Source organism: Anastrepha obliqua, chromosome 5 (assembly GCF_027943255.1).
Source record: "Anastrepha obliqua isolate idAnaObli1 chromosome 5, idAnaObli1_1.0, whole genome shotgun sequence".
Classification (NCBI taxonomy): Eukaryota; Metazoa; Arthropoda; class Insecta; order Diptera; family Tephritidae; genus Anastrepha; species Anastrepha obliqua.
In genome coordinates, this window is record NC_072896.1 from 88,367,430 (window position 1) to 88,511,608 (window position 144,179).

The following is a 144,179-nucleotide window of genomic DNA, read 5'->3' on the forward strand; positions in this document are numbered from 1 at the left end:
CACTTCGTTGCCGTCTGAGCAACGACTGATTGGATGAGTGTGTGAATACGTGTGAAATGAGCGGGCAGAATTTCGTTGCCAAGTGCACGGTGAAGTGCAACCGAAGTTGCTCGCACAATTCTCAGACTGGCCGAACTTCGTAATTTCATCCGTGATCCTTGATTCTACAGGGTTTTGCGTTTTCACTTTCCGTTGCATGTTAAAGTTTTTTAAGGGGGTCTTCTGGTCTCGAGGCCCTGAAATGAAGGGTTTTTTTGGGGATTGATTGTGACAAATCCTGTGAATATTTAAAAAATTTTTTTTTTATTTTAAAGGTACATGTCTTGGCTTTTAAAAAATGGTTTTGACTTTGAAAAAAATTAACACCCGCGACCTTGAAATGGTCTGTCTAATATTTTTTCAACGTAGGTACATTCAATATTCCGCACTTCCGTTTCTTGATCATTTTTTCTGTTCATTGAATAAAGCGTGCTCTGAGCAATAATTACTAGCCCTCTTGATAAAATTAATAGAATTTTTAGAATCATCAATCTTTATTTTGGATTAAGCCGAAATTAAATTACTTTTAACTCTTATCTTCAAGTCATTTTGTGCCTCTAGTCTGTAAAGTTTTTTTGTTTACACCCCATAATTTTCTTGGTGGAGATTCTATGAAGGTTATATTTATCTCTAATGATATCTGGTCTTGGCTTTCCAACAAATGCGCCGTCAACTTCCGACTTCCCTTATGTTACGTGAAATTCAAAAAACTGGAAAACCTTACTTAATTTTTTATGACTCTTGCAAGTTTTGAAAGCCTTTCACTTTATATGCGGGATCAAAAATATATACATAATTTTCTAAAAAAAAAATGCAATATGTAAAAAGCTGTACACTAGCAGCTTTGTAACTACTTTTTTAAATTGCCTGACATATTGGGTATGGGAATAAGTTTCCGCCCTTGTAAAATAGGTGTCTCTGCTGATACTATTTCGTTGTTCGCTCTATTAATATATTGGTGATTTGAAGGTGTATGTGTGAGGTCTCGATCGCAGTAGTTGACATTCGTTAGAAGCGTAAAGATCCTTTTTTATCTGACGTCAAAAGTGCCTATGTTCGTCCCCAAAAAACAGCATTTGCGGGAAGTCATACTTCATTATTACTTTTCAAAGAAAAGTGCAGCTGAAGCGTGTCGTATATTGATCAATATTTACGGTAATCGCGCTCCATCAAACATCATACAACTTGTAAAGAGTAATTTCGATGCTTCCAAAGTGGCAATTTCGACGTGAGTGATAAAGATCGCGATGGGGCACCGAGAAAATTCGACGATACTGAACTACAACAATTTTTGGATGAAGACGCATGTCGAGCCCTTGATGATATGTCTAAAGAGTTGAATTTTGACAGATCAACCGTCGGTAAACGTTTGCATGCGATGGGAATGGTCCAGAAAAAAGGTAACTGGGTGCCACATCAATTGAAGAAGAGGAATATCGCGAGACGTTTGGTGACGTATGAGGTGCTTCTTGAACGGCAGAAAAGAAACAGTTTCTGTATCGCATCGTCGCTGACGATCAAAAATTGAAATTTTCCAGCCTTCGAGTTGAACCAGGTCCATCGACAGCGAAAGAAATATTCATGTTTCAAAGGTTATGTTGTGCATCTGGCGAGATCAGAAGGGTGTTTGTATAGAAAGAAAGGGAAAACAATCACTCTGATTTGGGAAGTTATTACTTATATACTAAAATACAAAACTACAAAGTTTGATCGAAAAATTTTACAAAATGGCGGCATTGGAGACATTTTTGTAATGTGGTTTCTCTTGAAGGAGCTCCGCGGCACGCAGCATAGAGGGTGCAAATTTTAATCTGGAACAAGGAAATTTATTTTTTCTTAATCTAGATAAGAATAGCTAGAGAAACACATAGGGGACTTAAAAAATATTTATTTTTGTGGAATTAGCAAGCATTTGAAGAAAAAAACTCTATTTTGGACTAAAAAAACGGCACTTAAATAATTATAACAATCGTTTAAATTAATCTATCGAAAATCCCCTACGCTCTTCTCTTAAGAAGGTTATTATACAGACGTAGTGAAAAACCTGATTAAAAATATTTAAAATTGTTTGAGTTATGCTGCGGGCCAATTTCAGAAAACGTGTTTTGAGAAAAACGCGTTTAAAGTTTGGAAATTTGGAGAAATCGTTAGGTAGCAGTCACTAACGCTTGGTTAAAAGCTTAAAATATTTATGAAATAAACTTCGGTAACGTATAAAACTTTTTGTTCTGTATTTTAAAAGGTTCAAAGAATTTTTTAAGCTTATAAAAGAAAAATCAATTTTTTGAAATTTCTACAGTGGTGTTACCCCTTAAACCATCTGAAATCATCACTGGCGATCGTTACCGACTGCTGCTAATGCTTTGAATCGAGCTCTCAAAGTAAAGCGACCGGAATGGGATGGTAGACATAATAAACTGATTGTGCTGCATGTCAACAGCATGCCAGGACACACGTTGCTGATTCGGTCCAGAAATATTTAGAGGGACTGAATTGGGAAATCATGCCCCACTCGCCGTATTCCCCAGACCATTACCATCTATTCCGATCAATGCAGTCAGCCTTTATTGGAGAGCGGTTCACTTCTTACGAGAGCATCGCAAACTGGCTCATTGAATAGATCAAGTCAAAAGAACTCGAATTTTTCGTCAAAGGAATCCGTATGCTGCCTGAAAGATGGAGTAAAGTTGTAGTTTCCAATGGCACAAATAATAAATTGTTTAATTGTATAAATAATTCGGCTAAGAAAGGACGGAAACTTATTCCCACACCCAATAGTTTCCAAATAACAATAATAGGCCTTGTTGCGGAGAGAATCTTGTATGCGGCTACAAATCTGATGCGGGAAGAACAAATAGTGTTGCAGGAAGAACTAATAATGTTGCAGGAAGAACCAATAATGTTGCGGGAAGGACCAATAATGTTGCAGGAAGAACCAATAATGTTGCGGGAAGGACCAATAATGTTGCAGGAAGAATCTTGAAGGCGGCTATAAATTCGTTGCAGGAAGAATCCTTAATTCTTAATGTTGCGGTAGGACCAAGTTGATTGAAGCGATGAAATATCCGGCTCGAAGGACCAAAAATGATGAACACAAATTCCTGTTGGTTATTGTAGCGATGATATTGCGGCAAAAATTCCCAATTAAAAATATGTTGCTTCTGATTCAAAATTACAATTTTTCTCCCTTTATTTTACAAAATGTTCCGTATTTATACACATTTCTTTACAAACAAAACCTACTTAATTCACAGAAAATTATAACAAATAACAAAAGTTGAAAAACATTAAAGTATTTTAACTAATATTAAATTGAACTCAACATACCGCCGCCCTTGAACTATCTGAATAAGTTCAAAACAAAATATTAAAAAGAAAATGAAAAGCCTTGAAAAACATTTACGATAAGTTATTAGTTTCTTCATGAAATAAATCTCCTTTCGTTGGCAAAAGGCAAAGTTTGACTATAGGGCGAACCAATTCGCCATGCGGTGTTTTCAACGTAACTACTCTTACGCGTCCATCGGTACCATGATGGCATTTGATCACTCGTGCAATCGTCCACTTCGTCGGAGGACTAGGCTCGTTGAATACAGCAACCACATCCCCTTCTTCAATGTTGCGTGAAGAACGAAACCATTTAGTGCGACGTTGTAAGCTCACGAGGTACTCGTCTCTCCAACGACGCCAGAAATGTTGTCTCATGGCAGAAATTGCTTGCCATCGCTGTCGAAGATTTCCACGAAACCCTTGACCCTCAGGTTCCGGTATTGACTTAAGCGGTTCACCGACTATGAAATGTCCGGGAGTTAAAACTTCTAAGTCACCAGCAGCTTCAGAGTTGTCACAGAGTGGGCGAGAGTTTACGCAAGCTTCTATTTCAGTCAAAAGTGTGTTGAACTCTTCGTATGATAGTGGAACTTCTCCTAATACGCGTTTTAAATGATACTTAACACGTTTGACTCCGGTCTCCCAGTAACCTCCCATATGGGGTGCAGCCGGTGGATTAAATCGCCATTCGATATTCGAGTCCGCAAAGAAAGAGCGAAGTTTAATATCAGCCATGCACTGTTGAAATGCAATGCGCAACTCCTTCTCGGCTCCAACGAAATTTGTACCGTTATCTGATGCCATGAACTTACAAAATCCTCGACGATTTGTGAACCTTTTAAACGCATTTAGGAAAGCTGGTGTTGACAGGTCACCAACAAATTCGAGATGCATCGCACCAGTGCACATACAAATGAACGAACAAATGTAGCCTTTGGTAGCCTTAGCTCCTCTTCCTTGGGTGAATTTGTAGAGGTAAGGTCCAGCGAAGTCAACAGCAGTGTGAGTAAAACAACGGGCGTAGGTTGTGCGAATGACAGGTAGATCACCCATGACTTGTGTGGTAAGATTGCGATTCAAATAAGTGCATTTCACGCACTTATGGTATATATTACGGATCAAGCTACGAGCGCCGATAACCCAATAACGACGTTGCAAGACAGTTTGCATAATGCGGGGCCCAGCGTGCAAAGTGACCTTGTGTATTTCGCAGATTATTAACTTAGCAAGCGGACAATTCTTAGGCAAAATAATGGGATGCCTAACATCTGGAGCGATTTCATTATTTTTTATTCTTCCTCCAACACGTAGAACACAAGTCCCATCCAGAAAGGGCTGCAGACGCAAAAGACTACTGCGAAGTGGGATTGGTCTTTTAGCGCTGCAAGAAGAAATTTCATTAGAAAAATAAAACTGTTGCGTATACCTTATTAGGCGAAGTTCAGCTTCAAATAACTCTTGGCAACTCGGTGTACCAAAACGCTTTATAACATTAAGCCGTCTGTTAGCCCGAATGTTAGTCAAAAAGCGTAAAACGTAGGAAATAACTCGACGCAGCTTAGAATACGATGAGTATTTTGTCATCACGGACCAATAATCTGTAGAATTAGTCACATGGGCACGAATACTATTTCGTACGCCCAGCTCTGTAGTGTGCTCTTTAGATTTTTTCTGCTTCCATAATTGTTCAGTGCTTTTCAGGAAAATAGGACCAGCCCACCACAATTGATGACGTAATAATTCGGAGGGAGTTATACCTCTTGAAGCACAATCTGCAGGATTCTGTTCAGAACGAACGTGGTTCCAACATTCGGGAGGCAAAACTTCTTGAATATCAGCTACGCGGTTGGCTATAAATGTCACCCATCTGCTGGGGTGAGCTTGTAACCATGCCAATGTTATAGTAGAATCAGTCCAAGCGAAAAGCGGATAACGGAGTTCAGACCAGCAGTGCAGCACGCTTCGCACTAGTTTAGCAGCAAGATGAGCGGCGCATAATTCAAGACGTGGCAGCGTTGTCGGCTTAAGCGGAGCTACCTTGGTTTTCGACGAAATTAATGACACAGTAATGCTACCGTCGCTTTGTGTTGTTCGTGCATACAAGACGGCGGCGTAAGCGCGCTCGGACGCGTCTGCGAATACGTGCAATTGCGTAAATGACCCAGCTACTTCAGTACCAAACCAACGGTTCACCTTCAAATGTGCCAATTGCTTGAGCTCTATGCGATGCTCCAACCACTTCGTTGCGATAGACTCAGGAATGATATCATCCCAACCTACCTTAGTGCGCCATATGTCTTGAAACCAAATTTTTGAATTTATAGTAGCGGGAGCAAGCAAGCCCAGAGGATCGAAGAGCGTACTTGCATCTGATAGAAACATGCGCTTGGTCAACTTAACTGGCGGTTCCCTCAAGTTAATAGCAAACGTGAGATAATCTCCTTCTGTGTTCCAGATAAGACCTAAAGCGTGAACATCCTTATCGTCGACAATATAATGTGATATGTTCGTAGATGCATTAGAAATGCTTGCGATTAGTTCAGCGCAGTTCGATGCCCACTTACGAAGTTCAAACCCCCCTTCCCTCAATATTTCGGAAATATTTTGCTGCAACAATTGAAGTTCTTCTTTACTAGATGCACCAGTAAGTAGATCATCCATGTAAAAATCCTTGAGAATAACACCAACAGCCCTAGCACAACCATTCGACGAATCTCTTGCCGTCTGTTGAAGTGATCGGACAGCTAGATGAGACGCAGCTGCCACTCCGTACGTCACGCGAACCATGCGAAAATCTTGGATAGGCAGGGATGGGTGGCTACGCCATACGATGCGTTGTAAATCGGCGTGTTTTAAGGATACGCAGATTTGACGATACATTTTGGCGACATCTGCTGTTACAGCATAGCGGTGTGTTCTAAAGCGAAGTAAGATGGAGTATAAATCTTCCTGCAATTGAGGTCCTATAAATAATGCGTCATTCAGCGAATTCCCGGAAGTCGATTTTGCGGACGCGTTAAATACAACCCTCAATTTGGTCGTGGTACTATTTTCCTTTAAAACAGGATGATGAGGCATATAATACGTTGGATTCATAGTCTCTGACGTGACCTGCATATGTTTCATGTCAATGAGTTCATTCATGAATTCATTGTAGCGTAAACGAAGATCGGAGTCACAAGCGAGTCTTCTTTCAAGTCGTAACAAATTCCGGATAGCAAAGTTTCGCGACTCTCCCAGAGCTACATCGGGCTTCAGCGGCAATTCGACGACAAACCGTCCGTTAGGTTCCCTTCGATGCGTTGTTTCAAAATGGTCTTCACAGTAACGCTCCTCATGCGTAAGATACGTTTTTTGCGGAGCTTCCTCTAACTCCCATAACTTGTTCAATGCTCGATCCAAATGAACATCGCAATGTAACGACTGTAAGCGTGGCATATCAGGCTCAGCTCCATTCACGCTTCCAAACAGAGTCCACCCAAAGACCGTCAGTTGAGCCATAGGAGCTCCAGATGGACCCTTACGAAGTTCTGTACAGATCAGTTGATCCATAACGTCCATTCCAATCAATATATCGACCCGTCCAGGCTTCATAAAATGGGAATCGGCTAAAAACAAACCTCGGATATGTGGCCACGATGAAGTAGCTATAGTCTGTGTTGGCAAGTCGCTTGTAATTTTAGACAGAATTAACGTTTTGACAGTAAAGCATTGATTTGTAGAGAAAGAAGAAAGCGAAAGTGATACTTCACCTCTAGCTCGTCCTCCTTGCGCTGACCCAATTCCAGTAATGTTAACTTCAGATGTTGATCGCGGCAGGCCTAAGCGTTGCACACACGCTTCGGTTACAAAGGAAGCATGTGATCCAGAATCGAAAAGTGCACGTGCGGGCTGCCAATTACCAGAACAGTCGCGTACCTTCACTAATGCGGTGGATAACAGCACAACTCTTTCTACAGCTATGGGTGGATTGGAGCTCGAGTTCAAGCATGAAGAAACGCGTGGAACGTCGACGTTTGCTGGAAGTTCAAAAGCTTTTGCGCATACCTTTGATGTGGCGTCAGCAGCGCATAACGAATGCGTCGCGTTGCCGATGTAATTGTTCCCTGCGGTAACGGTCGTTGACTGCAAGGCACCGTGCAGCAGAGTGTGATGACGTTGTTTACACATGCGGCAAGTGGAAGCACTGTTACAACGGTCTTTATAGTGACCTGAACTTAAGCAGTTGAAGCATATGTGACCTTGCTTCACGAACTGTGATTTTGTAGACAAGTCCAATTCACGAAATTTTTCACAACTGTAAATTTTATGAGGTCCACTACAATATGCACACACGTTACTTTGTTTTGATACCGCGTGGAACACATTTGTCGACTTGCTTGCTAATGCAGTTTTAACCTTAATTGGTACTGATGTTGTTGACGACGTAAACATAGATAACGATCGGCATCTTATCTCTAAAAATGTTATTAGTTGCTCAAAAGATGGAGGATCATCACTAACGAGCGATAACTCCCACTGCTTACGCGTTTCGAATGCCAACTTACTGACGACCTCATGTACCAACCAATCATCCCAAAAATCAATCGGACGACCCAACGCTTTAAGCTCGCGAATATGCTGTTGGAACGAATCAATTACACCTTTGATTGCGTCAGCATTGTCATGCGTAGCCCTTTTAATTTCAGCCAACGCGCGAAGATGAGATTTCACAATTACACGAATAACCTTATACCGCGATGTTAATAGACCCCAAGCTTCAACGTAATTTGCGTCACATATTTTAAAACCACTGATAATTTTCAACGCGTCACCTTTCAAGCAGCTTCGGAGATAGTGCAACTTTTGTCCATCTGATAAAGTAGAGTTACTATCAACTAACGAAGAAAACGCGTCGAAAAAACCAATCCATTCTGTAGAGTCACCGGAGAATGTGGGCAACTCCATTTTCGGTAAACGTATAACCGTGGACACAGATGCCTTTGTGGAGCTATCTTGCGATTTAGTACGACAATTTTTCACGCGGCTAAAGTTAGCTGAAGCTGTAGAATACCAAGTCTGCATCCATAGTGAATGCCTCATCAATACTTTTTGCCATATACCGTTTAATGGCATTGAGAGCGGAATCGCGCGTTTTAGTAGAATTCGACATTTTTAATGTAACAGAAAATCAATCGACGGGTTTTTAGAATTTTCGCGATGTTAAATGCAGGAACGGCTGCACAAACGTACACACGATTTAATGCACAAAAATAATTTTCTTAATAATCGTTGCGCCTTTTGCTACGCGTATGTATGTACACAAACGAATGCGTGTATGCAAAAGGCAAGCGGAGTGACTATATCCGGCTCGAAGGACCAAAAATGTTGCGGAGAGAATCTTGTATGCGGCTACAAATCTGTTGCGGGAAGAACAAATAGTGTTGCGGGGAGAATCCTGTATGCGGCTACAAATCTGATGCGGGAAGAACAAATAGTGTTGCAGGAAGAACTAATAATGTTGCAGGAAGAACCAATAATGTTGCGGGAAGGACCAATAATGTTGCAGGAAGAACCAATAATGTTGCGGGAAGGACCAATAATGTTGCAGGAAGAATCTTGAAGGCGGCTATAAATTCGTTGCAGGAAGAATCCTTAATTCTTAATGTTGCGGTAGGACCAAGTTGATTGAAGCGATGAAATATCCGGCTCGAAGGACCAAAAATGATGAACACAAATTCCTGTTGGTTATTGTAGCGATGATATTGCGGCAAAAATTCCCAATTAAAAATATGTTGCTTCTGATTCAAAATTACAATTTTTCTCCCTTTATTTTACAAAATGTTCCGTATTTATACACATTTCTTTACAAACAAAACCTACTTAATTCACAGAAAATTATAACAAATAACAAAAGTTGAAAAACATTAAAGTATTTTAACTAATATTAAATTGAACTCAACAGGCCTCTTCTTTTTTCCAAGCATTAGCAAGTGGCGAAGAGACGAAGCAACTGGTATAAATATAGTAAACATATCTAGGCAGCGTTGCAATTACATTATAAAATTACAAATTGCTCAAAGCGAAAACAAATATTGAAATACGTGCTAACCTACTAGCCATGCCGCAAGAAACCCTAGATAAGCAATGATTAGATGTTGTAAAGAAGAACTTAAAAATTGCAATTCTGTAAAATTTTAGCTGAAGCAAAGGAATCTAATTTTATTTCTTGTTTAGCCGTGTCAGCATTCCTAGTAATGAACAAGTTGATAATATAGCGAAATACTTTGGATTAGCACCTACACAGTAAAAAATGATGGTTTATATTTAATACCAGTTGCTATTGAATTTATACAATTTTGGAATTAAATTTGATTTTTAATTCTAAAAAGTTTTATTTTAAGACGATGAAATATTCTTGCAATTATTTTAAATCCAAAATGGGTTTAAAACAAAACTTTAATTGGTGCTGAGCGTTGCGTTTTTGAAATTTAATACCTATTAGATTTAACCAAAGACCAAAAAAACATTAAAATGCTCTCTTTAATGTTTCAAGCTATTTTGGTTTCAGTTTAAGTTTCAATTATATTCAATTTTAAATTTATTGGTTTAAAAGTAAAACCAAAAAAGTATTAAAAAATTTTCTCACTCTCAATTAATTTTAATGTACTCTGAACTTTAGTATTATTTGCTTTAAAGTAAAACCAAGAAAGTATTAAAAAATTCTCTCACTCTCTGTCACTCCCTCACTCTCAGTGTAATTTTTTCCACTATTCTAGAAGCATGTTTTTAAAAGTGAAATACCACGCGGAAGGAAAGCGATGATAGCGAGGTAATTTCTGAAGAAGATCTTCGTTTTTTTCAAAACTGCATAGTTAAAGACGAACTGAATCTGGCGCAGCAGAAATTGCGAGAAACGTTAAAATCGAGACAAAAATTTATCGCAACTGCGTGGAATGTTTTGGAAATATGAAAGCAGTGTGGAACAAATTTTTATTGCTGGGAGTGGCGGTTCTAATTTGGGAAACTGTACAGAATGGATGTCTGAAATAATACCTTATTTGATTTTCTTAAAGTTGCTGCCATCCACTGCCAGTGGACGCGAACAAAAAAAAGCAAAATTCCAAAAATCTGTCGACAGTTTTATTTTTGAAAACGTAATTTACTATAAATTTTTTGTTCTTAATGGGCATAAATAAAAAAATTGGTTTTTACAGCTTAGAAGAATATAAAATAACGTCTGGTCAGCCCACAATCGTTGCAGTTGGACAAGACAAAGCCACAATTTGCCAATATTTTATAACAATTGATGGTAAGAAGATAGCAGTTCCCGAGCAATATGAATTTAGGCAAGTTTTTGACTTGTATTTTAAAACATTTTACGTATTTAATATACAGTTTGATGTAACTTATATATATGTTGTCGATAACGAAATTTACTTAAGTTTAGAAATCTTTGTCACTAAGGAATTTAATTCCATTTTGCAGTGTTATGAAATTATTTCAACAGATCTTTCAGAACTAATTAAATTTAATAGCCTTAAAAATGTAAAACCATTTGAAGTGTACTTTATAGATTCAAAAATGTTTTTATTAATTCCATGTGAAATTATAGAATAAAATTTAAATATGTATTATTATTTCACTTATGTATATAAATTTATGTCATTTTAAATAAAACGTAAATTTTTATTTAAAAAGTTTATTTTGTTTTTTGTTTTGAGGATTCGTCAACAATGTACTAAATCTACTACAATTTTGGTTCGGATTCAATTCCTTTTTGGAATTAAAATATCATTCAAGGGTTTACTTTCAATTCCAAGAAAGTTCTACATTCAATTCAATTTTGGATTAACTTTAATTCTAATTATTATTAAATTTATTTCAATTCTCGTATAAGGTCAAAACCATTTTAGCTTTATTTTTAAACCCTTAAAAGTATATAATTTAGTCTCATTCTTGGTTTTTTAAAGATAATATTTTAATTAACTTCTCTCTCTCTTTTCTGAAACCGGAATGGTTTTAATCTTATACTTTCTGGAATTGTTATATATAAACACCAAATTGGTTTTAATATTAAACTAAAATTTTTACTGTGTACTTTTCAATATGAGGCACACGATTATAACGATCTGAAGAAAATGCTACGACAACACTTGGTGGGTGTAAGACTCCAACCTTAACCGAACACACGATAAACTTCTATAATCCAGCTATATTACTCGCCTCCAAGCAACAATTTTTACACGCCTAAGGATCGGGCAAACATGAATAACTAACCAACATCTACTCTTTGGGTCACAAAATCGAAATTTTTTTTCTTCACTCATCTTATAGTAAATCATTTCAAGAATGTTGTGTCAAAATTTTAAGTGGATCGGAGCAGAACTCTCAAAGTTATAGCCTTTGTAGGCACTCTACCTCGAATGCGGAGCATCGATAATTTTTCAGAGTCATTTTTCCAAACGCGTTTTTCCCGAAACGACTTCTTAAAAGTCGGTGCCAATCACAACTCCGAAACTATTCAACCGATTCTTTTCAAATTTGGCACACGTTTTCTAAATCAAAAATACCTCCCCCCCCCCACTGTTTTTTTTTTTATTTTTTGTTTTTAAGGTTGTTTTTCAGTTACAAATATGGTGAAACTTTTCGCCAAAAATGCTCGTTTTACGTGTTTTTGCCACCAAAACTACAAAAATGAAAAAAAAATTTTATTAATGTAGGGGGGAGCATTACGTCATACTTTAACTGAAAAATTCGACTTTTTTAGTTTCAGATGATTCTACGCCGAATGCCGATTGGCACCGCAGAGCACCTCTCGAAAACATATCTCCAAAAAAACTCTGTCATGGGCTTATTTGTCAATATTTTATTATTAATATTTTTTAAAAACTTATTGAAAAGATGTACAATAACATGCAACTGATTTTATTAAAGTATCTTAAGCCATATTTCTGTAAAAAATTCAAAAAAAAGTGTTTTTTTTTTAGCGCTAAACCCTACCACCCCCTTAACTCACCGGTCGTATCCTTTTCCAAGTTCGAGATGACACCTGCATTCACATTCACGTTCAGTATACGCTCTGACAACCGCGGTTCCCTGTTGCGTTGCATGGGACTCCAGCTGCCATGCTGGAAATGCTCCAATAGAGCACAATTCGATAATTTGTTGCCCATGGCACGATTGTTATAATTTTTGTTTTTAGTTTTATTTCAAAATTTCAAAAAAAAAAAAATTTATAATTTTTTTCTTAAATATTTTTTCAAATTTTTAAATTTTTTTGTATTACAATTATTACAAATATTAATTTGTTTGTATTACAGTACAAATACTTTCGTAGTTCTATTCTATTGAGAAATTCACTTACAGAAGTGATAAGTGCGCTTTGTAGTTTTTGTCACTTTTATTTTTTTTTATGCCATAAAAATAATATAATTTCCCCAATTCTTGCGTTGTGGTCCGAATTTTATGGTAAAAACAAAAGTGCTTTTATTGCTTAAATGTGTTAAATAAACAAATCGAAAATGATTGCCCATCAGCTGTTGATTTAGTTGTAAATAACGCGACAACAACTGGATAAACGAAAATATGCGGTCAAACAAGTTTTAAATTTTATTTTACGCTTATTGAACGCTGTCTTGTTTTCCTAATTAATTTGTTTAAGTTAGAAATATATACATATGCATACATTATACAAACATACGTATGCACACAAACAAAACAACTGAGTAAATTTTAGTTGCTGGCAGACAAGCACTTTTTTACTGCATACTTTGTGCGTTGTTCTGTGTTTTTCTTGTATTTTGGTGAGAAAATAAAAATGACGTAATTTTATATTTTACGTATGAACTCGAGGTGTACGTTAATTGATAATAAATTTCACCGTCAATTGATCTACACAGAATGCAATGCCACTGATTGTAGAAATGTGAAATAACTCACGTCCAATTTTACTGCTTTCAATTTTTCTTCGAGCATTCATACATCGATTATAACACAGAGGTCAATGGCAATGTTTGGAGGCAATAGAAAATCTGTAAATTAAAATTTTGATATAATATAAAAAAAACGTTTTTTATTTTTTTCCAGTTTTTTGTGGATTTCGATGAGTCTTAGGCACTTCATTCATTTATTTTTATTATTTTTCTTATTTTTTAACGCCATTTATTAAATATAATCTGTCGTCAATATGGATTATAAACTAAATTCCAACCTTACTTCTTTATCACTTCTTTACCACCACTCGCTCATTAGTCTTGGTGATTTCAATCAAAGAAAACAGTATTTTCAACATAATTTTTAATATATATTTTTCATTTGAAATTACCACAGGCTTTTGAAAAAGTGAGTAGCTTCAATAATTTTTTCACCGCACTCCGCTTGGGCCCAAATTTGCAGTAATGAATGCTGCGTGTATTTGTTTTTTTTTTTATTATTCCACAAATTAATATTAAATTTTCTAAAAAAATATCTATTTAAATTTTATCACTTTTCCCTATTCCGATTTAAATGAGCACTGCCCGCAGTTTATATTGATATTTCATTACAATACGAACGTAATAAATGTGTCTTAATTTGTATCTCTAACAAGCTCTGTTCAAATTAACGTCTGCTCAAGTCGAGCACATACACACGTATGTTTGTGCAACTTTTGGAAAACTTTGAAGACGAAAATGGAAACGTCTACACGCTTGTTTTTTGTAGCTTTAGGCAGTAAATATGTCGCTGTGTTGAGTAGTTAAAGTGGTTTATTTTGGCGCGCCTCTAAAAAAATAAAAGCAGTATAAATATCCCAAATAAACAAACATCTAAATTTTTACTTTTATGTTGTACATAACAATTTTTTATATACATGAGTAGGGTTTGCAGCCCCGGGATCCCGGTGTTTTTTCAAATCCCGAAAACCCGGGATTGAAATAACTAATCCCGGGATATAATTTTTGTCTGAATTATATTTTGAAATTTTTTTCTCATCAAAATTTTCTAAGAATTTAATTCTCAGAAAATTTTTTTTTTTTTATGAAATATGTACGTAGAATTTTTTGTTTTGGAAACGGAATGACACCGCGCCGTTCCGCGCCGCCATTCCGTAAATTTCTGTTAAAGAAAACACTCAATCACAACAAAAATACAGTAAAAAAAATTGATTCAGAATTTGATTCAATAACTGAATCAATTTGTACACAAAAACCATTAAGTGTAGCAGAAGAACTAGATAAAGTTATTAAAGAGGGATATGCACCAATGCAGCCTATTAGATTTGAGACACTGTCATCAAAAATTCAAAAAGAAATGTCTCTTTTTGAAAATGGAGGGAGACGTGGTGACTACCTGGAAAGAACATACTCCTATTTAATGACGATAAAACCTACTAGTGTAGAGTCTGAACGAGCATTTTCTTCGGCAGGACAATTTGCAACAAAAATAAGAAGCCGTTTGAACGATGAAACGCTGGACGAGTTGTGTTTTCTAAAAGCTTATTTACAACAACACAAGAAATGTTAATTTCATTATGTATTATACTATTTTTTATTTGTTTTTTATGATGAATTAAGTTTTGTTTTGTTTTGTTTCAATAAATAATATTAAACCAATTTTTTAATTATGTTTTCAGTTTTTTTGTACTTTCAACTATGATAATGTGTAAGTATTTTTCATAAATAGTCCAATCCTAATCCCGGTACCAATCCCGGGATAGCGGGATTTGGATAATGTAATCCCGAAATACCGGGATTGAAAATATAAGACGGGATTGCAAACCCTATACATAAGTATAGGTACTATAGGAGGTGTGTTAAAAAAGTATTGCGAATTTTGTGTTTTTTTTCAAAAATTATTTATTTATTTATTCATTAATATATATTTTGTCCCCTTCAAAGTGAGGTATTATGCACTTGTGCCAACGTTTTTTCTTTTTCCCAATTTTCGAAGCACTTCAAAAAATCATTTTTTTATCTTGTTCAGCTCCTCCTTCGATGCCGTCTTTATCTCGTCAATCCTTGCGTAGCGTCGTCCTTTCATGGGCCTCTTCAGTTCCGGGAACAAGAAACATTCACAGCGGGCCAGATCTGAGGATTACGGTAGCTGTGGCATCATTAGTGTGTTGCTTTTGGCCAAAAAGTCGCGCACAAGCAACGATGTGTGAGCAAAGCTTATTGTGATGCAAGAGCCAATTTTTGTTCTTCCACAAATCCGGGCGTTTCTGGCGGATTCGTGCAAATTGCGCATAACTTGCAGGTAATATTCCTTATTAACCGTTTTACCCTGTGACAAGAACTCATGATGCACAACGCCCCTGCAACCGAAGAAAACGGTAAGCAAAACTTTTACATTCGATCGAACTTGGCGCGCTTTTTTCGGTCTTGGTTTGTGCGGCAGCTCCCATGGAGATGATTGACTTTGGTTTCCACGTCATAACCATAAACCCACGATTCGTCACCCTCTGGAGCAAATTTGGGTCGTCGCGGACAGAGTCCAACATCTCATTAGCAATGTTTATGCGATGCTGCTTTTGGTGGAAATTGAGCAGTTTTGGTGCGAATTTTGCGGCGACTCGCCTCATGTCGAAATCATTGAAAAAAATCGAATGGCACAAGCACAATTGATATGTCTAGGTCCTCAGCAACTTTTCTAGTGGTGATTCGACGATTGGCCAATACCATTTTCTTCACTTCATCAATTTTTTCGTCTGTTGTTGAAGTGCTCGGGCGTCCGGCACGCTTTTCGTCGTTCACATCTTCTCGGCCCTCTGAGAACATTTTGTACCACCGATAAATGTTGCTTTTTTGCAAAGTAGCTTCTCCGTATGACACAGTCAACATTCGAAATGCATCCGCGCCCTTAATTTCGTTTTTCACACAAAATTTGATACAGGTTCTTTGATCAATCTTTTTGAATAGGTAAAAATCGAAGACGAGCCGAAGCACGAGCAAGCAAAGCAGCTGTCAACAATTAACTAAACATTCAAAATGCCCAAATTCGTCGGCATGAGTGCGAGACATAAGTACCAACATATCTCCACAAAAGAATTGAAGTTCGAATATACGTAACCTGCGAAAATTCAGGATTCACGATACTTTTTGAACACACCTCGTATGTATAAAGGTGCGTGTATCTAAAGGTACGATACGTCAAATACAAAGGGGGTTGATTTTTGAACTCTTGCTTTTTCTTGCCCCGCGGAATCACATTTTTATGGACTCTATAGAAGTTTTTCTTTAGTAGCGGTTGCCCTTCAGCGAGCAATGGCAAACCTCCGCGGATATTTGAAATAGCTCCTCATAAAAAACCATCTGTCGTTAGGCTTAAAACTGTAGGTCTATCCATTTGTGGAACAACATTAAGACGCACAGCCCAAATAGAAGGAGGAACTTGGCCAAACATCCAACAAAGGGTATAAACGCCAATTATATACATACATATGTCTATATCTGCAAAGAGAAGGTGTGATCAACATCAGACCATTAACTGCCTCTCAGCGAATTTGAAATAGCCAACTGATTGACTGATAAAACTGAGATTGTGTTGGTGATATACGAAAAAAATTAACACAGCCTTCGCTCATGTTATTTTGTTGAATCTGAACAAAGACTGATTGGACGAATGTGTGAATATGTGTGAAATGAGCGGGCAGAATTCTGCTGCTGAGTCCCCGGTGACTTGGCAGCCGAAGTTACTCTCACAATTTAGCTTGGAATGACCAATCCTTGTAATCTATAATCTTTGACCACTTATACATAATATTTCGTTGACTCTCTCTCTTGTTCTTCTTGACAATTGTTTTGCGATTTTGTTGTTATTGGAATAGCGATGCATATTTAAAGTCATCCTATTGGACATTACAAAGAGAGTTTGTCATTATTCAGACCCATTCTGTGTTAAGCATAGAATAGCTAGCGGCGAAGAGAATTGTTTTTCTAATTGCGGTTACTCTTCGGCCGGAAATGTCTGCCATAAAAAGCACAAATAATTTCGATGAAGTAAATTTGTGAATCTTGGTTAAGTGTGGAAGTGAATGTAATTGTTTATAAGAGCTTTTTTTCTATTTTGAGTAAGCTCTTCTTGCGTTATTTGGTTCCATGCCTCCATGAATTTGAAATTTGAAAAGGTCGAGCCAAAGAGCACCAGGAGATTTTGTGGCTCCTAAAACACTCGGGCTAAAAATCACATTGTATTTAGAGCTTTGGAAAAGGGTAGATGGTCAAGGAGAGAGGGAGAAAAATATTAGAGAAAGAGTTAGGAAAGAATAGAGACAGAGATAGAGGTAGTCAGTCCTATGAGACTTTTCCAGATTTTTTGACAAATCTGTAAATATCCTCCAGTTTTAGAGAACTAATATTATTCATTCTCACGACCTCGGAACCCAAAACTTGTAGCCGTGCTCTAGTAAAGGCGGGACACTCACAGAGAAAGTGCTCAGTGCTATCCGCCTTCTCCAAGCAAGACAGACACATTGGGTCCTCAATGAATCCAATGGTGGTTATATGATGAACCGAACGCCCTTCCTTCCAAGTTTTAGTAAAAGGGATAAAAATCGATTTTTTTTTGCATGTTATGGTAGTAAAACATTTCAAAAATACCGTGTTAAAATTTTAAGTCAATCCGAGCAAAACTTTTTAAGTTATAGAGCATAAAGCCGAGCCGTCTCAAACATCTGCCGAGACGCAGCAGTTGCGCGCGTAGTCCGTTACAAACGTATACCTGCGTGCGGACTCAGGTATACTTTTGTATCTGTCTATTGCTCCAAAAATATTTCTAGTACATTCTTTTGCCGTTATTACGGATTGGCGATTAGGAACAACTGTGATTCCGTAGAAAAAATGAAAACCGCTATCTGGGCCACTTACTACCATCAGCAATCAACAGATGAAAATCCGCAACATGACAAATGTCCGGCCGGAGCGGATTCTTGGTGTGGTTACCAAAAGGCTTTGGCCGAAGGAAAACCATTTAAACATGAATACACCCCACTGCCAGAAGATGTTTTGAACGCAATAAAACCAATTTACGTAGATTTGAGTAAAGACGAACTTTTAGAGAGATGCCTGGGTGGTGTTACTCAAAACACTAACGAGAGTTTAAATTAGCTTATATGGAGGATTGCTCCGAAAAAACTCTCTGGCAGTACAAGTATCGTTCAACTGGCAGCTCTGGTAGCTGCATGCACCTTTAATGAAGGCACAGGTGCTTTGCTGCAGTTTATGTATGACATGGGGATTAGCATTGGGCCAAGCGCTCACGAATATGCGAGAAGAGTGGACCAAACTCGCATCGAAAGATCTGACCAAAAATGCCACCAACAGACTAAGGAGGGCAGGATAGCTCGTAGACGTGCTAAAAAGATGCTGAAGACAATGACAAAGCTAGTGGAAACATACTCTATGGTGCTGGAATCGACGACTCCGTGTAAGTAGAGAGAAAAAAGTATTTTCTTGACGTTTTCATAACTTAAAACTTTAAACGCGGTTTTCTCGAACCTTTTTTTTTAAAGTGCGTAGTCATTGGCATTTGAAAACTACTCAACCGATCCTTTTGAAATTTTGCACACATATTTTACATATAAAAAACCTCCCCCCAACGTTTTTTTTCGCCATTTTTTTTTTATATTAAGGTGGTTTTACACCTACAAAATGGCGACATTTTTTCGTCAAAAATCACTTTTTAGTTCAAACGACTACCAAATGGCTGAAAATGAAAATAAATCGTCAAAATAAACGTTGGGGGGAAGTTTAACTCATACTTTAACTAAGTTATTCGATTTTTTTGATTTCAGATGATTCTACGCTGAGATATGCTGACTACTGCAAAATGTATTTTTGAAAAGACGTCTACGTAAATGTGCTCTCATTCGCTCATTTTGCAATATTTTTACATGAAAATTTTATCAAATATTCTTGAAATGTTACTTTATAATATGCAACAACTTTTAATAAACTGACTTGAACCGTTTCGCTACAATAAATTCATGAAAAAGTGTTTTTTTTAGCGTTTAACAAGAGTATGAATTACCTTTTTGAAACATTTTCCGAACAAGCGTTTGAAAAACGACGAATGCATAAAATCAACAGGTTGCAAAATAATGTCCCCAATGTGCCAGAATTTCCCAAAACAATCTCCAACAAGCAGAGAGGGCAATATTCTCTCACTTCTACATCACACCTACACGCATGCATACAAACGCCCCTTGTGGATATATAAATATTTTGTGTATACCACCCCCTTCAACCCAATGATTATCCCATAAAGTACGGCATTCTTCGCATATACACAATTGATGGAATTTTCAGCATTTTCATTGTGAACTCATCGCTGTTAGCTTTTCCATTTGTGCGTGCAGTGAAAAAGCTATTATTTATAATAAAGTTTATTTATTTATTATAAAGTGTGTTCGTGCATTTAGAATTTTTAATTGATTTTTATAAGTAAATTGCAGTAAAATAATTTTCCTCCACCGCCGCTTTGGAAAAATGTTTTAAGCAGCAGCAGCAACGGGAAAAATCAATTGTTTCACAATATCGACCGACCGACGGACGACTACTCGTCCTCAACATGCTTATACGCAATTTATTTTTACAGCCGCCCATGGTAGGGTTAGCGCTCCTCTTGGCATGCCTCCACATGGCTAATGGCATGGAACAGGCGGCTGTGGGCGAATTGTTTTCCTACAAAATTGAACCTTTACTCTTCAACTGGACCCATCAGGTTATCAGCGAACAATTTCGCTATCGCGTTTCATTGGAGGGATACGCAGATTTGCCGTCATGGCTGCGCTACAAATATAGTCATGAGTATCACGCTGGTTTCTTGTATGGTACACCCACTGACCGATTGGCTGATAAAACTGTACGCTTGGACATTGTGGCATTGAATAAGCAAAACTATGAGACACGCACAGCTAAGCTGTCTATATTTGTGGCACAAAAGTTGCCATCGCTGAATATCATACAAATGAAAATTGACAATTTGAATTGGGTGCATCTGATGGATCCGGGACGTGTTGAGAATTTAAGAAATATTTTCCGTAAAGATTTGTGGCCAGAAAGTGAGAATGATTTGAGTGTAGTTTTCATGGAGTCGGCAGTAAATATGGGCGGACGCTTGCCATTGCGACCACAACAGCGAGAAGGGTAAGGCATAAAGAAAAATACAGGGTGGCTGATGAATTTTGCTACATTAAGAAACTCAAATAACTTTTTTTTTTAGTGTATGGAATTCATTTTTTTTTTTTCAAGTTGAAGGTCATTAAATTTTATTAAATGTAGCTTAACTAGTTTTAAAAATAATTCCTCGTTGACACAAGTGCGGCATCTTAGTAAAAAGTTGTTCATTGCTGCTTTGAGAGTTGCGACAGGAATAGCCGCAATTGTTGCCCGAATGGATTGTTTTAGTTCATCCAAATTTATTGGCTTTGTTTTATAAACTTCTTGTTTACATAAACCCCACAAGAAAAAGTCAGGTGCAGTAAGGTCAGGCGACCTGGGAGGCCAACGAAATTCGGAGTTTCTTGAAATCAGTTTATTGGGAAATTTTCGTCGCAACTCTGTCATAACAGTCTGGGCTATGTGAGACGTTGCCCCATCTTGTTGAAACCACACAGAGTTGAAAGGAATTCTCTTTCGGCGTAGTTCTGGATAGAAAAATTCTTTCAGCATTTTCAAATAACGGTCTCCAGTAACCGTAACGGTGTGACCATTTTCTTCAAAAAAATAAGGCCCGACAATACAGCGTGAAGAAACCGCACACCACACTGCCACGCGAAGAGGATGCAATTCCGTCTCGTGGAGTATCTGTGGGTTAGAAGTACTCCATATTCGACAATTTTGTTTGTTCACATTGCCGTTTAAATCGAAATGGGCCTCATCAGACATGAAAAGGCAGTTTAACATGTTTTGGTCTTCTTCCACCATTTGCAGGATCTTCTGGCAAAATTCCAAGCGAATCGGCAAGTCTGCTGCATTCAGTTTGTTAACCATTTGAATTTTGTAGGGAAATAAGTCTAAATCTTTGTGCATTATTGTTTGCAAAGGCTGTCGGCTGACACCAAGTTGAGCAGATAAGCTTCTTGTTGAAACCCTTGGATTGCTTTGTATAGCTGCAGCTACAGCAGCGATCGTTTCCTCCGTCCGAACTGGTGGATTTCGATGATAAGGCCTTCTTGCGACTGTTTCTTGCTCAGCAAAATTATTCACCAGTCTCATTATGGTCCATCTGCTCGGGGGATCGCCGCCAAACATCCGCCTGTACTCTCTCTGTACCAAAACTACGGACTCCAGTGCGTGATAGCGGCGGACTATCCAAATTCTTGTTTGCGTGTCCCAGTTATCCATTTTAATAAATTTTAAAGATCAATCTGCAAATTAAAACAAAAATGGAACAGATAACTTAAAAAGAAAAAAAGTTATTCAATTTTTTTTTTGGTAGCGGCTTTCATCAGCCACCCTGTATTGCAACTATGTGCATTTCACAAAAAATTTGCTCAAAAAAAAAAAAACAGTAGCGACTCCACTCAAGGTTTTTGGTTTCAAATGAGTTCCTGTTGAGTCGCCGGAATGACAAGAATCGCGCAACTCTCACTCGAAATTGCAAATACCAATAATTAAAAGGCGAATGAACCTAATCCTTTTGCTTTTCAACTCGTATCGGCATGCATAACTAGCCTCTCTAAGTTTATTATTATATATTTAGAATTACACTTTATTTTCCAGCGTTGTTGTGCATCTTGGCAGCTCTGCCCAGTTTTCGTCACGTCTCAAGGAGTTGCAGGAGGAAGTACGTCCCCTATATAAACTGACCACATGCACCTACAAACGCACCTCTGTGCAAAAGGTATTCGAGAATGCCGGTTTTAAATTGGATTGGTGCGCTTTTAAGACAGTTGGTGCCGATATATCACCGGAAATACTCTTCCACAATTACGGTCACAGAAGTCATCATGAAAATTTCAAACGCACTGACCGCTGGGTGGGCATTGCACGCGAGGATGTACCAGATCGCAATTATATTGATGAGTTTGCCTTCGCTTTCGCCATTCCTGGCATGATACTCGCCGTACTTTTGGGTATTTTATCAGCTGCACTTTGCTTTCAGCACGAAAAATTGTGAGTATAAGAAATTGAGCTTTCAATATTCCGTAATTAATTGCCGTGATTTTTAATGTGTAGCCACAAAAATGTATAGTTGTTGTTTTATAAAAGTGTCAATGTGAATATGTAACAACATACTGTGAATTCCATTGCTTCTGGGCCATTAAAAGTCGTCGTTGATGCCGCCTAACGGTAAACCAAGGAGACGATGGGGAGAGGCCAGAGAGAGGGAGAGAGAGGAATGTCAAATGTGAGCTTAAGTGGGTATGTGAAGGGGGGTTAGGGTAGATCCACACTATGGTGCCGATTACGGTTCGTTCTCGGTCTAGTCTCGGTTCGGTAAAATCTTTCGACATCTACATTTGTGTTCTTACATCGGTCCAGTCGCGATTCATCGTTCGTCGTTATTATCTTGAATACTGATATTGATCGTTATTTTTTAGTTATTCACCATTTGAATAAAACTTCAAAATTTATAATAAATCCTGTATGCAATTACTTACCTTTTTCAAAAGACCAAGATTTTTCAGCTGTCATTGTAAAAACTTCGATCTGCACTCCTTTGCTATTGTCGAAAGACTGAACCGAGAACGCAACGTTATTCACACTATCAGTACAAGTCGCGGCAAGTTCGATCACGCTCCAGCAAAATATTCTTCGAACTTGATCGATGCTGGAGTGTGACTGTACCGAAACTTGAACAGCACGGATAGTGTGAATACAGTCATTGTTTTTCGTTTGTGAATATTTTACCGGACCGAGACTGGACCGAGAGCGGACCGTGATCGGCATCATAGTGTGAATCCGGCCTTAAGCGTTAGGCGGAGTTCCTTCACGTGCTGGATATATGGATGCAATATGTCGGAGTCGAATCTCTGCAAAATAAAAGTTTAACCTGCTATAATATCTAGAACGTAATTAGTTGTACCGCTCCGGAAGTGCCCGAACTCGATTCTCCGGCATAAAACACCAAATGAGAGAAAAAGTTTGAAAAAGTTGCAATGACAAGCCTCCAAGTGTACTTCTGCCATGAAAAAGCTCCTCATAAAAAACCATCTGTCATTCGGTGTTGGCTTAAAATTGTATGTATATCCCTCCATTTGTGGAACAACATCAAGACGCACTCCCACAAACATTTGTATATATACCAGAGTAATGCGGATCTCATGAAACAGCTGAAGCTCTATATTCTTAATCCTTGGGTGCTGCATAGTTTACAACAAATGCCCAGCTGGCCGTATCCTGCCCCAATTACTACAAACTAGAGACTTGAGGGCTACAGGCTTGAGGACAAGAGACTAGAGCAGAGCAAACTATCGAAGGCGGTAATGTGGGTTTGTGCGCAATTAAAATTACTGTGCTAACGAACTTCAGTTGACGTTTGATTACCTTCGTCTACGTGGAGAATATTGAAGGGGGGTCTGTACTTGCCTGTCAAGCTCTATGGAGCCGTAGAAGTCGCTTGCTCGGTGCTCTGAGAGCGCACTGGCGAAGATCATCTATGGGAGCCTTTAGGCGTGAACAGCATGAGCCTACATAACTTGTGTATGGGTCATAGGGGCAGGGCATAAGATGACTCTGTATGAATTGCAATTAATACAAGAATAGTTCGAATTAAGCCCTTTGTGACATTCGAAGCACGTATGCCTTTGTGTCCGATGTTAGACTCGTTGTTAGTCCAGATCAGAAGCTTTTTCTATTAACAGACGGTGAAAGATGGCGCTCACGAAAGTAAATGGAATTCGAACGAGGTAAAAACACTTGTCGGAGAATCGGCTCAACAATACCTGGTCGGAAAAACTGCCTATGGTGCTTTACTGATGGCTCAAAGCTTGACGACAAAGTTGGCTTTGGTGTCTATTGTAAGAAGTCAAAAGTAAGAGTTTCGGTTCATCTTCCTAATCACTGCTCGCAAATGCCGGGTGCCTCTTAACGAGAACGCGGAATATTTCCGCTTCCATTTGATATGGGTGTCCGAGGCATACTGACATACCCGGGAATTATAAGGCAGACAAATTAGCGGAAGAGGGCACTACCACTCGGCTTCCTCTTGGTATGGAGATTGTAGGTATATCCCTCTCAACCTACAAACTACGTGGTATAACTGGTATTGTCCCTTTAGCCAACACGAGATAGGTTGATAGTCTAACATTTTATACTACAAAAAGGATTTGGCAAAAATGGGACGCTAGTCGCTCAAAGGCGCTCCTTAATCGGTCAAGCTCAAACATTTCTATGCTAGTTGCTTTACTAACAGGTCACTGTCTCATAGGTCGGCAAGAATGAGGCTCCTCCTCAGAGTCCGTTAGACACCTTCTGTATTATTGTCGCACGTGGCATGCCACTAGGTTTAGATACTTTGGCTCATCGTTTCTAAATAATACTGAAGATCTTAGCGATATAAGTGTCAGCCAGATCAAAGGATTTGTACTTAAAACAAAATGGTTTAGCGACGAATAGCAGATCACAATGGATCGGCAATGGTCTAAGTGAGTTGGTCTAGAAACCGGCTGCCACTTCTACCTACCAACCTTCCTATCTTTCGATAGGTAATGGTAATCTTCCGAGTACATTTCTGCCATGAGAAAAAGCTTCTCATAAAATTCAGCTGCCGTTCAAACCCGGCTTAAGACAGTAAGTTGGCTTCATTTGTAGAACAATTATTTACACATACATTTTTCTGTGTAGCAAGACTTACCAGGAGAAAAAGAAGAAGAAGGCCTACTCTGTATTGGAGAGATCAGGTGGAGAAAGACTTGTCTTCACTTGGTATGTCCAACTGGCGCTGGTTAGCACGAGAAAGAAACGACTGGTGCGCTTTGTTAAACTCAGTCAAATCGTTTAAGCGCTTTTAGCGGCGATCAAGAAGAAGAAAAAGAAGGCTTACTATGTATAAGTGTTTGTACATATAATACTCGTAGGCGTATGCGCTATCATCATCTTTCCCATTTTCATTTTTATTTCATTTTTTTCTATTAATTTCAGCTTTGTAGTGAAATTGTATGTGATTGAAGTTTCTCATAAGAAATAAATTGTTACCCATTTTAGTTCATTTTTTGACTTTATAGTCCCTTAAAAGAGGGCCGCACTAAGTTGTTAACCACACTTTATTTAATAAATCTTGATGTTTAGCTATAATTTGTGTATATTTATGTTTGTATATAATTATTATTTTATACTTTATGTATTTTTATAGATTTGATCCGAATTCTGAGTTTTTCTTTGAGAATATTTTTCATATTTGTGAGGAGTCTTGTAAAAAGGAAAATGATTGTGATTCCGCCGAAACGGGAAGGTGATTTTTATTTTGTAAATAATTATTTTAAATGAATAATTTAGTTTTATCTGTGTAAATATATACTTCAATGCTGTATATTATGCATTTAAGGGGTTATATGCAGTTAGAAGGCCGAAAAAAGCGAAATTTCCCGAATTTTTCCGCGAAAACTTTTAAACTTATTGATCTAAAAATTTTTTGCACATATTATGTTATCTTTTAACTGTATTTCAAGACTTAGTATTAGTAAAAATATTTATTTAGAAAGGAGCTACAGCTGATCTCCGGGAGCTACTCTCAAAAAAGACGTTTTGCGGTTACCACTATATCTCTGAACGGGATCCTCTAAAATTAAAAAATCAAACAGATTTCGTTAGAATAATAATATAGTCTATTAATTAAATAATAATTAGTAAATAATAAGTAAAATAAATAATAAGTCTAGTAATTCATCGAAAGAATAAGCAAAATAATTTTTGTTGACAAAATGGTCGAAAAAAATCGATTTTTGACCAAAATTTCGGTCCTAAATGGTTTATAAAAATATATATATTTATCGGTGAGAAAAAGCCTTCGATTAATTACTAAAAAATATATTTTAGAAGCTCGTGTTAAATTTTGAGACTAATCGGTTTAGCCATTTTCGAGTAATGTTGGTCACCGACTTTGAAAACACCATTTTGAGAAAAACGCGTTTAAAGTTTGAAAAGCACTTTACATAGGATACAATGTTTTTTTTTTGTAATTTGCGTGTAACTTCAAAAACGATATTAAATTTTAAAAATTTCTGTGTGTATCCTTAGATATGTGTACTTTAAAAGAAAAAAATAAAAAAAAAAATATAAAAAAATCGATTTATTGAAAATTCTAACTGTACATATAAAACCCCTTAATGATGTGCAAGAAATTCCTTACATTAGATGCCTACCTGCACATTTCATCTTACTAATCCATACTAATTCATTTTATAGTGATATGGCATCAACATATCATCCTACAACCTCGACTGTACAAATGGTGCAATGTTCGGATAGCAATACTGATCAGCCAGTGACAACTTTGAAGAGCTTAAAGGATCCCAATTGCCTGTTGGATAATGTTAGCATGCACTCACATAGGTTTGTAGAAAAATTCATTTTTTTTTTCTTTTTAAAGTTATATAGTTTTTAAATAAATTCACCATTCTTTTAGTCCCAACAACAGTTATTATCAAACTGACAGTCCATCCAACACCTATTTACGTCCTAAGCCCCCACCATACAAAGGTGGCACTTTGAATCGCAATGGCGTGGATATTTGACAGTCAACCCCACGAATATTATATTGCTAAGCAGCAAGAGAAGCTTGAATATTGGCAAAAATATGAATGAAATAATCGTGTTTAATAAATAATTACCATATCAATATGCGGTATCATAAAGTATTCGAAAAGCAAATAAGATTTAACCAGTAGTTCAGAAAAAAGTATGGCTTTTTCATACATATGTAGTCCGAATTGTTGCTGAACAATGCGTGAAAAATAAAAATGGCAATTAACTTAAAAAATAGTATATTATATTAAGTGATTTTTTTTTAATAGTGTGCATTTGTTATGTTATGTAGAAGTAAATGTAGCAAAAGTTAGATATTTATATATATACATATATAAATATATAATGCGCAATAAATCAATCATTATTGATGTTTATCTAACGAATAAATTTCTTTCAGATTGAAATAAAAAAATTTCATATCTCAAAAAATGTGTAATTCAAGCTTAATTGAAGAAATTAAGGAAGAACTCTGCGTTGGGCAACCGGGTCGAGCCAGACTTTTTCAACTTTGAACGTGAATTTAATATACAAATATTTCTATTATAGCCAACGACTTGAGCTTCCAGGTAGCTTCCTTATATTTAATTTTCTATCGATTTATGGATAAAACTTTTTAAAAAGGATCCTCGAACAGGACGCAGAAAGGCAAAACCCGTGCGCCCAACCGAAGGTTTCAAAAAGGGTGTCCAACAGAGGGTTAAAAATATGTATAAAAATATGTTTATTAACTGCGGCGCTTCCACCTCACTCAATCTTTATAAAATTGCACTATTTTATTATTCATTATTTGCAATAATTATACGCCAATACTAATTTCACGCGCGCCTCTTATGGTAATTAGTGCAATAATAAAAGCGAACGCATTAACATGAACAAACACGAACGAAAAATTACTCACTAAAATACCGCTATTTATCAAGAATATTAAAACCAAACGCACCTATTCAGTGCAATTTATCCGGTTTGTAAGAGCGTCTGGAGTACGGAAATAGCACTGGCGCTTGGAATATTTTTAATTCAAATTTTAATTCGTTTAAATGTTACCCATTAAGTTCTGGCCATACACTATAAACCATATAATTCAAATGTTGAGTGCTTACCGCACAATTCTTGTATTAATTCAGCTTAAATATGATTTCAGAGAAAATTACCTATTTAGCTCAGCTAAACTTTAACTCTATTGTGAATGGTTGTCGTTAGCAAACGATTCTCAATAAATTATTCTAAGCGGATATTTTTTGGTTTGTTTCGGTTTTAATCTTCTTATTTAACACTATTCAAAATTTCATTTATAAAGAAATTGTTTAAATATGAAGATAGAATTTGCTATTTGACACTATTTTACCACATTCCAACACTTATTTTCACCAGAGGGAAAAATATTATAACCGGAATAACAACACTGCTTGAAACATCAGTTGTCGCCAAATTTCTATTTCGATTCGTTGTATTTTTGTTGCTACGATTTTAATTCTTTGAATTTGGGTTAATATTGTAAAAAATATATATTTTATAAATGTTATCCAAGTGTCGTTTAAATGAAAATTGGTGAAATAATAAGGGCATACAAGAAATTTAATCGTAGTGCTACGCAATTCCGTTAAAATCCTAAATCAAAGCTTGCGCGAAAGTAACGTGTTTCTAAAACAGCTGCTGGGCTTCCTTTTCCTCTCGCCAATAGCGACGAAAAAGGAAACAAAGTTCGTGTAAATATCTGCATCTGGCTGCAACCATTTTGAAAAGATGAACGAACAACCGCAAATACGAGTTGCTAAAAGGCAGCGTAAGTAAATAACGATTTCGATTTAATATTAAAGGCCTATTAAGGTAAAAACATTTAATACAACCGGTATATATTTATTATAAATGATTTTCTAATTTGAATTAAAACTTGTGCAATTTATATCCGGCGGAAATATTCATCGTGCGAAATGCGTAGAATTGATTTTGTAAAAATGTACATATGTACATGTGTATGTATGTATGATTGATGTAGCCGTTACCACTTTGTGCTCGTTCAATTATTCAACAAAATTTGTAAAACGTAGTAGGCAAGATATTTCGATTTAATTAACTTTCATAGAAAAATTATGAAAAAATTAAATAAATATAAGGAAAATATAAAAAGCATCCATAAACGACAAACATATATATAATACAAATACCAAGAAAGGTTGCGAATTAGTTGAATGTTATTAATAGTTTTACTTCCGTTACGCAGAGCGTAAAATTTTGGGTGTCAACTTGCTTGAAACAAACGTGCTTCCAAGTGACTTTTCCGAACGAAATATCGTATTGGCAACAGGAAGCGTCGCATGCCCGGCACAAGTTTCAATTTCGCCACCCGAGCATATCATTGAGTCTTTGCAACAACAACAACAACAAAATCATTCGCTTAACGGCAGCGCAACTGTGTGCGCAGGAGTACCAGTCACTACATCATCTCTGCCAACACCAGTAGGGTTAACGGCGCCACAACAGCAGCAAATGGAGCGCTTGCGTTTAGCTAACATGATGAACCAAGGTAAGAAGAAGAAGCGCAAATTGAAATAACAGTTAGCCGGAAGTAAATTTTGCGCATGCCCTTTTCTTACAGAAATGCATGCTTTGTGGCCTTATGGCACAGCTACTTTCCTATCGCCAATGTTACCGGCACCAAATATGGCATTGCCATACGCACTCGCCGGTACTTTGCCGTATGCTGCTGTGCCCATATATCCAGCAGCCGCCGCAGCAGCTGGCATGCAGCAGAACATGCCTAATCCATCACAACAATGCAATAATATATCGCCGGTATCACAAACAGCTAACGTGCCACATAGTTCGGGCGCATCCTCTACTTCGATCAGCAGTGGTAATTCGTCGTGCGCCACAGTACCATTGCGTTCACAAGCGAATGATTCGAATAAAGTTAATATACAGATTGGATTACAATGCGTTAACCAAAACTCTCCGCTGAATTTCAATTCAATGAATGAGATTAATGCGTCTTTGGCTAAAGTGAATCTTCTGAATTTTTGTGGCGATGGCCCAGAAAAGGAAAATAAAGGTTTGTATAATAAATGCTCATACATAAATATACATGCATATTCTTTATATTCCATATATTATATTTTTTAACATAGAATCGTCTTCAATGCGTAGCTCGCCGATTTTATTGAGTTCAGAGTGAGTTTAAATGCATTACAATTAATTTGTCCTCTTTTTTTATAAGCAAAATTATGAAAATTTCTTTTTTAACAAAGTGACCTCAATAGCACCACTGGCGTGCGCCCACACAATACTCTTGGCAGTGGCGCAGGTGGCGATGCCAGCAACGCTACCAATTCGCCTAGCAGTGCCGGCAGCTGCACTGTTACGCTATCGCAAGTCAAATTCAATGAACTAACTCGTCTTGCACTACGTGGCAGCGAAATAGCTGAGAAGCTCGCCTACACACATCGCAATCGACCGTGTTTTAAAAAGATCGACAGTCTTTGTGCGCGCATGAAACAAGATCTCATACGTCCAGATGGTGTTTTACCCAATATTAATTCGCAGGGTATCGCCTGGGCTGTAAAGGACTTTATTTTCGTATTCACGCGCGTCATCAATGCATGGATTATTATAAAGGGTTATGTCTATAATACACCAGAGGGGCTTAACAAAGTTAAAGCTGCCCTAAGCCCCGACTTTGCTGTTAGTTTTGCAGCATGGCAGGACACCACAATGGACTTTGTTGAAAATCTTATAAAATCATTTGTAAATCTAGACAATTTGGTGCAATCACAGAAGAATGTGTACCAGAAATCGGAAAGCAATGGCACACGTACGGCGCCTAGTACCACACCAATAAAATTGCTACAGCCAGTCAATTCACTAATTGACGATTCTTTTGATTTTCTAAATGCGTCTACTGAAAAATCACAACAGAATGCGCTCAATAAAAATTACCTTTACACGATGGTTGAAGACTCCGAGGGTAGTCAACGTCAGGCTACTGTAAATGGTACCTACTTTAAGACGGGCACATATAATCCCATCAAAAAAGATGTCTTGTTTGTGGACCAAGCGTATAGCGCAACGACAAGTGCGACAACTACAGCCGCCACTAGTACGGCAACACAACAGTTGCTCGCCACCAGCAGTTCCCTAGAACAGTATTTTGATGAGCAAATTTCAGAATTTTGGCCACCAGCTGCTGATGTGGACAGATCGCCTGCTGCAGAGTATTTAAAGATAAAAGAAAAAGTACCACCCAATTGGTTAAGTTACGATATACGCGTGCTGGAGCAGAATTTGTCGGAATTTTCAAATGATTATGATCCTACCGCACCACCGCGTCCACTCGGTAAAGATCTCATCGATAAATTAAATGTAATGATTGAACGTCTGATGGCTATGAAGAATGCAGATTTGTTCTTTAAATCGCAATTCACCAAAAACTATGTAAGTTGTGAAATATGATTTTTGTAAGATTCACTTTTCTTTAATTCTGAGTCTCGAAAAAGTTACTCATCAAAAAATCGTTTTTCAGTTTCCGGAATTTATTTTAAAGCACAAACATGATTTCATGGATGTGCGCTCAATAATATTCAAGTGCCAAGTAGGCGGTTATCAGCATATCTTCGAAGTTGTGCATGACGTGAAAAAAATTGTACACACTGGCAAGGAGTATTTAAAGGTGGGTTTGTAAAAACAAAAAAAGGGTAAAATTTTCTTTTTTTAATATATATAATTTACATAGTTGCACTGGGGCACTACCTAATATTGTAGTTTGGCACGATCAAAGCATAGGTGTGCAAACAAATGACTTCTGTAGAAGATGTCTAGATGAGGAGGAGGAAGAGACAATCCCGCACCTTCTGTACCATTGTCCTACTCTATCCAAACGTAGGTTTACTATTCTAGGTAGACACTTTTTTAATGAATTGGAAGGTCTTAGTTCTGCAGAAATCAGACATATTCTGAAATTTTTTAAAAGCACACACTGGTTTTAGGAGAGATAGGGCTAAGTTCCCCATGCGACATTACAAGTGTGCCCCACAGGACAACTGCTGCAACCTAACCTAATCTACATAGTTCAAAATATATTTTTTTTTATGGATTGTGCGAGGCGCCATTCGCTTTTTGTGAGAAATTTTTGGAATGTTCCAATAATAATCATAGGAAACATTGGTTCAGAGTTTATTTGGCTAAAATTAACACCACCACTATTCAGTTAATGATAGATTTTAAATTATTGGTCTCTATCTTCACCAAATTTTATCTTTTTATTTTATCAAATATCTATTTATCATTAAGTCTGTTTATATAAAAATTATCCAATAACTTGTCAGTAACTTAATTTCCGAGTATTCGCTCTCAACGAGAAAAATATAAAAAATACTACATGAACGCAAAACCAGTAACAATTTGCAAGTTTTACGAACAGTCGTTTAAATTGTTGGCGTGAAAAAACACAACAATTTACAATTTTTTAGTTACGCTACCTCATACAAAATTAGAAAAAAAAAGTAAATAAGATGCGTAATAACAAGCTTATCATCAAATGAATTTATTTTGTGCACAATAATTTGTTCCATTTCATCATCGCTGTCAGATGAAGAACATTCCGTTAGCAATTGTATTGTTGTGGCAATCACAGCTTTACTCATACTTTACTCGTTGATTCCTATTGCCTAAATACAAGCATAAAACACAAAAGATACCTTTAATGCTTTCGATTTGTAAATATTTCGGAAACTGCAGCAACGGTGACTGGAGGCTGTGGTTCAGAAGTACATACCTCCATATCATTGGACGATTCCTATTTGGTATATGACTTCAAATAAACTTTATACATTTTTTCTAAAATATATTTACTTACATTATTCAGTTTAATCACAATTTTTATTTAAATTTAGAACTTTTACTGAATTCGTAAATTTTAATTCATATTTATTTTTACTTTGGGATCGGCTATTTTTCTCACTTACAAATAAAGCTGTGTCCAGTAAGAACTTACAACTTCCCCTCAAAATGAAATGCAATTTTGCTCTCTCACTTTCCCCTACTTTGTAAGTTTTTTGGATACATGCACACCAAAATAATTGTTGCAAATTATTTGCTTCATGATTAGATCTATTATTAGATCTTCTTAACATGCACACACGTTACAAACACTTTACATTTTATGTATAATAAGCCAACAATTTTAATTGCATTTATAAATTGCAAAACTCCTAACCCGGCAGCCGAATTAACAATAGCTGCAAAGCAAAGCTGAAATTGTGTCTTGCAAAATAGGAGAAAATGTTGGTTAAATTTACAAACTTTGGAATCATATAACTTAAAAGCACGTTTTTACATTTACAATGTGGGAAACGCCATCTAGCCCCCTCCTCCTTATGACTCTTTTTTTTCAAAATATGTTGCATGAATATAAAATTTTAATTAAATATAAATTTTTCCCTGTTTTTACGTTATTTTTACTTTTTCAGCTTAATGTCGACAGTAAATTGCAGAAATCCATAAGCGCCTTCGAATGCGAGTTTAATAAGTTACTCAGTGAACCACCATTTGAGAATTATCAATTCGAGCACATTACCGGTGAACCGAAGGAGATGCTCTACAATTGCCGCAATAAATAAAGTATCAAAATTTCCATGCACGCATTACATAAATTACATTTTGAATTCGCTAAATTGCAATGTGGCGTTCGAAACCAGAGGATTGAAGTTCTGGCATACGACAAGGAATAGCTGGCGCTTAGTGTTTGCCTATTTGGTTATTTGTATGCATGGTTTTAGAGCGACTATTTTCGGTTAGTTTATGTATGCTTAGTGCTTAGTTTAGAGAAGAGTGGCCTTTTATAACCTTATGTGAGTGCCAGTTAGCATGGCTAGTATTTGCTTCGTTTTATTATTTTTTGATCAAATGCGCGCTTCCAAACCGTTTGCCGTAAACGTTTTGCAAAATACCTAAATCAAATTAAATATTACTTAAAACAGACCGCCTATTGTTCCCTTAGACTAATGATGGCGGTTTGTAGACAGAAGCACGCATGCAGCAAAATGTTGTTTTTTTTTTTGTAAGTTTTAGGCAACTTTAACTTTGCCCAATTTACTTTTGTATGTATTATACAATTGTGCCTGTGAGTGTTTGCTATGTATGTGTATGCGCGTGCATATTCATATTGCCGTTTCACATTATTTAAACTATAAATTAAGATTATTTTTGTGTGTAAAATTATAAAGGAGTATAGTAATGTCGATTTATTATCTATATACAATGTATTTTAAGTACTTAAATTGCAAAAAGCTGGATTTGAAAAGTTTGCAAAGATAAAACCAAAAGCGATAGCAACAAATGTCTCTAACACTGCTGATTATTTTTAATTTTAAGTTGATCTCATTTAAATTTTAAAATGAAATTATACAAAATTTAAGCGTTGTAGGCCTATCAAAATCTTAGTTGTTACGTTGAAATATGCTTGAAAAACTACGTGTTTTAAATTTGATTTCAAATATTTTTATATCAAACAACATCTTTCGTCAATAGATGGCAAGTAAATTACAAGTATTTAAGTGCGTTCTAGTTTTTAATAAAAAAAATTTAGTATTTCCAATCGAAGCGAATGAATTGAACAAATTTTCGAAACAATTGACTAAGCAATTTATTTGCATTATAAATATATTCATACAAGCTTAGTATATAAATACATGTAAATAAATAAATGTTGTGTTTGTAAAACAGTGTGGGAATGCCATGAAATTAATGTAACCGCATTTTAAACCTATACATATATAATAAATACATTACCACATTTCTTAATTGAGATTCGTTGTAACATTTGTGATAACCCCAACATCGAAGTATTTCAAATACATAATAGAATAAAACTAAAAAAAAACTTCTCTATGTGTAATTCGCACTCTTTTAATTCCTTTCATCCCTGATGGGGCATAGAGCTTCTATAAAACGCTTCCAACGGTCACGAATCTTTGCGATGACTTTGACTTCTTTGAAAGGAGTTATGTATGTATATACAGTTAGAATTTTCATTTTTTTTCTTAATGTACATAGAATAATTTAAGAATAAACACAGAAAATTTAATATCGTTTTCGAAGTTACTTGTAGTAACTTGAAGTAAAGAGCTTTTCAAACTTTAAACGCGTTTTTCTCAAAATGGTGTTTTCAAAGTCGGTGACCAACATTACTCGAAAACGGCTCAACCGATTAGTCTCAAATTTTTATACGAGCTTCTTAAATATATTGTTTAGTAATTAATCGAAGATTTTTTCTCACCGATAAATATATATATATTTTATATAAACAATTTAAGGCCGAAATTTTGGTCAAAAATCGATTTTTTTGTTTGAGGAACCACCATTTTGTAAAAAAAATTTATTTTGATGACTCCTTCTATTAATTACTAGAATTAACATTACTTTAACGAAATCTGTTTGGTTTTTTAATTTCAGAGAATCCAGTTCAGAGATATAGTGGTAACTGCAAAACGTATTTTTGAGAGGAGCTCCCGGTAATTAGCTGTAGCTCCTTTCCAAATAAAAATTTTTACTAATTGTTTGTTTTTTTTTTTTTGGTGGGTGAGGTAGGCTTCAAAATGCCTTCGCACTTACAGCGACCGTGGCCTACTGCGTCGTGTGGTGTGGCCACTAAAACAGTCCCTCCTCCCCTCCTGGGGAGACTCCTCTCCCGGGACTGCTTTGTACATTACTTCGGGAGGGCCCAGAACGGCGTCCATGAAAAGGACCAAATTCTAATTCACCCACGGTTTAGCCGTTTTCGAGTAATGTTGGTAACCGACTTTGAAAACACCATTTTGAGAAAAACGCGTTTAAAGTTTGAAAAGAACTTTCAAGCACTCTGAGATGCCTTTTCAAATTTGCGTGTAACTTCGAAAATATTCACCGGAACGATATTACATTTTCTGTGTGTATTTTAAAATTTATGTACATTCAGAAAATAAAAATAAAACAAAAATCGATTTTTTTTAAATTTCGAACTGTATTAACCCCTTAAGGGCTAACACCACTGTAGAAATTTCAAAAAATTGATTTTTTTTTATAAGCTTAGCAAATTCTTTGAACCTTTTAAAATACAGAACAAAAAGTTTTATACGTTACCGAAGTCTATTTCATAAATATTTTAAGCTTTTAACCAAGCGTTAGTGACTGCTACCTAACGACTTCTCCAAATTTCCAAACTTTAAACGCGTTTTTCTCAAAACACGTTTTTTGAAATTGGCACGCAGCATAACTCAAACAATTTTAAATATTTTTAATCAGGTTTTTCACTACGTCTGTATAATAACCTTCTTAAGAGAAGAGCGTAGGGGATTTTCGATAGATTAATTTAAACGATTGTTATAATTATTTAAGTGCCGTTTTTTAGTCCAAAATAGAGTTTTTTCCTTCAAATGCTTGCTAATTCCACAAACATAAATATTTTTTAAATCCCCTACGTGTTTCTCTAGCTATTCTTATCTAGATTAAGAAAAAACAAATTTCCTTGTTCCAGATTAAAATTTGCACCCTCTGTGCTGCGTGCCGCGGAGCTCCTTCAAGAGAAACCACATTACAAAAATGTCTCCAATACCGCCATTTTGTAAAATTTTTCGATCAAACTTTGTAGTTTTGTATTTTAGTATATAAGTAATAACTTCCCAAATCAGAGTGATTGTTTCCCCTTTCCTTCTATACAAAAAAATTCTTTAAAAATCGTGTTTATTTTACGCGTGTACAGTGGTGTTACCCCTTAAATAAAATTATGTTTCTAGTTCCGACGATAGCCATACATGTTGTGAACAACATATTCAAATTTCAACATATTTTTTCGCCGTGCCGAAAAAAGTCGCTTTGAGATAAATGAGTTTAAAGTTTCAGGTACGCGCGGACCGCTCCCTACCTAGTTATTGCGCTGTAGCAGCTATAATTGTGTAAATTTCATAGCATATTCTTAAGATACTATATTTTCGAAATATCGAAAGAAAAAATTCTATTTTTTGAAATTTCTAGACCACCAGGTCCCCTTAAGTAAACTCTAAAAAAAAGTGTTTCCCTTAACGGCCGAGAGCTTTTTTTGTAATACTCGCCCATAAAACGACGGAAAATTAGTTGGAATTCTATAACGTTTATATGGATGAACACTTAAACTAAACATTTCAACTGATTTATTTAGATATGAATATGGAGTTACATATATTCACATTGAGGAAACTCTTCACAAACACTTTTCCTATCTATATTTCGTAAATCAGACATCCACTCGTCTTCACAACTGTTATTTTCATAACCATCGTCTTTATGTATTTTCTCCATAATCTATTATTTGAAATTTTTATTATGCTTATTTATTTTATTTTTAAAATAAAAGTAAACTAAACCTTATAATAGAAATACTTTAAAGTTGGAAGACGCCAATATATTATATATATTTCCACGTTGAAAGCTTCTAAATCGCAAACTACACAGAATATCAATGCGATAGATCTGTTGTGAATATTACACAATATTTACGCCTTAAAACGTTATATTACGGTAAATATTTCTTGTCAGTGTATGATCAACAAACCAGGGATGTACAAAGTTGCAATATTTCTTAAAGAAAACTACAGCGATGATAAATAAATGAAATGAAAACTGAATTCTTTTCATGTCCCCGTATTGGGGCCTTTCGCTTTCTATCGCAAAAAGTATGATACTATGTTCCCGTAGCGGGGTTTTTCGACCGTTAAGGGTTAATGTTCTTTTCACCTGATTCTATTTTTACACAATTTTTTGGGAACGTATCTATCGTGTAAAAAGAGAATTAGGTGTACTAATTTTTTTTACAGTTAGTTTTACGCAATTGACGAGTAAACACAATCGATTAGTTTCTTCGTGTCCATTCTTTATTGGAATTAATTCTTTAAGAATTAAGTAAATAGTAAAAATTCATTCGTATATTTTATTAATTAATTTTTTATATATTATATATATATGTATATTATTTTTTTTTTTGTATATATAATTTTTTTATATGGTATATATATAATTTTTTATATATAATTTAAAATAATTATGTAGGCTTTCTTAATAAATTTGAGTTCAATATACCTATGATCTTTGCCATTCATTGGTTATTAAAGGGTTTTTTACAATATTAAATACAATAAATTGTAATTTTAAGTCATCACGCACGCCACAAATTGAAGAAGAAGATCGGTTCAATACTTATTCAAGGCTGTACGCGTCAGTTGCATATCATAAATATTTCATACATATTTATATATCCTATATATATATTTACATACATATCTACTCTCTATACATACGTTCTCCGGTTTCGTTCCTCATCAAAACCAGGAACATGCAGTTATAAGTTATCCACTTATCTAACCTACGTCAACTATAATTACATTTCAGTTTAATTATTTAATTATTGTGTCGTAGAAACTCTTTAATTATTTAAAAATATTTTGTGTTCAAAATTGTCATGCGTACATATATTTATCACTCTTACTACAATATGTATTACAACAATCGCACTAATTCGCACAAAACTCCTCTACACTGATTTGCTGCGCTTGGAGCATACCATGGAAGAGTGACCGTGTATCGCGGGCCAATTCAGGCGGTGTTCCCTCCTCCTTGATCTCACCATGTTCGATTACAATAATGCGATCCATTAGTTGTAGACCGCGCAATCTGTGCGCTATGAATAGCACTGTTGAGCTCTTGAAGGCGTTTCGTAGTGCCTGCTGTATGGCTATAGCCGATTCGTCGTCCAGATTGGAGGTACCCTCGTCGATGCACACCACTTTGGCATTTTTGAGTAGTCCACGCGCTAGACACATAAGTTGTCGCTGACCAGCCGACAAATTGGTGCCGCCCTTCTCGATGCGTCCATCCAAACCACCCAGCGATTGTACCAGCTGCGTGGCTGCATGGCAACTGGCAAGTGCACGCCAAATTTCGGAGTCATAGTGATTGTGGCGTGGATCGAGGTTTTCGCGTACGTTGCCTGAGAGAAAACAAATATAAAAATTTATCAAAATAATTCATATTTCTAAGGTAAAAATGTACTATTCAATACCTTCAAAGAGAAATGGGTCTTGCGGTATAATGCCCAAACGCTCGCGCAGCACTTTTAACGACAGCGTTTTCAAATTCACACAATCCAAAGTGATCTCACCACGACTCAGTGGCGCTACACGCATCAATGCCGCCACCAGCGTCGTTTTGCCCGCACCGGTGCGTCCCACAATGCCCACACGCTCAAACGCTTCTGTGCGCAAATTGATGTCATGCAGCGCTGCCGGCAAATTATCGCGATAACGCAGTTCAACGTTTTTGAATTTCAATGCACCTTGACTAGGCCAACCAAATGGCGGATCACATGTGCCTTCGGCGTTGTCTTCACCCTCCAAATTCAGATACTCATTCACGCGCTCAACCGCAACAAACTCCTGCTCAGTTTCAGCAACAGCACTCAGTAGTCCACCCAACAGTCCGGTTATTGAGAGTGCATACGAAATGGCCAAACCGACTAGACCCGGATTTGTGACATGTGCTGAGGTTATGGCAGCAAGAAAACCAGCGCCAGCTACTAGAAAAACACCTAAGAATTGTAAGCGTAGACTGAGCCACTGCTGGGCGGCAGCGGCGGTCAATTGTGCCTTTATACTCTCCTCTAGTTTGGCATGGAAATCGCGCTGAAAGCGCGCACTTGCACGCATTGTGCGAATTGTGACTAGACCTTGTAGAGTTTCGGTGAAATGGGTATAGAGTGGTGAGAGTGCATTGCTTGAAAGTCGTTTTATGTCGCGCGATGCATAACGGTATCGGTATTGTAGATTAAGATATATGGGAACCATCGGTATGATTATCAGACCTAACCAGGGCATGGCGTACAAACTTATGCAAAGTGCACCTGAAAATAAGTAATAAAATGTAATTGTAGAAAAATATGCAGTATAGCAGCAAACTTACCTGCGAGACCCAATAATTGCGCCAAGAGGATATTCAGTATGAAGGGCAGAGAATCGTCGACTGTGTAAGTGTCCGAGGAAAAGCGGTTTAGTATGCGGCCGACGGAGGTGATATCGAAAAAATTGAATTTTGCCTAAGGAAGAAATACATTTTGTTTAGTATTAAGAAAAAATAAAAAGTATTTATATGCGACATGGAAGTAGCTCAAGCGGAAGAACGCAATATTGCAGTTATATTGGGTTGGGGAATAAGTTCATAGCTTTTTTATATTTTCTTTTATCTTACAACGACTTGTTTGCTGTTTGGCAAAGCGTAAGAATTCATTTGATAGGACTCTTTCTGCTTTACAAAACTTTGCTTATTGTATTTTTGAGTTATTTAAGGGGTAACACCACTGTACACGCGTAAAATAAACACGATTTTTAAAGAATTTTTTTGTATAGAAGGAAAGGGAAAACAATCACTCTGATTTGGGAAGTTATTACTTATATACTAAAATACAAAACTAGAAAGTTTGATCGACAAATTTTATAAAATGGCGGCATTGGATACATTTTTGTAATGTGGTTTCTCTTGAAGGAGCTCCGCGGCACGCAGCACAGAGGGTGCAAATTTTAATCTGGAACAAAGAAACATTTTTTTTCTTAATCTAGATAAGAATAGCTAGAGAAACACGTAGGGGATTTAAAAAATATTTATTTTTGTGGAATTGGCAAGCATTTGAAGGAAAAAACTCTATTTTGGACTAAAAAACGGCACTTAAATAATTATAACAATCGTTTAAATTCATCCCCTACGAAAATCCCCTACGCTCTTCTCTTAAGAAGGTTATTATACAGACGTAGTGAAAAACCTGATTAAAAATATTTAAAATTGTTTGAGTTATGCTGCGTGCCAATTTCAGAAAACGTGTTTTGAGAAAAACGCGTTTAAAGTTTGGAAATTTGGAGAAGTCGTTAGGTAGCAGTCACTAACGCTTGGTTAAAAGCTTAAAACATTTATGAAATAAACTTCGGTAACGTATACAACTTTTTGTTCTGTATTTTAAAAGGTTCAAAGAATTTTTTAAGCTTATAAAAAAAAATCAATTTTTTGAAATTTCTACAGTGGTGTTACCCCTTAATTTTTTATTAGTTTTGAACAAAAATCAACATTTTTAACTCCCGCTCTTTGCTTTTCATTAAGGTGTCGAAGCTGCCGAAGCAGTCAGGGGCATTTGCGACGTGTATGGAGAAGGTGTCATGGATAGCACGAAAATGGTTGGCAAAGTTAACAAATGGCGACTTTGACTTCGATGACACGTCCTGTAGCGGAAGACCTTCTGGTTTCGATGAAGAACATCTCAAATCACTTTTGAAGAAGAAGAACGATTGCCAAACCAGTCGAGAAATGGCGGAAAAAACGAACTGTGATCGTAAAACGATTCTCAATCACCTTCATTCAATGGAATTTACCGAAAAATTGGAAGCCTGGGTGCCTCATGAGCTCAACGCATCACTTTGACTCCAGACCAGGCGATCTTTGGCGGAACGGCATCAACAAATTCGTCGAGCGGTGGGAAGAGGTTGCTAACTGCAACGCCGAATACATAATTTATTAACTTATTGATATAATTACTGTTTTTTGTTCTTCGGTAAAAGTCTTCAGTAAAAATGCTACGAACTTATTCGCCAACCTAATATTTTCATTTATCCATTTTACCGGTAGTAGTTTCAATTCATCATTCAAGAGCAAAATCCTTAAATTTTCATACTGACCACTTCAGAGTTATGAAGCAAGGAGAATTTCAATAAATTGTAAGTTTTAAGGCTTAAGTTCGCAGGAGACTCCAATGCACCTGCTCCTTGAATGTGGCGCAATAGCGCGGAGAAGGTTGATACATCTTGGCCAACTGCAGCCAGAAGAAAGGCTCTATACTGAGTTTAATAAAGGAACTGGGTCTGGATGACGAACTGTGATGAGTAGAGGACACAAAAGGCCAGGAAGTCGAAGTGTAAACCTCGTAGAGAATCTAATCTAATCTAAGGCCTTGGTTTCATATGAAACTTGTTTTTAAATTTATATGCCGGGTTTGATAGCCACAAATGAGCTACAAGTTTTTAATTATCGAATAAAAATCGCAATACTGCATTCCATTTTTTGCGTTTCTTCCTCCTAAAGCATTCACATTCTCAAATGCCTACTTACAAACAACACCTTACGCAGCAATTTATCGTGTATGAATATGGCGGCTTTTATGCCGGCAAAAGCGAACAGGAAAGCGCGCGCAATTGTCGCAAGCGAATTTAGCACAGCCAGCGCTGCAAAGATGCCCAGATAATAGCCGGTGTTGTGTGGCGGCTCAGTGTGATTACTAGACTGTGGTGACACATTGTCAACATACTCCAAGTTTGTGCCATTATTTTGTGGATCCAGCGTTGTGTCAGTCACCCAGTGGGCCAGCCACGCATCCGACAAATTGCGTGTTAGCTGCATAAGTATTACGAAAGTTAATGTGCTGATTGCCAAGGGAGTGCCAATGGCTCGCCAGTAACAAGACAGCACATTTAACGAGATTTTGCCGTATTCGCGAGATTCCTGTAAAACAATGAAAGCATTATTTTAATGAAATAATAAAGAAAAAAATACCGAAAAAATACCTCGAGCATAATACTGTCAACGCTCTTTTTATCAATCGAATTTTGGTCATCCAAATCTATCGAGGACCGACGTGTGTAATCGTATATGTGGTCGGTGGCTACTATATCCAAATCGAAATTTATATCAAGACTTTCGGGCATGTTTTGAGTATTGTAGGATGTTACTTTGCCGTCCTCGATGTGGAGTATCTGAATGTGGGTAAATTTTAAGTTTTACTGGCGCATTGATCAAAAGACTTAGGAAAGAGTTATGAATTTCACCTGATGTGCGTGGTAGAACAAGGTGACACTGCGCGTCACCACAATGCGTGTCTTTTCCTCCAACAAGCCAAGTATGCAGTACTTAATAATGTGAAGCGAGACGTGCGCATCCAAAGAGGCGAGTATGTCGTCGAGCAAATAAACTGTGAACAACACAAGTAGAATAATAAATGGCAAAAACTGTAATCAAACGTAATCAAATAAACGAAAATGTTTAATAAGAATAGACTGGCACGTATACGTTTATACATACTTAGTCCTGCCATAAGTTCTGTTACATTTTAAGACTCTCGCTTCATTTGAAAAAAAAAAACTTTCGAATTAAAAAAAAATTCGATTTAAAAAAATATTAGATATAAAAATAAAAATTTAGATAAAAAAAAAATCAATTAAAAAAAAAATTCGATTTAAAAAAAAATCTATTTAAAAAAAATATCGATTTAAAAAAAGGCAATTTCTTTTTATTTCAATTTTTTTTTCTTATGTACATATGTAGATTAAATATTCAAAAATATCGTATCCAAACGATTTTTCGAAATTCCTAATATTTACATAGATATAGCAATTTTAGTGACGCAACCTCTACAGCCAAATTTCAAAATAGCACCTGCTTATTTTATTTATTAAGTTCAAATACGCAAAATAATAATGAGTCATATTATTCGTTGCTGTCAACATTTGCTCCAAAGCACATTCATACTGGGACTCGTTTTTCTCGAAACTACGTTTTTCAAACCGGCGACACAGATATAGCCGGTTTTACTTAACTGATTTCGATGAAATAAAATTTAAATGACGTAGAATTGATGTCGTTATCGTTCGGGAAAAAAATATTATTAGTATTTTTTCGGACCTTTAAAGAAACAATAAAGGGAGGGTCAAAAACGGTTTTTCATCTTTGAATGTCCGTCATTTTGTCAACTTTTTTTTAAGCTCGTAGTTCACACGATAAAGACATTCACATTGAATATTGTCTTTTTGAATAAACACCTGTGAGTTCCGGAATCCGTGTCGCCAGCGACATACCATTTTTTGAAGGCTAAGAACTTTTTGAACGAACCTCGTATGGTAAAATTTTTTTTTATTTTTTTACAATGCATCAAAAAATAAAATACTGAAAACAAAAATAAAAAATCCTTTTTTCGTTTCCGTTGCACACGATTTTAAAAAACACCCAAAAAACACCATTTCCAATGAGGCGAGGGCCTAGTCCCGTAAAGATATGAAATTAAAATACTTTTTTAATGAAGTTCGTCTTATTTAATCATGTAAATATTTAAAAAAATTCAGATCTGATCAGATCTGATCAGATCGGAATATTGTTTTTTAGCCACCGATGGTTGGTTTTTGACTTATGGGCTGAAGCGGAAACTTGCTGGAAGATTAAATGCTCTCCATTCAAGAGAGTACTGCTCGACTGCTTCACTACGTCTTCTAAGACATGCACACTTTTGCTCCTGTCTTAACCCCTTTTTCGCGGAAATGAAGAGATGTAACGCCTTTACAAGACACTCCCGATCAAACCATTACGGAGGCTGAATGGTGACCAAGCTGAACAAACCATCCTTGGAACAACATTTTTTGCGTCTTTAGAAGTTTTAGCATAGATTTGGTCGTTCTGTTTATTAAAAACTTCTTCAACAGTAAAAGTTGTCTCATCTGTGAAAAGAATATTTTCAGGGCCGTTGCCGCGTGCCACCAAAGAAGCTGCTTTAATCTGTCGAGTCTAATTTTCTCCAAGCGCATTGTCAAAATATGACCAGTTGAGCGGCGGAAGGCTTTCATATGGAGATCATCTCTAATTAGATTTGACATGGATCTGGTCGATGCATTTATTTCCCTTTTCTGCTTTCTAAGCCGATTTTTGCGAATTCTTTCTCGAACCGCGATGCGATTTTCCTTAACTCTCCACTCCATTGTTAACAATCGAAATTTGCCACAAAATTGAGTATAATTTATGAGTATACAATGCATACGAATAAAAGCAAAAATAGCGGAACTTTTTTCTGCGAATCCGCTCTCGCCGTATACATTGTAAAATTTGTCACAGAATTTATGGCAAGTCTAAGTACATTAAGGATACGCCCCTCGTTTGTCTCACAAATGATGCACCATACAGCGCCAAGCGGATGGTAGAATGACAGCGGATTTTTTGCGAGCAGTTTTTCTCAGTGCCAAATTTTTCTTGTCGGTTTCTCAATGTAGTATAATTTAAATAGCAAAATCAAATGTTTATTATTTAACTCACTTTTCTTATCCTGGTAAACGGCGCGCGCCAAAGCTACGCGAGCTCTCTGTCCGCCCGATAGAGTACGTCCGTTTTCGCCAATACCAATTAAATCGCCACCAAGCAATTCCAGGTCTTCGTTCAGCGCACATGCATATAAAACTGCTTTGTACCACTGCTCGTCGAAAACATTACCCCAAATTATGTTATCGCGTATAGAACCGCGTTGAAGCCAAGCCGTTTGGGGCACATATCCGAAGCCTGAAAACATAAAGCTTTGTATTAATAAAAACACAAAATACGAACCCTGCAACATAATACCCGAAGTAAGGTCGTGCACACATACGGTGCCCGATGTGCAATTGATGCCAGACACTATGGCATCGATTAAAGCGCTTTTACCGCCACCGACAGGACCTTCAAGACATATCAAATCGCCCTTTGCATAAATAAAGTAAACAGTAATAGGCAAATAAAGACAGTCAACAGCAATAAAATAAAAATCAATGAATGAGTTTTGTTACTATACCTTTTTCACCGTTAAATTGACATTTTCCAAACGAAATTTTTGTTGCTGACATTCGTCATTTCCATCATTTGCGCCATTCACATATTCGAAAGACGCCGCTTTCATCTCTAATACTATTGGCTTTTCATCCAATTTCATTGAGCTACCGTAGCCGGTAGATTTAATAATTGGATTGTAGTACGTAGAGAAATCCAGATTAGGCAGCTAAGTGAAAGTGAAAATAATATCCGTAGTATATTAAAATTATAGAAAAATTTGATTTTCGAAAAATTCCCTAATTCTAAAATTCTTACATCCACAAGTTCCTGTAGGCGCTTCAATGACACCCAGGCCTCTATTAGTCCATTAAGCACCCAAGGAAATGCATTTAGCGGTCCAATTAGCATATTTAAAAGTGCTACACTTGTATATGTAGATGCTGCCACTAAAGGATTACCCAACAGCACAGATGCACCGAATGTGAGTAACGACATCAACACTGGCGTGGTGGCCCAGAAGTAAACGCACAGCGCATCTAAATATTTGCGTTTTTTTAAGAAATTCACTTCTTCCTTGCGGTAACCACGAATCCGCTCTATAAATATTTCTTCCCACGCATGCAATTTGATCTGCTTTGCACCGCTCATAGTTTCGCTGGTCGCAGCCAAACGTAAATCTTTAGCCGACATGAGACCACGCGAATATTGGCCAATGCGTAACGCCAGCAAACGATTTATTGGAATGAGCACTATGCCAAAAATTAGGCCAGCCAAGAAGGCGGCTCCCAATTGTGTGTAGAGTAAGTAGAGAGTGGTAAAAAGCTGAAAGTGATAATGATAAATAAACTGTTATGTGACACTTTTATTACACTGGATTTTCCTACCTGGAAAGGTATGCTCCAGAAGGAATGGAAGCTGATGCACGAATTCACTATTCGTTCAGTATCTGTTGACATAAGATTGAGTATTTCCGGGCGTGAACTCTTTAATACACGTGCTTCCAAAGATTTGCGATAAATAGCACTAACAAGCGCTATTCTCATTTTCATGCCAATCATGGACATACGCCACATGAAATGGGTGCCACATATGGCAGCTAAAAAATCGCACATATATTGTATTATATGCAATGAATTAAAGATTATTTTTCTTACATAACCAGGATGTCGCGCATAGCCCAAGTGCGTAAAGGTAAGGGACCCAGTTCGTTTCGGTGTCATCATTTTGAGTTTGCTGTTTCAGCAAGCCACCCAGTAGCAGTGGCCCCGCAAACCCAGCAGTATCGGCTATAAATCGTAGTACGCCTATTAAGTAAAACTCGCGTCCAAATCCCTTGTGCAATGCCCAAAACAAAGTTTTAGATTGTGAAATACAAATTTGTAGGCGTTCACTTAAACGCGAAATGTTCAATGCATCAGGTAGATCAAATAGATCTTCAATTTTTTTGAGACCACCAACAACACCTTTCGATATTAACGGATTCACCCAGCTAAAAATGAAGCGTGACATGTAGCTGGCTTCGTCTTGTGCATGACCGAGATGTGTTTCATTTAGATCAAAATGAAAGTAGGTGTAGCGGTTACCGAGCAGCGACTCATCTTCCTAGCATTCATATTATCAAAAGAAAAATTCAGTTTCATCTTAATCTGAAAAAAGTGTGAAAGGTATATGAAAAAAAATTATTTACTCTGCCAGCAGGGTATCGTGGAGTAGCCAAAACCGCATTTCCAGTTGGAATTAACGTTAAAGCATAGAGAAGATCGAAAATCACAGTTACCAAACTCCAAGACCACCAGTCATAATTAATGCTGGTGCGTAACCACACTACGTCCAACACAAAAACTGCCAACCATGACACATTCATGCAAAGTGAACCGCGATGGCTGAGTCTGCCAAAACGACGCGTTGATAACAAATAGCCTGTAAGCAAAATTAAATACACACATACATGCAATGCATAGATAATTTGTTGACAAATTCAATTAGGTAGTAAAAGATTTATGGTACGCACCCACATGCACAGTCCACATCACACCTTCTGCCGCCACAACTAACACATCGACCGGATACAGCTGGACTCCCGTGTGATGAAAAACGAATATCTTCCAGAGGGGGAGTTGCGCCAGCACAATTGTGACACCGACACGCAGATAAAGAAGACGCAATTGCAGCACATCACGCAGCACGCTGCGCGTATGGGAGCCAAAATTATAAGCAGAGATAGCGGCAAATATGGTATAGATTGGGATTTGCAGCACAATCTCCTGAAAGCATGGTAGTAAATCATTGGAGTTACCGGCGAATGGTTTCAACCCAGTTGAGCAAAACTCTGTCCAATTCCAGTACAAAATTACATCTACGTCAGCCATTGTGCCTAAAAATTATGCGCGATATCGGCAGATGTTTTTAGCTCTATTTAGTAGTTAACCGCACTAAAAAAGCAGATACTTTTTAAGTTAATTTCACAACAAATAGTTTGCACAAATATAACGTGCATACGTACATATGTTTTTAATTGTAATTGTTTTTGTACAAACCGTTATTCTCCAGCCATTAATAATTTTGATAATTCCTTTTTTTTTTTTTTTGTAAGATTTCTTCACAACTCTGCTGTATTATTTTCACACTTCTTGAATCGCCGAACCAATGAGAATTTGTTAATATAGGCTTCAATGCTCTTGAACGGCTTCGTGCCACACTTTTTAATATTCAACAAAAATTTTCAACATTACATTCCCTATCTTACTTAGGATCTACTCTTTTGCACCTTTTTGATTGATTTGCCGAAAGAATATGACTAATGCTTCGTCTTATGAAGGAATTGCTTAAATGAAAGTAAACAAAGGCCGTATATTTATTTTCAAAGTACCCTGAAAATCCCCGCAAACAGCGGTCAAGACGAAATCGAATTAAATCGCTATGTTTACAATTGCGGAAGATTTGACAACTTGTATATTGTGAATACGCAAGAAACTGCAAACATATGTGCAATTCATTAAAAAATAAACGAACTCTTTCATTCAACGTTAATAAACAACAACAAACAAACTTAATAACCGTAAATAAATGAATTTACTTTTGATCTTCAATACTAAATACTTTATTTTCGTTGCTAAATTAAATATTTATTTTATAAATTGATGCATTTGAAACATATACATATAAATGTAGATATGTGTGCAGGTACATGTTTTATTCGGGATGATGTTCCTTATTTAATACCCGTTATATGTGAGAAGTTCAAAAAAAGTTTACCGCCTCAAGCTTCTATAATGACTTTTGACTTCCCGTCAATGCAGTAGCTAACAAAATGTCCTCCCATTTCATTCTTCACCACATTCAGCAGACTCCAGTTGGTAGTTCAAAGCCCTACGAATTGCTTATCCAATAGATGCCTCAAAGAATTCGGTTCCATAACGTCGTCCGGTTCAATATTTTAAGTGTAGGTAAAAGAATTTGGGATAGCACCGCCAGTGGAAGCCTCTATATCTATATTTAAAGATGTATTTAGCTTACTGATCACAGTCGTGAGCCAATCTCTAGTCCCTGCATTTTGGCAAGTAAACGACAGCCATCCATCGTCTGATCGTTTCATCTATTTCGGCCAACAAACTTTGTTTGATTTTCATAATTTCCTCATATTTAAGGTCTACCTTGGGGTATTTTCTGTGAGTGATTGCGACCTTGCAAGGTTCACTGCATTCGTTATTGCATATTTGATTTTTCACATCACCATTGGGTTCGTCACTGAGCAAATTGCTCTCGCTGCCTGAAGATAGTGGCGAGGCTGTAAATATTTTATTCGCAACACGTTTTTTCGAAGAACTATTTGTGAGTTTAGTCCGCTTAAATACCTTTGATCATTTTGAATAACCGCATCGTTTCCAGATACCCGGGAATTATCTATGAAATCCGTTTCTTCATGCTGGTTTGCTACTCACTGACTCTTTACAGAGTCAACAGTACGGCACAAAATAACACCACATCTTCGTCCATTTTAAATATGTCCCCTTTGTTATAAATACTATTTTGTATATTGGATATCACTATTATGATTGTATATTTAGGCTTTTACGAATTTATCTCGCATTAAAACAAATTGCTCCTGGCCAAAGCGGATTTGATAAATTCGCTTTAAATGCTATGATTATTCACAGTCGCATTTATAACACAAAAACAAAACGAATCAAGAAAAAATTGTGAATATACAATGTCGGTAAGAAAGAAATTTGGTGATAAGAAAATGTTCAGCGCACTATTTCCTGTCAAAGCCAAAGTGAAAGTGTGATGTTTTTCTGTATCTGAATAGCCAGAAAAGAAATCTTCAATAAAAAAGCAATTTTATCATCATAAAAATGCTGAAAAATATTTTTAATATTTTAAACGAATTCATTGAAGAATATAACTTCAATGCACTGAACTTTATTTTTATAGGTTTTATCGTAGTGATTGTAGTTTTCGGTAGTCTTGTTAATCTTGTCGAATCGTTATTGCCCAATTGCTTGCGACAATCATTTCGTTATGGCAAGCACAGCTATAAGGGTCCGGCAAATGCTTTGATTAGCAGCATGGAGTTACCAAAGAGTTGGTTTAAACATTTTTACATTTTCGCTTTTACTTGGTCAATGCTGGCGCTTTTCCTGGTGATGAAGGGACTTCTTATGAAAACTGAAGCGCCAGAGGTGGTGCTTGTGTTTTTGGACTTTATAGCTGGCGGTAAAACAAATAGATATGTTCAAGTTGATTCCACCTGTGCATTCGTGGCTACAGTGCTTATGACTATGCAATGCGGTAGACGATTTTATGAGACGAATTTCGTACAAATATTCTCAAAAAATAGTAAAATTAATTGGAGTCATTATTTGGTGGGGCACATGCACTATTTTGGTGCTATATTAGCGTTATTAAGCAACACAGAAGGCTTTGTGCGAGGTGAGCCAGACGCAATTCATATGCCCATACATGTATTTATCTTTTATATATTTATTTATAGGAACACTACCCTCAGCATTCTCTTTCAAGAACATTTCACTGCTGCAATACCTCTGCATATTTATTTTTTACATTAGTTGGACACAACAATACAAGTCCAATATGATACTAGTTAATCTACGCAAGGATACTAAAAGTGGTGAAGTAAAAACCGAGCGTCATTTACTACCGACTGGAGGATTCTTTAACATGATTTCCTCGCCCCACATGTTTTTCGAAGTTGTTATGTATGTGGCGTTGTTAGGCCTGTTACCTAGAAGTGTTACTTGGCTCTTAATATTTATTTGGGTTTACTCCAATCAGGTAAATGTACACGATTAGTATTTATTATAAAAGAAATATATATGTTTACTAACTCGTATTTTGCAGTTAATGAATGCTTTGCTCACACACAAGTGGTATAAGGAAAATTTCAAAAATTACCCAAAAAATAGGAAAGCGCTTATACCTTTCATCTTGTAAATGATTTTTACATAAACTATGTATAGAAAATAGTTAGACAATTTTTTATATTCATACAATACTCATAACGTAACGATTCACACCTTTAAGGGAAGGTGCTACACATTCCGTCGCATAACTGGAAAATAAAATCGCGTATGTTTCAATACAGTTTTATTGAACTTCTTTTAACATCTCTTGTTTCTTCTTAAAATAAATTGTACACGGAAAAAATGCACTAAGAATATTTTTGAATGCATTGGCGCAGGCAAAAAGACGAAGTGGGTGAGTCTCGTTGATTTATTTACTTGAAAAGAAAACTGGAAAAATATAAAAATTTGTGTATTAATCAATGTGTTCAATTGCTGATAATAACTACATTCTGCGTAGTAACAAAATTTTGATATTCAAAAGTTAAGCACAACAACAATGTATTAAAGTGAGGTAATAAAATAAAAAAGTAACGGATAACTTTGTAATTGATTGTTAGACTTCTGAAACTGAAGAATACATTACGGGAAAACTTATTTTTACCTGTAAGGATATCCCTGCGCCTTGGAGCGAAACACAGATAACAAGAAAGAGAAGAACACTACAACCAACAACAGCCCCGCTATGGCCATTATACGCGCTCTTTTATGATCACTTTGTGAACCAGATTCTGTAAGCAGAACCATTCCCAACACAATCATGGCATCTGTAATATAATAAAGAGTTAATCAAATGGGAAATAAGTAAATTAAATGTCTCTCCTACTTAAGAACATAATGATGTAAGTCTCCACCACCAGTTGTCCTTGAGATGAACCATGTATATATGCCACGCCGCCGTTCTTGCTTTTATGAACCAGCGGTGGACCACGTATGTGATTCCACATTTGTCCTGAAATCATGGCGAAACAAAAGAACAACGCAACAGCGCCCCAAATTTGTTTGTTATATAGGAACTCTAAGTTATTGCGACGTATGTAGAGGAAACCGCCCACCAGAGCAACCAGGGTTATCATTGCAACTGTGCCGGAGTAGTTTGGAGGTCGGAAAATGCGTATTTGTATGTCGGTGCGCTCGTGTACGAATTTCGCAATCGCTTCAGCAGCAAATCCGACTCGGTGAATATCCATAGTATCGAGACCTTTTGGCTTACCCTTAGCAGGGAAATGCATAAAAACTGGTGCTGTATTGATGCCTAGTGACTGGAATACATCGGAGCCCTCATCGAAGTCAACCATTGCAAAGAATAATTTATTCGAGTAGGTTGGCGAGTAACGGTAAGAGTTAGCTGCAATGGTGAATTCATCATAGGCATGGCGACATATTTGGCATTGCCGTGAAGGAGCCAACGCTGTCAGCATGACCACAACAGAATAGTTACGCGGCGCATTCCTAATATATTCGCGGAATTTTTGTCCATTAAAACGTAGTAGTGCCTTTTTCATATTCATATCTTGCAAATTGCGAACCTTTTCCGATAACGACAGGCCCGACTATGTGACGAAAAAACATAAAAATACAAGCGGTTATTGTTAGCCGGCGATATACTCGCTGGCACTCCATGACGTGGCCATCAAGTGCAAATGGCAATTACCTTTTGTTTACTCTGTGCAGTGGTAAACACCAGGAATCCTGCGAGCAGCAGAAGCGCCAGTAATACTGTTTTTCCAAGCACATTCATTTTATATGCCTAAAAGGTAAGTGTTAGAAATAAGACAGAATTATTAATATTTGTAGAATTATACCTCAAACTGACAGATAAAATTTGATACTAGAGATGTACCGATACACGTAAATACGAGTAGGTGAGCGATATCTACATCTTGATATACATTTCAAACGATATCTGTACCAATTATCGAGAAAAAGTTTTTGAGTCGGCAAATATATCATTTCTGCGCCAAAAGCAGGTATGTCAAAAAATAATAAAAATCAATTTAAAAAGTATTATTCGGTTTATTTGATGTTTGATTGTCGTAAAATTAACGATTTCTTTTTAGTGATGGGACAGATAAAATAGAATAGGTTGCAACAAATTTATAAGCATGTTTCTTCATTAATTGGATGTGTTCTGTTGGGGTTTATACCTGTCCGGCATAGATTTCCAACAACAACAAAGCTACAAAGGTATCGGTGCGTACCTGCGTGGAATAAGCAAATCAATGCATTCGCGTCAAATTAGCCACAGTTGTGTGAATTTGTCAAAATATATGGACTCTTTGTACCCTTTGTGAACGAAAAACAAAACCCATAATAATACTTTCTGCTTTGGTAAATATGTTTCCGTTTTTATTTCTAAATGAATCAATTGGCAGGTATAAGTATTATCACCGAAGGCCCTAGTAGCCAGTGTGATAATTTAGTCAGGGTTATATTGTATATATCCCCTATAAATTATAATAAATAAGTATTATATTCTGACCTATTAACCAAGTTGCATATCGTTAAGCGCTTTCAACCGAAACCCGTTATATCAACCCAAGAAAGTTACATTCTATTGTTGTATTCCACGTAATTCTCTAATAGCCCAGACAGATGGCGGTGTTAAACGGGAAAACCGGCGCAATTAAATTTGATTGAAATTGTAGTGCGACAGATGGTTGTTACGCGGATTAGTGATCTGCTGATTTGTTTATTGGATAGTTTTGTCAGTAAAAGATGTACCGTAAGCAACAAACACGGGAATTAGCTGTCCTGATACTAAGAAATAATTATTAAAAAATAGTATTAAATTCCAATTACCCAAACTGCTCCGAAATATCAAACAATTAATGTAATTTCGAACGTGTTTCATTATTTCTCATTCACCATCGATATTAACTGTCATTTTTCGCCATGATTGCTTCCAAATTTTTCTTGTTCTTCTCTTCACAAGTTTCATTATTTTTCATTCACAATCGATATTAATTGTAATTTTTTGGTCATGTTGCCGTCGAAAATTCTCCTAAAACACTTAAATTATGGGAATAAAGTCTAGCTGTCACTCCGCATCAGTTGCACTTATAATACACTCACATATAAGTAGATTATCTACTTTTTCGTGCTTAACTCCTAGTCCGTAATTAAAAAGCGAAATTGCTGATATAGAATTTCTCTCCCGAAATCTAAGATTATAAATCCAAGATAATAAAATAATCCTAGATTATTACTATACTTTTTTTACATACAACCCGGTGTTTTCTGTGTCATAGATAATTATAAAACATAATAATTAAATCTCCTCCGTTGCTGGCGCTGCGTTATCTTTTTGTTTCTTTAGCAATTCTATTGTTATTTAAGATTTTAAAAAATAAGAAAAAATTAATAATTAAATATATTCCACCAAATCATAACAGTATTGACAGCTGATTGTCAATTTTGCAGGTAATCTGCCATATAGAATCAAATCTACCGATTTGGTAGATTTTCAGCAATATGGCAGCACTATTCATGAAGCTATTCATTGTGAATGAGGAGCATTCCCAGATTCCATTGTGTAGCCGGCACGATGTAAAGAATACATTCATTGTCAATTTTGTGTAGCCGGTGTGTGGTTCGAGTTTAATTAGTTGGGCGAAAAATGTGAATTAAATTAAAAGCAATATATTTTAGTTAACTTCGTAGAATCTGCTCCAAGATGAGTGACATATTAAAAATTTCACAGGAGCGTTCACGCAAACGGAAACAGTTATTGGCTCAAACAGTATGTACTCTATAAACCGACTATGTTAACGCTAAGTGGCTATTTAATACTTTTTTTATGTGTAGTTGGGACTCTCTAGCGTAGATGAGCTGAAGATTGTGCTTGGCACAGCCGATGAACTGAATAATAGTGCTGGAAGTAGTTACTCTGGTTTTGGTGGACAGAGAACAGGTTCGGGCGGCAATAGCAGAGATGACGACGGCGGCAGCGGAGGCAAAAAAATGCCCGGGGAAATCATATATCGCGACTCCTCTACATTTCTAAAGGTAAATTACACTAGAAATTTGCAGTTGAAATCTAATAAGCACCTTTTTCTTTAGGGTACACAATCTTCGAATCCACACAATGATTATTGTCAACACTTCGTCGATACTGGACAGCGTCCACAAAATTTTATAAGAGATGTCGGTCTAGCCGACCGCTTTGAGGAGTATCCAAAATTACGTGAACTAATACGCTTGAAAGACAAATTAATACAGGATACCGCATCAGCACCAATGTATTTGAAGGCAGACTTGAAAACGCTGGATTTAAAATCATTAGGCTCTAAGTTCGACGTTATTTTAATTGAGCCACCGCTGGAAGAGTATGCTAGAGCAGCACCATCAGTGGCAACTGTGGGTGGAGCATCGCGTGTTTTCTGGAACTGGGAAGAAATTTTAAGTAATATGTATTTGATAGCCAGTAATTTTTAACTTGAAACTAAACAAATATTCTTTAACAGATTTAGATGTGGGCGAAGTGGCCGCGCATCGTTCATTTGTCTTCCTTTGGTGTGGATCCTCCGAAGGTTTAGATATGGGACGCAATTGCTTGAAGAAATGGGGCTTCCGACGATGTGAAGACATTTGTTGGATACGCACCAATATCAATAAGCCCGGGCATTCAAAGCAACTGGAACCGAAAGCAGTGTTTCAACGTACGAAAGAACATTGCTTGATGGGCATAAAAGGTACAGTGCGCCGCTCTACTGATGGGGATTTTATACACGCCAATGTTGACATCGATTTAATTATCTCGGAGGAGGACGAATTCGGCAGCTTTGAGAAGCCGATTGAAATATTTCATATAATTGAACATTTCTGCTTGGGACGCAGACGCATGCATCTATTCGGACGTGACTCCAGTATACGACCAGGTTGGCTGACCGTTGGGCCGGAACTGACAAACTCCAATTTCAATGCCGAACTATATCAAACATATTTTGCTGAAGCACCGGCTACGGGCTGTACTAGCCGCATCGAATCACTACGTCCGAAAAGTCCACCAGCTAACAGCAAAGCATTACGTGGTCGTGGGCGCGGTTTTCCGCGTGGTCGTGGTCGGCCTAGGTAAATTCTTAATTATAGTAATCGTTGGAATATGAGTAATGCACTCCTATTTGCGATTAACTAAAGTTTTAATTTTTTAACTACTAAAACGCACTGTTAAAGATCTAACGCAAGTCTCTTGTCATACATCTTATCTATAAGTCAACAGTATATGAAAGAAAATTGGGAAACCAATTCCCATATGCAAATTTTTTTTAACTAAATTATGTCTTGAATTTTGAAGACAATTATGTATGTACATATATATGTATTTAACAACATGGAATTAAAAACATTGCAGGCTAAATTACAGTAACGAAATGAACGTGTAATCGGTAAATTTCTTGTTGTTGTTGTAGCAGCATAAACATTCCCCATACATACGGTGAATGCTGCTGGATTGACAGTCCTTGGCCGGATATAAATCCGGGTCGTTTCGGTAACGTAGAACCGACTGTCGTGGAAACGTCGTAGAACGAACAGTCGGTAAATTTCTGTATGTGGGTGATTTAGTTGAATATTATTTTAAATGTACGAGTATATTAACAACCGTTTATATTTATTTATCTTCAGTGTAAAACTCTTACACATATAGCGTAACTTAAAAACAAAAACTACTGCAAGCTATGATGTCTGTTCAAATGATTCATGAATACATCAAGTTCGTCCTCCGATTCATCTTCATTGAAATGCTCTTCAGCTTCCCTTTTAATTACCACCTCCTCTTCACTCGAGTAGTCACTCGCTTCAAAATATGCATCTTCTTTATCCTGATTCAATTGGCTGAGATCGTCTAATTGTGTGTTGTCGTCGACTTGTGTATAATCAAAGTCTTGATCCAAGCCACTGAGAAACTGTTCATGCATAATTCCAATGAATTCCTGTCGCAATAGCTCACGTTCCCCCGCTGTTATGAAAGCATTCGAATTTTGTTTTCTATCAAGTTTTACTAATTGATTTTCTTTTGCTTTTTCTTTGGTGCGTTTTTTTGCTTGATGACTGGTGGAGCAAGCCACTTGTTCATTATCGAAATTTCCCCATTGTTGACGGAAACCAGCGGGCACATCATCCTCCACTGAGGCAGGTTTTTCGTCTTCCATTGTTTCTTCCTCACTACTTCTTGTGCTTTGCGTTGTTTCATCCCCAGTATAATTCTCTCTTTCGATTTCACGTTCCAGCTGTCGACTTTTAACATTCTGTTTGTCAGCCAACTTGAGCACATCCTGCAGTTGCTGTTGCTCTATTGTATGCATTAATATTCCCGAGAATGTTGTATTTTTAACATCATATTCGTCTCGGTGTTTCTTTTCCGCATCACTTAAATATTGTCCTATCAGCTCCTGATACAATTCCGGCGCCCGTTTCATCATTTCCTGTTCACTGAAATATTCACCGTCCACTATAAGTTTTTGCATGGCTGCGTAACGCCGATTCTTCACATCGCGTTTTCGTGTATTTAGCTTATTTCGGTAGTCTGTAAGTAGTAGCTGCATTTCATCGCTATTTTCTAAATTAGTAACAGCTATTTGCGCGACTGTCGCCAGATGATGCTCTTCCAAATAGCTGCCAAAGCGCATTAGAAATATCTGTGGGCTTTTATTGTAAATATCTCTCGCAATCTGCACTTTTTCATCGCGTTGAAGTTCTGGGTCATCAATTTGTTGAGATTTAAATATAATTTGATTATTGAAGCTCAGAAAAGCGAAAATATCTTCTATGTCTCTATGCTGCTCATTCGAGTGAGATTTTGCAGTGGAATTTGTATTTGTATCTAGGGCGGATGCATCATTAGATGAGTAGTTGTTGGCACCGGCGGTGACAGGTTCCGCCGTTTCTGCTGTCATAGTGTCTGGAATAGATATTGAATAATTATGATAATCACCGAAAGTTATTAACACAAATCCTTACTTGGAGACGCTTTTTGATTGCAATTTATATTTATGTTTACTATATTGAGTTCGTAGACCTAAATAAACTAATTCACAATAGACCACCTGGTTTTCATTGAGAATAAAGGCACAGTGTCTTATTTTCTAGGTATTTTTTGGGAATTTTTGCCGAGTTGTAGCGTTGTTATGCCACTTGGTAGCAAAAAACAACAGCTGATATTAACAGCTCAAATTTTCTGCATCTAAAGAAAACCTCTTTTGCAACTTTAATGAAATCAGCCATAGATAGAGGCTAGCACTTTGACTCTAAAGCTAAATACACACCAGGCAACCGTTGAAGCAACGGTTGCAGCAACGTGTTGCCTTTGCTTAAGAAACACATTGCAATCGTTGCTTCAATCTCAGTATTGTGTATAACTGTGGTGCAGGAAAGGTACAAGCGGAAGATACGTAAAATTAAATTTTTTAAATGATCGACGAAATGCGTAAAATTACTTTTCTTATTATAATTGACGAACTTTTGTACGAAAATGAGGAAGAAGAGATGCAACAAAAGAAGAGAAAAAAAAATCTGGTCCAAAAATTGGCTTTTAAAAAAATCGAATTTTCGAACGAGAGGCTGCTGAAAGAACTGAAGGAAAATGAGCCAGCGGACTATAAAAATGACATGAGGATGGACGAAGCCCTGTTTAGAAAATTGTTGGACTTCGTAAAGGCCAAAATAACGAAACAAGATACCATAATGAGAGAGGCAATATCAGCAGAAATTAGACTGGCAATAACTTTGCGGTATCTTGCAACAGGAAACGCTTTTGCGGACTTGAAATTTTTATCAATTTTATTGTATTCATTTTTTAATTGTTCGTATGCTTTTTTTCTAAAATTTTTATTTTTATATTTTTCACTACTTATATCGCACAGCTCTCTCAAATTTTTATATTCGTTAATAAAATTAACATAATTTTCTTTATTTTCAATTGCCATTTTTTCCTTTTTCACTTTATTTTACTCCGCACGAACCTTCTTCTTTGCTTGTGTTCAACGAACTGAACGAGCAAAAGCAGTAAACAATGATACACACGAAGCAACGGTTGCAGCAACCTATCCCAAAAATCAAATTTATTTGATATTTCAGGCAACGGTTGCAGCAACACGAAAATCATTTGGCAATACAGCTACACACGAGGCAACGGTTGCTTCAACATGGCCGAGTTGCTGCAACGGTTGCCTGGTGTGTATTTAACTTAAGAACTTTAGCCTCTCTTCCTATACTACATCGTGGGATTAACTCTTTTAATCTTTTGACTTAATGACTTTTGCCTAGTTTAACCCCATAATGTGGCCCAAACTTGAGTTCTGTAGCTTTAGCGCTTCACCTTTGAACTCTTCCTTGATGCTGTGCTGATTTTTCACCAGGAAGGGCTAAGGTTTTATTAGTTCCGACCCCTCAGCCAGTTTATCTCATGTATGAGCTAACCCGGCGGCCGCCGTAGCCGATTGGGTTAGTGCGTGACTACCATTCGGAATTCACAGAGAGTACGTAGGTTCGAATCTCGGTGAAACACCAAAATTAAGAAAAACATTTTTCTAATAATGGTCGCCCCTCGGCAGGCAATGGCAAACCTCCGATTGTATTTCTGCCATGAAAAAGCTCCTCATAAAAATATATGCCGTTCGGAGTCGACTTGAAACTGTAGGTCCCTCCATTTGTGGAACAACATCAAGAGGCACACCACAAATAGGAGGAGCTCGGCCAAACACCCAAAAAAGGTGTACCCGCTAATTATATATACATATATATGAGCTAACCCGTTTTCGGATATACCCTTGTGCTCAGGGACCTAAATAAGCTGAACACCCCTAATGAGGTTACTTTCGTATGCACTATTGAGGATTGAACCTCACAGGATGATAAATGTTTGAACGCCAGCTAATTGTCCCTTAAAATGCCCATCCGAAAATGAAAATTGCTCGGAACATTGCCCATTGGCACTGATATATCAGTGGCTACACCTTCGGTTTTTTTCGAAACGTCTGAGCACCAGGCAAGGTGTACCTCTAGAGCTTCCACCCAAGTGTAGAGCTGCTCCACTTGACTTCAATCCTTTAATTTTTTCCCAAATCTTATGTTATCAGCGAGCGCTGCCACTCTCAAAGTTTCAATATTTCTTGATGAAATCACTTTCCTCACTCGATGAGAGGCAATTCTAAAAAAATAGTAAAATTTCGTGCACTAAACAAATTTAACATCTTCAGGCTTATGCAATATTAAAGGTGGAACAGAGACTAATCAATTCATGACTACATTCACAACGAAACTTTGCTATTCAGCCAATTGCTAAACTTGGAGTTTCTGTAGAAGATGGATATCAAAAGAGTGTTGGTGATGACTTTAGAGTTAGGCTTGCAATATCATTTCTTACATAGAAATTTTATTTGACCTACATCTGAATAACAGAAAACAATACAGTATCCTTATTAGCCCACATAAAGCAATATTCCCCTCTTCCTGCATCCCAAGGATGATAGATACCAGATTTGCTGATAAACGGTTCTCTAGACATGGCTAGTTTACTGGGGCGGCAGCCTTTGGTCCGCAAAAATTAGAGTCATTCCGGTAACGTAGAACCGGCTGCCAGGGGAATGCTACCAGACTTGCTCGTTAGGTATGGTGAAAAAAAAAATTTGAGGGAACTTTGGATTCTACATTATTCGTTTTGTGTTTCACAAAGCTAAAGCTAAATTTTGTGAAACACAAAGCTAAAGCTAAATTTTGTGAAACACAAAACGAATGACGTCGGCATATCTGTCAAATTCGCTCAGAGCCGAATAACGGTCTGCTAGGTAGTACACATCTAAAAATCTTTTCCCCTTGCCCTGCATCTTTTTCAATAAAAAGGCTGCTTTGAATTTTATTTATAGATATACTCTTCAAATAAAATAAAGTGGAATAAGCTGTTGTTTCTTAAGTTATTTTTAAATATAAAAATAAATACCCGGCGCTTTAGTGCTACTTGGGGAGTGCTAGAGTGATACCTTACCATTTCATCTGATATGACCCTCACGCAACTGGTTACTCTTACTTCAATTTTCGTTAGTCTATTGTGAATGTGCAAAGCTTCTTCTTCAAATTATAATTTTTTTTATTGGTGAATCTTCCGGCTGTAAATAACAGCTGTCAATTTATTGCTGCTCTAAAAAGTTGTAGCGCACAAATTTGACCACAGAAAAAATTAAGTTACGATGACGGATGAAGCACAAATTCCTGAGCAGATATTAAACGATAAAAATAAGCATAGCGTACGATGTAATTATTGTTACTCACTAATTCTTAAACCACAACTCGGGGAGTATGTCGAACATGAGGTAAGTGCGAGTGATTTAAAAGGAGACGCCTTTTGAATAGAAAAAAATATCTTACCTCTTACCTATGCAGTTCGAATTACCGCTAATGCAGCAGAAGCATCTGAAGGACGCAGAAATTATAGAAACAGAAATGCTTAACAACTTTTGGCGTGTCGATGACATATTTACATTCGAGAATATCGGCTTTTCTAATACTGTGGATAATCGTAAATTTTTGATATGTGCAGACTGTGAGATGGGCCCAGTGGGTTATCATGAAATCGCCAATAAAAAATGTTATGTTGCACTAAAACGAGTTAGACACGGCAGTGAACCGGACGCAGTAATGGAACCAGAAGCCGACAAAGAAGAGGATGACGTGTAAATAATATGTACATAAGTGTATTATAATCAATTGCCGGTAGAGGAGCACTACATAGGCATGGAATTTAAAATGCAATCGCCATTCGACATTAGCGTTAGCTTATCTTTTTTGTATTTTTGCTTTTTCCATTAAATCTATTCCATAATCTTATGCAGCATTTGATTAAATAGAAGAAAGTATAAGCGAATAGCGTGAATAATTTTTATATAATATTAAAAACTATAAGTATATAATTTTGTATGTTCTAATAAAAATATTTACAATTGAACCCGGGATGAATTTTAGGAAGGAACTTTAACCTGGGGTTTTTTCGCTAGGTAAATACAAACACAAGTGGTCGCAACCGGGTAAAAATTACTACAATATAAAGGTGCATAATTAATTAAATATTTATTTTACGTAGGGAGCGCGCCTTTTGTTTCTATGCAGAAAGGTACTTGAAGCTACAGTAGCGACGAACGCCGGCTTAAGCAAAATTAAAAAAAAAATAATAATAATAGAGTAAACGTTACAATTGTATGGAACTAATGTTGGGAGTTGTGAAGAATTATGCTACACTTAAGGACTTAACAAGCGCGAATTGTTTGCTCTCTCGCTGTGGTGTTAAGCTGAAATGAATGGTTATCATTATGATCCAGGAATGCAAGATAAATTTTTTTTCAATACGTATGAATTGTACTCGACGGTCGAGCATACGCTAATCAAATTATATACATACATAGATTAATAATTTGTGAAAAACACCATATTTGACAGCAATAGCTTTTACCAATAGCGTATGATTTTGTTTTTAATTTAGAAATAACTTACTTTAAAGTTTGCCTTTTCAACTGAGAGGTGATAGATAGCCTGCCTTCACACGACATTTGGTTCTACGTTACCGGAACGATTCAAATTTATGTCTGGCAAGGATGCTGCTGGAACAACAACACCCGTAAGGGTTTGACACTCGGCAGTCAATGGCAAACCCTCGAGTGAATTTCTAGGCTGAAATAGCTTTTTTTAAAAACCATCTGCTCTTCGCAATGCATTTTCCACTTGATACGTACTCAAAATGTAAGGAAAGGAGCATCTGCCAAGTATTCACCAATATTAATTACTAGCAAACCCGACCCCCTTCGCTGGGCACACTAAAATAGAATAGATATGGTTTAGAACAGAAAATATATGGTTTTCATATTATTTATTTCTTTATTCTTTATTCAAGCGCTTTAGCATAAACAATATTTTTTGTTTTTCTATTTGTTTTTGAGTAAATATAAAATATAAATTGAAAATCAGGAAAAAAGAAGATTGTTTTTAAATTTCAAATCAACGCATATGAATAAACAATCGTCTTTTTTCCTGATCATTCATGAATTTTTCGTTTCAATTTATATGTTTTATTAAGCATTGGAGCTTTTTTAACCATTATCCATTTATATTTTCAAAAAAAAAAACGAAAAAAAATTTTTTTTCCACGAACACATAATTTCATTCGGATTTCACATTAAATTCTCAAATTTCGTAAGAAATTATTCACTGTTCCAAAATCCACTCCAAAAAAATTCACAAACAATTTTTACTTGTTGCACTTACGTTTTTTCCTTATGGCATCCAAATCAGAAAGAAATATTGACACATTGTAACCCACACTGTCAATTTGACAGTTCAGTTCCGCCCCAAGCGTTAAAAAAGTAAGCGACATTATGGCTGGTTCAAAAGAACGCTGTACCCGTTGCCAGTGCTCCGAATTACAACCAAACTTTACGAAACCCATTTTCCATACTTACTTAACAATGTGCGTAAGTTTGGTTTAATTCGGTGCAAAGACTTATCAACAGCTTTCATTTGATACCCATATTGTACATACACAACCAAAGGTTACCCGGTTCCACGTTTTGACCTATATCTCGAGATCCCAGTCATGGAGCGGCATAAAAAATACTCTGTACTAAAGCATTCACCAACAGCTTCAATTTGATATCCATATTGTACAAACACATTCTAGGGTCCACGTTTTGGTCTCTATCTCGAGACCCTAGTCACGGAGCGGCATGAAAAATACTCTGGACTAAAGCATTTACCAACAGCTTCCATTTGATACCCATATTGTACATACACATCCGAAGGTTACCCGGGTCCACGTTTTGACCTATATCTCGAGCCCTATTTCCAAAATAAAATATAATCCATGTTACTCGTGGATGATGTAGCTTTCGAATGGTGAAAGAATTTTTAAAATCGGTCCAGTAGTTTTTGAGCCTATTCATTACAACCAAACAAACAAACAAACAAACAAACAAAGTTTTCCTCTTTATGATGAAAATCTATGATTGTTTGAAGAAACAATTGACGCTGTTATAGCAACAATAACAACAAAATTGTAAAAATTTTTATATTAAAACTTAGTTATTTAAAGGTGGAAGTTTTTCGCACCTCCTATTTCAAAATTTCTTGTCGACGTATACTTATTGTTGGGCACATTAGGATGTGTTTGGGATTTGCGGTTTACATGCAGAACGGACCAGTGTCGCTCAAGGATCGTTGTAATAGATGGGCATAGATTGCCGTCGTTGTAACAGAATAAATGTTCCCAAACATTTACAAGAAGTCCTGCTGCGGTGACAGTCCTTGGCCGGATATAAATCTGGGTCGTTCCGGTTACGTAGAACCGACTGTCATGGGAACGTCGGGTAAAGGGACTTTTTTTTTGAGGGGAAGTTGCAAGTTTTTACTGGATCCATTTTTACATGTAAGAACTTGCAAGTGTGAAAAACAGCTGATTGCAAAATAAAAATCAACACGAAATCAAATTTCCGAATTGAGGCAAAGTTGGTGATTAAAAATGGTGATAATAATGAAAAATGTAAGCAAATATATTTTAATAAAAAATAATAAATAAAATAATAAATAAAAATTTATAAAGTTTATTTGAAATCATATCGTATATTAACTTAATACATGTTTAATTTTTGTGATTTTTCCCACCAAAAATTTAATCAGCTGTTCGTAAAACTTGCAAATTGTTACTGGATTTGCGTCATGTAGTTTTTTTTCGAAATTTTTTCTTTGAGAGCGAATTCTCGGAAATTAAGTTAAAAGAATGGATTTACCTATATTTCCCGAAACCAATATTTATATTATTATTTACGCTTTAAAAATTTAATTTTCTGGATTGATTAAGAAAGGAGTTATGTGCGAGTTATTTTACAGTTGAATTAAGGGGGTATATATAGTTAGAATTATCAAAAAATCAATTTTTTTTTATTTTTTTTAATGTACTTATATTTAAGAATACATACAGTAAATTTAATATCGTTTCGGTGAATATTTTCGAAGTTACGCGCAAATTTGAGAAAAAAATTGTATCCTATATAAAGTGCTTTTCAAATTTTAAACGATTTTTTCTCAAAATGGTGTTTTCAAAGTCGGTGTCCAAAATTACTCGAAAACGCCTAAACCGATTAGTCTAAAATTTTAACACGAGCTTCTTAAACATATTTTTTAGTATTTATTCGAAGATTTTTTCTCACCGATAAATTATATTTATAATAAAGTTTTTTTTATAAACAATTTAAGGCCGAAATTTTGGTCAAAAAATCGATTTTTTTTTCTTTTTGAGAAACCGCCATTTTGCCAAAAAAATTTAGTTTGCTTACTCCTTCGATTAATTACTAGACTTAACATTACTTTAACGAAATCTTTTTGGTTTTTTATTTCAGAGGATGCAGTTCACAGATATAGTGGTAACCGCAAAACCTCTTTTTGAGTTGAGCTTCCGAAGATCAGCTGTAGCTCCTTTCGAAATAAATATTTTTACTAATACTAAGTTTTAACGTACAGTCAATAGATAACATAATATGTGTACAAATTTTTAGATCAATGAATTTAAAAGTTTTCTCAGAAAAAAATCTGGAAAATTCGCTTTTTTGCGGCCTTCTGGCGGCCGCCGTAGCCTAATGGGTTGGTGCGTGACTACCATGCGGAATCAAGAGCGAACGTTGGTTCGAATCTTGATGAAATACCATAAAAAACAGTTTTTTCTAATAGCTGACGCCCCTCCATAGGCAATGGCAAACCACCGGGAGTGTATATCTGTCATGAAAAAGCTTCTCATATAAGAAATATCTGCCGTTCAGAGTCGGCTTGAAGCTGTAGGTCCCTTCATTTGTGGAACAACATCAAGACGCACGCCACAAAGAGGAGGAGGAGCTCGGCCAAACACCCAAAACGGGTGTATGCGCCAATTGTATATAAATACTAGCTGTTACCCGCGGCTTCGCTCGCGTTGGAGCCCTTAAGGGGGGACCCTCATTTAGACGGTCGAAAAATGCATCATTTTTGGGAATTTTTTTCTCAGGTAAAATAACTTCAAACGTTTTGTAATTCATAAAGTACTTTAATAAATGTCTTGACTGTCTACAAAAATTTTCGGAGAAGAAAAAAAACATTTTAAGTATGGAAATATACACCTCGTCCATGGCACCTCATTCTATCTGTGTACATTCTAGCGCTCTGAATTTTTTTCTGAAATAAAAAAACCAAATTTTTTTTAAAACTTTAGGATAATACCTTCGATGTGACATTTTGATTTAAAAAAAAAATGTCGAAATTGATATTTTTTACCCAGTTTTATGTTAAAAGTGATTTTTCATGCATAAAAATTGACTTTAAAATTACAAAAAAATATGAAAATCTTTTTTTTTAAAAAAACACTTAATGTCACATTGAAAACAATTTAATTATCTTTAAAATGACTATTGTAAAGCCTGATTGGTTCAATACAGCGTTCTCAATTGTGTACACAAAATCGAAAAATGATGTTTCGAGAAAAACGCGTTTAAAGTTTTGGATACAGGCGATCAGGCCACCCGTCGCGTCCTGTTAAAAATTTTGTCACTCCTTCAAAAATACAGATATCGACTTGAAATTTTGAAAGTATATTCTTAAATAGTTGTAGAATAGATTAAAATTATTTCCAAAAAATCGATTTTTTTGACCCGATAAATGAGGGTCCCCCCTTAAATAAATATCAAAGATCATTACATTTCAATAGGATTGAATCAATGTGATTTAGTATTTAAAAATTACTATATACAGTCAGTTTCAAAAACTTAAAATATGCTTTATTTAATTACAACAACAAATGTTACAATATATTTCACTGCAACAAAAATAAATAATTTTAAATCCTTATAATTCAAAAAGATATAATGGAGACTATTAATCTAGGATATTTTTGTAGACTATATTATAAGTTTTTCCGTCTTTTGCAAATATGTGTAAATTTCGGGCATTAGACACTCGCGAACATGCTACATATAGTTGACCGTGAGAGAAGCATGGCTTTTCTAAATGCACTCCCGCTACCTGCAATGTCTGCCCTTGTGCTTTGTTTATGGTAACAGCAAAGCTAAGCTTGACGGCAAACTGGACCCTTTTGAATTGGAATGGAAGGTCAATGGGAATAATTGGAATGCGACACTTTTTCCCTTACCCATACCTGTTCAAATAGTAGCACCAAGTATATTTTGCCCCAATTTTGTTATCCGAAGTCTTGCTCCATTACATAGCAGAGGAGCATTTAGATTTCGCATAAGTATCACTGGTACATTCAATTTTAATTGAATTTTATGTGACGGTACACCCGACAGTTCAAGTGAGTTTAAAAATTCCATAGGATACGAAGTACTTTGTTCCGTATCCATAATTGTATCATTGACAAATATTCCTCCATTTCTCTTTGCACCTCTTTAAAAATGTCAGTGTTGATCCTAGAAACTACTTCAATTAATTCAATAGAAACTATTTCATTTAATATTGCTCTTGCGCACAACCACTGATCACAACTCAAATTTTGTTGCAATTCCGGAAAAACATGAGCGATGAGATCCACATCATTTTCTACTAAATTGCAAAATTCTCTTGATAGTGATATATAACCTTCTTTGTCAACGTCTAAACAACCATCACCAATTTTCAACAACATTTCTGCATAAAGTCCCGAGTCTACGTCATTATGAAGATGAACTCTCATATTCGTTTTCAGGCTGAGTTTTTCAACTTTCGACCATAAGCATGATGATTTAATACATGCTTGACTTTCATCTGCTATTGTCCCTCTCTGAATGAAGGGTTTGTCGGAAATCACCAGCCAATAAAACTACTATTCCTCCCATTATATCTGAACTATCTCGGAAGTCCTGGATAGTCCAGTTTGAAGCTTCTATAGCCTTCTTGTGAGACATTGTACTTTCATCCCACACTAAAAGCTTACATTCTCGCAGCATCCTACCTCGCGAACTATTTTTACTGAAATTACAGATCTTCCTGTGTCAGATTTAATGGTGATTTTAAAACAGAATGTGCTGTACGGCCGCCGTTTAATAGCGTCGCGGCAATACCCGAAGAAGCTACAGCAACTGCTATTTGTTTGTCTTTTCTGACGGACATTAATAAGAGGTTAAGCAAGAACGTCTTTCCGGTTCCTCCTGGTGCGTCGAGAAAGAAGAGTCCACCATTGCCGGAGTCTATTTTACGTAAAACTTGGTGGAAAACATGATTTTGCTCTGGAATTAATTGAGGGACTAATTCTGTTACTTGATGTTGCAGTGCTATAAAATCATTATCTAGCTCTCGAGCAATTTCATTATTAAAGTCATCTGTATTGTTTCGTCGAGAGCTTTGCATTCCAAAATCATTTAATTTTTTTCCAACCATTGTAAAAACCTTATTTTCGATTATAATTAGCGTTTCGTTGTAGATATCTTCATTGAAAGTCATATCTGTATGTACCCGCTGCAGTTGATGTAAAATATCTTCGGCCATGTATCTATTCTTTGTACTTATCCCAAAGAGTTTGAGAATTAGAAAGACCGCAAGAAGATAAAAGCGTAGCGTAAAGTTCCCTGATTTTATCTGGTGATCGACATTGTACCGCTTCCTCCATAGTTTCGTCCCAATGATTATCATTTTCTAACAATCGCCGAGATTCACATGCTTCTCTGTATGTTTGACATTCCTGACAATTTTAAGTTCTGTAAAGCTAGTTGGACCTCTAACATGATGCAATAACATACGCAGACAAAAGCATTCGAAATTTGTAACATGTACAGTATAGACACGACCAAGGGTATCCGATGCTTTAACCCCAGGTTGATTTTCAACAGGTGTACCTTGAACACGACGATGCCACTCTTTTTTGAGGTGTTCCATGTATAATAACGGGGAACCTCAGAGTACAATAATGTCCTTGCAAAAGTATAATTCTGACAAAGGTGGAAAAAAGCAGTCAGCGTGGTCTTAGGAGGAGATAAAATCCTATCTAGATAGATCAGATTTCCGTTTCCGAGGCGTTTTTAAAGAACAGAGTAAGAATTAAAATCAGTGGTAAGATTTAAAATAATCAAGTGACATCTAACCACAAAAATGGCATCAAACCTAAAAAATCAAAATTTTATATATTTTATATAAAAATATTATATAAAAATAACAGAAGAACACCAAATATCAGATCATCAAGAAAAGGGTAAAATTCCAATTACTAAATTTGACCCAAACAAACAAATAAATAAACTGGGCAAGCTAAATAAAACTGTTTAATAAAAAAACAATAAATATAGAAAAATTTCAAACAGCTGAAATTTTGAGATTTTTTGACAAACAATTTTTTTATCATTAAAAAAAAATAATAATAATTTTTTTTTAATAAGAAGTATCCTATGTTACTTCTAACACCACTTCTAACACCTCCAAAAACATGTGTACAAAGTTTCATAATAATTGGTGAAGTAGTTTTGGCGTGAAAGCGTAACAAACAAACTTACATTCACATTTATAATATTAGTAGGGATAACTTTATATAACCTCTTAATAAATTGTTGAATTCCATGTGCACATATTTTTTGGAACATGCCATTGAAAAGATACACACTAAAGTTTTTATTTATTAATTTTGATTTATTTTATATTTCAATTTTTTATAGATTTAATTAATTTTATAATCGCTTAAAGTTAAGAAAGATCACACATGAAAATCAAATGCGAAACATTTTCAATGTGAAATGAAATGTTTCCATTTAATCGATTTCTTGTGCTGCAAACTATAACTAATTTTTGGTTTCAGCTGTTTGCTTTTGTCTCTTTTACAGAGCAAAAACTAGAAAGAAATTAAGAGATTACACTTCATGTGAATTTCATATTAAATTTAACACTCGTTACATACAACGACTTCGCGCACGAAGTCGTCACTTGGCACCAAATATGCACTCTGTTCCTCCGCTTGTTGTGTAAGTTTAATTATATTTTTGCAAAAGTTTGCAGTTGAATTTTTTTCTAAATACTCGCTACAATAATACAATACGGATTTGGTGGTTTTACGGTTATACATTTGTTTTTGTTTTTGTTTTTTGTGTTTGTTTAAAGTGGGTTTGTTAAAATTTTTTATTTTCGTATTTATGTATGTATATTTTTCTATCGCATACAAAACAAAATCGTTATTCAACAGTGCTTGTTTTTTTTTTTTAAATAACGTAAATTTGGGTAAGTTGCAGGAAAAATTAAAAAAAAAAATTAAATACTCAATTACAGGTTATTTATGGGAATAAGCTTTGCGCAGGGTAGGTGTTTTGCAATCGTTGAGTATTTTGTTGTTTTACAAAAATGTGTATAATAAAATTTGCTACATTAAAGCTTTCTTATTCAACGATTTATACATTTTTTTAATGTTTTATTGGCTTACTAACTGTGCAAAATCTGAACTGCTACTGAATTTTATTGTTTCAATTTTTTATATTTTCTACAACAATTATTGTTATTTCGTTTATTTCCTAGAAGATGCTTAAATTGTATACTTCCATCGATGGAACTGGGCGCGTTTACTGCAAGAAAAGTGCAAAAAATTATTTATTAAAATATATTTAATAACTTTTTTTGAAGTGAAAACTTCTTTAGAATCGTTGGGAGTGATTTGAGACTCGATGAAACGAAAAAGCGACACTACGAAGCGTTATATGTTGATATACGTATATGTGTGTGGCTGCGTACTGCTGAGCCACGCTAGTATAGTGAGTATTGCAGTATGTATAATACACTGCCTATTACTTGCTTTGGTGTTTAGTTCAAGCGTCACACGTATGTATGTTTGTATGTATGCTAGTACGTATACGGAGCCACGGTGAGCGAGAAGGCATTATGTATACCTATACTATACTACCTAATACTTGCTTAGACCAAGCGTCCTACGAATGTTTGTGTGTATGTTAGTACGTCTGTGTAATATACGCGTTACGACGCTCATAATAGCAACCGCGTGTGCTGTATTGCGTCCGTATTTTTATATTCGTAAATATTTTCATTTTTAAATATTTACCGCAATTGCAGGCGGTGTTGCAATATACCACAATCAAAATGACGGTGCTCGTATTGTAACTCCACAGATAGATCTGAATGCACAGCAACTAGAATCACTGTCTGTTCAGCTCTCTAAAGTGGGAGAAATATGTGCATGCGAAACCAGGTTGAGCAATGGAAAAACAGTTTTAAATGGGGCAATTTATATTTCACCGAATCAATCAATAAATAGCATCACGGAATTCATTCACGAAAATTTAATAAAGTATACACCAGAAGTATCGCGGATTAGATTACGATAAAGTTCCAATGATTTTAAGTGGCGATTTTAACGTAAGTTTTGCATTGGACACAGCGGTTCCTTTAATTGACGTTCTCAATACAACATTCAATTTAAAAATGTGTAACAATCGCATTGAATCGACAACACGATCAAAAACAACAATTGACGCGGTATTTCAAAGATGTTGACAACATCGAAACCAAAGCATTTGTATCATATTTTAGCTATCATAAGCCACTCGTATCATTTGTTGAAATTGAAAACGTTGAGGATGAATAATAATAAAATGAAGAAAATAAAATATGAACTTTATAGCAATATTATAATGAACCTATAACTATCCCGCTCCTAATGCTGCTTTCGTCTCATTCTCTCTCAGTTTGTTTTACGGAAGGTTTCACTTCTATCAAGTCTAACCGTTAGACTGGTATTTTTTTTTTTTGTGACATACTCACTTTTAAAACCAACTTCATCAGATGAGGTTTTTGTTTTACTAAAATCTATTTGACGCCAACTCCTCCGCTTTTCCCCTTTTGCTGCAGTTATGTATGTATGTGCGTTTGTCTTTGAATGCATATTACTTACAACAAAATATAACAGTTAAGCAATTATTATGTATGCACTTGTAAAAAAGAAATCTGCATTGAACAATACTGTACTTCTATATATGTATGTACATATATTTGTGTATTTGTATATGTAAATAAAGAATATTTAGATTTCTTGTGGAGGAATTATACAGCGCAAGCATATCAATTCTTTGCACGTATGTATGTATTTAATTTTTACTCAAGTATGCATGTGAAAAAAACAACAACAAGGTAGCATATTTTTTTCTTAGAGAAAAATATACACAAACGAAAAACAAGATAACTTATTTAGTGAATTTTTGCAAAAATTAGCTCAAAATAAAGTGGCAATTAAACCAGTGAACGTTTTAGGTAGGAGAGCACTGCCCAACCGCTAGCAGCAGCAGTCAACATCACACCCACGGGCAGGCTGAGCGCGCCAGCACCGTTGCAATTATCCTTGTCACAAGAGCAAACTACTTGACGCCCACCGAAGCCGGCGCGTTGGTAGCAGTAATTGGTCGATGTCTGATTCAGAAAGCCACACGAACGTATGACACGGCTGTCTGGGGGCACTGCAAAGAGAAGCAAGTAAATGAGCATAAAAATGTTGTATTCGCTGTAATTTTATTTATAAAAAAAAAAAAAAATATAAAAAAAATATGGTAAACACTTACGATTGTTTACAGAGAATTCAATGATTTGCGAGATTTTGCGACAGTAGGTCGGTATGCCTTTGCCGCGTGTTGAGTAATCCTCCTGGCAGTCCTTGAGTAAATCATCTGGTGGTATGTCCAGTGCACAATTGGCATCCTTATGACTATTGCATACGTAACACTTGATGGCCGCACCTGAAAGTTTTGAAAAATAAAAATACCGAATAGTTAGTACTTTTTTGGAGTATAGATGATATCTACAGTTTATGTCAGAAAAAAGGAACCGTGTTTATTCATGAAGTATAAAAGATATATATTTAAATTTTTGACGTGATAACGTCTTATAATTCGATTTAACAGGCTGCACGCACGAAAAAATGTGTCGTTACCTTGCTCATTAGTGTTACCTTGCTCATATGTCGTTACCTTGAATGAACTGCAAGCGAAAGCGCGGAACGAACGACAAAGCAAACAAAGCAAACGAACGGCAACGTTCGACATCTTGCTCTCTCCTACTTAAGTGAGCGTATATGTGTATGTATATGCGCATATGTACATATATAAATTCACTTATTTGTATTTGCATATGCCTTCTTATTGATTATTATTAATTTGATTTACTTGAAGAATTTAAAATAAAACCAAGTTTGTTAATAATACCTGTTGTTTTAATGGTATTATTATTTGACGTGATAATGTCTTATAATTCTATGTAGCCAGCTGCACGGACCAAAAAATGCGTCGTTATCTTGCTCATGCGTCGTTACCTTGCTTGAACAGCATGTTATGTTATGTTATGTTATGTTATGTTATGTTATGTTATGTTATGTTACGTTATGTTATGTTGTTATGTTATGTTATGTTATGTTATGTTATGTTATGTTATGTTATGTTATGTTATGTTATGTTATGTTATGTTATGTTATGTTATGTTATGTTATGTTATGTTATGTTATGTTATGTTATGTTATGTTAAAGTATATTATGTTATGTTAATGTTAACTCATTCTCTATATCCATACAAAATATCTATCAAACAAATAAAATTAAAATTTTCTTTTGAAAAATGCAACCATTCAATTAGTATTTTCTTATGACGTTATCACGTTAAACTATCGTCAGTAAACCGACTTTACAGACAACATCTTTTTTTACATGAAAGTAGGCATAAAACTACGAGTTGCAATTATTCAATAAGCCGTGTAGTATCAATCCTTGTCGAGCATAGTCTGACATCTTCCCGGCATGCTTTGAACCAGCTTTTCTGCGTAGCTTGTCGGCAAAGAAGACCAGAACTTGACGTACGAGTTGCTTTAAATCGTGGACTGGACTCATAATTCCCCACACATTTTCAATAGGGTTGGCGTCTGGGAATTGGGAAGGCTAGTCCATTACTGTGACGCCATTTGCTTGTTTTGTTGTTTCTCAATGTGTTTTTCTGAGAGTAGTGGTTTTGCTGATGCGGGACGGTAAGATATGTTCGCCTCCTTCAATCGACGTTCGATGGTGTTGATACTCACATCTATTCCCTTTTTAGCAAGAACTGATCGTTCTTGGCGTAGTCACAAAGAACGGTCCTGCTTAAAAATGGATGGACGATCATTTTATCCTGTTTTTGTTTTTGTCGTGACTTGCTTCAAGCCGCGCTCGGAAAAGTCATCAACATTTTTGCACACTTTGTACGCCTGATTCGACATCACAACAAACGTTTTTGATTTTTTAACCACTTTTGCAGCCACGGCGTAAGATAATTGCGGCCCTTTCGAATGCGTGCATAAAAATACCGCTTCGAAACGGTTCGCGTACTTCTCACTCATTTTTGTTTGGTTGCGTTTACGGGGAAGTTTTGAACGACACTAACCTGAGTTAGCACTGTCGTCGTAGCCCTTGAGTGGGACTATTACGCAGCAAAAAGTAGAACGAAATACTCGTACATCTTGAAGTTACAAGAAAAAAAAACCGGTTATTTTCTTCTGACACAGACTGTTTATCTTCAGCGGCGATACAATCGCTCGAGGGTAGGGTGGGCGACGGTATATATCTATTCCGAACATCTGGGGATCTCTTTTAACTCGTCCTCACAGGAATTATAACTGGTCACTGCGCTATTCGTACGCTAGCCAGCAAAATGGGTGTACCTCGCAATGACTTCTGCAGGAGGTGAGGAGATAAAGGTGAAATTGAGTCGGTACAAAACCTCCTCTTGCACTTCAAAGAAGCCGTGCCAAATATCTTGGCGATTATTTCTTCGAAGACCTGGAACATTTGCAAAATGTCTTACTGTAGGTAAGTAGTCCCACCTTCTTGAAAAGATCTAAGTGGTTTAAGCAACTTTGTTAGGTAATGGAAATCAAATACAGGTATCACATTGGCCTTAGCGCTGCTGAGTGTCTTGTCTTAGGCAAGCAAACTGGCTAATCTAACCTAACCTATGGGGATATACGAGTATGTATGTATATGCTCTTTCAACTCCTATCTTGAGCAAATTTCAGTTAATGATTCGCTAGCAAGTCAAATATCAGTCAAGTACGTGCGAGTGGTATTTTACTTCCCATCTACCCTCGTATCTGCCAAGCAGTCTCCGATCCGCTACCAGGAGACGCGTCCGATTGTAGACAAGCAACTCTGCATGGTAACGATATGTCTGAGTCATTTCGTCCGAATGTACGATGGGTTATAGGCCATTGCCGACATCGAAGGGAATTGTAGAGCTGATAAACTAGCGGCACTCGGCGCCAAACTTTCTAACAAATACACACACAATGATAAACATATGTACATGGGTATACTCTTACATAATTCTAAGCAGGTGCACCCAGAGGCTAGGCTTTCAAGATGAAGAATTCGCTATTCTAGGTAAACAATTTGTGAATGAGTTGGAAGATCTCAGTAGTAGAAGGAAATTATGGAAATTCTAAAGTTTTTAACCAGTGAACATTGGTTGGTATAGGAATGGGTTATGGTAATGGTAATGGTTGTATGGGTTAGGCTAAGGCCTTTATGCGACCAGATTGATATATTGTGCGCCCCTACCTTCTTAATTTTAATTATTTAGTATTGCGAGAAATCGATCCAGCCCTTACGAGCCCAGAAGTCTGTGTCTCCTGTGACCTAATGCTTCACAATTGGTGATTAAGTGTTTCATGGACTATTTTTCATCACAGCAGAACCTGCATAAATTTGTACTAGATAATCCTATTGCATTGAAATGTTTATGGCAGGTAAAGTGACCTGTAAGTGCTCCACAGAGTAATCTAAGGCTTTTTTTATCTAGGGTTAGAGCAGTTTTTTTTCTGTTGGTATTAAAGTGCAGGAACTTTTTGGAGTGAATAAGGCCATTTGTGCCGTTTCAGTATTCATTGGTTTTTGTTTGGATCCATTTTTGGTTCCCTGTTTTAGTTTGTTTTTGTTAAGCCCGTAAAATTGGGTTGGTCCAATAAATGGCCTATCTGCCCCTTTTTTGGCATAAAAGCTTGCCTTCTCGCTTCCTTCGTGTCCCTCATGTCCTGGTACCCAAGTCGGGGAGACCTGATTAATAGTCGTCACTTTGTTGTTGGCATTGTTGTACGGAAGATAGAGAATGGGCTATAAGCCTGAGTTATCTTCTTCTTCTTGATTGGCGCGATAAGCATTTACGCGATTTTGGCCGAGTTTAACAAAACGCGCCAGTGCACAGTGGTCCGCCCAGAAGGCGTTGGCGGACAAAATTCAAAAACTCATTTAATTAAGCTGAAAATATATATTTAGGGGTTTTAAGTATCAGTGATGACGAATCTGACCTTAGTTTTAGCAAATTTTAAATTCATTGAATACTATAAATACATTTTTACTTCCATAATTAGCTGGTGAGTTCATTTTTACATTTTTCACGACCCCAGAGAGTACCACGTTGAGGTCTACGGTAAGGTTATTCTCTCCTCATTTTTTGTTTGTTTTTAGATTTATTTTATTCTTTATTTTTTTCTTAATTTTTTTATTTTAATTTTAAAATTTTTTTTTACTGTAATCTGGTCAGGGTAACACCTTTTCTTAGCTTCGAGAATTTTATGGTAAGAAGGATATAGATCAATTCCTCTTTCTATTGCACCAGATCTTATAGAAAGATACTGATGCTTTGTCAGTCTATTAGCCACCAAGAAAGCCAAAGCTTCATCGCTGGTATAAGAGGTAAAAGTTTTAATGGGCTTAGGAATGTCTTCAACCATTTTAGAAGTATGTGCTACATGTCTCACTAAAATTGCACCCTGAACGTTACCTTCTGAACGCAAATTTACTGATGCAGCATACGCCAATTCAGGCCCGCTTGATTTACGTAAATTCTCTACTTTACGTCTCTTGGAACGTTCGCAAACATCATTGAATGTTTTTACGGGGCAGCCAACATTAGTACAGCTACCAGAGCCAGATGAAGAGGATTTAAAGTTGTCGTTTCAGGGAAAATTAATTTTTTCAGCTAACCAAGATGCATTCTCATTTAATACGCGACCCCAATGTCTGTTAGATCGTTCTAATTTTCTATTAATATCTTTACAAAAATTACTAACAATCTTCAAAACCTGATCTTTCAATTCTTTCTCACTATCATCATGGTATTGAAGCTTCTCAAGAACGTAATTCTAACTTCTTTGACTCAAAACTTTTTTTTCTGAAGAACGCAAAAAAATAAATAACTCCTTTTTTTCAAAACTATACGTCATTATGATTTTATTATTACAAGCAATTCTCAGATGTTCGTAAATATTCTAATCGGCTTATGCCCGTTCCTTCAGTGACAGATAAAAATGTTATATTATTAATATATATAATTTTATATAGTGTTATATATACATATATCATATTAATATTGTAATAATATTAAAAAAAAATTTTGTTTTTTTAATAATTAAAATTTTTTTTTTTAATAAAATTTTTTTTCTTTAGTTGTGTCTTAATGCTGATGGGGTCTGTGATGTCTTTTTCAGTCTTTTACACAAAATTTCATAAGCCATATGTAACGTTTTGCCTGTGGGTAAATGCACACAAGCTACATTATTTTTAATTTGCGCAACTTTGCGCAACAGGTTTCAGTTTGAGATCATAGCTGAAATATGTGGCTACATCACTCATGTAGATTTCAAGTGGACCGGTGTGGACCACTCGAAAAAATGATCTTTAAAAAAAAAAATTTCGAAAAATTTTGAAATTTCAAAAAAAAAAGATAATTGAATATATTAACGAACACAGTAATAATTCTCAATTATCTTTTTTTTTTTTTTCAATATTTGGTTAATAATCAAATGGTAATATTTATTTGCAGACATGAAAATGAAACTCTTGTATGAAGTACGATTTGCCTACAATTTCATGTTTAAAGTCAAAAGACTACAATGAAAAATTTTTTAAATTAAGTAATATTTTGAGGAAATCTGCCTTGAATATTTAAGAAAACATCTGCATTATCAAATTTTTATTTCAAAAATGTTGAAAAATTGAATTTTGTCCGGCCGCCGGACCACTGTGCAGTGGTTTCTTTCTCGCGCTAACTAGATCCGATTGGATGCACTAAGTGAAGCCAAGTCCTTCTCCACCTGATCTTTCCAATGCAGAGTAAGCATTCCTCTTCCTCTGCTGCCACCAGCTTGTATCGCATCGAATACTTTCACAGCCGCAGCGTTTGTATTCATTCGGACGATATGACCCAGCCAACGTAGCCGCTGGATTTTTATTCGCTGCACTATGTCTATGCGTATCCCGATTGTATCCTAACCTAATTTATGCTCAGTGACAAACTTTTCGGATGACAATTAAAATTTGCAGGTGAAACTTGATATTTTCGCAAAAAAAGTGCAATGTGTAAAATAAGTTGTTTGTTTACGTTCAAAAATTTTCCATAACTAAATGGCTCTAGTTCTATTCTATTTCGGGCCCTTAAATGTCTCTCACTCGCTAACAGTACTACCCACTCTACTTACAAAGTAAATATTCGATTTTCATTGACTCTCAGGAGAATTTCTTTCATGTTTGAAAATAAACACAAAGTATTTGCAAACTTTTTTAAAGCCTTGCATAGTCATATAACTACAATATTTTGCTTATAATTAAGGCATCTATTTTTAAATTAAATTGCAGCCACTTAATGTCAGAGAACCGCAATGTAGCAGACAGGAGCTAAGGAATGTCTCCATACATAAATTTGCAAGCAGACAAATGAGAAAAAATAGGGCGGAAAAGGACAACAACAAATTATTAGTAAATGCAACTATGTGTACCGAACACAACACACAACAAATGCAAGGTACGGAAGGTGGTGGTGTGGCTCACGGCAAACGGCTGCCCAGACTTGTTGGCACGCCATCGCATTTACGAGCAAGCAGCTGCAGTATTCCTGAAGAAGGAGTGGATGTTTGCAAAAGCATTGCAGGATTGCTGCTGGACGTGTTTGCTAGTGGAAAATTCCTGAGGTCTACTGTTAGGTTGCTGGTGCTGCGTTGTATTTGCAGTTTGCAGCATTATGGATTATTTAATTTTAACTTTGTTCACAAAAGCACTGAAGTATGCGGTGCACTCAGTCATAGAGTAATAAAATCAGCAAACAACAAAATAAGAAGTGAATTGGTGCTTATGTATAAAAATACAGGAACTCACAAATAAGATGATAGTGCTGTGCGAAAGGTAGAAACGGATGTGAGGTTATGTAATGCCTTTGCACCGGTTAACGGTAGTTAATTGCACACTCATCCGGCAAAGCTGCTTTTCGTGCCAAGGAATAGGTGTCGATTTGTAGTGCACCCAGTAGCAGTGGACGAATAATATTCACACATACGCACTGTCATACATTCATGTATGGTACATATGTATGTATACGAATAGTGGGAGCGTGAAGCGTTCGTAATGGTGAGGGCAAGTTTGTGCGCTTTGATTATAAGTGCAGAAGTGCACTCAAATTGCAATTAAGTAGTTGTTTGTGCTTAAGATTGTCATGAGAGAGCAGCACACGAGCGTACATATTGCATGTGTGTATGTATGTAAATAGTGTCATGCTCAATTAATAAGTTGAATTTGCTCAAATCTTAATGTTTATGTAAATATGTGTACATATAGTACGTTCATGTATCCAACCACGCGATAGTGAAGTGTATGAAGCTTTTTATCAAATAATATTGATATACTTAACTGTTGGCGGATAAAGATAACCAAATAAGCTAAGAGATAAGTAACTACCTGTGTTTATTTAATTGTTACACCTTCCTTAAAATGTTTTACATATGCTTGTATGTATGTATGTATGTATGTCTAATTAAGTATTTACTATAAACGCTATTTAATGCAAATCATTGCTCGCATTCATTGCCAAGGTAAGCCGCAAAGTAATTCGATATACCTACATATGTATTGTATGTACCTGTTAAACTATTTCTTGGCCCACTGACAGTGAACAGTTTGTATGTATAAATACATACATATGTACATATGTACAGGGTGGGCTAAATTGGATCAATCAATGTTAAATAGGTATTACATTTTTTATTTCAAACATAATTTATTTTTTGTGTTTACAGTTTTCAACTATGGAACTATGGAAATTTATGGAAATTCTTGGAAATCGATACAAGCAGTGAACAATAACAATGGAGAGAATAATGAGGGGAAGCCTATCGTGGTCTGTTACTTTGCTCTCAGCGAATTGTTGGTACACAATCATGATTCAATTATTATAGATTTGCTCACTTGTTTTATTCGAGTTTTGACGCTCCCTTACAAATAAAAATAGATTTTATGCCGAAATCGGGTGATAACTGGTGGCGAATCTACGCGCATGCAAAACATATTCACAATGATTTTTGACGTGTGTAGCTTCATAGCAGGCCCGACGAGAGGGGGTACTTTTTCCCCCCGGCACGGAGTTTTCAGAGGGGCCCAGACTCGAGAGTAATTCAAATTATATGAATTAGACATAATTTGAAGGGGCCCGCATCTCAAGTTTCCCCCGGGCCCGAATATTCTCTCCACGGCCATGCTTCATAGACGTAATAATTACGAGTAGTAGCATATGAGCTAACTAGAGCCGTGAGGTAACACCTTTTTGGCACTTCCGCGGTGAGAGGTGTTGAGTACGTAGTAGTGCACATTGATATGCCGGTATCAAGGATGATAGATACCAGGTTAGCTCGTTAGGTATGGTGAAAAAAAAAAATTGAGGGGAACTTTGGATTCTACGTCATTCGTGTTGTGTTTAACAATATTTAGCTTTAGCTTAGTGAAACTAAAAACGAATGACGTCGGCATATCTGTCGAATTCGCTCATAGCCGAATAACGGTCTGCTAGGTAGTAAACATCTAAAAATCTTTTCACCATGTGCCGATATAGCAGTATTCGTGAGAATTTCTTTTTCACGAGCGTCATTTCGAAAAAAACCTATAAAAGGTTGCATTTAACGAGGGTGAAGTTGGAGAAAGAAATTGGATCCCTTTTGATAAAAATGGTAGCAAAAACGTGTTTTTTTTTATTTAAATAGAAAAAAATCACGAATGGGTTACAAAATAAATTAAAATTAATATTGAATGTGAATAACATATTTTAAGGGGGGGAGCTGGTCTAGAATTTTGAAAAAATCGAAAAATTTTTTTTTGTCTTAAAAGGTGCTTTAGGGTCTTAGAAATAATATACCAAATGAGGGATGCCAGCAAAAATTTCTAAATGCCCAAATTTTTGATTCGACGGCAGCGCCTCGCAGGTATGATTTTACAATACTTACAACTTTAAACGCGTTTTTCTCGAAATCACTTTTTTTAAACTGGCCGAAGACATAACTCGAACAAATCTTTACCGATTCTTACGAAATTTTGACAATACATTCGAAATACCTTTCTCCGGAGACGTACGTAGGATTTTTTATTTATATTACATAGTTTTTTTTTTAAACAACAATTTTATGTCGTTCTTTATAGTGAAAATTGTAACTTTTTGTTCAAACGTGCACCATTTCGCGAAAAAACAAAATATCGAAAAAATCCTACGTACGTCTCTTTCTGTTGTTATATAGAAACTAAAAAAATTTTATTTTTTGATCCAGGACAAAAATTAAGGAGTTTACGTCTTCGGCAATAGACCCACTAGAAAAAAAGGCGCCTTAGGAGAACTGCTGGACAGCGGCCATTTTGAAATTAATTCAGACGAAAAATTTTGTATTTGTACCATGAAAGCTATATTATTAAACCTATTTCACAGATTTTCGATTGATTCCTTTGTTGAGTCAAAATAAATTCATAAAATATGCCCATTTTTTGCGCTCTAGACCAGCTTCCCCCCTTAAGGACAATATAAATCTGTTAAATGCATAGTACGAATAGAAGTTATTAGCAGAAATGACCATGTGTGATATTAAAAGCAAAAATGTTTTAACTGAATCCAATAATCATATTTTGTGAATTAATTTTTTTGAATTTATTTTGTGGCAAGTCATAGGCACATAAAGATTAATTACTAGGTTGTTCAATAAGTTTTGCGGATCGATAAGAGAAGGTTGCTATTAGCCTAAATTTATTGCATTATGTTGGTACACTCTCCATCTGAACGTATGTGAAGTTTCATTTCAATCTGTCATTTCATTCTTTGTTTACAAGCCATTTAGTATCGACGTGTTCCAGTATTTTCTACAATGGAAAAAATCAAGCATCGTGCAGTTTCAATATCAAAGAAACTGATCTAATTCGTCGGATCTAATCGGGCCATAATCAACCTGCCAGGCGAAAGCCTCCGATGCTAGCGCTGCACTACTATCAGTTTATATAATAATTTTATTGTTATGCAAACCTTTTTAAATTGAAATAAAAAAAATATTTTTGGAAGATTTAAAGGCTTTGGGTTTCAGAAAGCTGTGTGCAGAATTGGTGCTGCATTCGCTAACAATGGAACAAAAACACATTCGAATGCGACTTTCTCAGCAACATTTAGCGTATTTTCGAAAGGATAAAATGGGTTTTGTGTGTTGATTTATCACTATGAATGAGACTTGAGACAATTAACATGATCCTTAATCAAAACAGAAGGCTAAAGAGTGGGGTGAACCTGGTTCTTAGGCTCTGAAACCAGTTCGTGTCCAGAAACCGGCCAAGAAAGTGTTGGCATCATTTTTTTGAATTTTTGTTGTGGATTAGTTGGTTGGTGGTATAGGTGTTGTCTGAGCGACACAGCCCAGGCCCAATTAGCATAGAATATTCAGTGGTGTATCAACACTTGTAGAGCCACAGCTTTTTTTATTAGTCGTACTATCTTGCTTTGACTTTAAATCCGCCTATGTCGTCAATTTTCTTTTCTTCAATTTTTTTCAAGTTGGCCATCGAAAATTTACCCAGTGTTCTATGTCCTTGAGCACCTAGACTTGGGTTTGTGGATTACTTGCAAACTGGTAAAACAATAAATTCTGATATCATTATCTGATGTCACATTTCATAGTCCTTTAGTTCCCAAAATGTATTTAATAAACGAAAAAAAATAATGAAAAATAAAAAAAAGTAATTACAACAAATGCTTCCTATAATAGTTATAGGTGACTCACCCTGTACATACCTGCATATTATATAGAAATTCATTTTGAGTATTAGTTCCATTAATTTATATGGGCATATTCCCTTTAGAAAAAATGTTTACATTCGCACATTTGTGCATATCTGCATTCATATAGAGATGCCTTCAATTAATGCTTTAACTTTAAACTTTGCATTGATTTCATTGTTGGTAGGCATGCATATGTGTTTGTTTGTATTTACCAGCGACAGCGTGAGACTCTTCGACGCACAGGATTCAATGAATGATATAATTTTCTTTCTCCATCTTCTTTCTCTCACTTCACCGCCATTCGTTATTCGATTGTAATTCGCTCTATAATTACGAACCGAATTATATTTATAGGTTAGGTTAGGTTAGATTTTTGTGGCAGTCGGTTTTAAAAATAGCCAACTCACTTAGGCCATGTATTTATACGCTCTTATAATGCGAGGATAGGTTTTATCTCAACAGCGGTTAGTTCCGTAAGAGAGTCAAAGGGAAATTTTCCTAACAACCTTGTTCTACTCCTAGCTAAGCTGTGGACACTTACAGAGGAAGTATTCCACTATTTCTTCCTCTTCCTCGTCTCTACAACTTCTGCAGTATTCATGAAAAAATACTCCTAGCCTAGAAGAGTGCCTACCTAACAGCCAATGATCGGTGCCAGAAACGACGACCTTCGAGATGTTTTCACTTGAGAGGTTGAGCAATTCTTATGATCGTTTCTTATCGATTTGCGGCCAAATTAGCTACAAGTCTTGGTTGTAACACAAGTATTTTCTTCTATCCATGACTTATTGGCCTCCTGGAGACTACTTTTTTTTTATCCTCTCCACTTAATTTGGGTCCGTGAGAGAGATTCGTCAATTTTGATCTTCATTAACGCTATGTCGTGAAGATCCTTCAGGGCGTCCCTTGCGGTGCTTTCCTTAAGGGTTCCAGTCCAGTGCCATTCTACTTATGTCAGTCGCAGGTTTGCGTAACGTATGGCCAATCCAATTCCATTTGCGCTCTCGTATTTCAATGCCAACTGGTTTTTGTCTGCTTCGATTGAGGAGTTGTTCGTTTAAAATCCAATTGTCGGACCACAAGATACGGATAATTGTTCTTAGACATCGGTTCGCAAATGCCTGCAGCTTCCGCGTTGCAGATACAGACATCAACCACGTTTCACAGCCATATCATCGTCGGTTTCTGTTTCGCCCACTGGAGCATTGGGCCGCAGTAAAACACCTCCATCTGATGCTATTTTTTCCAAGAAGCTTGATTTCGTTCCAAGTTTTTCCTGATGTTTCAACTTGCTTCTGGACAGTTCTCCTCCAAGATATTTTTGGACGGCCAACCTTGCGAGCACGGTGTGGATTCCAATCCAGTGCTTGACGACAGATTTCATTTGCGTCCTTGCGAAGCGTATGCCCAATCCACCTCCACTTTCGAAGTTTAATCATGTGACCTACCGGCTGGATTTTGCACCTCTCGTGTAGATCGTCGTTACTTAGGGTGTTGGGCCACCAGATCTTCAATACCCTGCGTGAACATCTGCTCATACAGCTTTGAATTTCGTTTTTTATCCAATTATATGTTTGTGAGCCAGGCTTCCGATCCATACAAGAGTCCGCGCTGTCTTCAGCGGCAATGATAGTACCCAAGTAGGTAAAGGTGTCAACGTTCTCAATTTGATCACCATAAAGAATTATTTTTAGCCCTGCATTCAATGAGGTTGAGGACAGATCGTCAATTTTGTTCTGCATGTCGGTGTGTTTGACGGAGAAAAGACATATATAATATCATCAGCGTATGCAAGGTCTTCGAGATGTTCATAGAAGTTCATAGAGTAGGGCGGCCACAGCGATATAGTAGGGCGGATTTAAAATTCGAATTAAAAAAGAGGTTGTCTGTAAAGTCGGTTTACTGACGATAGTTTAACGTGATAACGTCATAAGAAAATACTGATTGAATGGTTGCATTTTTCAAAAGAAAATTTTAATTTTATTTGTTTGCAACATAACATAACATAACATAACATAACATAACATAACATAACATAACATAACATAACATAACATAACATAACATAACATAACATAACATAACATAACATAACATAACATAACATAACATAACATAACATAACATAACATAACATAACATAACATAACATAACATAACATAACATAACATAACATAACATAACATAACATAACATAACATAACATAACATAACATAACATAACATAACATAACATAACATAACATAACATAACATAACATAACATAACATAACATAACATAACATAACATAACATAACATAACATAACATAACATAACATAACATAACATAACATAACATAACATAACATAACATAACATAACATAACATAACATAACATAACATAACATATAACATAACATAACATGCTGTTCAAGCAAGGTAACGACGCATGAGCAAGATAACGACGCATTTTTTGGTGCGTGCAGCCGTCTACATAGAATTAAAAGACGTTATCACGTCAAAAAATAATAATAACATTAAAACAACAGGTATTATTAACAAACTTGGTTTTATTTTAAATTCTTTAAGTAAATCAAATTAATAAAAATCAATAAGAAGGCATATGCAAATACAAATACGTGAATTTATATATGTACATATGCGCATATACATACACATATACGCTCACTTAAGTAGGAGAGAGCAAGATGTCGAACGTTGCCGTTCGTTTGCTTTGTTTGCTTTGTCGTTCGTTCCGCGCTTTCGCTTGCAGTTCATTCAAGGTAACGGCAATGAGCAAGGTAACACTAATGAGCAAGGTAACGACACATTTTTTCGTGCGTGCAGCCTGTTAAATCGAATTATAAGACGTTATCACGTCAAAATTCGTAGTTTGGTACGCGTTGTCAGCTGTTTGGAAAACCGGATCTTATTGAGACTTGCAAAAGCTGCTTTGTAAAGCTGTCCAGGGCAATTTGGCTTCCTTTACATTGTTAATGGATTTCCCGTGAATAGAATATAAAAGATAATGCGCTCAAAACTGATATTAAAGAAGTTGGCCTCAGAGCCTATCCTAGCTAAAGAGTCAGAGGTCTCGTTACCTACGATACTCACGATTTACAGGACTCGACTACCCCTGCTGTGATTGGGGGGCTGTCTAACGCCATGAGCGCAGCTTTGCTGTCGCTGCAGACACATATACCTATGTAGATCTGTCTCTCCACCTGTTTTCCACAACAAAGTTCATAACTTCTTGAACAGCATACACCTGCGCTTGAAACACAGATGCATGCATTCCAAGAGCAAAATGCAATTTTGTCCCGCTGGATTCCACATAGAACCCAGAGTCGTGCTCGGTCCTGGAGCCATCTGTAAAAATGCGAAAACAGTGTTTGCCGGGCTCATTTTCAGAGTTTGGTCAGAATTGAGCGTGTGGCAGCACCACATTGTATCTCTTTTCAAGTACGACTCTTGATGGCATGGAGTCAAGGCGCATGGAGAGAATCGTTGGATCGAAGTCCATGGCTTCTCTGTTGTTCAATGCCGGGCAGGGGCCGTACTAGTTCTCATTGTGTTTCAGCCTGCAGATGGCCTTAAAGGCCTCTCCTTGGATGAAAGCAGCAAGTGGTGGTAGACCAACCAGTGCATCTAATGCCGAGCCTGAAGTAGTCATAAGCGCCATTATAAAGCATCTCCTCTGTTTCGAAAAAACCCCTATTATTTAGAGCCGCTCCAACTACATATTAAACGCGACAAGACAAATGCACACCATAAAGCGTCGTCATTTAAGAATCACACAAATCGTGTCTTCAAGAGATTTAACATAATTCGCCTCCTATGACCTCCATATGCCGCTAAAAGCTCACGCAATCTCCAGTGCAAATCCAATGAACTAAACAATGCGAGCACAAAACGATAAGCCGTCGTCAAGCAGATACAAACATTAAGTGAAAATTAACCAACTAATTGAACTCAATGTCGAAAGTAAATGGTACAAGCAAGAACAACAATAACAAAAAAGGAAAAAAAGCAAAAAAAAAATATGAGGCGAAAAAATTACGCAATTCAGTGCAATTGCTCCACCCTGGCTGCAATTTTGAGTACTTACAGTTGTTGCTGTTTTTACGAGTTAGTTATATTTTTGCTTTGTTGTTTCATATGGTAAGTATTTCTGCATGTATGTGTGTGTGTGTGTGAAAATACCATGCATTTATGTAAAATATCTGTGCGGCTGCCATTTCTCGCAGATATTTTAGAAAAATCACATTGAACTGTCGGAGTTAGCGTGTCGCAAATTTGAGTTGCAGTTGCATTGTGAAGCGGGAGTCAAACAAATTGTTTATAATAACATTGTTTTTTGTTTTAATTATATATTTGCGTATATTTATTTTGATGTGGACTATGGTATGTGTTTATTGGAGCATGTAATGCATATACATACGTGCATATGTAAAGGGTTTTCCAATAGCAGGTGTTATTTTGAATAGTCCGCTATTTCGGTAGATGCCACTTTTGAAGCTGTCATTTTTTGATATTTGACAGGTAGAAACTACGCCATTAATAAAAATAGAACGATACACGCTTAAGCAACGCATTGAAATTATTAAAATTCACTATAAAAATGGTGAAAATTTGGCAGAGACGGTTCGTAAAATTCGAACTTTTTTGGGTCATCGTCAAGCACCTTGTCGGACCGCAATACAGAAATTGGTGAACAAATTCGAGCTGTTGGGACAAGTCAGTGATGTGAAGAGTAAAACCCGTGCACGTCGCTCAGATTAGGTTAGGTTAGTCTGGTTGGCAATAAGCCACGCATAGACCTTTTGGTCCCTACCGATACCAGATGGAGACCGACCTCTATGAATCCCTAAAGTAGACATCATGTAGGATGTCAGCGCTTTTGGCGAATCTAAGTAGGTCTGGGAGCTCCGCTTTTGAGACGTCTTCCAGACCCTCAAACAGTGGGGCTCCCAGGCATCTTAGTCGCGTTTTTGATAATGCCGGACAAACGCACAGAAGGTGTTCTAAAGTCTCCTCAACATCCTCTCTGCATTTTCTGCATTTGTCCGTGTTAGCAATCCCTATCTTGTACGCATGTGCAGCCAATAGATTGTGACCTGTTAGCATATCTATGATAGTTCTGCATTCCTTTCGCGAGAGCGTAAGTACGAATTGAGTGAGTTTTTTGTCGTTAGTTCTACACATGAGTTTTGCTGTTTTGCATGTGGTCAGGTTAGTCCACCTAGCTTTCACTTGCCTTTTCATGTGGTCGTCCATTTCATTGTATATTGTGTTTAGCGGTCTCGGTATGTCGTTCTCTTGTTCAAATGGTAGTCTCACAGCATTTTTTGCTATCTCATCTACTATTTCGTTCCCTATAATGCCTTTGTGACCAGGTACCCAGTAGATATGCAGCCTACTGTTTTCGGCTAGCCTTTCTATGGCCTCCCTGCTCCGTCGAACATTTTTGGACTTAATACAATATGAACTTATTGCTCTTATTGCTGCTTGACTATCCACGTATATATTAATTGTTGAGTTCTTTCTTGTTCTAGTGTAGGCTAGCTCCGCGGCCTTCCCCACAGCAAAAACTTCCGCTTGGAAAATACTGCTGTGGTCTAGCAGCTTGATAGACTGCCTTATTCCTAGTTTTGAGCAGTAGATACCCGCTCCCACTCCGTCTGGAGTTTTCGAGCCGTCTGTATAGATGTGAAAGGTTCTATGGCCAGGCTTCATGCCTTTGTGCCATCCCTCCTCTTCAATTGTAGTGCGGAACCTTCTCTCCCAATTAAAGTACGGAGTCATGTAGTCTGTGCCACCTGAGCTCCACTTTCCTATTGAGCTATGACCGAAGGTTCTGCAGATGAATACCCCCGCAGCCATTAGCCTCCTCGCGGATTTCGCTGCCAGGTTTTCCGCCATGAGGTCAATAGGTGGCATGCTGAGTATCATTTCCAGCGCCGCCGTTGGAGTGGTCTTCATCGCTCCTGTTATACACAGAGCAGCGAGTCGTTGAATCCTTTCCAGCGGCATTAAGTATGTCAGTTTTTTTGTCGCAGTCCACCATACTAAGGTTCCGTACAGCAATATCGGTCTGACTGTGTAGCACCAATGCATCAGGGAGGGTGATAGACCCCAAGTAACGCCCAGCATTCTTTTACATGCGTACAACGCATTACTGGCCTTTTTCACTCTCTCCTCAACCTTGTGCTTCCACAGCAATTTGCTGTCCAATATTACTCCGAGGTACCTTGCATAATCTTTGAGAAGTAATTCGTTGTTGCCTAGCTTCGGGAGGTTCCACGCCGGAACTTTGTACTTCCTGGTAAAAAGTACCATGTCCGTTTTTCCCGCGTTTATCCCTAGCCCTGCGTGAGATGCCCACTGGTGTATCGTTTTGAGAGTGTTGTTCATCACATTACTGATGGTGTCCAGGTACTTTCCTGTAACTACTATAGCTATGTCATCGGCATATGCCACTAGTTTAGGTGCCCCTCTGTCAAGTTTCTTAAGAATTTCATTTGCAACTAGTGCACGTCGCTCAAGAACAGCCGAAAATATTCCTGTTGTAGCCGAAAGTATTGAAGAAAACCCAGGTTGTCCATTCCCCGTCGTAATTTGGAATTAGGCATTCCACAAACGTCATGACACCGTATTTTGCATAAAGATTTGGGTCTTAAGGCTTATAAAGTTCAGTTAACACAAGAACTCAAGCCGGCCGATCATCAACAATGTCGTGTCTTTACTCATTGGGTCGTTGAAATGCATGAAAACGATCCGGAATTCGATCGAAAAATCATCTTGAGTGATGAGGCCCATTTCCACCTCGGTGGCTTCGTCAACAAGCAAAATTGTCGGAAATGGGGCTTAGAAAATCCAAGAGTTATTGTTGAAAAGCCTCTCTATCCTCAACGTGTGACTGCACCAAACAGTCTGTGGTCCGGCGAAGTCATTGGACCTTACTTTTTCGAAAATGAAGCTGGAGCAACAGTTACGGTGAATAAATTGCGCTATCGAGAGATGATTAACTATTTTTTATGGGCGGAATTGAATGGTATTGATCTGGACAACGTTTATTTTCAACATGACGGCGCTACGTGCCTTACAAGCAACGAAACCATTGATCTTTTACGGGAATAACACCTCTTATTGGAATACCCTTTATATGATATATGTGTTATATACAAATAACTTGAAAATGTGTCTACTCCGCGATAATTAGATGACACATCAACACTTTGTACAATTTTGACTGTTTTGGTTTTTTTTAGTGTTCATAATTTTTTTTTCATTGTTTAACAAAAAACCATATAACACAGGGGCTAAAGAGTCCCAGGCTTAACAAAGAAACCACGTTTTTTTGTTCAAAATTAGCTTTGTTCGCCGACGTATTTTCCATCAAGAACAACGCAATCAGTCCAGCGCAGCTCTAAAATTTCAATACCACTTTTGTAGGAAGATTTATCTTTTGCCTCAAAATAGGCCTCAGTTTCAGCGATAACAACCGTTTCATTTGAGCGAAATTTTTTACCGGCAAGCATTTTTGTATTTTTTTAGGTCTGCAACAGCCAGTAGTCGCTGGAAGCCAAATCTGGCGAATGCTGTGGATTTGGGAGCATTGTTTAGAGGCATCATATTGTTCTTGTTTTTGGTCAACAGTGAGCAAACGCGCCACCCACTTTGAACAGATCTTTCTCATATTCAAATAAATTGTCATGTTTCTCTCGAAAGTAAGCTCTCACTTTACTCAACTATCTTGAAACCGATAAGCGATTTTTTTTGCCTTGTTCACTCCTCTCGGAAGCATAGGACCTCGACAAGACTCTTCCATCGTACATGGTTCTCTGCTGTTGTTTTCGCAACGTCCCATGAGATGTCAGCATCTGCTAGTTCGCGCAGCATCGACCTTTTCCAAGTGTTTTTTTGGTCGACCGCGACCTCTGCTCCCAGTCCAGTGGGTTTCTCGTGATGCTATCTGGTGGTTTTCACAATGTGTGACCTATCCATTTCCACTTTCTGCGTTTGATTTGCCTAAGGATACATTCGTTAATCTCCACAGTGTGTCGTTACTGATGATGTTTGGCCAGAATATTCTGCAGGTAATGCGGAGGCATTTGTTGACGAAAGATTGTAGCCTCTGGGTTATGGTGTTAGAGACCAGCCATGTTTCGCTTACGTACAACAATATGGATTGCACAAATGAGCCGAATATTCGTAGTTTAGTGCGCCTGGAGATTTGCGAACCCCCCCCCCCCATACTGTATGCATTCGCCCGTATGCCCCCTTGCTTTGTTTAGCCTGCAGTTGACATCTTCAGCTGCTCCAGCATCTGCCGTGATGAAGCAGCCGAGGTAGCAGTAGCTTTCGACGAATTCCACCGGGCATCCGTCAACCAATATCAGCCTTGCGTTATTGTGGTTAGCTCTCATAGCCTTGGTCTTAGCGATGTTGACCTTCAGTCCGTCAGTGCGTGCTAGACGACTAGTTTGTCCACCTTCGCTTGAACGTCAGAGAGTTTGTGGGAGAGGAGGTAGATGTCATCGGCGAAGTCCAGCTCCTCAAGATGTCTGGTGAAACTCCATACGACGCCTTTTTTGTGCAGGGTCAGTTGGCTTATGACGTCATCAAGGACGATGGCGAAGAGAAGGGGCGAGGGGTTATTCCTCGCCAGGTGCCGCAGTCACGTAGGTCGCATTTCTTGGGCAGCTTCCCTATGATGCCGTTAGTCCAGGACGGAGGCAGCTTTTCATTGCTCCAGACGGTGGTGATATGGGGATGAAGAATTTTCGCTGATATTCGCGGGTCGCCAGTCATTAGTTCATCTTCGGCCGCAGCTTTGTTGAGCTTCAGCTTCTTAATTGCATCTTTAATTTCCGCTCGGCTGGGGCAGGATGTTGTAATTTTATTGCTGGTTGTTGTGCTGCTCACTAAGAGCAATGTTGTTAGTTGCTTCAAAGTGTTCATTCCATCTGCGTATCTGGTCATCATTGAAAGTCAGCAAAGCACCATTCAGATCTCTGATCGGCTGTTTGCTCTTACTCCGCTGGTTGGTTAGGCGGCCAACTATGCTTCGGCATCGCCAGCCTCATATCATAATAAATTAGTCTATACCATTAGTTATCATAAAATTAGTAAATGGCTGCATTACTGGGTGCATTCCATAAATGTCTCCTAAATTAATTAAAGAGCTTTAAGTAAAATAGTTTAAAAGACAGATCGCAGTAAAGAAATGAATTGAGAGGTGCAGCTCCTCTAGCACTTTCAAAATTTACTTTTTTCAAAATTTCATTTCCATTCTAAAGAATATCCTTTTAATGTTTTACCCTGAATAGAAAGTCTAAGAAATTCGTATAAAGTCAGTGAAGTGATGAGCGTCGAACGGAAGCTGAGTAAGAACGAAAATTTTAATCGCGTTTTTCTCGAAATATTTTTTTTTGCGCACTGTCGAATCAATATATCAATTTAAATTTTTATAGGGATATTCTCAAGGTGAATCCATTAAAAGTGGTATCGGTAAATCAGCTGATTTGCTTTTTTTTTTTTTTTTTTTTTTTTTCTTCTTTCGCCGTGTCCATGTGGCTGTCAGCACAGAATGAAACAAGGCGAATCAAGGAGCCATGTTAGACCAACAGTAGTGCCGCCATTTTTTTTTCAAAAACATTTTTATATATTCATTTAAACATGAATATCAATTTGCATATTAATATTTTAAGAAAATAAATACTTTCAGTTTTTCGCAAAAAATGATTGAAAAACTCGTTGTCTGGAGTAGCTGCTCCCCCTTAAAAAGAAACAAAATAATATTCAAATGCTTATGCAACATAAAGTCGACTCGTTGCTTTGATATCTTTACGAGGTCAGCTAACTCACGCAACTGCATTTTTCGATCATTCAAAACGATTTTGTGGATTTTTTTTGTTTGGACTTGGAACTGTCCCAACCCCGCACAAATTTTGTGGATTTTTTTATGTTTGGACTTGGACTTGTCCCAATACCCCACAAATCTAATCGAAACATACAAAATTCAACTGGATTTTCAAGCAGCTTCAAGACTTAAATTCAATACGCCATAATATTTTCTAAAAGTTCTTATTAAAAGCCGTGGAATTGGGAAGAAAAGTGTGTGAGTTTTTAAGATTTTTGTTTAAAATTTGAAATTTGGATTTATACGAGTTTTGCTAGAAAATAGGCTCTACTTAATACTACATACCAAAGTAATGAGCATAAAAAAACGCAAACTAGTCAAAATTGTGTTCAAAATGTTGTTGTGCCTTCATTTTGTCGCGGAGTGTAAGTACTGACAGGTGGGCAACGTCACGGTATCAAATTTATTGAAAGTCTTTATAGGTAACAGGTGGCGCTAAAGTAATCCTACTATCAGAAAATGCTATAAATTTTGCGATTGGCCCCTAATGTCAGTTCTGTTTTGACATTTGTGTAGTAAACACATGCGAAATACACCTTAATAAACAATGTTACGCTACACTGCTCCAGAACGCGGAATATTTCTGACTATTTATTTGACCAATAATCGGTCGGTGACTTTGGCACAACGTGAATTTCGTCGCAGATTTCCTCGCCGTCCAACGCCTACTGGTGAAACACTGTGACGTTTAGCCGCTCGCCTCGAAGAGACTGGCACAACACGAGATGCTGCCAGGCGTGGCAGACCCCGGAGTAGCCGTTTTGCAGAGAATATTGCTGCTGTAGCCGAGGATGTCATGGAAGCGCCGTCGACATCGACCAGACGACGTGCCACGCAAATGGGTATCAGTCAACGGTCTTTACAGCGAATTTTGGTACAAGATTTGAAGATGTTTCCGTACAAAGTCCAGACGGTGCATCAGCTGTTAGCTGCTGACCGCCAATCGCGTCTAACATACGCTCAAGCCATCCTTAATCACCACCAAGAGGGAGACGATTTTTCATCAAAAATAATCATGAGTGATGAGGCCCATTTCCATCTTAGCGGGTACGTAAATAAGCAAAATTTACGCTTCTGGGGCACTGAAAATCCACGTGTAACCCACGAAGAGCCATTACACCCGCTCAAAGTCACTGTATGATGTGCTGTTTTGGCTGGAGGAGTCATCGGACGTTTTTTCTTCGAAGACGTCGCGGGCCAAACGGTTACTGTGAAGGGTGAGCGCTACAGAGCAATGATCAACGAGTTTTTTTTTGCCGCGACTTGATGAATTGGGATTGGAAAACATGTGGTTGCAACAGGACGGTGCAACGGCACACACTGCACGTGCCACAACCGATATGCTGAAGGATGCATTTCCCGGGCGCCTAATCTCCCGTTTTGGCGATTTGCACTGGCCAACAAGATCGCCTGATTTCACCGCTCCAGACTTCTTTTTGTGGGGCTTTTTGAAGTCGCGGGTTTATGTCAACAAGCCTCAGACTCTTGCAGCTCTTAAAGACAATATCCGTCAAGAATGTGAGGACCTATCGCCGGAAGTTTTGGCCAAAGTGATGGAAAATGCCATAAAAAGGGCTCAAATGGCAATCAAGTGTGGCGGCGGCCATTTACATGACATCATATTCTCGACTTGATGTAAAAAAAATTAAAAGACCAAATAAAAATAATCCACAAGAAGAATCAAAGTTTTTCATTTTTTTTTAATTATAGCCAAAAAACATCGCAAGGTTACTTTTGCGCCACCTTGTATATTACAACTGATACGTACATTTCTATGTATACACATATACAGGGTGGATCATTGATTAGTTTCGTTTTAAAAATGCTAAAAAAATAGCATTCAATCCTTCTCAATGATTTCTGCTTTATTAGAAAGAGTTAACTGCCGATTAATAGTAGAAAATAACTTCACTGGCATGGCTACTTCAGCTGGCTCTGCAGTACATATTCCATTCTGTCTACGCGAATGCCAAATGACCGATAACAATGTCAGCCTTGAAATCCAACGGAGAAGCTCTCTTGCCAGCAAGTGCTACTTTGGTCTAAGTAGGTAAATGATTAGTAAAGTCCTCTCTCGACGAACAAAATTGATACTTTATAAGGCTCTCATCATGCCCGCCCTATCGTATAGCGCAGAAACTTGGAAGATGACAGAATGCGAAAAAGTGTCTCTTGGAGTGTTTGAGAGAAATATTCTGCGGAAGATTTTTGGACCTTTATAAGCTGGCGACGACGAGTGTCAAAGGCAATACAAACTTTAGGAAGCTAGAAGCTTTACGACGACATAGATATAGTGCAGCGAATAAAGATACCAGTTCTTCGACAGCCTGGGGCAGTGCGCCAACCTAAATCCAATCAATCTTCTCCATTATATCAACAGCTCTGGCTGGCTGTAGATACCTGCCCAACCATTTCACCTACCTCCTTAAAGATACCAGCAGCTTCGTTGGCTGGGTCATATCGTCCGAATGGATACGGAGCCGGAGTCTGAAAGTATTCGATGCAGTACTAGAGATGGAAAAATTAGGCGGAGAAGTACTTGGCTGCACTGGGTGTGTTCAACTGGTGCCGGTTATCACGAGCAAAAAACCCCTGGCGCGCTTTATTGAACTCGGCCAAAAGCGGCTATCACGCCAATCAAGAAGGAAAAATGCCAAATGCATTGCTAACGGTGTCTGCCTCTATCTCACGAATGGCTAGGCGATTCTGAAGGGCCTAAAACGCTTGTGGATTATCGGCATATCATCAATTTGTAACTAAATATAATCCACAAAAACAACTAGCGTAAAATTTGCTTGGGTGTAGTTCTTTGCAAGGTAATTTCTGAAAATCTCAAAAATGTGTATTTGATTAGGAAGGTGGTTTGTTTATTACTTTTGACGTGATAACGTCTTATAATTCGATTTAACAGGCTGCACGCACCAAAAAATGTGTCGTTACCTTGCTCATTAGTGTTACCCTGCTCATTGCCGTTACCTTGAATGAACTGCAAGCGAAAGCGCGGAACGAACGACAAAACAAACAAAGAAAACGAACGGCAACGTTCGACATCTTGCTCTCTTCTACTTAAGTGAGCGTATATGTGTATGTATATGCGCATATGTACATATATAATATAAATTCAGGTATTTGTATTTGCATATGCCTTCTTATTGATTATTATTAATTTGATTTACTTGAAGAATTTAAAATAAAACCAAGTTTGTTAATAATACCTGTTGTTTTAATGTTATTATTATTTTTTTGACGTGATAACGTCTTATAATTCTATGTAGCCGGCTGCACGCACCAAAAAATGCGTCGTTATCTTGCTCATGCGTCGTTACCTTGCTTGAACAGCATGTTATGTTATGTTATGTTATGTTATTTTATGTTATGTTATGTTATGTTATGTTATGTTATGTTATGTTATGTTATGTTATGTTATGTTATGTTATGTTATGTTATGTTATGTTATGTTATGTTATGTTATGTTATGTTATGTTATGTTATGTTATGTTATGTTATGTTATGTTATGTTATGTTATGTTATGTTAAAGTACATTATGTTATGTTAATGTTAACTCATTCTCTATATCCATACAAAATATCTATCACACAAATAAAATTAAAATTTTCTTTTGAAAAATGCAACCATTCAATCAGTATTTTCTTATGACGTTATCACTTTAAACTATCGTCAGTAAACCGACTTTACAGACAACCTCTTTTTTTATTTACTCATTTATATCTGTATTAAAATTTCTAAAACTCTGAAACACCCTTTATCTATCTATGTATGCCTATGTTTGTGTTTGCATATTGAATGCTTTCATGCCATTAGCTGGTAACTGGTTTATTGTCGCCAGCCCTTTTGGTTTATTCAGCCTCATTTCCCTTAATTGACGGAGTATGGCGAATTGGAAAACCGAGCAAATATACACTTACACACATATCTAGAAGTACATATATATACAGAGCAATTTTTCATACCTTTTGAAAAAATTTGATTGCCCCAACTGGTGGCTTTTTAATGAATTCGAAACCATGACTAGTCTGCGTTCTTTCTACGTTCGATATGCCACAATTGGTTGGCTAATTTTTACACGGTAATAAATATATAGGAATTTCCAATATGGCCGAGAAATACAGATTTCAGTTCAATTTGGGCGGCGTTGTTCCGTTAATAGCGTAGCGGATGATGGCCTCGAGCTCGTCTAAAGTTGTTGACTTATTAGCGTAGAGTAGGGACTTGACGTAGCTGCAGTGGAAATATTGAGCAGGAGAAAATTTATGCTCGCTCGCCGTGAGATGATCCAGTTTTCACTATCAACCTCTAACTCTCCGTGAATGCATTAGTAATAGGTCGAACACTTGTGGATTGTGTGCACTTCAGTATCCGGATCTCTGGATTTACAACTGAGCCGGAATTTCGAAAGTACTTTTTTAATAATGTCCAGACGTTTGGCGTGAAAAGCGTGAAACGGGGCATCATGAAATGTCAAACCTCACTGAATATTCTTTTTCAGAATTTTAAAAGCATTGCAATGTAGTATTCCTGATCACAGGCGGCAGTCAGGTTGCACTAAAGGCACTGGAGAATGCAAAGCAAACCTCAAAGATTGTTCAGGAATGTAGGAAGAAGCTTAATTCTGTTGCAAGACGAAATAAGCTTGCGTTTATATGGGTTCCAAAAATTTAGATTGCCGATGAATTGGCCAACTGTGGATTACCGGTTGCCTCTCAGGGACCAGAGTCGATAATCGGAACCAGTTCTACAGCAATAATGAATTGGATTAGCGGTTATTTATGTTATTTACATAAAGAACGATGGTCTTTAACGTCGGTCTAAAACGTCTCATAACTGCAAAGTGTTTTATGATAAGCCAGAACAGAAAACTGTAGAACTTTCTTCAAAAAACTTGGACGACGTTCAGTTTATGGTCGGTATTACAGAACACAATCCATGGGGCCAGCATATGACCACCAATGGAGTCATTAAGGACCCGATTTGCCTGTCTTACTTATAGGAGGCAGATACCAGTCAGCATTTTCTTTGTATTGTTTTGCCTTTGCTAGAGCAAGGTTGCGAATTTTGGCTTCTGATGTCATGAGAATGAGTAAAATTCGATCTCTTAAACTGGAAGATATTTTCAGATTTACCAAGGAATCTGGAAAATTCTCCCAGGATTAACTATCTCTGTCTCTGTCTCTGTCTCTATCTCTGTGTTTGTCTCTGTCTCTGTCTCTATCTCTGTCTCTGTCTTTGTCTCTGTCTCTGTCTCTGTCTCTGTCTCTGTCTCTGCCTCTGTCTCTGTCTCTGTCCTCTGTCCTCTGTCTTTGTCTCTGTCTCTGTCTCTGTCTCTATCTCTGTCTTTGTCTCTGTCTCTGTCTCTGTCTCTGTCTCTGTCTCTGTCTCTGTCTCTGTCTCTGTCTCTGTCTCTGTCTCTGTCTCTGTCTCTGTCTCTGTCTCTGTCTCTGTCTCTATCTCTGTCTTTGTCTCTGTCTCTGTCTCTGTCTCTGTCTCTGTTTCTGTCTCTGTCTTTGTCTTTGTCTCTGTCTCTGTCTCTGTCTCTGTCTCTGTCTCTGTCTCTGTCTCTGTCTCTGTCTCTGTCTCTGTCTCTGTCTCTGTCTCTGTCTCTGTCTCTGTCTCTGTCTCTGTCTCTATCTCTGTCTCTGTCTCTGTCTCTGTCTCTGTCTCTGTCTCTGTCTCTGTCTCTGTCTCTGTCTTTGTCTCTGTCTCTGTCTCTGTCCCTGTCTCTGTCTCTGTCTCTGTCTCTGTCTCTGTCTCTATCTCTGCCTCTATCTCTGTCTCTGTCTCTGTCTCTGCCTCTGCCTCTATCTCTGCCCCTGTCTATTCTATCCTATCTCCTTCTTTCTGTTACTTCTCTCCTTTCCTCCTTGACTATCTACCCTTTTACTTTCCAGAGTTTTAAATACAATGGGTCTTTTAGCCTGAGTGTTTTAGGATTTACTAAATCTCTCGGTGCGTCTTGGTTCCCCTTTCTAAATTTCAATTTCAGTATCACTAATGTGATAACCATCATACTCTGGAGCAAATATTATATATAAAAAAAAAAATTGTGTATAACCGAACTTCTTTTCCATTAAGTACTTGAGACCACAAACTGTCGTTCCCACGACAGTGACCCAGATTTATGTGTATCCGACCGAAGATTTCTGCGAAATGTTCCTGCTGTTGCACAAACAACAATCACAAACTTATCACACGCCCTCGTAGGCACCATTTTCTAATAAAAAAAAAATTTTCATTCACATTTTATTTTTTTTTTTCAAAATATTTGCTTGAAATAATACCATTTTCTATGGGCCCTCATATCAGTCATTTTGCAAGTAGTGAAATCTAGTCACTATCGGAATTGAGATCACATCAGCTAAAGTCGAGCTAGTAGCTTAGTTTTTCCTGCAGGGTGGTTTATTTAAATTCATACATACATACATATGTATGTGTAAATAAGACATCATCCTTTTAGGACAACTATCAATGGACAAAGAAGTGAGTTGCTCATTTCCTTCGAAGTTTGTGATGTAAGAAAATGGGTGAGTTGTGTGTGGAATGCATTAAAGATTTTTGGGTTACAAGAACATAATGAAAAGAAATGAGATAAAATGAAAAGAAATGAGCAAAAATGTCATAAAAATATTTAACTGCCATTTTTAGTTGACTAACATTTTATATTGCTTAAGGGAAGAAAAAATGTATACCAAATATCATTTGCATACTTGTGAACAAGTTGAAGAATTAATAAACTTGCGAAATTGTACACGTAAATAAGTAATAAAATTGAGAAATATTTTAGGTTAATTTTTTGGCTGAAAATTATTTTTATTCAATGCAAATGTATATATGTATTCATATATTTATATGTATGTATGTAATTGTTGTTCGTCGGAAGAGGGCTTTGCTGTTCAATCACTCACCGAGACCAGAAGTTTGCTCAAAACCGTTATTGGTGTGCCTATATTGGTTCCTATTTGGACAATCCCTTTCACAATCCCCAACTAATGCGAGTAACAACCAACAGTGACGAGTGCTAGAATACACGGGAATTCCGTCAATGCTGTCCGAAAGAACTTTGCTTGGTTCTCCTTCACAGTTATGCCAACCTCTTCGGCAGCATTCTTTAAGCTGGAAAAGGCCATGCTAACGGCCTTGATAATAATAATAATAATAATAATATTAATTTTTTTATATGGCGCAGTAACGGGTTAAATGGGCAGCAGCACCACTCTTTCTGAGATCAAAGTGAAGAAGTCAAACGAAAATGAGTCACCTCGTTCAAAAGATCAACTGACATCGACTGGCTAGGTGGAATCTTTTACAGCGATTCCAAAATTTACTAAAATTTGCTCATCAAATGCGCCTCTAAAGTTCTTTGGTATGCTTTGCCGTACGGTAAATACGAGCGTCGTTTGAGAAGTCAATGGAAAAATAAAAAGCTGATTAATTGTTTGGCAAAATTTTTTATTGTTTTTCGACATAGTCACACTTCGTCCAACATTGTTCCAGTATGTTGATGCCTTCCGAATAATATGATTTGTCAAAGTCTGAAAAATAGCCATTCCTTTCTGCAATCACCTCCTCGTTTGAATAAAATCTTTTTTCCGACAGCCCTTTCTTTAAATTGCGGAACAAATAGTAGTAAGAGGCATAGAACGAAGCCAAGTTCGGAAAACATGAGACATGTGAAACCAGTTAAAACCCTATTTCCATTAATTTGCGACCACAACAGCTGAGATGTGAGCTGGTGCGTTATTGTGATGGAAAATTAAAATCATTCGACTTCCTCGATTCAAACGCATGCCAAACACAAAGAAGTAAGCCGATATGGCTGAAATTTGCTGTGTGTTCTTCCAAGAGATGTTACTGACTAAACATAACCTTGATATGCGCCAGCAGTGCCATTTCTCTGACTTTTCACGGACTATTTAAAATACCCTCGTATCTATTTTTTGGTGGATTTGTCACGGCTAAAGAAACGCTTATAAGATCGACTTAAGCATCGACTTAAGCAAGGGCTTCTAAATTATAAGGAGCAGACTTACTAAACCATACTTGGCGCAAATACATCCAAAATATCCTTCTTAGACACCTCGAACGGTGAGAATCTGTTTAAATAAATGGCGCGTACACTTCTGCTAGTTGTTTGGCCCAGCTCCTCCTCCTATTTGTGGCGTGCGTCTTGATGTTGTTTCAACAAATGAAGGTACTTACAGTTTTAAGTCGACTCCGAACGGTAAATATTTCTTTATGAGGAGCTTTTTCATGGCAGAAATACACTCGGAGGTTTGTCATTGCCTGTGAACTTCGTACATTTTTTTTATTTCACACATACAGGGTGGGGCAAACTCGATTCCCTAATGTAAACTGGCCATAATTTTTGACGTAGACGTAAATGCGGCTTAAAGTATGACATTTTAAAAAGTAGACGTCAGTAGAATTCTAACCATGTCGCAGTATACACCTGTCGAACCTTCTGAAATCGTCGAACTTTACATTAAGAATCAGATTTCAATTATTCTGACTCAACGCGCGTTTCGTGCAATATTTTCCTCGGAAAAAAGCACCTGATCCTAAGACAATTCGTGCATTATATGCTAAATTTAAATCTACTGGTATTCTCAGTAATGTGCCACGTCCAATTATACACCGCAGAGCTAGATCAAACATCAATATCACCATTGCACAGGAGCTTTTACAGGACATGACGATGGCGAAGCAATTTCTGTGAATGGGGAACGTTACCGGGCTATGCTTAACACTTTTTTGCGTTCTGAGATAAAGAAAAATAACTTAATAGATTATTGGTTCCCACAAGATGGCGCAACGGCCCATACAGCTCGCCTGACTATTTATTTATTGAACGAAATGTTTCCAAGTCGATTAGTGTCAAAAAAAGGTGATTTTGACTGGCCGCCGCGTTCACCTGACTTAACTGCTCCCGACTTTTTTCTGTGGGGATATTTGAAGGGAAAGGTTTACACTAACCAGCCGAAGACACTTACAGTTTTAAAAGAAAATATTCGACAAGAAATTGCAGCCATAGGACGGAAAATGCAAAAAAACGAGCTCAACTTTGCGTTAAGGGGGTGGTAGGGTTTAGCGCTAAAAAAAACACTTTTTTTTGAATTTTTTACAGAAATATGGCTTAAGATACTTTAATAAAATCAGTTGCATGTTATTGTACATCTTTTCAATAAGTTTTTAAAAAATATTAATAATAAAATATTGACAAATAAGCCCATGACAGAGTTTTTTTGGAGATATGTTTTTCGAGAGGTGCTCTGCGGTGCCAATCGGCATTCGTCGTAGAATCATCTGAAACTAAAAAAGTCGCATTTTTCAGTTAAAGTATGATGTAATGCTCCCCTCCCCCCCCCCCCCCTTCATTAACAAATTTTTTTTTTTCATTTTTGTAGTTTTGGTGGCAAAAAAACGTAAAACGAGCATTTTTGGCGAAAAATTTCGCCATATTTGTAAGTTAAAAACAACCTTAAAAAAAAAAAAATAAAAATAAAACAGTGGGGGGGAGGTATTTTTGATTTAGAAAACGTGTGCCAAATTTGAAAAGAATCGGTTGAATAGTTTCGGAGTTGTGATTGGCACCGACTTTTAAGAAGTCGTTTCGGGAAAAACGCGTTTGAAAAAATGACTCTGAAAAATTATCGATGCTCCGCATTCGAGGTAGAGTGCCTACAAAGGCTATAACTTTGAGAGTTCTGCTCCGATCCACTTAAAATTTTGACACAACATTCTTGAAATAATTTACTATAAGATGAGTGCTGTATCACTGTATTTGTTTACTAAGACCTTCAATATATGTACGAGTATTTGTACGACCCTCTACTAAACATACAACTCTCCTGGCGCATGTTATGTATTCGAAACATTGATGCAAGCCTTTTTCTAACAGCTCCTTACGGAATGCGTACAACTTTCTCTTTCACAGTTTCAACGGACTCAACATTTTTTAAGCACATTTAACCTTCGAAAACTGATAGACGTCCACAACAGAGTGGCCCAGTGATGGAACGCTAGAAATCTCTTGACAGACCACGCGAAATGAGTCGGCACACAATTTGCGTTATTTTTTATATATATTTTCTGATAATTTTCGGCAAGAACGTCAGGCTAGTAATATTAACTAATAGTTTGATAGTCAAATTCTGCTTGAGTAGCGGCGTTTTCAAGTTCGAAGTGAAATTTCACAGCAATTTGTTGCTATACTGTTACACTTAATAGAAAAAAAATAATAATATAATTCGAGTTGCTAAAAACATTCTCTGCTAAAACTCTCTTGCCTTAACGATTTATTTACAGAACCGATGCGTTCTAAAGAGAAGGTGGCACGTTTAGGAGGTGCTCGTCTTCGATTCAGCTTTTATCTCCTCAATCGACTCGAAACGCGTTCCCCGGAGTGGTGTCTTGAGTTTTGGGAATAGCCAGAGTCACACGGAGCCAAATCAGGCGAATACGGTGGTTGCGGAACGATATGCGTGGAATTTTTGGCGAAATGTTCACGAAGAACGAATGCGTGTGAGACGGTACATTATCGTAATGCAAAAACCAAGATTTGTTGGCCCATAATTCTGGTCTTTTTAGACGAATTGCTTCACGTAAACGACGCATAACGCTCAAATATAATAATATTCCAATATTCCAACAGTTTGGCCAGATGGAAGGAATTCATAGTGCACCGCACCACGAAAATCGAAAAAAACTGTCATCATGACCTTTATTTTTGAACGACTTTGACGTGCTCTTTTCGGTCTGGCCTCGCCTTTAGCACGATATTCGCTTGATTGGTCGGTTGTTTCAGGGTCGTAAGCATAAATCCAAGTCTCATCTCCCGTAATGATGCATTTGAGCTTGTCCTGATAGTCTGAAAGCATTGTTTTGCACACATCGACGCGACGACTTTTTTCCAAGAAATCGAGAGTTTTCGGTACCAAACGAGATTTGACTTTTCGTAGGCTCAAATGGTCTTTCCAAATGGTTTTCACAGATCCTTCTGATATTCCGATCATATCAGTAAGGTCTTTAACAGTCAACCGACGATTTTTGAGCACTAACTCCTTCACTTTATTGACGTGTTGGTCATCTGTTGACGTTGATGGTCGTCCGGAGCGCTCCAAGTCATCAACACGTTCTCGACTCTCTTTGAAGTCTTTGTACCACTTATAAACATTTTTCTGCGACATGGTCGAATCACCAAATGCCTTCTGCAACATTCTAAACGTTTCCGCAGCCGAAATTTTATTCCGCAAACAAAATTTGATGGCACTGCTCTGCTCAATCAAATCAGACATTGTAAAAATCGAAAAATGTACTCTTGGTCGTTTGGTAAACACAAGCGTAAATATATTACTGATAATGACATTCACATGAAAGTTGGCCCAGATGTTATTAACAGTGTTGCCAACTCATGGAAAAAATAATTAGAGCGAAATTTTAATCCCGCGAAGTTTGACAAATAAATTCACCTTAGTTTTTGCCCACAGTAGTAAGTGTCTTCTGTAACAGCCTCGTTGTTGTTTCATATTAAAATAATAAATAACAGAATGTATGACTATAACATAAGTTGTCAGTCGGGGGTATAATACATATATAACAGCCTCGTTACTTATTAGAAATATCTCGAATATATAAGTAAATAGGCACATATATTCTTGATCAGGGGCCCCAGAAACAATTTCATGCGTTGAGAATGATGTTCTCCATTTTTTTTATTGTATGTACAATGTAAAAGTTATAATTTGCGAACAAATGGGTCTTTTTCTGATGAAACCAAGATCGATTATTTGAATGCATTTGCTGATGTACGTCGGTTCTTCTAGGCGTCTGTATCGCATGTTCATCTGAGATATTTAAATTTGAAGATTGTACCAAAAATCGGTTTTTTAGGAAGAACTTCAGACTGTTGTTTTCCGATTTTCTCTAAAGCATCTAAGCTTTACTAATCAATAGAACTGACTTTTATGCAAGCTATTCCCCGAAAATTTTGGGTTGATATAATTTTTCTTTACTTTTCTTTCGAAATACAGATCAGATGGGTGCATGGCATGAGACTCAAGAGCGACATGTGTGGACTGTTTGACGTCTTTAGTGTTGTCTTCATAAACTCTCGCTTGGACATATTTTTTAAAAGATGAGAAGTTGATGGGCTCAGAAAAAGTGATGCGAGACGAAATTTTTTGACGACTTTATCGAACCCATTGGCCTTTGCAAACATTCGAAAATCATGCGAATAATCCAGCCATTATTTCTCAATCCACTACTCGTTTGGCTACGGATTAATTTTTCAACAAACGAATTACTATCCCTGTGCTTATTGTAGTCAACCAACCAACCGGAGCCGATACACTCACAGCGAGGAGAGACTGTCGTCCTTGTCTATAAGGAGGGGAAAAGCTTTGTTTAAAAACTGGTTTCTATTTTATTGTATGCAAGAATCCAATATGTTTTGCTTGCCTTCCACCGCAGCCATAAATAAATATAATTTCATACTATATCATATATTTCATTGTAATCAACTTTTTTTTCTTCAACCTTCTTCGCAATACGTCAAAATAATGAACAAAATAAAAAAATCATTTTTTTCACAAGCCAAAATATTTTCAGCGATTTTTTTAGTTTCTGTCGGTGGCTCAATGCATGCAAAACCATGAAAAAGATAAGAGATTAAAAATGAATTATAAATGTGGCGCATTTTCCACATATACCCATAAAAATGCATGTACGACTATGTATGTAATGTATGTAAATACATAGAGTTCCGGCCAAACCCGGATGCCCAACCATAGATATAACTTTTTAAATCCTGTTTTTCGTCTTGTTCGAGGATCCTTTTTAAAAGCTGATATCCATAATTCGATGAAAAACTAAGTTTTCAGAAGCTACCTAGAAGCTCAAGTCGTTAGCTATAATAGAAATATGCTAAATTCATGTCCAAAGTTGAAAAAGCCTTAGGCACCTGGCGGGTTAAAAGTGTGTCAAAGTGCTCACTCACTGGTCTAATAGGTCAGTCGATGTATTAAGATTCTACAAGTAATGTGATATTGTTCCGCTTTTTGAGTTTTTAATTGGCCGAGGAGAGTTATTGATTTGGTTATATCGGATATGTCAAAATAATGGTAGCCATGCATTTTCTTTGCTCTTTCCTTGGCTCATTGAGGAGGTATTAATAGTACAGGAGTATATTTGATTCTTCTCTGTTTAATTCGTCTCTAAATAATCAAATTTTGTTTAAATTACTCAAAATTGCCAAACTTTGTAAATATATATAGATTTTGATATTTTAGGCACCTAAAACAAAAACAATATACATTGGTCTTATTGTTTTTGCTCTACTGCTACTATCTGTTCAATGTGACTTGTCTCATTCTACCAGGTGTATAAGCTTAAATCCGCTGATTGCTCGTAGATGGCCTTAGTGAGCATATCAAGTTACCATAGAAATGCCATATTTTTTTTTGCATGGGTTCGACACCTGTTTACATCAATCACTGCACATCATCAGTGATTTCATACAGCAGCACACTTTTTTCCTTGCGTAATCATGTCTAATTTTGTGCCAAAAAAAGAGCATATGCGGGAAGCTCTACTTTTTTGCTTTAATTTGAAGAAATCGGCTGCCGAATCGCATCGAATGCTTGTGGAGGCCTATGGTGACAGTGCATTATCGGAAACAACTTGCAGAGACTGGTTTCGTCGGTTCAAAGACGGCCGTTTTGACTTGAGTGACAAGAAGCGTGAAAATCGGCCCAGAAAAGTTGAGGACCATGAATTGCAGGCTCTTTTGGATGAGGACGATACCCAATCGCAAAAACTGCTTGCCGAGCAGTTAGGTGTCACTCAACCAGCCATTTCCATGCGTTTACGTGCCATGGGAAAGGACCAAAAAGTCGGAAAATAGGTACCCCATGAATTGAACGATAGACAGATGGAGCGACGCCAAAACACATGCGAAATCTTGCTGGCTAGGCATAAAAGAAAGTCGTTCCTGCATCTTGTGGTGACTAGCGATGAAAAGTGGATATACTTTGAGAATCCTAAACGAAAAAAATCATGGGCCGATCCCGGCCAACCATCAACTTCTTCATCAAGACCTAATCGCTTTGGACGCAAGACGATGCTGTGCGTTTGGTGGGATCAGTAGGGTGTCGTTTACTATGAGCTGTTGAAACCTGGTGAAACTGTTAATTCTCATCGCTACCACCAACAACTCATCAAATTGCGCCGTGCTTTGCGTGAAAAAAGGCCTCGTTATGAACAAAGACATGAGAAGCTGATTTTCCTCCACGACAACGCCCCATCGCACACGTCAAGAATGGTCCAAAACTACTTGGAGACAATCAATTGGGAGGTGCTACCTCATCCCGCTTATTCACCAGACCTGGCCCATTCGGACTATCATCTGTTTTCATCGATGGGTCACGCGCTCGCCGAACAGCACTTCGATTCGTACGAAGACGTCCGGAAATGGCTTGACGAGTGGTTCGCCTCGAAAGATGAAGAATTCTTTTGGCGTGGTATACACAAATTGCCCGAGAGATGGGAAAAATGTATAGCTAGCGAGGGCAAATACTTTGAATAAATTATTTTTTTGCTTTCTATAAAAAAAAATGGGTTTTTTTTTTTACTAAAAAACAGCGGATTTAAGCTTATACACCTGGTAAGTATTTGATTAATCGAAAGAATCATCCGTTGATACAGCATACAATGGAGGTTTCATAAAGTTGGGTTCGTAAAGCTATGCTGTTGTTGTGTGAATGCAAAATTTCTGAACACTTTGCGTATTCCAGCTATCTAAAATTTCCTTTTTGTAGGAGGAGAAATATTGCTTCACTTGACAATGAGGAGAAGTTTGCATCAGCTTAACATTTATTTACGACTCTTTTTCTCTTGAAATTCATTATATCCAAATATTTTTTCACTGGTTAGTATTTAGTTTTTTGAATAAATTCTTCTCAAATAATAATAAAATATTGATTGGTCGATCGGTCGTTAACTTTATGCAATGGACACTATAGGCACTGTCCTGGGAATCATAGCAACCCCAAGTGTATTTTAATGTTAGCGCACGTTTGCATTGGAGAGTTTGACGTTTTCGATTGTAACTTTACTCAGGACGCTTTGCTGTTTAAGCGCGTTTTGTGTTTTCTACAGCCTACTTGAGAGTTATGTGCCCTCAGTACTTGGTAAAGAGTTTATTTTATTATGATTTTTTAAAGGCTAATACAGCAAAAAAAAAAAAGTTAAATAAACAAAAAGAAATGCAGCACAAGCAACGGAGGCTTTCAGCTGGTTGATGAAGAATTTCTGGTTTATATACTTTAGGAATCCATTAGAAATGTATACATTTCGAAAATGTTGGCATTGTAAGGGTTAATTAGTAGTGATAGTGCATCATGACCCTCAAAATCCTGATGCCTTTGTCTATCTACTCCAGCGCAAAAAGGCTAATAAATGCAGTCTACTGACCGGAGATTAACAAAGTGGACACAGGTTGGTTGCCGCGCTTGTAGTAGATGTGCATTAGTGATTACACTATGACCATTGCGTAGGCGAGTGCAGTCTAGTCAGATGGGAGGTAACTTGGTTTACTGCGATTAGGATTAATACTCGAACAGTGATGACTGTAGTTAACCGAGTCAGCTACTAATTTGGTTTGCCTCTGCTGCTCTATGAGGTAAAGAGTTTAAGTAGGAGTAGTCTTTTTTACAGGGTTAAGAGATTTTGTGGCATGCTCATTTTGGTTCGTCCAATAAGATTTTCAAAGAATGATATTAAAAAAAAAAATTAAAAATCAAATAATAAAAATTAAAGTCCTTCAAGAGATGTTTATGAGATAGTAGGAGGTGCAGAATCACGGCTCCTTGCGTAGTTAGAGTGTTAAATGCGCTTTTACGTTAGATTTTTGGCAAATACTAAAGGGTGATTTTTTAAGACCTATAGGAAAGTTTTTCAAAAAAAAAAACACACGTAAAATTCAGAAAAATGCATGAGATTTTTATTTAAATCGATAGTACAGTCCATATAATTTAATGTTTGAAGATTATTTCATGTAAATGTTGACCGCGACTGCGCTTCAAATGCTCCATCCGCTTTGTCCAATTTTGGCATACTCTTTCCAATGTTTTGGCCGGTATCTCACATATGTATAAATGCTTTAATGTTGTCTTCCAATGCGTTAATTGAAGCAGGCTTGACTGAATAGACATGAGCTTTAACATAGCCCCACAAAACGGTCCCGAATGTGAAATAAAATGTTCACCGAATTCGCCTCTCAACAAGTCCATTGTTACGCGTGCTGTGTGGCATGTGGCACCGTCTTGCTGAAACCACTTGTCATGCAAGTCAAGCTCTTTCATTTTGGGCAAAAAAAAGTTGGATATCATTTCACGGTAGCGTTCACCATTCACAGTTACGTTACGATTCGCAGCATCTTTGAAGAAGTACTGTCCAATGATACCTCCAGCCCATAAACCGCAGCAAACTGCGACTTTTTCTGGATACATTGGTAGCTCTTGCAATTCTTCTGGCTGATCTTCACTCCAAAATCGACAATTCTGCTTATTTACGTACCCATTGATCCAAAAATGAGCTTCGTCGCTGACCACAATTTTTCTACTTTAAACTTTCTTAACAGAACACGCATTTTTATAATAAAATTAAATGATTTGCAAGCGTTGTTCGTTTGTAAGACGATTCATGGTTAAATTATAGACCAAACTGAAGATGTTTGACAGTGAAACAAAACACGAAACGTGCGTCAGCTGTTTAAACCAACTGTTTAAAAAGATAATAGCTAAAAAATCACCCGTTATTTAGCGGCGTTCGACTGCTTAACAGTGGGAATGTGCAACGAACTTCAATTGTGCGACTACCAGGTCGGGTAATGGATTACCAGCCTTTGTTTTAAATATTTTTATGATGCCTATTCATAACTCCTTTATATTGAAATAGCTTGCGGCTACTTAAATGTTATACTAATTAATATATGTAAGTATAAGGGTGCCAAAATCCAAATTAAATCGCAGCCGCAGAGTTACGCCTTAGGAAATCATATGATGCTTGAAGCAATTGTTTAATGACCCTAGGCAACTAACTACTGATGTTATACAACGCGAGCGGAGCCATCTAAGAGTATCTAAGCAATATGAGCACAGTGCAAAAGGATGGCTTCATGGGGATAGGAGTAGTGTAGTGAACTATCAACAACACAAATAATAAGGCAAATAGTCCAACTGAGTAACTACAAAATGAGATTTCAGTAGGGGAAGGGCGCAAATGAAATGAATGTATGTGAATGGGAAAACGCTTATGTAGAGTGAGCCCTTCCTTTCTGGGTGGACTGTAACGAACGAGGAAATAAAGGGAAATGCGTTAACATAACGTACGAAGTTGGCTTGGAGAATGTGACGAAGTGCTGGAGCGAAGGAAAGTGTGGTGCAAAGAAAAGAGAAAATTGTTTAATCGTATTTGAGAATGTGTACATACAGCTTTTACGCTGCTTACCTCACCACGCAAATGCCCTGAATTTGAGTTTTAATGAAGAGAGTGGGACGGACGTTAAGAAAACTGGTGGAGAAAAAATATTATATTAGTTTTCTAGGGTGGGCAAAAGTATAAACTATTAAAATATTAGAGTTTTCCGTTGTAAAGGGGATTATTGAAAAACAAAAAACAGGGTTTCCAAATTTTAGTTGTACTGCGTGGTATAAAAGTAGGGTCCTATATGGACACACAAGAAGGCACAAAGCACAAGCAAAATTCCACATTATATAACTTTCATGTTCGTAAGCATTGAGTTGTGTGTTGTATAATATCCAACGTTGCGCGGCCATTGACTTACCCTGCTGTACGGCCAAGAGGAGCACCATGACGCTGGCTAGGATTGTTGATTGCATTTTGATGTGAATCTCAATGTAATTTATCGCCTTTTACCGAGCTAAAAATACCAATTGTTTACACTTTTTCAATTTTCGAAAGAAATACTGATTTTTCGCTCGTTGGTCACTATGCCGACTGCACTACTGCTAAGTAACTCTTTGCCACTGTACACCAAATGATGGTAAATCAATAATTTTGGCAGTAATTTGAAAAATTTTATATGTTTCCGACACACACCAATTGAATTTCCAACTTTTTTTTTTTAAGGTATACCAGCAAATCTAAATCAGACCGACTCAATCAACCAAAGCTGCTGTGAGTGGCGCGTTTGGCGTTCGTAGCACGCGTTCGAGGTAAAGCGCGATTCGAAATGAATGTGCGCGTTGCGTCAAAGACCGGAGGAGCCGTCAACTTGAGTCGAGTTGAATTGAGTTTAGTTTAGTTGAGTCGAAACGATTCGAGTCGCGGTGCGGCAGTTTGGCCGATGGACTCGTTGGCTGGCTAGTATGCACACCCCCAGAAATTAGGGTAAGAAAATAATATTTTAATAATGGAAGTAGAAGAGTAAGAATTGTCCACACACACACACACACACACAAACGTACAAAGAAAGCGTTCATTTGTTGTTATTATTTAGAAAATTGTCTACACACCCACTCTGCCTACTCTGCTTTGACGACAAAGTCTCGCGCTCGTCTGCTCGGTCTGCTTCGGTTCGGTCCAGACGTGGTGTTTGGCGACATACCAACACTTGAACTGATAAAATACTACTACTATACAACAACACACTCACATATGCTGCGCTCGTAGTTGGTGCTCACAACTTTGTGTTGGGGGTTGCAAAGCGCCAAGTGGAGCTTTGTGGAGCGGAAAGCTCGTGGCTCGCATGAGTAAGATTGGGCTTTGTGAGCTTTTGCGCGTGTAAATTGTAACATATACCTGTATGTACATACACACATATACATAATCACGTAAATATGTGTGCATTTTCTATGCATCTGCTCTGTGGCGTGTATTCGTAGCGTTTGACTTCGTTTTTGCCGCCACACTTTCTGTGCGGCAGGGCAATAACTGAGTCATTGGTTCAAGAGGTTATTGGAGTATCCTGGCGCGGCAAATGTTAGCTCGTGCACTGATATCTGGAAGTGTGATGGCCTGTGGTGGCAAATAGTAGCTGGCTTGCTAGCGAGTCGGTTGGCAGCTGTTTATTAGTTGCATGTAATCCCTGACGTTGACATTCTGTTCTCTGTCTCTGTGCTGTGATTGCATTCAATGTTAAGCCTTGCAGGTGGTCAATGGCAATAGAAATAGAATTGGAACTTCATTTGCGCTTCTTGAAGGGATTAACAAGATGAAAGGGGGCAAAAGGGTGGACGTGGGTGAACTGAGCAACAAAATGAAATTACAGATGCAAGCTAAGCACAATTAAAACAAATAAAGATTTATGTTAAATAAATTAAAAAAAAAAGTGATATGGGTTTAAGGGAATGAACTTATTTTAAATGTAATGAAATGAAATAGGAGCAGGAAACAGAATTGAATCAATAAATGGAAATTAAGTTTAATTAATGTCTGCCCATGATTTGGAAATTAGAGTAATTTTTAAGCTCCGAGTAAAACTGAACTGATGCTGTTCACTAAGAAAACTAAAGAAAAAAAATTATTGTTAGGAGTTTGGCCGAGCTGCTCTTCCTATTTGTGGCGTGCGTCTTGATGTTGTTCCACAAATGGAGGGACCTACAGTTTTAAGCCGACTCCGAATAGCAAATATTTTTTATGAGGAGCTTTTTCAAGGCAAAAATACACTCGGAGGTTTGCCATTGCCTGCCGAGCCAAGTTACCAAACTTTAATCTCCCAAAATTAAACGGCGCTAATCTTACGCCCGTCGGCAGGCAAACATCCGAGTGCATTTCTGCCATGGAAAAACTCTTCATAAAAAAACTTTGCCGAACGAACCATACCTCTAAAACGAATTCTGATATCCCGCAATTTGGGTCGCATAAATTTATTTTATTATAGTATAAATTTTATTGAAATCTACCAAGCGGTTTTTAAGTTACAGTGATCACCAGTTCAAAAAACATAGTTTTGAGAAAAACGCATTTGAAGTTTTGCCATCGATTCCGGAGCGTCCGAGCGTCTTTTGTTAATTGTTGAATAACTCGAAAAGTATTTATCGGATTCACTTTAAATTTTCACACTATATTTTTAAAATATTGTAATATTTTAAGAAAATGGAAAAAATCTAATTTTTTGAAAATTCTGACTACCCATAACCCCTCAATTTCGTTTTTCACCACAGCTGCAGGCCAAACCCAAGGATGATAAATTACCAGGTTTGCTATTTAGCTTAGGCGAAAAAGAATTCGATTCGATTGATTGATTGATTCGAATGATTCGGCAGCTGAATTCTGCATGCTCATTTCATACGTATGTATTCACGCACTCGTCCAATAAGTCGTTGTTCAGATGGCAACGAACTATCATTGGTTGATTATTTTCGTATATCAGCAACACAATTACAGTTTTTTCGTAAACAAACTACTACCATGACCCCGGTGACTTCAGCCAATCAGCTGATACAGTCAAATTCGTTAAAAGCCGAATAACGGTATGGTAATGAGCTCACCTTTGACTTCTTTTCACCATAGGCTAAACACAAAAACGATAGAAACAAGATTGCGCCTTTCAGAGAATGCGTGACGTCAGATCGGTGCAATTGCATGAGAGAGATGTGAAAATGAGAACAAGAATGCAAGAAGCAGAAAAAATCACCCAAACAACACACGAATAAATTGCACAAACGTGACGTCAAACTCACAGCGATTTTGTCACATTAACTGAGAGCAAAGTAGCGATACCACGATCGACGCCACCTTATTATTCGCTCTATCCTGGACCAAACCTGGTAATCTATCAGTCTTGCATCTTTAGGTGAAATAAATGGTGAAAATATTGGGATATTCTGAAAAATTGGCTGACTATTTAAAAAAATTATTTTTGGTACAGTTTAGTGCCGTGCTCAATAAATAATGTGAATTTTGTTATAAAATGGAAAATCTTTATTCAATTTGTCAAATTTATCTAATTGCCTTTAAAGTAGTCCCTCTTTTAATGAACTTCTGTATGCCCATCTTTTTTACATTCTTCGAATCATCATACAAAAATCGTGCCCTGGTATAGCCTTAAAGGCACGCAGAGATTTATGTTGATTTTTTAATAGGTTCAAAGTGGCGTTCTTGTCCTTCCGCATTATCATGTCCTTCCCCGAAAGTTTGCTCTTAGGACGAAAAACTTGATTTTGGCCTATATTTAAGGCTTAATGTACAAAGTATACACCTTTTTCTTTTGCCAGCCGTTGAGTCCGCTTCAATATTTTTTTTAAGTTTATAAATTTCTCATCATTCAAAAATCATTTACTGGCCACGCCGACATGAAACAGCCTATTAGTATGGAGGTTGAATTAGTTTTAAAGGTTTTTTTCGAAGATTCGGGGCTTTATTGTGAAAAAACGGTACAAAATATTTTATTCGAAGTATTGGCCATCGCTAGCTACAACTTTCGCCCATCTTTCGGGCAATTTCCGGATGCCGTTTCTCCAAAATTCTGGCCGCTGCTTGGCTATCCATGACTCAACCCATATTTTAGTAGCCTCGTACGAGGAGAACCGCTGGTCCGCCAAATCGAGACTCATATGCCGGAACAAATGATGATCGGAGGGAGCTATGTCTGGACTATACGGCGGGTGGGGTAACACTTCCCAGCCAAGCGTTCCAAGGTATTTTTTGACAGGTTGAGCAACATGCGGCCGAGCGTTGTCATGTTGCAAAATAACCTTGTCGTGCCTTTTTACCGTTTCCGGCCGTTTTTCTTTCAATGCCCGGCTTAAACGCATCAATTGCAGTCGGTAACGATCCCCCGTGATTGTTTCGCCCGGTTGGAGCAGCTCAAAATATACGACGCCGACCTGATCCCACCAAATGCAGAGCATGATTTTCTTGCCGTGAATATTCTGCTTGGCCGTCGACGTTGATGCGTGGCCGGGCAAACCCCATGATTTTTTGCGTTTTGGGTTATCGTAGTGGATCCATTTTTCGTCGCCAGTCACCACCCGATGCAAAAAACCCTTCCGATTTTGTCGCTCGATCAGCAATTCGCACGTAAAAAATCGCCGTTCGACGTCGCGCAGCTTCAACTCGTACGGGACCCAATGTCCTTGCTTTTGGATCATTCCCATCGCTTTTAGACGCTTGCAAACGGTTGATTTATCAACGCCCAATGATTCAGCAAGCTCTTCTTGGGTTTGGCACGAGTCCTCGTTTACCAATTCCCCCAATTCCGCGTCCTCGAACTTTTTGGGCTGGCCAAGACGCTCCTTGTCTTCGGTGTGAAAATCACCACTTTTGAATCGTCGAAACCAGTACTCACATGTTGAAATCGACGGAGTATGGTCTGGGTAGGCCTCCTGCAGCAATTCACGGGGTTGGGCTGTATTTTTTTTTCAAATTGAAGCAGAAAAGCAAAGCTTCCCGCAAATTGCGTTTCGACGGCACGAAAGTTGACATACTCGGAGCACGAAAACACTGTGTTGTTTATACTTCAGCGAAATGACAGATACTGATAAACAAAGCCTAGGGATGAGGCTTTGTCATGAATATATATTCAGTATTGCCAACGCGATAAAGTGATAAATAGCGCCATCTGTGTGTCACCTTTAAAACTAATTCAACCTCCTTTTTTATTAGGATATTATTAAAAAAGGCATATTTGTTAGGTATTTAGTCAAACAGCAAAATAGTTCTTTATGAGAACCTTCTTCATGACAGAAATACACTCGGTGGCTTGCCATTGCCTGCCGAGAGGCAACCGAATATTAGTCACGCACCAACCCATTCGGCTACGGCAGTCGCGATATTATTTAGGGGCAGTCATACCAGGGCTTTGCTTACGAGACTTCCTATTCAACGGGTTATCCTAAGCCACTCACTGGCAAACCAGTCCGCAACCACAGTCAAATTCATTCCAGCCATCACTAAAATTAATAATGGATAAGCAAAAAGAGATAAAAGAAAATAATCAATAAGTCGCTTTTATCCATTCATCCGTCTTAAGTTCACAATTTATCCGTGATTTATTTATTATATTTATTAAAAATATAATTTATTCCTTATTTTTCTGACTGAAGTATTGTTGTTAATAAGCATTAAATCTCCAGTAAATAAAATAGTCTTAAAGACTCATAAAGGAAGCGTAAAAAAACTTTCTGCATTGTTGCTTTATAATAATTTTTGAAATGCGCTTGTGTGCGTGTATGAGTTTTCGCACTTTATTTTCAAGTCAGTTAATCCAATTTGCGATAACTGCTTCTTTGTCAACGCAATTATCTGACATCAGCTACCCTCGGTGCGCATCAAACGGACGCCACTTGAGCACAATAATCTCTGCATTCAAGCGGATCGGTTTACTTCGGTCTTGGCCAGCGTAAACTAGAGCGAGAAGGTTGTCTGGTCGAGAATCTGCGAGAATGCGACTAATTAAACTTAATAGCACGTTTCCTGATCGGTGTCGGTGACAGGCCCAAAAAAAAAAAAAAATTAAAATAATAATAATAAAGAATAAATAAATAAGTAGAATGAAAAGAATTAAGAATGGTGACGTTACTATGCATAATTACATGAGCAGGTTAGACACACACACATACATACAGATGTATAGGAAATCAGAAAATTAGTACGATACTGAAATATATGAAAGCAATAAATGAAACGGAAAAGATTTGAAAAATTGACAAGGACACGTAATTTTTGTATTGTGGAAAATGGGGTTAGGGGTAGTCAGAGGATCGAAAAAATTATGATTTTCAATATTTTTTTTGCTAGTCAATTGCTTTATTTTACAAAAATAAAAACATAACATTAATACATCAAGAAAAAAATTAATAATTGTAAAAGTTATCGCTGTTTGTGTGGAGCCCGTTTCTCCAGAAGTCCCTTGCCGTGATCAACATAAGTCCTTGGAGATTCATCTAAACTCAATCGGACAAAATAAATTAGTTTTATTAATAGATAATCTTGTGTCTGAGCGAAGCTTTGTTTTCAAAATTAACAACAGACCGCCAGTCTCAGAAAATATTTTTCAGATTTGCAAGAAAAAACCGACAACTAATTGTTAAAAAAATTTGAATTTTTGAAAAAAAAAATCCTTCGATCAGACACGAGTTTTTTATGTTTTTCCAAAGCAGTTTAAATTTTATTGAAATCTAAAAAAAAATAAATAATTGGCGCGTACACTTCTGTTAGGTGTTTGGCCGAGCTCCTCCTCCTATTTGTGGTGTGCGTCTTGGTGTTGTTCCACAAATGGAGGGACCTACAGTTTCAAGCCGACTCCGAACGGCAGATATTTTTATGAGGAGCTTTTTCATGGCAGAAATACACTCGGAGGTTTGCCATTGCCTACCGAGGGGCGACCGCTATTAGAAAAATGTTTTTTTTTTTTTTATTTTTATTTTTTTATTAATTTTGCTTTCACCGAGATTCGAACCAACGACCTCTCAGTGAATTCCGAATGGTGATCACGCACCAACCCATTCGGCTACGGCGAATCTACCAAGCGGTTTTTAGGTTACAGTGACCACCAGTTGAAAAAACATAGTTTTGAGAAAAAAGCATTTAAAGTTTTGAAAAACTCGAAACGTATTTGTCGGATTCACTTCAAATTTTCACACAATATTTTTAAGAAAATGCAAAAAAAATCCAATTTTGTGAAAATCCAAAATTCTGACTACCCATAACCCCTTATATATGTATCTGTGATTTCTATGGGGCATATTGCTGCTATTTGAAGTGAATCCTCGAGTTTCGAAGTCAAACTGAGTTAAAAAAAAATTTCGTTTGAGTTAAATTTCCAATGGTTGCTGGTTCGTCACCAATGGGACATCGGAAATTTGCAATATCGTTACTCGATATCGACTTGTCGTCTGTTTGGGTTCGTCTTCAGGCTTTACCTCACGCGTCCGTGCTTGTCGTCTGTTCGTGAATACAGTCATCGCCACAGGAGATTTGTTTCAAAATGGATTCTTTGGGCGACGCATCCTCAGCGGACATGGAGGCCTTCTTGCGTACCTCCACTGTTTTAGTCTAGCAGATAATTCGACCTGCCCAGAGTGCCAAAACGAAGTTGAGAGGGCAGAACATGTGACTTTTCACTGCGCAGATTTTATGAAGAGCGCTTCGAGCTCACAAAAGTCCTCGACGTCGTCCTCACACCAGAAAACCTTGTAACGCAAATGCTGAACTCGATAGATAAATGGTAAAACAGTTTGCAGCAAGAAGAAACGTCTCCTAGTTTAGGTTAGGTGTTGCAGTTAGAGGACTGTTGTGATGCCACACCACTCCTAAAGGCCTCTATTAGCCGGATATCTCCGTTGAGCGGGCATTTTTTCTATATCAAGAAGTTGCCCTCTTCTGAGTGGGAACCACTCTTGGACGGACAATAGCTGACTGACGGTGAGTGCCAGCCCAGAGAGATTTCACTGTAGTCAGGTTAGGTTAGCTTAGGTTATACTGGCTGCCCGAAGCCACGTAGAGACCATCTCACTGTAGTTACATTTTCACAATTTCTTAGATAGCAGAGTTGTCTAATTGTGGTTGCCCCTCAGCAGGCAATTAGTGCATTTCTGCCACGAAAGAGGTTCTCATAAAACCCACCTGCCGTTCGGAGGCGGCATAAAACTATAGAGTTTCCATTTGTGGAACAACATCAAGACGCATGTCACCAGTAATATGATAAGTTTGGCCAAACAACTAAAGAAGAATGCACGCGTCACTTAGTTAGACATGTATGCGGCTCAAAAATAACAACGATTCGATTACTAAAAAATAAGATTTTTGTTTTTTTTTTCGAAAAAATTTTGCCACTATGATTGAGACCAAAAAATCAAACGGCATTCCGTGAAGTGTTAGACACAAATCGAATTAGTAATGAATGAATGAATGAAAATGAGATTTGCACATCGACTTCATAATATTTTCTGCCCTCTACTTATCACAGTACCTCATCCAAACCTATTTCCCTTAGTAAATCTGAGATAGAACTGAATGTTGAGCTGATCGTATTTGCCTTTCTTTCAGCCACAACCGGCCGCCATATCTCATTCTTCTTCGCGCTATAGCATCACATTCGAGAAGAAGATGTGCTGGAGTCTCCCGCGACTAGTCGCAGAAACGACAGGAGTTAGAGGGGCATATCCCAATCCTGTGCAGATGACTACACAATTTGCAGAGACCTCTGAGAGTTCTCTGTGTGCCCTTAGGGAGTGTTATGAGGTGTCTGGATCTCCTTTGATTATACCCATTCAGTAACAACTTCACAGTTGAGAAGCTGGAGAGGGTTCAAAGGTCTGCCCTCATTTGAATCAATGGGGCGCTCCGTACTCCCCCTACTCTAGTGCTTAACGCTATGCTGAATGTAGCACCTGTGGACATTGTAAGAAAAACTACCACTGCACGCACCACAATCAAACTAAGGTGTTCGGGCCATAAGCTAGACTTAAGCTATGGACACTCCAGCATTCTTAAAAATTTTGAGTTCATCCGCATGATGCTGGATCATTGTACACCCCCTCTAGGACCGAGCGGACCTTTTTCTACTCATATACTCATTTGGCGACAAGGCATGGCAAACATGTTCACGGATGGCTCGAAGTCGGACGGAAAAGTTGGTTGGGAGTATTCTGTAAGGACCTCCCCATCAAACTCAAATTCAGGCTTACGGACCACTGTAGTGTTTTCCGAGCGGAGGTAGCCGCAATTAAGGAAGCAGTGGATTGGTTGCTTACTTCAGTAATTACCGTTAAGGAAGTAAATTCTTACTTCGATAGCCAAGCGGCAATTAGGGCCTTGGGCTCGTTGTTTGTACTCTCTCGATTGCATCCGAATACTTCGATATCAGGCTCATTGGGGTTCAGGCTGAGAAGATTGGGGTTCCCTAAGAACCTGTGGTCTGCTCCTGGAAAGATGGGCCTCGAATCAACTCAGCGAGAGCTGGGCTAGTGTGCAAACGTGCAAGGTCTCGAGAACCTTTTGACCACGGGTAGATCGGGTACGCTCGAGGGAACTCCTAAGGCTAGCAAAGCCCCAGCTCTCGAGTTTAGTGGCTATCCTTACAGGACATTGTCCGAGAGGTGTCCATGCGGTTAGACTTGGGATTGCCTCAAATCCGTTCTGCAGAAGCTGACTTGAAGACGAGGTGGAATCATCTCAACACCTTCTTCTCAGCGGCCCTGGTCTCGTCTGGCAAATATTTCGACATCTGGGCTCTAATTTTTTCGCTACGCCTGCGGATATAACGGGTCTACATATCACAAATTTTGTGAAGTTCATCAGGTAGCTTGTTGCGGCTAATTACGAACGCAAATCAGCCACCGTCGGCGTCGTCATAAGTGCATGGCCATCATCCCCTAATCCCAAGGCTCCTTCTTCCTTCCCTTCTCCTTTCTCCTTCCCCCTGTATGACGTCACAACGGACAAATGTTGTATATTTGTCCAAGTGGCCCCCAAGCTAGGGCAGCCATTTCACCTAACTTAACCTAAGAACTTCACTTGGCGTTGCACCATAATTTGGTATCAGCTCACGAGTCTGAGTTTTAGCTCCTCACTTTTAGCTTTCACTTTGATGGAGTGTTTTCCCTTAGCAGAGAAGGACTCGGACACTTTTAATAATTAAAGTCATTCTAAAGTGATTTTTTCGTTTTTAAAAATAGAGTTTTCAGATATTGCTTTTTAAAAATTAAAGAAAAAAATGACGTTTCGATTAAAACGGGTTTAAAAGTTGAAATATGCAAGCACACATCTCAAGCACCTACCCTATTCTACCCTGTAACTTCCTAACAGATGCGAATATAGAGAAACCCTTTCACTTACAACTATCTACAGTATCTACATATGCAAGGTGGCGCAAAATTAATCATCCAATTTCGTTTTTTGAATAAATTTTTTATTAAATAAAAAAAAATGTTGAGTGATGGAAATTTTTAGTTTGAACTTTACGCACCCCATTGCTTGTCGCCTGTTTGTATACATCAGCTGTTTTGTTCATAATCGTCAAATATGATTGATATACATAGGTACATATGAAGCCACCAATTCGCAATTGACAGAATTGAACATTTACAGAATGCGCTCCTAAAATATGCTCTCAGGTCGTTAAAATTTTCAAATCCTATCCTTTCCTATAAGTCCCGTTGGGTTTTAATTAAGGTACTTGACCACCTTGGAAAGCTAAAAAGTAAAACATATTCAATAATTTTTTTTTCATGTTCTGTATAATATATTAAAATAAATTTTTTTTTTAATTTTTATTTAGAGCTTATATAATACAAAAAAAAATTGATTTATTAAAATTTCTTTTTTTAACATATATCCAGGAGGCGCCAAAGTCGAGGCCTGAAGAAAATCATGTCTTGCGGCGGACAGTTAATCTTAGAAATGGTAATTCTAAAACAAAAGAGAGAAACAAAATTTTCAAAAGGAAGGTTCCTTGCGTGAGAATTTACCACAAACTGACAAAAAAAAAAAATAATACAAAAATGGCGGATGTTTGAATAAAAGTTAAGAAAACACCCCTGTTTTTCACAATGTTATGCTTAAAAAGCAATACTTTATTAACTTTTTTTTTGCAAAATGTGGTAAATTGGCATACAAAACATCTTAACAAATAAAACAAGACCAAAATCATTAAAATCGGCTAAGCAGTTTCGGAGATAAAGTGTCCGCCATTCGAAAAAAAGTAATTTCTGGAAAAACGCGTTTAAAGTTAAAACTTGCTATTTTCTTTCCGCTGAGTCAGCAAGTAATGAGTGCAGGATGCGCCTGCACATTTTCACTGATTTCACTTTGTTAGAATTCGAATTTAAAAAAACAGTTTCAGGTGATGATTTTTAAAAGTCTAAGGATTGAAAAAATGTAAAAAAAAAAAATTTAATTTTTTGAAACTTATAAGGTGGTCAAGTACCTTAACTTAAAGTCTCTAGAGAGTCGAAGGTCTATACTCTCACCGTCTTTTGTTTTTAGTGTAATTGAAGGAGAAATTGATTGTTCATCTTTATTAAGGAGAATTCCCACTAGATCTCTACGCAACACTTATTCATTTTATCTTAAATTGCTTAGCATGAATTATACGCGAAATGCTCCCGTGGCCCGCGCTCTAAGAGAATTCAATAAAATCTCGAGTGTCCAAATGTGTGTCAAAATGTCCAAATGTGTGTCAAAGAATGATTTTTATGAAATTCTTAACTCATTGTTTTTATTAGTTTATTTAACTTTCTGTAGTAATTTAAGCTCGTATTAGTTCTAAGTGGTCTGTAAAAACAATAATTATGTTTTAGACTTGAAATAAACTAAAAAAATAAGCCATTTGTAAAAATTAGAAATCTTCCGATGGGGTGATTAATTTTGCACCACCTTGTACAAGTAGATATAAATTATGAGAAGAAGTGATATTTATCCGAACACGCAATATGGCCCATTTAAAAAATTATCGTGCAGCTAAAGTCTTTGTTACTTTACTCTCTCTCTCTCTGTCTCTCTCTCTCTATCTCTTAGCTTCACAGTCTGTGGTGGACCATACGATGGAGAGAATAATGAGATGGCACCTATCGTGGTCCCGTTATTTTGCTCTCAGCGAATTTGACAACTAGTTACGTGATTTTAGCTCCAGTATGGCCAGATTATCATTTTCGTAACATCATTTAGCATTTTTTTTGTTATTTAGTCTCGGAGTTTTAGTTCTTTCTTCGTGACATTTTTCTAGCTGCTCTAATTAAAATGTAATGTTTATAATTTTGTAAAATATACATTTTTTAATAATTATTTAAATAATTTACCCAGTTTTATTTAGCTTCACTTTTTTTTAACATCTGGTGGCATTGCCCGCGATTGCAGGTGTTGTTGGTGTTCTTCTGCTTTCGGCAGTCAAATCTCTCTCTCGCTACTGCAGTGTTGCCTAGTTTTGGATATAAAAACGCACTAAAATACCCATTCAAAGAAAATAACCCAACAAATTTTTATTGAATCACTTAAAGAACTTTGTATGCGTGACAAATTGTCTTTAAATGGCGTTTTTTTTAAATAAATGTGTTATGCTTATGTAAAATTTAATTTATGAGTTTTTTTTGTTAAGCGAGACTCTTTTGTTAAAGGGAACTACTTTTTTGCTATATTTGAGGTTATGTAACTAGATAAGCTACTCTTTTTGTAAAAATGTCAGTATGGTTTCTTTAGTATTTTCTGGTATTTTGCTGCTTATTTTTACAATGAATACAACTCTTAATGTCCTATGTCTCACTAAGGATTGATGATCGGAAGAAACGATTAGACCTCTATGGTTTTAATTCGCATTCAATAAATTCAAAAGCTTTTTAAAATGTGTAAAAAGGTTTTCAATCTTAAGAAGAGTTGAGAGAAGAAGATTTAATATTCTTGCATAACCTTAAATGGAGCCAAAAATTAAATTTGCACTTTCAAATTATCAAATTTTATAAGAGTAAAAAAATTTTCATTGGCACTCTTCTCAGAGTGACCTTTTTTAACCTTTTTTTGTTTAATAATATAGTTTGTTTTTTAACTTAAAGTTTCGGTAGCTTTAAATTAAAAAAAAAAAGAAACAAACATGAAACTTAAAAATTTTTGCATTTTGGGTATAAAAAAGCATTAATTTTATTGTGAAGAGCAAATGGTTGGCAACACTGCACAACTCGGCAAACGTGACGTCATGCACTCTTGATGGGCGCAATCTTCTTTCTATCATTCTTGGGTGGACCATAGTTTCCTCAAAAATCATCCTCCAATTCAGTCTCTATTTTGCCTCATTTCTCCAATTACGGACGTTCACCGCTTTTAAGTCTCCTTCAACTTCTCTCTCTTGGTCGGCCTCTCTTTCTTCCTCCAATTGGACGGAAAGTAAACACCCGTTTTTGGATTCTTTCGTTGGGCATTCTTATGATGTGGCCAATTCATCTAATCCGCTGCGCTTTAATAAAACTTTACTTTACATTCATCTCAAATTAAAATATTTAGTTACAATATTTTTTTTATTTTTATTTTATAAAGGTTTACATAACAATAAAACTGCTAAACTCCAACGCCAGTGGAAAAGTAAAAAAAAAAATTAAATTAATTTAATTTAAAATAAATTTTTTTTAAATCATTAATAAATCAGGGAATTAATTAATTATGCACTCGGTAAATCTTTTTCACTTTATCTGCGTTTCTCACCATACGCAGAGCTTCATGAAACAATTCTACAAACACTGATCTGCTCGCACTATGTGTCGTCCGGCGTTTATTACGATTGGTATTATTATTACTTTTATTTGTTACTTTTTTTTTCTATTTTTAAATTTTTTTTTTATTTTATTAGTTGAAGTGCATTTACAAATGTGCCGCATTGCCATTTTATAAGGCTATTGTACTCAAACCCAATACCCGCACATACATAGCTACCTATACATCTGTATATGCCTGCCTGCCCGCCTGCCTGTCTGTCTGACCGACCATACGAACAACAACCTGGCTGCCCAGCTTTGTACTTGCGATCATTTCTAGTATTCTGTGCATCTGTTTGTTCTGTCGTCGGACTAATCAAATTGCTCGCCACTTGCTATTGGCGCTTTTGTTGCCGCATTTTGCGTTCGCAAAGCGCTCTGCTTTTATTTGTACCCTCAATTGATGTCATTACCACTTTCATTTATTTAATTTACATTTGTGTGTGGATACTTACACGACTGCCGTGATTTGTTTTTGCTGTAATATAATTCCACACATTCGTACTTAGGTATGCACATACAAGTATGTGGTGTGTGGTGAATAAAAAGTGTATGCACGTGGGTGTAGTTGAGAGTCTTAGTATTTTTCCTACATCTTCTGTTCTCATATACTTAGGCATTTTAGAATGGAAAATACTATTTTTTTGTATGTGAATTTGTGCTACATTTAAGCAGTTTCAAGAAAATGTCCCGTTGGAGAAATCTGAACTAGTCTATAAATTTCTGAGTCCGATTTATTAGCATCAGTTCTAGTCCTAGTACAGTACTGGTTGAAAAGTAATAGAAAAATTCACAACGATATTCGGAAAATGATATAAAAATCGCGTCAGGAAAGAGGCAATGGAATAATTACCTGCACCACTACAAAAAGCACAATTCTACTGGGTCCGGCACTCGAACCAACCAGGGTCCGGAACAGTAACCAACTTCAGGAGACAGCTCCCGCCATAGGTAATGGATTGGGCCCTCTCCAATCGTTTTCATCGAGCCTGGCGTCAAGGTAAATGCGAAATATTATCGGGAAAGTATTCTGGAGGTTGCTTTGAAGCCGGAGGCAGACAAACATTTCGGTGGCAGACCATGGGCGTTTCAAACGGACTCGGCCCCGTCTCACAAAGCTCGAGTGAACCAAACACCGACCGAACCAAACACAACCGAACTTCATAATGTCCACATAATGGCTCTCAAATTCATCAAACACGATTCCGTTGGGCCATTTTGGAGAGTAAGGTCCAAACTAAACGATGCATCAGTCTCGAGGCGCTGAAAAAAGCGATTGGGCCAATATGCCTGCTAGTCACATTCGGGTAGCTTGCGGTTCGTTTTTGGACCATCTCAAGACCATAGTCAAGGCAAAAGGGTGGTCATATCGAGCAAAAGTAAGTTGAATCTTAATTTTGTATTATCTTCCCACATTTTTTACTTTGATTTGAAGAAAAGCAATTTTCCAAACTAAATTTCTGGCCTTTTTAATTGGTTACACTTCGAGTGCCAGACCCTTTACTGGCATCAAATCCTTATATCCTATACACATGTCTGCTCAACGCCTCAAAATATTTACACGCCTTCGAATCGGTACCACTAGAGCTAGTCATGTTCACATCGTGTTCAGCGATGAGGCCCATTTTTGGCTTAATGGCTACGTGAAAAAGCAAACCCAAAGTCATTCAAAAACAGCCATCACATCTATTGAAAACAACCCCTTGGTGCGGCCTATGGGCTGGAGGGATCATCGGCACATATTTCTTCAAAGGCGAGGCTGGAGCCAATGGAACAGTGAATGGCGTACGCTATCACGCCATGATATACTGCTTTCTGATGCCGGATGCCGGAAATTGAAACCTGTAATCTCCACAACATTTGGTTTCAACAAGACGTCCCTACTTGCCATAAAGCCCGTGAAACAATGGATTTACTGCGGCGACCTTTCGGTGATCAATTTTACTCGTTTCGGACCAGTGGATTGGCCACCAAGATCGTGTGATATCACACCTTTGGACTTTTATTTGTTTGGGGATATGCAAAGTGTAAAGGCTTTGTGGGTAAATCATCTTCGATTGAGGTATTGGAAACCTACATTACTAAAGTTATTCACGAGACACCGACCGAAGTATAAACTCAAGTAAAATCAAGCAAATTCAAATAAAATCAAATTAAATCAAATAAACTCAAGTAAAATCAAGCAAATTCAAATAAAAACAATTAAAATCAAATAAAATCAAGCAATCAAGTAAAATCAAATCGAATCAAGTAATATCAAATAAAATCGAATAAAATAAAGTAAAATAAAAAACAATCAAATAAGATTAAATAAAATCAACTAAAATAAAATAAAATCAAGTAAATAAAATCAAGTAAAATAAAAAACAATCAAATAAGATTAAATAAAATCAAGTAAAATCAAATAAAATCAAATAAAATTAAATAAAATCGAATAAAATCAAGTAAAATAAAATAAAATAAAATAAAATCAAGTAAAAGCAAATAAAATCAAATAAAATTAAGTAAAATCAAATAAAATCAAATCAAATAAAATAAAATAAAATCAAGTAAAATCAAATAAAATCAACTAAAATCTAATAAAACTCTGAATTGATCGTCCTTTATAATGCAAAAAATAAAACCTGCTCAATTTGAAATTGACCCATCAAGATTTCCAATTGAGTAGTGCTAAACGTGCAATATACGAAGGCATAGGATCCGAGGAGCCTAATGAACGTAAGCAAATTTTTAGAAACACCTTCTGCACACATTCTATCCTATCAATGTGGAACTGGTGGAAAGCGCGCCGGATTATTCCACCATACTCCAGATGCGAGTGAATAAAAGAGGTATAAAGCAGTTTTATAGTGTAGGGACGCCGCACAAAACCAAGCCTAGCGTAAGCCCTTTGAAACGCCAAAATAAATATGACTGATGAATGAAAACTGAATATTAAAAATAACACCAAGATCGCTTAATTCTTGAAGGGATTACAATAACCCTCCAAAGAAGCTGTACTGAGTTTTTAATAAACTGCGTGATTTTGAAAAAGAAACAGGAATGCATTTTTTAATATTTAAAAAAGATGAGATCTCCAGCACTAAGAATATGATTCATCTAGTTCGGATTGGACTTTCATCATGTCTGCCGCATTCGTAACGACTGGAAAACTCTTCAGATTGTCGGCGTATAATAGAAAGTTGGCGAACGAAAAGCGAGAACCAATGGCATTTATAAATAGAATAAACGGCAATGAACCCAGAATGCTACCTTGTGGCACGCCAGAGGTGACAAAAAAAGGTTCAGATTGAACATCAACGAGTGCGAGAACGCCTTCGACTCAAATTCCATCCTATCGATCCATTGTTGAAAAGTAGAATGAATAGCCAGACAAGGGAGCTTGTCGATCAACACCATTTGTGAAACTTTGATATAGGCTTAAAAAAGTTGGTGGGAATCCAATCAACTTGGCACCCAGAAGAGAATGCTGGGATACCATACTCAATAAAGGCAACCGAATTCGTAAGTGTAGAACGACCCGATATAAATTCGTGTTGATTCCGCAAATTCAACTATTAACTGAGCAATATAATTTATCTTTGATGACGCATTCAATAAGCTTAGATACATTGGTGAGCTTCGAGATAGGTCTATAATTACGTATATCAATCTTATTGCCGCTTTTCAATATACATACATATTTAGGAGTTATAGAACCGAGTTTCCAAGCTTCAGTGAAATTTTCAGAAGATAACGACTTATTGAAAATTATTTTGAGCGGAGCCACCAGAGCAGAGCAATTTTTAAATGAAATAGCTGAAGAACCATCAAAGGCAGTTTGGGTAGAGTTTTTGAGTTTTGAAAACTAATTGCCAGCGAAATTTCATGGCTGAGAACAAAGTAAAGGGTACTACTAAAAACCGTAATTTGGAAACTAAGTTATGGAAGTTCATAAGCATGACGAGTTCTAACCAACCGCGTATGAAACTTTGCATATAAGAGACGGACAAAACAAAAAAGTGAATGAACGGATGCTATATGTGGTCTAACTGGACCTTAGGTTGTAAACTCGTATTACTTATATAGGTATGTATGTAGTGAATACATACATATGTATGTATGCAGTATAAATTTATTAGTTTTATTAATTTTTTTAACTAACTTTCAAGTTTGCAATTTAAATTGTTGCTATTTATCATTTTCAAAGTCTTCGTGTCACCCTGTTTCATTTAAAATATTTTTAAGCTTTTTCATGCATCTAACGCTTTGGTTGTAATGTTTGACTTAGAAAGCTTTATGCGTTTAGCACTCAGGAATCAGTATGGTAAAGCTTTGCTAATCTAATTTTTTATACAGTAGGCAGGTCGAGGTTGTAAAGAGAATTCAAGTGATTTTTCTTTTCTTAAAATTTTTTATTTTTATAAATTTTTTCGGCCCTTTGCGTATTAATGGATTACACTGTGCGACAATTTTGGGGTCATCAAAATCAAACCACACCGGACCTTTTTTTTCTGAAAATATACCTAATCAATAGCAAAACCCTCGCTGGGTTTTTTAAAAGTTAGCTCGATTTTTTTTTTATTGCGTTTTGAAGTTTTCTATTTTCATGAGATTTTGGAGTTTTACCTGTACGCTAAATTTGACTTATAAATCGACCTTTGTTTGATTTAATCGATTTATTTTTTCATAGCTTGATGCAAAAATTTCGTACGTGTACAAATAAACTTATTTTGAGAAGAACCTATATCTCAATACGCAATTTTGAATACCAAAATTTCGAAAAATTTTATGTTTTTACCATTTTTTACTGTAATTATGAAAATAATTAAAATTTCTCACTATTTCTTCTAGCAAAAATGTTGCAAAATGTACTAAAAAAGTCATTTATAAGATAAAAACTTAAAACTGAACTTTAAGTTTGTTATTTTCTAAAAAAATAAATTTTTAACAAGATTTTTCTTCATAAAAATAATCTGCTTTAAATTTTTTTTTAAATATCTAAAAACTCTGTAAAAAGAATATGGACTTGAATTCTTATAATTTTTTTTTTTTATTAAAATAAAGAATTTTTACGTACAAAAACCTTAGAGACGAGCTCTTTTCGACAATGATTGAATTTCAACATCATCATTATCAGAGTAATCAGATTCATCAGTAAAGAATTCCATGCCTGTCTCTTCTTCTTCTACCTCATATTCTTTTTCCTCCTGGTTACTCCATTTTCCTTCATTTTCTTCCTGGTCGTATTGAAAAATATGTTTACCCCACCAACATATTTCGGCTAGTATGGCACCTGGAGCTCGTTTTCCTCGGTATCTTGACTCAAATGGCATCGCAGTTTGATGGTAGCGCTCTCCTTGCTCATCTGATTCTGTCGACAATTGTTGACTAAAATAGTCCAAATGTTGGTGAAGAAAGTGAATTTTTAGCGACATATGGACCCCAATTTTCATAATTACAGTAAAAAATGGTAAAAACATACAATTTTTCGAAATTTTGGTATTCAAAATGGCGTATTGAGATATAGGTTCTTCTCAAAATAAGTTTATTTGTACATGTACGAAATTTCTGCATCAAGCTATGACAAAATAAATCGATTAAATCAAACAAAGGTCGATTTATAAGTCAAATTTAGCGTACAGATAAAACTCCAAAATCTCATGAAAATAGAAAACTTCAAAAAAAACTTAAAAAAAAATCGAGCTAACTTTTAAAAACCCAGCGAGGGTTTTGCTATTGAATAGGTATATTTTCAGAAAAAAAAAGGTCCGGTGTGGTTTGATTTTGATGACCCCAAAATTGTCGCACAGTGTTATAATGACAATTTTCTGATTTCAACTCTGTTACCGAGTCTTTTTCGATTGGCTTTGTGTGAAGTGGAAGAGCAACATTCAAAGGAAAAAGTAAATTTAAATGGAAACCATCTCATTTTAATTGAAAAAGAGAGCACGCTTGAACGCCTTAAGACTAAAAGGCATCTCAGATCTGAAAAGTGGAACTATGAAAAGACATTTAAAGATTTAAGAAGACTTCCGACATACTCCTATTCTTTACATTATCTCACAAACCCATTATCTTCAGGAACTTCTTATTAATGAACGCACGGCCTGGCAAAATAATTATGTTACCTTCAAGCCCGGATCTCAGATGTGGTACACTCGTGGATCGAAATTAGAAGATGGTAGAACAGGGGCGGGAATCAATGGATCATAATTCGCTTCCTATGGGTATCTACCCAACAGACTTCCAGGCAGAAATATCTGGGAGGGAATGTCTGCGCATAAAAATAAGAGGAACCCACATTTACATAATTTCTGATACATAATTCTATCAGCCAGCGGCAAGCGAAACAATTCCCTACTTCGGACAGAGGAATTTCTGATGAGCTACTTTCACTCAGCAGAGTAGACCTAAGACTTCTAGCTGGTTACTTTACAGGCCGCTGTAGCCTGAGAGATCACTCTAACAAAATGTATCTCTCTGTGTAAATGTCCTGCATTAGGCAGAAAAAGGCTACACCAACTTGGTGGTATTGCCGTGCTTCCATAAAAATTATGGAACAATAAACCCTAGAATATGCTAAAATTAAAAAAAGAAAATCCTTAAAATATGGGGTACCCTAGCAGACTTTTCACACTCGATCTCTTTTGGTTGTAGCGCGCAGTAGCCTCATAATAATACAAAAATAATAATTTTAGTTTAATTACTAAAGGTACTGCTCGACAACTGCTCAGTGACAAAAGTATCATTGGCCACGAGTAAATTAATAATGAAAAATAAAATTATCCAAGAGGCCAATAGGTCATGGAAAGATGAATATACATACATACATGCGTAACAGATAGCCTACTATGGCCGCAAATAAACAAGAAAAGTACAAAGGAATTGCTTAGCCTCTCAAAAGATGATATCTCGAAGGTCGTGGCTTGTAAAGGGTGATTTTTTAGCTATTATCTTTTTAAATAGTTGGTTTAAACAGCTGACGTACGTTTCGTGTTTTCTTTCACTATCAAACATCTTCAGTTTGGTCTTTAATTTAACCATGAATCGTCTTACAAATCATTGAATTTTATTATAAAAATGCGTGTTCTGTAAAGAAAGTTTAAAGTCGAAAAATTGTGTTCAGCGCCGAAGCTCATTTTTGATCAATGGGTACGTACATAAGCAGAATTGTCAATTTTAGAGTGAAGATCAGCCAGAAGAATTGCAAGAGCTACCAATGTATCCAGAAAAGGTCCCAATTTGGTGCGACTTATGGGCTGGAGGTATCATTGGACCGTACTTCTTCAAAGATGCTGCGAATCGTAACGTAACTGTGAATGGTGAGCGCTACCGTGAAATGATATCCAACTTTTTTTTGCCCAAACTTTGCTTGACTTGCATGACATGTGGTTTCAGCAAGACGGTGCCACATTCCACACAGCACGCGTAACAATGGACTTGTTGAGAGGCGAATTCGGTGAACATTTTATTTCACATTCGGGACCGTTTTGTGGGGCTATGTTAAAGCTCATGTCTATTCAGACAAGCCTGCTTGAATTAACCCCTTTGTAAGAAAACATTAAAGCATTTATATGGGAGATACCGGCCGAAACATTGGAAAGAGTATGCCAAAATTGGACAAAGCGGATGGACCATTTGAAGCGCAGTCGCGGTCAACAGTTGCATGAAATAATCTTCAAACATTAAATTATATGGACTGTACTATCGATTTAAATAAAATTTTCATGCATTTTTCTGAATTTTACGTGTGTTTTTTTGAAGAGCTTTCCTATATACCAGTATATATATATAATTGGCGCTTACACCCTTTTTGGGTGTTTGGACGAGCTCCTCCTCCTATTTGTGCTAGGCGTCTTGATGTTGTTTCAGAAATTGAGGGACCTACAGTTTCAAGCCGATTCCGAACGGCAGATATTTTTATGAGGAGCTTTTTCATGGCAGAAATACACTCGGAGCGGCGGCCGCTATTAGAAAAATGTTTTTGTTAATTTTGGTGTTTCACCGAGATTCGATCCAACGTTCTCTCTGTGAATTCCGAAAGGTAGTCACGCACCAACCCACCCGGCTACGGCGGCCGCTTATAGCTCTTAAAAAATCACCCTTTATAAGTAGAACCGGTCATTGGCTATTTGTCAGGCATTCCTTAAGACTAGGAGTATTCTCCCATGAACATTGTCGATGTTGTAGATATGAGGAAGAGGACGAAACAGTTGAGCACTTCCTTTGCAATTGTCCAGCCTTAGCTAAAATCAGAGCAGTTTGTCTAGGTAAACACTTTTTCAGTTCTCTTACAGAACTTTCTGACGTGGGGATTAGACCAATTCTGCGCTTCATAAGAGCCTCAAAATGGTTTCAGGAGTATAAATAAACAAGGTTCCCGTGTCTCAAAGTGGTATCACAACGGACCTGTAAGGTGTAAGTGAGTTGGTCATTCGGACCGACTACCACCATAACCTAATCTGGTTTATTTATCATAATATGAAAAAAAACACATTCTATATTCGTATTGCTGTTATAATTCGCGCAGCTTCAACTAGACGCCGTTTTCCGACTTTCGCCAATTGCCTACTACTGGGGGCCGAATAGGGCATTACATGACTCGACGAATCACCGCATATCTTCACTTTTCTTCAATAGCATTAATAAGATTTAGTCAAACTCAGCCAAAAAAAAAAAACGAAGAAAAAAATTGTTTTTTTTTAAGTGGAGGCTAATTGCCAAGGTTGCATTTAATCAGTCTTTAATCTTACTGTATAAAAAGACAGATTGGGTTTTCGTAATCTAATTCGATTATTCTTTTGGTGTGAACATAACATAAGGCAGACACTTTGGTAGAAGCTGGTGAAGATTCAAAAATAAAATAAAAAATAGTTTAAAAAAACTAAAAAATACGCTTTTTTGCTAATCGAACTAAAAAGTAGAAAATAAATTTTAATGACAAAGAGGCCTATAATGAAGTAATAGCAAATCGAACGATCAGTCATAGTCAACTACCTCAGAACAGAATTATAACAAAAATTAAGATACAAATAGAGTAATTCAAATTAGAGTTAAAAGCGTGGGATGCATTTTGCTTCACTTTCATAACCTTCTGTACATAGGTAGTTGCCAATAGAATGATTGTAATATTTACTATATCAAGCATCCCACGCTTTTAACTCTAATTTGAATTACTCTATTTGTATCTTAATTTTTGTTATAATTCTGTTCTGAGGTAGTTGGCAATCCTAATAAGGATAATGGAAAACTTTTATCAGATTATTGCATTGTCATCGGTCCTTGATAGGTATGCAAAATTTCAAGTCGATCAGATTTTTAGAAGTCAGTGAAAATTAAGCTCAAAGATTCCGTTACATACATACATACATACATACATACATACATACATACAACCCGACCTAATAAAAGTGTGTTAAAAACCATTGACAGTCTCGCTATTGTCAACGACAGTTTCATGCCAGTTTCTAGACAAAAAACTAACTCGCTGACAACGAGCCCTAAAGTTTAGTACTAATAATAAAATCAAATACTTGAACTCAATGTGACTGCCATTTTTCATTCATATAACTGTATTCTATACGAGAGAGTATTGCATGTACTAATAACTGTTAATTATTTGTCTTTACATTTAATACATACATTTCGCATACAAATTTTAACGCATACCTGGTAATTATAGTAAAGTAAGTCTTTTACGCTATTCATTATTAATTTTCAATAATCAAATCGATTGTAGTTCTCCGGTTTTTTTATTCTAATTCTTACACAATAATGAAACGTGCTGAGCTCTCTGTGTGTCATACGAGCACATTAGCCCTTTAGCCAGATGGAACTAGTTTCAACTGGATATTCACCGGGCAAGTGGAAGTCACTGGTAGTCAGCACTTGCCCACAATTAATACTCGATTTGTATAGAGAAACTGCTTACGGTTACGCTTTTGCAAAAACTAACCTGGGGATTGTAAGCAAAAAACTTGTTAAATGAAGGTGGGCCAACAAATCGGCGTTCATAAAATGTAGAATTGTAATATGCAGGGCTGCAATAAACACTAGTACATATGGGTGTGTGTGTGTACGTGTGGAATTATTCTGTAAAATTAAATTACCTATGAACGTGTGAATTTGAGCGTTAAGAGATGATTGCTGTGCGAGCTCTAGTCGAAATGCTGTTCATACGTTTTTTTCTATTAAATTTTTTCTCTGCTCATGGGACCAATATGATATATATATACATATATATACAGTGGCTCACAGCTTATTTCGTGTGGCTGTATGTTAAACTAAAGAATTGTAAAATTATTTTTATTTGATTTACTTTAAAAAAAATTTAAATGCACAATCAAAGATAAATTATTTCTAATTACAAATATGTATAAATGCATTCAAATTTTTTCTGCTTTAGTAGAATATTTACAACAAAAACAGAATACTAAATTGACGTCACAGCTTATTTCGTGTGTTCACTTTTACCGTTATCGGAGCCAATAAACCGGTTAGCTGATGAAAGGTGGATATTAAGAAAAATTAAAAAAGACCCACGAATTAATGCGCCAGCTTTGACAAAAGAGGTTGAAAAAGTACTTGGTAAGTCATGTAATCCTGAAACAATAAGAAGAAAAGCTGATTTCCATGGTCGTACAGCTCGAAACAAACCGTTTGTTAATGATCGTAACAGAAGATTAAGGGTGGAGTTTGCCGAAAACCATGTTATATTAATAAAGACCAAACATTTTGGAATGACGTTATTTTCGCCGACGAAAGCAAATTCAACCTCTATGGTTCCGATGGAAAGTCTTTCGTTTGGCGTAAGCCCAACGCGGAGCTGGACCCGAAGGATCTGCGTGGTACAGTAAAACACGGTGGGAGCCATGTAATGGTTTGGGGCTGCATGTCAACAGCTGGTGTCGGAAACTTGGTTTTTATCGACGAAATTAAGGATAAAACAATTTATTTGAATTTATTAAAAAATAATTTACTACAAAGTGCTGAAAAATTAGGCATTCGGGACAGGTTCAGGTTCTATCAGGACAATGATCCGAAGCATAAGTCGAAATTAGTGCAACGGTGGCTTATATGGAATTGCCCTCATGTGGTAAAAACGCCAGCACAATCACCTGATCTCAATGTAATTGAGAATTTATGGAATATTCTGGATCAAAAAATTAGAAAACATAACATAAGCAACAAACAAGATCTAAAAACGGCATTGCAAGTGGAATGGGAGAAAATATCTCCTGAATACACTGGAAAACTTGTTAGCTCCATGCAATCCCGGTTAAAAGCTGTATTAAAACAAAAAGGCTATCCTACAAAATATGAGATTAGTAAAAACTTAATAAATTAAAAAAAAATTATGTTTTTTGTAGTTTGGTTAAGCACACGAAATAAGATGTGACGTGGATTTACTTATAATTTTGCCTTTGCTGTAAATATATTACTTAAGAAGAAATAATTTAAGTTTATTTATGTATGTTTGTAACAAGATATAGTTTAGCTTTGAATGTACGTTTAAGTTTTTTTCTAAATAAAGTTTATACAAAAATATTAAACTTTTGTATTTTGATAAACGGGCACACGAAATAAGCTGTGAGCCACTGTATATAACTGGCTTTTACGCCCTTCTTGGGTATTTGGCCGAGCTCCTTCTCCTACTTGTGGCGTGCGTCTTGATGTTGTTCCACAAATGGAGGGACCTTTTAAGCAGTTTTAAGCCGACTCCGAACGGCAAATGAAAAGGGGAAATACACTCGGAGGTTTGCCATTGCCTGCCGAGGGGCGACCGCTATTAGAAAAAAACTAGACACGTGCTAATCAAGAAGAAAATATGACTGCATGAAGTTTTAGATGGCAGCGAATTTTACTGTCTGTTACATAAGAGCGTAATCACTGTTACACGTAGATAAAAAATGAGGGCGTTCTGTTTCTTTTTCTATGACATAGCGGGCACCTCAGTCCTTCGTCCTTTTTGTAAAAAGTCAGCTGTCTGTCAAATTTAGTCTTCAATTGAGTGGTTTTTCGCAATGAGTGCTGTTTACGCCTCTCGCGTTGAGGCAATTTTTCTATGTTTGCATGAAAAGACCCAAATTAACGCAAATTGCTGTTGCGAAATATATGGGAAAGTCGAAGCAGTTCGTTAGCAAGTAGATAAATCGCTATAAAAAGGTGCAAGCAAAGTTTAAAAAAAAAGACGAAAAAAAGATTCTCGCATTCTTCTCGAAAGATCCAACTTTGACTTTACGTGAAGCTGCTGTGAAATTGAAAGCAAAAGGTGTTGATATATCTTACGGAACAATTTGCAGGCATTTGCTTGCCAATAAACTGAAATATCGCAGGTCTTTGGTAAAACCAATGTTGAGTGCAAAACACGTTGAAAAACGAGTGGAATGGGCGCAGGAAAACTTGGACCGCGATTGGAGCAACGTAATTTTTTCTGATGAATCCTCCTTCTGGGCATTTCCGAGCATCAAACACGCCTGGACAACCTCCATCAGTAGGATGCTTCTACGGACTGTTAAACACCCCGTCAAGGTCCATGTTAGGGGGTGCTTCTCAAACAAAGGTTTCGGTACTTTGTTCTTATTTAAGCAAAATGAAAGCTGGATCCCTCAAGAGGACAACGATCCGAAACATAGGAGTCGAGCATGAAGCGAGTGGAAGGCGCAAAACGGAGGTGTCACTTTAGATTGACCATCTCAGTCACCGGATGCAAATCCCATAGAAAATGTGTGGGCGCAGATGAAAATGCAGCTTAGCAGACGCAAGCCATGTAATTTAGATCAACTTTCTCGACAAATTCGGAAAATGTGGAGGTCTTTTCCGGTAGAATATGCAGAAAAACTAGTGGAAAGTATGCCCCGACGGTGCCAGGCCATAATTGACAATGGAGGAGAGTGGACTTGCTACTGAGGTATTTGCATTGAGTATTGACGACCATTTTATTAATAAATTTGCGAATTTTCGAAAACTCAATTATTATTATTATTTAACAGTGACCACGCTCTTATGTAACAGACTGTACTCCTACGAATTCGATCATCATCATCCACAAATCCGAGAGTTCCAGTGTGGAACTTGGAGCCACGATCACATTGCTAAATTTTTGTAATTCACACATTCTCTATATTCTAATGGATACTCGTGTGTGATCGCTTTCTTTTCTGCGTATTTCGAGAATTCAGTTTAAGTAATTTGATCCAATCAATTTTTCTCAAAAATATTTTTCTAGTAATATTTTAAATGAATGCTGGAAAAGTACTGTTTTAAACATTTTTTTCGCTGGGAACATTTATTCATTGAAAATGGCAAGTAAATCGAACTTTAACTATTGTGAAGATCAAGATCAAGATCATCCTCAATGGGCATTCAGGAAGTTTGCTCGTCGAGAGCATGGAAAAAATGCAGAAGGGCTCTAAAGTTAGGTTTCTAGAGGAAAAGGGCATCAGTGAGTAAAATAAACACAAACAAGAGCGCTACATTTTTGCAGAAGAACCCTTAGATTTCGGGCAGAAGCCTTCTCTTATCTCAGATATACGTAAAATCTATTATAAATTTTTCAGTCACTGACCCTAAATCCCCATGGCAAGTGGCACGACTGAGTAAAATGTGCAAATGATAAAACTTTATTAACAAAATGAGTAGTGTAGTACCGGTACCGTCATGTAACGGATGGGCCATATAGCGTTTGCTTTTTGAACCACCTATTTTTTTGAGAATGGTAACACAAATGAAATGTCAAATGTGTTCATAATTTACTTAAAGGTTTGACATTTACGAAATGGGACGCTATACGCTTGAACAAAATTGGGAAATATTGGAAACCTATTTCCAAAGTGGTGAGTCTTCTTCTTCTTCCGCGGTTACAGTAAATGGCGAGCGTTATCGTGACATGCTCAACGAGTTTTTGTTTCCAAAAATTGAAGAGGATGACATGGACGACATTTGGTTTCAACAGGACGGTGCAACTTGTCACACTGCCAAAGTTACACTCGAACTTTTGGCTACCGTTTTTGAAAACCGAATAATCAGCCGAAATTCCGATATCAATTCTCCGCCTCGGAGCTGTAATTTAAGCCCGTTGGACTATTTTTTGTGGGGAGCCATTAAGGACAAATGCTATGCGAACCATCCAGAGACCATTAAAGTTTTAAAACACGAAATCGAAGTTGCCATTCATGAAATTGGAGCCCAAACAATCGAAGATGTGCTTAAAAATTGGGTTGATCGAATGGTCTTCTGTAAAGCCGGTCGTGGCAGTCATTTGAACGATATTATTTTTCATTCATAAATGACAAAATTCAATCTTCAAAATAAAAAAAAAATTTTGAAAAAATATTGATTAGTTTTTGTTTTATAGCCGATTCAAAAAGCAAATTTTACATGGCCCACTCTATACTAGATACCTGTACACGTTTAAAGTCACGATTCTGCAAAAGTATCGGACCTTTTTAAAAAATTCACACAGATAATCTTTTTGGTACTATTTTATGAAGGATTGGAAGTGTGCCTTTAAGATCTTATTTTTCTTCCATAAGGGCAAAATTTGAGCCAAAAATTTGTGAAGATCTTGTTTGCCTCTTTTTACCCAAGCACAAGGCCTCGATGGCGCTCTCAAAAATCGTGAGTAATTGCAATATCTTCTTTCGACTGACTAATGTTAGAAATATTGAGGAAAACAAAAATTATAAGTGCTGAAAAAAATAAATGATTATGATTTATTAGAAAAACACATAGAAGATTCCGTATTTATATATTTCCATGAGTCACAAAATACTTCACTATTTTTAAGACTTTCATTGATTCAGCGAATCACGACAATTTCTTAACAAGAATTGCGACAGCTGTTTAAGTTGACCGTCGAGTTGTAACATGTTTTGAAAGAAAAAAATTGAATTTTACTTGATATTCAATTTCGAAAGTGTGAACGTAGTAGTAAATTAAAAGGAAACATTAAGTACCTGAGACATTTTATGAAGTACTGGAGTACAAGAAATACTCCGCACTTTAAGAAAGTATCGAACATTTACTCGTTGCTACTCGTATCGGAACAACACTAAAAATTGGGACAAGTCAAACACTTTCCAGGTGACAATGCATCTACTAAAAGTTAGTATTTGTGCCGAGGTCATCGATAGCTCGACAGATCGTTAGTAAACAATTTTTTTTGGGGCCAAATTGAACGATACGGGCATGGCCTAAATCCTTCCAATAGGCATGTGGTCTTCCTGTTACACGTCTTCCTTATTTTTGGGGTGCCTTGTCGTAAATTGGCTTTGATGGCTTTTTTCATATGCGGGTGACATGGCCAAGCCAGCGTAACCGCTGCATTTTTGCTCGGTTAACTTTGTCCATGACTCTACATACAGGGTGGCTGATGAATTTTGCTACATTAAGAAACTCAAATAACTTTTTTTTTAGTGTATGGAATTCATTTATTTTTTTTCAAGTTGAAGGTCATTAAATTTTATTAAATGTAGCTTAACTAGTTTTAAAAATAATTGAATTTAAATGCCCCCCATGCTCGTTGACACAAGTGCGGCATCTTAGTAAAAAGTTGTTCATTGCTGCTTTGAGAGTTGCGACAGGAATAGCCGCAATTGTTGCCCGAATGGATTGTTTTAGTTCATCCAAATTTGTTGGCTTTGTTTTATAAACTTCTTGTTTACATAAACCCCACAAGAAAAAGTCAGGTGCAGTAAGGTCAGGCGACCTGGGGGGCCAACGAAATTCGGAGTTTCTTGAAATCAGTTTATTGGGAAATTTTCGTCGCAACTCTCGTCATAACAGTCTGGGCTATGTGAGACGTTGCCCCATCTTGTTGAAACCACACAGAGTTGAAAGGAATTCTCTTTCGGCGTAGTTCTGGATAGAAAAATTCTTTCAGCATTTTCAAATAACTGTCTCCAGTAACCGTAACGGTGTGACCATTTTCTTCAAAAAAATAAGGCCCGACAATACAGCGTGAAGAAACCGCACACCACACTGTCACGCGAAGAGGATGCAATTCCGTCTCGTGGAGTATCTGTGGGTTAGAAGTACTCCATATTCGACAATTTTGTTTGTTCACATTGCCGTTTAAATCGAAATGGGCCTCATCAGACATGAAAAGGCAGTTTAACATGTTTTGGTCTTCTTCCACCAATTGCAGGATCTTCTGGCAAAATTCCAAGCGAATCGGCAAGTCTGCTGCATTCAGTTTGTTAACCATTTGAATTTTGTAGGGAAATAAGTCTAAATCTTTGTGCATTATTGTTTGCAAAGACTGTCGGCTGACACCAAGTTGAGCAGATAAGCTTCTTGTTGAAACCCTTGGATTGTTTTGTACAGCTGCAGCTACAGCAGCGATCGTTTTCTCCGTCCGAACTGGTGGGTTTCGATGATAAGGCCTTCTTGCGACTGTTCCTTGCTCAGCAAAATTATTCACCAGTCTCATTATGGCCCATCTGCTCGGGGGATCGCCGCCAAACATCCGCCTGTATTCTCTCTGTACCAAAACTACGGACTCCAGTGCGTGATAGCGGCGGACTATCCAAATTCTTGTTTGTGTGTCCCAGTTATCCATTTTAATAAATTTTAAAGATCAATCTGCAAATTAAAACAAAAATGGAACAGATAACTTAAAAAGAAAAAAAGTTATTCAATTTTTTTTTTGGTAGCGGCTTTCATCAGCCACCCTGTATCTTACGTAAAATTTTCTTTCTCATCTGCTGTTGACATCGTCCATACTTCTGCGCCATATACCAGGACGGGAATGACAAGCGTTTTGTAGAGTGTCAGTTTCGTCCCTCGAGAGAAAGTTCTACTATATTTCTCAATTGCCTACTGAACCCAAAGTAACACCTGTTGGCAAGAGTTATTATCAGTTTGATCTCCAGGCTGACGGCATTTATATCGCCGTTAGTGGGTATTATTTTAAGATACATCGTTGCTCAAGTGTGTAGCGTTTCATGATGAAATGTATACTAATGAAGTTTACAAATGACAAGCGAAAAATAAAAAATATTGCGTCATTCGCCCTCCCTATCGGAAAAAAAGTTAAAGCGCACCTATTGAACAACCCTATATATCGATGGTTTTGTGGCTTTCGATATGCATGCGTACCAGATGATGATCTGCCAATAAACAAACAAAAAGTTAAGTACTATAAAATAGTATAATGAAGCAATTAAATGCTAAGGTTTAATCAAATACTATTTTATTTACGTTGAACTCGAAATGCAACTTTGAATATTTTTGTATAATTCGATAGCAGCCTTTAACTATTTGTATTGGATAATTGGTACTAGACGAGTGAATACAGCAAATGTTTCATTCCTCTGAACTCACTGTTAAAAAATATTTATTTTTTCAGCTACAGTTTTTTCATTCTTTTACGAGTATTGAACACGCTGATGTGTGAATTCTTATGCTCATTCAATTCTGTTTTTGAAAAACTTGTTCAATAAAAAAAATTATTAGAAGTAATTATTTAATTAATTAAAAAAAATATTTGAAGTAATTATTTAAATAATTAAAAAAAATATTAGTAGTAATTATTTAATTAATTATATTAAAAAAAATTATTAATAGTAATTACGTTTTCTTTGAGAACGCGTAGAATTAAAAACAAATATGCACCCCATTTGCAAGCGAAGAAACAAGAGTGAAATCTTATAAGTGCATAATCAGTGATTTCGAACTGCAAATTACGTCACACTTTCACAGCTCTGGTACAGAGCTACACATTCATTCATACACACAACTTTGGGTGCTACTAAGTGATTGTGTAGAACTTAATTCAAGCAACTTCATACTCGCATGTTTCATTTGTATACTTTTATATTTTTAATAACTCACTCCGCTCTTCATAACTTTCTTATCCCTTCCGCGAAAATATTTCAACTCTCTTTGTTTAGTTTTGTGACAAAATAAGCTCTAAGCTCTTCTTCCCCAAAATCAATGTTAAGTTAGTGAGAATTTTCTAATCTCAGCCAACCCGCACGGGATAAAACTGGTGTGATTTGTTTTGTAAATTTGTTTTTGTTTCATAAATTTGTTATTGCTGCTTCTTCGGCTAGATTTGATGCTAAGATAGTTTTGTTGCTTCCCAAACTGAAAAAATCCACTAAAAACTGATTTAACCGCAGATTCGAAAAATATTTAGTCAGAGGCAATTATTGATACACTTACACATGCGCGTATACGCAATTAGCGGAAGAAATGGTAAATAATCAGTTTCTAGGCAAAATAAAAATCGAATGAATAGACTTTGCATACATATTTACATACATACAAACATTGTATTGTATATAGGCAATACGCTTATTAAAGATAAGTAATGGCATTCGCATTCAATATCAGCAAATCATTTTTGTCATGGTTGTGGTTGCAATTATAACAACATAGCCGCATTAAAAATTTATAAAGTGTATATGAGTGTTTTTTTCTTCTTCAAATATTATAGAAAAAGTCATTGCGAAACGGAAGTGAAAAGACGAACAGAATTAGCAAAGGTTAGTATATAAAAAATGTAAAAAAGCGTGCAGTTATGTACACCCTATATATACATATATACATACATATACATATAAATAAAAAGATGTAGTAAATTCTTGTTCTATTGGGTTATAAGCGCATATATTTTCAAGAAACACTTAGCTAAAGAAAATAATAAAACATTTAACACCAGCAAAATAAATGAATCTTTTGGTTAGTTAGAGTTAAAGGCTGCTGCCGGTGAGATGTGGATTGACAAACAATGAATTTACACCAATAGAATTTTGAATGAGTATTACTTGGAGAAAAAGTGTGATATTTAGGTTCCTACATCTGCCATACACGAAACTGAACACTTTGTTTTTGTCTAGAAATTAAGTGGAGTTTGGAGAAGGAAATTCTCCTACAACTTCGCTGTACGAAGGCTCCGTACAGTTACTCGACTTTGGAGAAGCCAGCGCTTCTCCACTAACATAAATCGTTCTCACAGAAGAAAAGTTAACAGTATGAGAACATATTTCCGCTACTTAAGAAATTATGATTGAGAGAGGATACAATTTCCGCGCAAAAGATTTGAGTCAAGAAAAGGTACAGGTTCACGTTCAAATGGCGGAAGATTTTAAAATGATAATTTTTCGCACTCGAAAACGGTTCAGTTGAGAATTACGCGCAAAAATAAAGTGTAAAATACGTTTGGGAAAAAGGAAGTCGTAATTTTTACGTAAAATTTTTGGGTAATTGGTTGCATCTTTAGCTCCTTTGCGATGCTACGACTACAGCCGGTTAACTTCGATTTTTTCTGTGTTTTTAGCGATATTTTCGACATTTTTCTTAACATCAAAAATGCCAGGACGGAATCGGAAAAACTCAAATTGCACGTAATTAGCCGTTACAGGATCTGGTCCATAAACACGATTTACAATTTCAGCGGCCTGACCGGCATTTTCGTTTTTATCAAAGAAAAACTCTAAAATGCTCTCTGCTTGTTTCTATCTCTCTCTTTGTTGACTTCCATTGTTAACACCCTGTAATTTACAACTGAATGGAGCAATTAAAAAAAAAAGAAACGCAAAAGCATTTTTTTAGTGTGACAACAAAACTTCTTTGTAAATGTTCAGTTGGGATCAGAGAGGATTACTATTGGAGTACAAACACATTGATAGCAGTCCCACGCATTCCGAGACGTGTTCAATCGAGACTCTCTAGAGCTTCTATAGTAAGCGCGTCATTCATCACAGTCGGTAGATGAATGCGTGTTCTTAGTACAGAAATAAGATTTTAGCTTCTATGCGTCTAAAATAATAGGAACTTCTCTCACGTCGATCGTGGAGTATTCGATTGGACCGTAAAACTTGTCAAAGAATCTAAAAATGTTCTAATCTTCGTTCAGTGTGTGAACGGAAATGAAATGTTGAATGATTTCCCACTATTAGATTAGTTTAGATGTAAGGGGGGTGGGACAAGTTCAAGCACTCAGTCAGGAAGACCATTGTACTACACGCGCATAGATTACAGTGGAAGGAAGTGAGAGACAGGAAAGATAAAACGAGGACGGTAAGACGGAAAACTTAGC

General features: G+C 36.9%; 10 protein-coding genes across 13 annotated transcripts; 5 read left to right on the forward strand and 5 right to left on the reverse strand.

Annotated features, from left to right (window-relative positions):
- Positions 1-3,438: 3,438 nt before the first annotated feature.
- On the reverse strand, positions 3,439-8,451 carry LOC129248869 (uncharacterized). The gene has a single exon (XM_054888482.1). It carries the CDS (start codon positions 8,449-8,451, stop codon positions 3,439-3,441), a length of 5,013 nt encoding a protein of 1,670 aa, XP_054744457.1.
- An 11,207-nt stretch (positions 8,452-19,658) lies between these two features.
- LOC129249036 (epsilon-sarcoglycan) lies at positions 19,659-27,349 on the forward strand. Of its 3 annotated transcripts, none has more exons than XM_054888658.1 (5): positions 19,659-20,474; positions 22,053-22,445; positions 25,627-25,725; positions 26,679-26,825; positions 26,911-27,349. In XM_054888658.1, exons 1-5 carry the CDS (start codon positions 19,897-19,899, stop codon positions 27,005-27,007), a joined length of 1,314 nt encoding a protein of 437 aa, XP_054744633.1. In that variant the 5' UTR covers positions 19,659-19,896; the 3' UTR covers positions 27,008-27,349. The 3 variants fall into 3 exon arrangements, with proteins under 3 accessions (XP_054744633.1, XP_054744632.1, XP_054744634.1); XM_054888657.1 differs by having other exon boundaries at positions 26,899-27,346; XM_054888659.1 differs by lacking the exon at positions 25,627-25,725 and having other exon boundaries at positions 26,899-27,346.
- A 1,055-nt stretch (positions 27,350-28,404) lies between these two features.
- On the forward strand, positions 28,405-34,820 carry LOC129248599 (protein mitoshell). Its single transcript, XM_054888216.1, has 7 exons — positions 28,405-28,803; positions 29,242-29,544; positions 29,617-30,069; positions 30,146-30,188; positions 30,266-31,448; positions 31,537-31,683; positions 33,482-34,820. Exons 1-7 carry the CDS (start codon positions 28,764-28,766, stop codon positions 33,629-33,631), a joined length of 2,319 nt encoding a protein of 772 aa, XP_054744191.1. The 5' UTR covers positions 28,405-28,763; the 3' UTR covers positions 33,632-34,820.
- A 3,208-nt stretch (positions 34,821-38,028) lies between these two features.
- LOC129249096 (ATP-binding cassette sub-family C member 10) lies at positions 38,029-48,505 on the reverse strand. Its single transcript, XM_054888727.1, has 15 exons — positions 48,115-48,505; positions 47,623-48,043; positions 47,299-47,531; positions 46,766-47,213; positions 46,496-46,707; positions 45,927-46,433; positions 45,634-45,837; positions 45,426-45,543; positions 45,126-45,365; positions 42,878-43,020; positions 42,617-42,805; positions 42,165-42,554; positions 39,978-40,110; positions 39,082-39,918; positions 38,029-39,009 (listed from the first exon to the last, which is right to left on the reverse strand). Exons 2-15 carry the CDS (start codon positions 47,978-47,980, stop codon positions 38,534-38,536), a joined length of 4,488 nt encoding a protein of 1,495 aa, XP_054744702.1. The 5' UTR covers positions 47,981-48,043; positions 48,115-48,505; the 3' UTR covers positions 38,029-38,533.
- Positions 48,506-49,807: 1,302 nt separating this feature from the next.
- On the forward strand, positions 49,808-51,236 carry LOC129249098 (polyprenol reductase). Its single transcript, XM_054888730.1, has 3 exons — positions 49,808-50,543; positions 50,605-50,906; positions 50,973-51,236. Exons 1-3 carry the CDS (start codon positions 49,967-49,969, stop codon positions 51,063-51,065), a joined length of 972 nt encoding a protein of 323 aa, XP_054744705.1. The 5' UTR covers positions 49,808-49,966; the 3' UTR covers positions 51,066-51,236.
- Positions 51,202-52,849, reverse strand: LOC129249097 (tumor suppressor candidate 3). 2 transcript variants are annotated; one of them, XM_054888729.1, is made up of 6 exons: positions 52,780-52,849; positions 52,629-52,724; positions 51,801-52,527; positions 51,579-51,741; positions 51,313-51,364; positions 51,202-51,279 (listed from the first exon to the last, which is right to left on the reverse strand). In XM_054888729.1, the coding sequence occupies exons 2-5, from the start codon at positions 52,713-52,715 to the stop codon at positions 51,349-51,351; spliced, it is 993 nt and encodes a 330-aa protein (XP_054744704.1). In that variant the 5' UTR covers positions 52,716-52,724; positions 52,780-52,849; the 3' UTR covers positions 51,202-51,279; positions 51,313-51,348. The 2 variants fall into 2 exon arrangements, with proteins under 2 accessions (XP_054744704.1, XP_054744703.1); XM_054888728.1 differs by having other exon boundaries at positions 51,202-51,364.
- Positions 52,850-54,500: 1,651 nt separating this feature from the next.
- Positions 54,501-56,347, forward strand: LOC129249100 (N6-adenosine-methyltransferase non-catalytic subunit). Its single transcript, XM_054888732.1, has 4 exons — positions 54,501-54,716; positions 54,782-54,982; positions 55,037-55,379; positions 55,441-56,347. The coding sequence occupies exons 1-4, from the start codon at positions 54,651-54,653 to the stop codon at positions 56,049-56,051; spliced, it is 1,221 nt and encodes a 406-aa protein (XP_054744707.1). The 5' UTR covers positions 54,501-54,650; the 3' UTR covers positions 56,052-56,347.
- Positions 56,348-56,433: 86 nt separating this feature from the next.
- Positions 56,434-58,013, reverse strand: LOC129249099 (coiled-coil domain-containing protein 97). The gene is made up of 2 exons (XM_054888731.1): positions 57,935-58,013; positions 56,434-57,875 (listed from the first exon to the last, which is right to left on the reverse strand). Exon 2 carries the CDS (start codon positions 57,868-57,870, stop codon positions 56,641-56,643), a length of 1,230 nt encoding a protein of 409 aa, XP_054744706.1. The 5' UTR covers positions 57,871-57,875; positions 57,935-58,013; the 3' UTR covers positions 56,434-56,640.
- Positions 58,014-61,077: 3,064 nt separating this feature from the next.
- LOC129247804 (guanine nucleotide exchange factor MSS4 homolog) lies at positions 61,078-61,913 on the forward strand. Its single transcript, XM_054887116.1, has 2 exons — positions 61,078-61,281; positions 61,352-61,913. Exons 1-2 carry the CDS (start codon positions 61,159-61,161, stop codon positions 61,643-61,645), a joined length of 417 nt encoding a protein of 138 aa, XP_054743091.1. The 5' UTR covers positions 61,078-61,158; the 3' UTR covers positions 61,646-61,913.
- Positions 61,914-69,565: 7,652 nt separating this feature from the next.
- On the reverse strand, positions 69,566-111,234 carry LOC129248478 (uncharacterized). The gene is made up of 4 exons (XM_054888034.1): positions 110,791-111,234; positions 72,508-72,681; positions 71,717-72,405; positions 69,566-70,506 (listed from the first exon to the last, which is right to left on the reverse strand). Exons 1-3 carry the CDS (start codon positions 110,843-110,845, stop codon positions 72,182-72,184), a joined length of 453 nt encoding a protein of 150 aa, XP_054744009.1. The 5' UTR covers positions 110,846-111,234; the 3' UTR covers positions 69,566-70,506; positions 71,717-72,181.
- Positions 111,235-144,179: the final 32,945 nt, after the last annotated feature.

Coding starts and splice junctions, on each gene's coding strand:
- LOC129249096 (XM_054888727.1), bottom strand. CDS start 47,980: ATGGCTGACGTAGATGTAATTTTGTACTGGAATTGGACAGAGTTTTGC. Junction 46,434..46,495: donor TCTGGAGCATACCTTTCCAG/GTAGGAAAATCC, acceptor TATCACTTTCAG/CTTTTTACCACTCTCTACTT. Junction 45,838..45,926: donor GCCTACAGGAACTTGTGGAT/GTAAGAATTTTA, acceptor ACTTTCACTTAG/CTGCCTAATCTGGATTTCTC.
- LOC129248599 (XM_054888216.1), top strand. CDS start 28,764: ATGAACGAACAACCGCAAATACGAGTTGCTAAAAGGCAGC. Junction 29,545..29,616: donor AGCTAACATGATGAACCAAG/GTAAGAAGAAGA, acceptor CTTTTCTTACAG/AAATGCATGCTTTGTGGCCT. Junction 31,449..31,536: donor CGCAATTCACCAAAAACTAT/GTAAGTTGTGAA, acceptor ATCGTTTTTCAG/TTTCCGGAATTTATTTTAAA.
- LOC129249098 (XM_054888730.1), top strand. CDS start 49,967: ATGCTGAAAAATATTTTTAATATTTTAAACGAATTCATTGAAGAATAT. Junction 50,544..50,604: donor CACAGAAGGCTTTGTGCGAG/GTGAGCCAGACG, acceptor ATTTATTTATAG/GAACACTACCCTCAGCATTC. Junction 50,907..50,972: donor TTTGGGTTTACTCCAATCAG/GTAAATGTACAC, acceptor CGTATTTTGCAG/TTAATGAATGCTTTGCTCAC.
- LOC129249100 (XM_054888732.1), top strand. CDS start 54,651: ATGAGTGACATATTAAAAATTTCACAGGAGCGTTCACGCAAACGGAAA. Junction 54,983..55,036: donor ACTCCTCTACATTTCTAAAG/GTAAATTACACT, acceptor CTTTTTCTTTAG/GGTACACAATCTTCGAATCC. Junction 55,380..55,440: donor GAACTGGGAAGAAATTTTAA/GTAATATGTATT, acceptor ATTCTTTAACAG/ATTTAGATGTGGGCGAAGTG.
- LOC129249099 (XM_054888731.1), bottom strand. CDS start 57,870: ATGACAGCAGAAACGGCGGAACCTGTCACCGCCGGTGCCAACAACTAC.
- LOC129249097 (XM_054888729.1), bottom strand. CDS start 52,715: ATGAATGTGCTTGGAAAAACAGTATTACTGGCGCTTCTGCTGCTCGCA. Junction 52,528..52,628: donor CTGCACAGAGTAAACAAAAG/GTAATTGCCATT, acceptor TTCGTCACATAG/TCGGGCCTGTCGTTATCGGA. Junction 51,742..51,800: donor TTACATCATTATGTTCTTAA/GTAGGAGAGACA, acceptor ATTATATTACAG/ATGCCATGATTGTGTTGGGA.
- LOC129248869 (XM_054888482.1), bottom strand. CDS start 8,451: ATGAGGCATTCACTATGGATGCAGACTTGGTATTCTACAGCTTCAGCT.
- LOC129247804 (XM_054887116.1), top strand. CDS start 61,159: ATGACGGATGAAGCACAAATTCCTGAGCAGATATTAAACGATAAAAAT. Junction 61,282..61,351: donor GGGAGTATGTCGAACATGAG/GTAAGTGCGAGT, acceptor TTACCTATGCAG/TTCGAATTACCGCTAATGCA.
- LOC129248478 (XM_054888034.1), bottom strand. CDS start 110,845: ATGCAATCAACAATCCTAGCCAGCGTCATGGTGCTCCTCTTGGCCGTA. Junction 72,682..110,790: donor CCTCTTGGCCGTACAGCAGG/GTAAGTCAATGG, acceptor CAAAACTTTCAG/GTGCGGCCATCAAGTGTTAC. Junction 72,406..72,507: donor TGAATTCTCTGTAAACAATC/GTAAGTGTTTAC, acceptor TTCTCTTTGCAG/TGCCCCCAGACAGCCGTGTC.
- LOC129249036 (XM_054888657.1), top strand. CDS start 19,897: ATGCTTATACGCAATTTATTTTTACAGCCGCCCATGGTAGGGTTAGCG. Junction 20,475..22,052: donor CGACCACAACAGCGAGAAGG/GTAAGGCATAAA, acceptor TTTATTTTCCAG/CGTTGTTGTGCATCTTGGCA. Junction 22,446..25,626: donor TGCTTTCAGCACGAAAAATT/GTGAGTATAAGA, acceptor GTATTTTTATAG/ATTTGATCCGAATTCTGAGT.